Below are 116,464 nucleotides of genomic sequence, written 5' to 3'. Positions count from 1 at the left end.
TCCGCTCCGCTCTCTGCGGCGGGGCTGGGGGCTACGCGGGTGCTTCCCCGGGGTGGCAGCAGGTCCGACATGTTCCCCGTGGTCCCGGCTGCCGTCCAGCCCTCCACGCTGTTGGAACGATTCTTTTGCCCTTTCTTTGTGCCCATCTGCCACCTTGTGCGGCTTTTGCAGCTGCGCTGGGGTCTTGGGCAGACCGGGCTGGTGCGGTGTGGTCACCCTCTTCCCTTGGCACAGGGATCCTGGGGCACTGCCCGAGTGCCAGTGCTGGCACAGCGACCTGGGCAGCGTGAGGCCACTGTGGGAAGGTAGCGGAGAGCAGGTGCTGGGTCCACTCAACTCTTTGTGGGAATTCCGACTACATAGGGTGCAGGTGCTGGAGTAGGGCCCAACGGGAGCCTCTCCTTGACTCCAGCGCTACAGGCCAGTGTTCGGAGCTCACAGTCGAACCCGTGGGCTCTCCAATGCACTTGCAGGGCTGCAGCCGTGCCGAGCAGCGTGGCGGCTTCAAGGGAAAGAGCCGGGGCTGTTCCCAATTAACGGAAGCTGAGCGGCCTGAGCTGCCCTATGGGAAAAGGAAACTGCAGGAGAAGCAGGAAACCAGGGAGCGGGCGAGGGAAGCGGTGGCTCACGTAAACAGCATGAAAGTGCATTAATTTTTGGATGTCAAGATTGGGATTGGCTCGTCTTTCATAAGCTCCGAGGACCAATGATTTAGGGCTAGATTCAATATGCTCCAAGGTCCTTGGAAATGTTTCCATGCAAAGTTGGATCAGGACCTTATTTATTAATGTTCTCCATCATTTTTGCCATTATGCACCGTGCCCTGAGAGATTTAAGACGTTCACAATTGATATGCTTTTCTCAGCTCAATAAATAATGTATTTCATCAGTTTTAAAATAAAATGTTGCTGGCTAGTAGCTGGGCAATCAGGTTTAAATTATCCTTGAATAAATCATTTAGCATTTTTAATTTTTATGTCCTCTGATCAGGGCAAAAATGCCTTCTAGGGTTTTTATGCTGATGCTGAGTGCCCACTAAGAAAGCTCCCGTCTTTTGGTGTGACGGCTGCTATTTGTTCTATGATCAATAATGTATTTATGCCTAGGGGAAATGTTGCATAAAAATACTTGAGCATAGTTTAAAAACATGATCTGTTTTGCATCACTGACAACACAAAGCGCATTTAAACCCACTGGTGTAGTATCGAGCAGCTGGGGCATGCTGGGCAATCTGGCTCATTATGTGTAAATCTCTTATCTTTGCCCTATTTTTCTACATTCCTTATTTCTAAGGCTGTTTGTATGGAAAGAGGATTTGTGTGAGAATTATTCCCCACCTGAAATCATAATCCTCTTTGTGACATTATAATAACTTCTTCAGCAACCACATGTAATATCATAAACATGCACTGATGATTTCAGTTGGAAGCCAATAAAGAAGGACTAGCAAGAGACAAAAATCTGTTTTCCTGGATACGTGGCCCATTATCTTACAAACATTCTTGAACATGAATTATTGTAAGCATATGCAGAGTCCTGTTAAACTCCCTGAGCCCAAATTATCCCTTGTGTAATTTCACTGTAATCTACAGAATTAATGTAGCCCAATGGAAAACTATCAAGTATACATTGCGTTCATGTGTTTAATGGTGTGATGGGGGCTGTGTTTTGCAGGCATGGCTGAAGACAAGCGATGGGGTCATTAAAAGCAGTCGGGCCTGGTCTGTGCTTTGTTACCTGCCTCAGCTGAGGAGGGGCTGGGTGATCTCCCTGACGGGCAGAGCTGGTTTTGGGAGGGCCTCAGGCCTGTGGGCTGAGACAAGCGCCGAGGAGTGAGGAAGGAGAAAGCAGGTTTGAGGGAGCAGCGTCTTGGTGGGTCTGTAACGGGGAAGGCCGGTGTTGCCAGTGCTGGGGTGCATAGGAGATGATGAGGAAAATACACTCGTAGGTGTGTTTTTTTTTAATGCCTGGGACGTGTAATTTTGCCTGCAGCTTCAGAAGGGAAAGAAAGAAAGACAGAGGAGGATGCCTCCCATGCCTGCGAACACTGAGGGAGCTGTAGGCTAGACACGGTTGTGCCGCTGTCCTCGGCGAGGCCCGTGCCGCCTCGCGCGCCGGGCGCCGCGCCGCTGCCAGCCGCCTCGGCAGAGCCGCCGCTGCCGCGAGGCGCCCACAGCTCCGCACAAGGGCCGCGTGGCGGGACAACGGCCTCCTGCCGCGCCGATTCCACCCCAGAGGCTGGCACAAATGTTCCTAAATCGCCATATGGAAAAACTGAGCACAGGCGCTTCTTACAAATACCACAGCCTGAAGCATGGGGCCAGATTCAGCCTTGATGGAATTATTATCTGACATCAACGTATTGCATTTCCCCCTCATTGCTGGAGTAAATGCCCTTTTATGGAGATGTCTTCAGCGAGGCACACAATGCCAAAACGCTCAGAAAATTGCACAGGACCAAACCTACAATACTGTAATAGAGAAGAAATATAAGCTAAGACTTTTCTTGGGGACAAGGGGGAAAAGAAGGATCCTTGTTTGGGTACGGAATATTTTTAAAGCATGAGTTCTGTTAGTTTATGAGTAGAGCTGGAGTCCTGATTTGGGAAAGATTTCCCCTTTGTATCCAACTTTTAAGACAAAACATTTACATTCTTGTTAAAATACCTTCCTGAGGCAAAAGACTTGCACACACTTTTGTGTCTGTAAAGCTTAAGCTTTGTAATTTTAAAACAAAACTGAGTAAATTGTAATGTTAAAATACCTAAACACTTGCTTTGAAATCCACTGATTTCATCATTGATTCTATGATGAAGTCTTTTTCTGTTCTGATTCCTGCACCCATCCACACCTCCCGGAGTGACAGGCTTGCTTTTGGTATTGTAACTTGCTTAAACTGATACACAGAAGGCAAAAAAGGACTTTGGATTACTTGCAGTGTGATTAAAAATGCCCGCAATGCTTCACTCTTCAAACAGGCGTAAACAGCCACAAGCTTTCTGGCTTGCAGCAGAAAGGCAGCCTACCAAACAGGAGGAAAAGTGATCACTTTTGTTAACCAGTAAGAATGTACCTCAAAAGATCTGCCCATCACTAACATGCCTAAATGTTTTATTCTGTTGTCAACAAGGCTAGGTATTAATAAAGATCTGTTTTGTTTCATAATGATATGCATGTAAAAGAGCAGAGTAGCAAAGCACACGAAGAAAGTGCATGTATGGACAATGCACGCTAACGTATTTCCTGGCTTCTAGCTTCCACTTTACCTTTATTTTCTTAAAGGAGTAATTCTATATCTCCAGGATGTGGACAGAGGCAACATTCAGCGCTTGGCTGCTGTCTGTTCAGCATGACCTGAACAGTTGTTCTAGGCTCAGCTCAGGAAAGCTTTCCTATTTAATTCCCCCTGCTCCTCATCACTAGTATTTTTCTGCTACTTGCGCACATTCTCCTTGCTGCTGCCTGTGTACAGCTCTTTATGGGTTCTGGACAAGGGCACCTGTCTTTCAAGCAACAGAGTTCAGTCATTCCTTTCCCCACCTTTCCGCATATTCCAATCCTTTCTCTAGTAATAGATAACTTAAAAATGGAATTGATTTTAAATAACTGATATGTGGTAATTTTTAATGAAATTTTATGTTGCATTATTGACAATTTTCTGATTTGGATGCCAAATGTAAACTGCACTGCACTGCACCGTCAGCTTCATGACAGCTGCAATCTCCCCACCCACATTGTGAAAACAAGGCTATTTTGAGCAATGTTGCTATTTAAAATGCTTCAGTACACTATAGAGCTGTTGTCTTACCAGTCAAAATCTGAATGGGACAAAAAGGAATCCAAAACCACCTTCTTGCTGCCCCATTTTGTGACATCTTCCAATTTCCATTGTGTAGGCTGTATTCTCTGAGAGACAAATTCTTCATCAAAAATATATTTTCTACCTCTGAGCACAGTACTGGTAAGTTTCAGGAAAGGCTTAACTGCATTATTATTTTAACATTAGATCATTATTCTTTGACTTTCCATGGTTTTGCTACGAAAAATTACAGTAGTAGTTTCAAGAGCAACACAGCATACAACAAGTGATATTCGGAGTGCTTTATAGGGTTATTTGAGACTCAAATGGTGCAAGGGATAAAAGGCTGATGAGTGCTGCACATGATGAGCGAATAGCTGAGATATAGTGGCATTTAGCCAAAGGCTTCCTACCACAGAGCGCAGACTCAGTTATTACAGTAGTGAGAGATCTCAAATCTGTTTGGATAAGAGAGGTTTCAAATAATCAGTGTCACTGCTAATGTACTTCAGTAGATGTCAGAGGATGTGAGTCAGACTTTGGGGAGAGAGGGGAATTAGGAATAGTTGATGCTCGGATAACAGGCTGGACTGAAAGACAGAATCCTGAGGTTTTAGCTGCTGTATCCCAGATCATTAATCTTGATGGGTTTGCGCTTGTACTGCATCCCACAACGCTTGGGAAATTCTGAGGTTGAGGAGTTTCTTCTTGTTTTTCGGTTGTGCAAAGAAGCCTCTTTTCAGACTGGAAGAAAGACCTAATATCTAAAGCAGTTACTTGCTTACGTGTAACAAATAAAAGTGATCAGTCAGTTTTAAACAGCAGGTTATAGCAGCACGGGGTGCTCTGTGTGCTGGCTGCTTGTTCAGTGTAAGTCCAGCACTGGAAACAGTCTTGCCAGCATTCCAGCCTCACAGTTTGTCTCCAAACAAACCCCAAAACGGAGAGCAGGGAAGAAGTGAACGCCCATAACGTCCACTCCTAAACCCAGAGGAAGGTGTTAGTTATGGAGAATAGAAACGGTAAGCAAAGAGACAGCATCTTATACAATGCAGATGCAAAATAAACTTGCTTTAGAGGGAAAGGCTTGGAAAATGAGCATGACATTCTAGAAGTACTGGCTGTCTTGTAGTCAGCACAGCGCAATGTTACATACTGTGGTAAACTCGGCCTACACAGTATGAAAAAAAGGGTAATTGCTTTGTGTTATATATGCTCAGTCTTCAGAAAAAATGAATGCATTTGGGGAAAAAATGCAGCAGTCATAACTTTTTTTTTCTCAGAATTGACTGTTAAATCATTCTTTTAAAGTACAGCTCCACAGTAAAAGTAGAAACTTCTTCCAATATTTCCTCAACTTTCCTTTTACCCCTATTCCTCTTATTTGAGCAAAAAAAATACATGAAGATTTCTTCAGGAATTCGCATCTCTAGTTCTGAGTTAAGTTTAAAATATGTTCATGATTGGAATTGCACTGCAAGATAACTTACTTCTCCTTGTTTGTGCTAACTTCTAACTGTATATAAGTGACAGAAGAGCTGAGATACAAAATAGATGCCCCAAAGGATTTTTGGTAACAGATAACTAATTACACTGAAAATAAATGACTTAGTACTTTTTTTTACAGCCATGTTACTTTTTAAGGAATTCTTACAAATATTAATGTTGAACAGTTAAGATATCACTTAAAGCGCTGCTGTACAATATTGCAATATTATTTTTAATATCTTGCTATTCAGTAGAAATATAAAAAAAATTAGCTATGATTCCCAGCCCTCATAGTTGTTTTGTTACAAAGGGCTGCCTGTTAACTTACCCTGCATAATGGTTCTGGACATTCTTTATCTTGGCAGTGGGTGTTGTGTTTGGGGGTACCTTTTAGGCTACTGCCACCGAGGTGAGGACCTTTAATATCACTGAGCTGGCATCACAAGGCAGATCATAAGCGGAAGCAGTGAAGTCCACTCGCACGGTGTAACAATAAAGCAGGAAGCCCAATTATCCAGCTGCTCTCAGCTGGAAGTGGAAATTCCAGTAATGCTCACCCAACAGATCTGACTGATACAACATCGCAAATATCCACTCTTACTTAAATAGAGCAGAGCCTTTCTGGTTTTCAAGTATCTATTGTGCACCAGTACACAGAAAAGGCACAAGTATTCCTCACAGTGCAGTCAGTTCCAGTTAGCTACTTTCTTCATTTCCACCTCTTTGTAATTATTTGTGCAGATAGCTGCAACTTCTCCCAGCACGGAAGAACATACGTCTTTAAATCTTGGCCTACAAATACAATTGTTTCTTTATTCTTTTTTTTTTTCTCTCTTTCTTTTATCTTCTACAAAATCTCTTAGAATAACTGTACTCTCATGTCTAGATCCAGGACTTCAACTCTGCCCCAGAAGGCCACTTTGCTGCAAAGTCATGAATTCCTGCCTTGTATTTCGCATTGATTCAAACGAAAAGCTCTAGGTGAAACATTGCCAAGGATATGGTGCTACTAGAGGATGACTCACTGGGTCTGTGCTCCCATTCATGATGCATCATTTTACAACAGACTTGTCAAATATATAGTATTATCACTGTTGGTAAAGCCCTGTAACTGTTTGAAAGAGGAAAGATGTCCTTATTTTACAGACCCCCTTTTCTCTTCTCTCTTTGGAGAGCCGGCACCATGTCAGACACCTCGTTCAGCTCAGTTCCTCAGGCATGAGCAGTCCAAACAACAAAAGCTATGGGTGAAACTGATGTTATTGATCAAAGAATACATCTCATTATAAGTACATGTATAGTTAAAGCCTATCACTGACACAGCTAAATGTATTGACGCTTATTTGGATTGCAGATATATTTCCTCCTGATCCATTAACCGACAGTTTAAGCATGTTAAACATCTGCATTTTTGTTCAGAGGGGAGATAGAAAAGTCTATAAGTAATGTGAAATTATACACTGGGTGAAACAAGTCACTTGAGCTTAAACGAGCATGTCAACAAATGCCCATCTTCCTGCATCACGCCTCGCTCACTCTTCATTTTCCATTACCATCGTACCATGAGATGCAGCAGGGCCTGTGTTTTTTTTTTTTTAAACACAGATGATAAATTCTGTCCAGAGCTATTGCAGTAAAGGCTTTTGAATTTCTTGTGTTTGTGCAAAAACCTGTCCTTTATGAAGCTGTTTTCTGCAGGATCGCCTTTGCCTCACAGTACTTCCTACTGATTTTAACAGTATGGGTCATGGGACTAAGGAACTAAGGCTGCTGATGAAATTTGTTCAAATTGTGCTGCAGACAATAAGTGAAAGGACTTAATGAGCCCTTTCCCAGACCTGCACCCACCTCCTAGAACAACCAGATATTTATTGGTAAAATGTGCAGTTGTAATGCAGGCCAGCAAGAGAGGGAGTACCAAAGCACTGAGTGAGCCAGAGAGCTTCTTGAAGCGCTGCACACAGTACCTGCTTGTGCTCTGGCTTGCTGTGATCTGTGCTAGCAGTTTAACTTCCATGACTACCAAATCTAGTCTGAGAATACAGATCAGTTTGGTTTAAACACGCGTTTGAAAGCTCTCTTGTTTCCTTTTGCAAAATTTCAGAACTGTTTTATTTTTTCTGTCCCATAATAGAGACAACCCCTCTGCAGTTCATTGCTCATCTGACACACAGGCATCACTTTGATGAAACCTTATGTTCATCACATGCAATCTGTCCATCACTCATATAGCATTAAATGAACGGAAGATTAATTTTGGTGAAATTATAATTAAAAACCAGCCTCCCAGGGAACTGATGTCTTAAACACTGTTTCTCCTACATCAACAACTAGCTCATAATTACTTTCATGAACTAGTTTCCTGAAGCCAATTTGGGAAGATGTAGACTAAAGGCTGTAGGTTCTATGTCTAGTGCTAACAGGTATCTGATATGTACCCCAGTGATGAAAACCCACGTGCATCACGACTGCTTGAGGAGCAGGGAAAGGCTAAAGGAGCACTGACACCGAAGAAAAATAAACACTATTTTCTTTAAAAAACAAACAAAAAAACAACAACAGCCTTGTTTGAAGCAAGACTTTCCCTCTGTCTAGCTAACAGCAAATGTATTTAAGGGACACTATGAGCTCAAGCAAGCCTGTATGATGTATATGATGCAGTACTGCAATCAATTGTGGAAATTCCATATGAAATGAATTTGATTACTTATCCCTGCTGTACTGTCTTAAAATAGCCAATTTTAGATTAAAAACACATGTTTCTAATTTATGCAAATCAAATAAAAATCAAAGAATAAAGGTGACATTTTAAGCTTCTAACATTTATGAAGTAGTCTATGCCAGGCTTTTCCTAAGCCTGCCACTGTAAATGAAAAGAAGCTGCGCGGAAATTCCGTATCTGCGATCTCAGTTTCATTCTCAGGGCATCCATGTGTGAGAGCAGATGCATTAGTAAAAGTTTCTTTAAAGAGTTACAAACTGCTGATCTTGCATTGCTTTTATCTGCTGCACTACTGTAACTCTATATCCCAAGCTGACTGCTGGTTTCAAACTGGATTATAAAGGGAAAGGTAATAAAAACAGAAGATTGGAAGGGAAATACAAGTACTGTGTAGCCAGTGTATATGAGCAATCATGAAGATATTTAGCAAGGGTCTATTAAAACACATCATTTTCCTCATGAAGATGGAGGAGATGCAGCCTCCAGATAGACACAGTGACAGAGCAAACCTTGTATGTTCTTTGCAAAGGACAGAGGAGAGTGGGACAGAAATCTGTTTGGCTGGATTGTGCCACTTGACGCTGAATCAAGCAAAGGTTTTTGTGCAAATGCTGCTCTCTAATTGTTTCAGAGACAGCCTTTCATGTAAGCTGTCTGCTTTCTCTCCTCTCCCAGTAAGTGACTGCTCTTAGATGCAGTTCCTGATAGAGCACAATGGCCAAGGAGGGCTGATGAGCTCGTCTGAGGCTGAAAGAAATAATGTGTCTGTTTATGCACTATGGCCCTTTGAACATATGCAAGATCTTTTTGCTTTGCAAATGTGATTTGTGAAAATGCATCTTTAAAACTGTCTGTTTGCTATTTGCATGCGGCAGTCTCCTATTTCAAGGCATTAACTGACTTGCACCTGCTATGATGGGGCGTTTTTGCCTGGAAAAACTGGTGTGGCAGAATTGCACGAGTGCAATTTCAGGATGTACTTGTGAGGTTTTGACTTATGTTTCCAGAAGTCATTAATGCAAACTGCTACAAGACAGCCCAGCATGACTGTAATGGCTACTGTGGAGCCACAGGAAACTCAGCTGGCAGAAGGTAGGTTGTCTGAACTTCTGGCATAGCTTAAAAATAATCTTTAGGCTATTTTCATCAAAAGTCATTTTTTTCTTATACCATTATTTTGTTAGGGTCTACCTGGCTCTCCTCTTTTATGGTAGAAAAGGAGTAATGGAAAATAAATACAAAATTTTCAATGTCTATACATCACACACTCTCCACGGGAAGATGACAACCAGGTGAAAAGTGAAGTAACTCTGAATTTTTGATACTGGTCAACTAATGCATATCTTGATAAAACAAAAAGTCTGATAACTAAAACAGTCTGAATCCAAGCAAGGACTCAGTGAAAGAATTTTTGGATGCTTTCTATTCTCTTTTGAATCTTTGCCAGTTTCAATGATGATATTTCCATAAAGTCATATTTATTTTCTTTGAAAAATGTCTTTCTTTCATTTTCCTTTAAATCCATAAGATACTATGTTTTCCCTTTTGGCAATGAGGACCTAAGTGTAGTATATTTCACCCCAAACCCTTGCCATATATGTAATAGAAACTTATTTGCCTAAATACTTATATGTAAGGGAAAGAATGAGACACAGCAAAACGCAAGAATTAAAATGGAAGGAATCTAAGTCAGCTACTTTCAAGCCTTTAAGGCTGAACATTGCAGCACTGTTTTGTGTTTTGCTACTCAAAGCAGGAAGAATGCAGTTTTCCTTTAGAACAATGACAGTTTGGTTGTACCCACCTACTACAAACAAAAGATAAGAACTGCTCGGTAACAAAATGCTAGTTTACTTCAGCTCCACAGTGCTTTTGGAGAGAACTAGCAGTTATTCGAGATAACCTTTTCAAGGAAAAGCCAATCTAGTTGATAACAAAACTTCCTTTAACAGAATTTAAGCCAGAAACTCTCTTCTAAGAAGAGTTTCTGGCCTGTCCAGTTATGAATGCAGACTTTGTTGGAAGCTTTGGTCAAAGTCAGGCTGCAATCTTTCCACTTCTGTGATTTCCCAAAGTCGGTCTAGTTGCTTTAACTTTACAGCCCTCTGGGCCATTTCTGACACAAGTTTTCACTTAGTAAGACTTGTTATAAACTGGCAAGAAATAAGTGTCCTTAACTCAGGCTGATCCCTAAGCCAGTGAACAGCAGGGAAAACAGCAGCAAAAACAAGGAAATGGGCACTCCCCTTTTCACCTAATAGGCTCCCACTCAAGCTGATCACCCACATTAAATGCAGTTCATATTCATTGTGGTAACCTGAGCTTTCCAGGTGGACTAAATGAAGTGAGGAACACCTCGACTGGAGGTTCACAAGCAGAAATCCTTTCAGCCCTGCTTCTCAGGGGTGGAAGTGAAGATGAAAAAGCTCTTCTCATGTGACTGAAGATGCAGTTCCTCCATATGAGGTAGTCTGGAGCAGGCCAGTTTTGCAGAACACTCTCTCGTGATATTTATTGGCTGTTACTTCAGAGCACTTACAAGGGAGTTTCCAAGTCTAAACAGGTGAGTGACTTCCTTACTGGTGATAGTTACAGGCAGAAGAACCTCCAGAAAGCTCCAGTGTTTCAGGGCAGACTCACAAAATTTCTAAAGCTGCAGTTTGAAGCGCACCAAAAGACAGAGCCCTGCCCTGGGCAGGGTGCTAAGGGGGAGCAGAACTGCCAGAGACGCTTCCACCAGTGGGTAAGTGCAGAGCAGGCTGAGGGAACGGGATGAATCCTGAATTCATCCAGGAGCAGCACGGCAGCCCGGCCCTGTTTGGGCCTTGCCTGTGCTCGTGTGCTCGGCAGCGGGGGAGTTCACCCCAATGCCAGGCCAGCGGCCACGGAGGCGCTGCCACGCGGCCTGTGAACGGAGACAGCCACTGCCGCCCTCGGCCTCACAGCGAGATCCTGCCCTGAAGCCTCGTCCTCCTTCCCCTCTACTCTAGTTCCCTTGTGCAACCGAAAGCACGATTCAGCTAGGAGGACAGCATCCAAAATAAAGTACCATTAGCCATAATAAAGTCCAGTGTATCTCCAATTTACCAAACTAGGCAGAAAGTCCTGATAAGAAAGTCCTCACTCCAGGGAAAAGGCCCTTAAACACATCAGAGCTGCTTCAGCTGGGTCATTCTCAAGGACCTGAACATGTACTGAGCAAGGATTCCCTCCCACATACTCTTAACCTATTAACTGCTCTTTAATGTCAGACATAATCTAGCTTAAAAACCGCAAAAAGTCTATGTTCTGAACTTACTTGTGACCACATCAATGGGCTCTAATTATCTCTCTCCCACAGCTAAGAATTATTAAGCCTGTTGGATAGGTTATAATGGCTTCCCTACAGGGCCTTGCAATATCATGATGGTAATTTTCTACATACTGTTTTATGAAAACCAAAATATTCCTCTCTTCAAAGTTCTACTTTGTTTCTGAAGAGCAGGAGCCAGTGTTTTTGTTCAGCCAGTCCCTGCTGCTCCCCAGTCCCCACCAGAATCACCCCTGCAACTTTTTTTGACATGTGACACAGGGGAAAGGGCTTCACACAGCAAAAGCTTCCTTCTGTGACAGCACGAGGAGCTGCTGCTGGCTTCGCTGCAGTCAGTCTGTGCACTCTGCAAAGCATTTCTGCTTTTCTGTGAGCTTTTTTCTTTGCATGTGTTTCTCTGTCCAGACACACAGCACTGTGTGCGGACAGAGGTGTTTATACTGCTTTATAGGTGTGCAGAATTACATTTTACCAGATGAATGTGAAATATTAAAGTAGACTTTCACATACTTACCTCCAACAAAGCACCCTTTAAAAACTGTTCCGAGGAATATAATACCATTCGCCATGAAAAAAATCTTCTTAAATGCAAACCGTACTCCAAAAGTAAGGTGCTTAAAAAAGAGGAAAACAAAATGTGCAGAAAGCCAAATTCACTGTATCGGGAAAAGACGATAGTGTCTGTCTCTTCCACTTTTACGGGTATTAACACTCATTTTTTCCCACATACAAGAGACTGAACCAGTCCACATACTGCAAGCAACAGTTTGCTCTCTGTGACATAAGCCTGCTAAGCATTTTTGCATGTAAACTTGGGAGAAAGCACCTCTTAAATCTATAAGTACTGTGCCAGTAGCATGACATTTGTCACCTTCTGATTTAACTTTAGAACCGAGCAAGAATTTTCAGAGGTGCACTGTAGATCACAGGGCCAACCTCCAGAAGCCTAGAGGAAAAATGATACCAGTCTAACGCTTTGGGGGTTTTGGAAGACTGTAGAGTACAAACTGTCATGAAGCCAACTTAATATAACTGTTTCCTTTATACTCTAAGGATTCACAAGGGACTTCACTGCTAGCATACAGGAAATAAAGTCTGTTGTGTTAAAACGAGACTTTGTTTCTTACAATTTAGAAAACTACACAAAGTTTCCTTACAGGAAATGTTACAATTCATTCAAACTCCCATATTTATTTGTAGACAAAAATTCCTATTCACATAGCAGGAAAACTAGATGCAAATAGAGACAGCACAGATTTCAAGCCGTAATGGGATACTGGTGAACTATATGAAGGCAATAAATGCACCTACACGAAAATGTACTTCAGTATAAAGATATATTTATTATTGCCTGCTTTTCCAGTAGCAGACTAATTCTTAACAAGAATCTTTGAAAATAAATTATTTGAAAATAATACATTTCTTTAGTGAGAAGCCTTCTGCGTTTATTTTAGGTAAAGCCTGTCTTCTATTTTTAAACTATCCGACCAAGATATACCGACCTGGGGTATTTTTCCTTTAGAGCAGGCCATTGAACAATGAAGTAATCCGAACAGTAGTAAAGAATCTTTCCAGAGAGGGACAAAGTTTCCACGCGGCAGATGCTCTCTACGTACACAATGATTGCTCTCTTTAGTCCTAGAAGCCCAAGAAGAAGAGCGCTTATACAGACAGGAACACATGTTCCTGGTCCATTGCACAATATCTAGAAAAAATGAAATATTTTACAAACATGAAACAAGATGTTTTTCATAGGGTAAAGAACCAACACATATTCTTATAACACTACATTTGCAAAAATGTATTACCAAAGATGCATTGAAAGCTAGAAGAGATTAAGAGAATGTTAAAAGTGCAAAATAAAATCAAATAAAAGCAATAAACAGAATGATTTTAGAGTAGCTGCTGAAAGATCACACTTTATGTGTCAGGGAGGGAGAAGTGTCCTGTTCTGAGACAGGACACTTAATTTGCCAACAAGGAAGCAGCATTTCTTGACTCCTAGGAATATAGCTGGAATAGTCTCCATCCTCAGTAACAGTTTTGTGTTATATCAAATATGAGATCTGGGCACAGATTAAGGCATAATAAGGCCAAAGAGGTTTAATTAGGATTACTATAACTGAGACCCAGTTATAAAGCTCTTGGACTTTGGCTTAAGCCAGCAAAAGAGTTTAGCAAAAATGTGCTAATGAATCAGGACCTTCATCAAAATACACTAGCTGATAAGCAGGGCTGATGGATTTTTTCCCCTCTTTCAGTAAGCTGTTGTATTTACCAAAACACCTTCCTTAAACATACTTGATTCACGTGCATGTCACGTGCTTGTCAGCAGAGGATCTCAAACTCACAAGTACTAACATTAAAAGGAAGTGAACTTTCATTTTTATATATTGGTAAACTGAAAGACAGTTCAAAATAAAGAGGTATAAATTATAGTGTATTAGGTGCTAATACACACTAGTTACATATCTAAATTAAGAACAGAAGTACCTTGATTTCAGGCAAGGAATTTCTTACTAAATCTAACAACCACCATGTAATCAGCACTTTCTGCACAGCTGGAGGTTATGTGGAAATAAAGAGTTCTTTTATAAACCATGGCCCTATATTCTGTGAACTTGCTTTTTTGTTCCAAGTTCACCAGCCTGTGAAAGATACCATTTTGGTAGTGGAAAAAAAAAATCAGAGTTTCTTTTACATGGCTGTAGCAAACATATTCCAGAATGTTTCCTTCCCTGCTTTGAGGCAAGATACCAGCGATAAGCTTGTTAACGCAGTGTGTCTGTCAAAGGCAGTGGCTGCTCCGGGGTGCCGGACTCTCACAGATGCCTTTCTTTGCCTCTGAGATGGCCCCAGAAATCTATTAGGTTGGAGACGTGACAACTGTATCACAATATTTTCTTATCAGAATCAATGAAACTTAATATTGTACATAAAATTATAACCTTACTTGTATAAGAAAATTGCAACAGTTGATGATGATGTTAATGATTATATGGCTAAGAGAAGTTCAATACATCCACTTTGCATTCTGTATTTCTGCAATCAGGTTAATACATCTGTTTCAAACCTCCACATCAGGTCTTAAAACCTACTTTACAATCTAGTGAGAATACAAATCTATTCTTTACATACGTGGTTTGTCATATAAGAGCATAAACCAACCACATGCTCTTTTAACATTTCAAAGAAACTCTTCCATACCTGTGAACTAAAACACAGATTTTGCCCTATTCCTTGACAGGTTACATTAATCTCAGCAATGCTGATTCTGCTACAGCTAGATTGCTTCTGATATCTAAAGTAAAGGCTGTTTGGGTACTTCTACTTAGTAACACCATTCGTGACAGTACTGTAAACACAGGCAGATAAAACAACCTGGAGTGTTTCACTGGGTCTTCAGGCAGAAAAACCCAGTGTGTCTGCTGTAGAATCCAGCTTGTGTCAAGCAAATGCCTAAGTGGCATTGGAACAGTCATAAATACCCTTTTTTGCTTGTTTTTACTTTTTTTCCCTGATTCTAATCAACTCTAAGTCTTGCTCCTTTTTTCTCGAGAGACGAGCACCCAGTTTGACTGCTGCTCTCAGGTTCCCAGTGTAAGTGGACAGAAAGCCACATAACACCGTCACATGCAAGTCTCCATCGACCCTCCCTTGGGCGACGCTATCCGGAGCGCAAACCCTGTCCCGTTCCCATCGCTCCCCAAGCCCTGTCTCTGCTCTGCCACCATCCTACTCGCTGCCTTCATCTTTCCCCAGCATCTTCCATTCCAAATTTCTCTGCAGTCTGCTGGGCCTCTCTCAGGTTTCCCACCTCTCTTCTCCGATTTCCTTTTTACTCTCTCAGCAGTTTTTCTCCCTCTGCATCCCTGTTTCCAGGCATCCTTCATTCTGGACTAGTTGAAAGCTCAACCTAGTTTAGCTCAATCTCAGCCTAGCTGGCTAAAGTAAGGACAAAGTTTCACATCATTCCCCTACTTTCCACTTTTACACAAAGCCGGAAGGTCACAGATATGGGTCAACTCTGGGGAAATTCTACCATTTGCCTCACCTCGGCAGTTGAGGATGGTAGAACTGGTTTTATAAAAAGTTGAACTATTATAGTCACGGTGTTTATTAAGCCACTGTCCTAGACAACTCCTCCTGCTTTCCACCTTTATTGAATATGGCTCTCGTCCTGTTAGTAACTGGTATTCCCACAGCTAGATCCACACAAGGAGGGATGTCCTAGAATGAATTCCAAGCAGATATACATATGTTCATAAACCACATAATGAAACAAAGTTAAATGTCGCTGTTCAAACAACACCCTAACAAAACACCTTTACTGTATGCGGGTTTGGATATGATACTATTTTAATTTATACTTGCTACTGACCTTTTATAACTTCCAAGCTGCCATTTGATTCATGGGGAAAAGGATCAGACAGTGGGGCAGATTATGGCCTAGGCAGCTCTATAAAATAGGATCTAATGATAACTGCCACGGGATCTGCTCTTTCCCAGCCCACACACGCCCCTTCAGCCAAGATAGAAAAGATGTTGCTCTAAAGGATCTCTGCAGGAAAGATGCCCTAAAGACACTCTGAGGATGAACGTCCATGTTCTGCAGTCCTTGATTTAGGAGACTTGTCCTGATGGCGATTCTGATATAAACCTGTTGAACCCAGCGGATGAAGAGATCCCTATCTGAATTCGAGGTCGTGATCTGCAGGTCAGAACTACTAATCAATCCTTCTGATCATTAAAAGTTAACCTCCAGTTACCCCTCAGTGTGTGTCTAAGAGGCATGCCCTACCTAGACCTGTAAGGGTGGCTAATGTGTTGGAGCAGCAATTCCCCTCCAAAAATCCCGCCTGACCAGTTCTCCTTCACACAGTCACCAGGAGACAAGGCTGGCCTTCCCATTGCCTGGAATTCGACATCACAAGTGCACTGAGATGCAGGAGAAACCTCTGGGAAAATCAGGATGTGTGTTATGAAGCAGAGGAATCGTTACATGATCTATGAGCTAGAAATACTGCCGTTCAGCTCGTTCCAGCACACAAACTTGTGGAGGTGGAAAGGACCTGACTTGTCTACCAGACTTGCCCCTAAATGTACAAGATATGATGAGCTCTTCTACTAATGAATTGCAAAATACAGTTTAAAATCTTGGAGAAAATTGTATCTTCCATTTTGAAAAGATCAAGATCTTGAAAGATCTTTTGCTTTTTATGCTCCAGGAGAATACAAGTAGCTCTTGGTGAATCCAGGGAAAATTATTAGCATGGAGCAGAAGCATCTGTTAGGCAAGAAAGGTACAGGGCCTCTGCAAGATCAACCAAGGTCTTTCCCAACACTATTTACCTTAGCTACAAGGCTGCCTGCAGAATATTTGCCTTGCATGAGAGATGTCCTCACAACTCTCTGGTTTACTTAGTTCAGCCTTCCTCGGAGGTGGAGCAGAAAGTGGGGAAAAAGAGGGTCAAAGAGAAGTTTTCTATCACCTTTTAGACCTCTGAGCTGCAACTGTCCAAGAACTTGCCTGGTCACTGCGTTACCTGCTTTGCTGCTAGCAAGTTGTAAAGGATTTTTCTAGAAGCTGAGAGGGCTGTGTGGCTCCTTAGTACCTATATCCTCTTTGAACAAGAAGAAATTTTCAAATAACTGTTAAGCTGCTTCACTGGTTGCCAGGTTTCACAGCTAGGCCTAAAAACTAAATCCTACACATTAAAATTCTTTAGCAATTCAATGTAACCAGACTTTAAACAGTACAATGAACAAATTCATCAGTTAATGGAGACATAGAAGTAAAGGAGCAGAGAAAAACATTTAGACTTAGCAAGTCTCACTCTAATTTCATATTAATTCCACATAAAAATGGAATTTCTTATTAATTCCATAAAAAATGGAATCGTTTTTGCCTTTCCGTTTCAGGTATTTTCTAAGGCTGTGGAAGGAAAGCAAGCTGGCACACATGCCGCTGAAAACTGCTTTGGAGCTGGCGAATGCAACAGTGTAACGCAGCGACACTTACTGCGCTATCACTGGAACCTTAGCTCAAGATTAAATGCCAGGCCAGTGGTTAAGAAGAAAATGCGTAAAGCAGAAAAACTGCACTTCTTTATACATCTGTAAAGCAATGTATCTGGCAGGACAGAAGTACCGCACGAGGCAGGGGCAGGGCCGCAAGGTCGACGGAAGAACCAACGTCTACACAGTTAGCACTGCAAGGCCCTGGCATTTTATTCTGCTTGCATTTCTGCCGGAGAGTTTAAAACAACAGCTTTTTTTCTTTTTTTTTTTTGGATACATACTTCGTTTTTGTGACTAATTAGCATTTGGGAACAGAAAGCAACTGTTCCCCCTGTTGGGAAACAAAAGCCCACGAGATAGCTCTGAGGTTGCTCGGGAAAGCCAGGGAAATGTGAACAGCTGTTCCTGGTATTCTAAATGAAAGGAAGGAAAAGGGAAGGGAAAGGGCTGGGATAAGAAAGCATGGGAGAAAGAGGAAATTGGAAACCAGTTTGAATCACAATTAAAAAGAAGTTAGCTCAGAAGAAAAATAGAGTTCTAAAAAATGACTATATTGTCATCCACCCACAGCAGTGGCTTAAAAAAATGTGCCTGATTGATTAAAAAGAAATATGAACATATCTAATTTTAAGGAGGAGTATAAATCCATATCATTTGCTTCAGATAAACAAATTAGACCGCCCAAAAATATGGTAAAGCAAATTAGGCTCAAGTATTTTCAGGAGATAGTTCTGCTTTTGGACTCTGGATTAACCAAGTGAAGGGTTAGTGGCTTTCTAGCTTGCTCAGGAGAGTGAATCCTGGCTTTGCAATGAATTTTCAAAGATCAGCAAGATCAGACATCAGCCAAAGGACTAAAGTAGTTGTAATCTGTACGTTGTATTTATTCTAATTGCTTGTTTCTAGTTAATGTGAGACATCCAGATGTTTTGCCCCTGGGGCAAGCTGCACTTTGTAAAACCTCACAAAAATCAGCTTTAGAAAATTCTATAATCCAAGATAGACAAAAAAAAAATCAGAATAGCCTCAGCAGAAATAGCAAACATAATTAAATTAAAAATAAATACAGAAAATCATCAGAGTGCAGAAGACACTGTCTTAACACAAAAAAAGCTGCCTTTTGGAAACTGCAAACCTGACCATAATATTACCTGAAGGATCATTCAGAAAAAAAAAGGAAAGCACAGCAGAAATTGATTAAAGTGACAGAAGAGCTGAACAGTCAGATTCAATGCAAGCTGAGAAGACAGCCTGAAATAAAAATTAAGAGGAAGACCGTGGTAAAATAGTGTTTTTGTTTTACCAGGGCTATTCTTGATTCTTGGACCACTACACTCCTCAGGAAGGATCTTTGGTTTTGACACTTGAAGAGTGTGATTACACTGTGGAGTATAATTCAGGGGTGTGATCATGATTTCTGAGTGTAGCTACAAATGCCTGGGCACGTTTCAGTGTTTTTCTTTTACTTTTTTTTTTCCTCCACTGTAGCATGAGAATTGAGAGACTTCTCAATGAATTCATTTATACCCTGCTATGCAAATTATCTCATGACCTCACCAGCACTTCCTTGCATTTAGTATTTTCTTACTGTTTTGAAAACCTCACATCAATGCTCTCTGAAGTAATATATCCAGCTGAACATCTTTTTTTTCACCTACAGAGGTAATGAGTGGCCTACACAGGTAGATGGGATTTGGCTCCCGGTCTCAGCTGTCGCCTGTTCCCGAGGGCGGGATCTGGCTCCCTGCTCAGTGCATCCAGCTGCAGTCTGTGGGAAGCAGAATTACAAGTACTGTGGCCCTGTAGTTGGGTGGTGATCTCTCTAATAATATTAGAGACTGTTCTAATTACAAATTTAAACTAAAAAAGCATCAGTGAACAAATGTTTTCACCTTTTAACTGTAAGTATATTTATGTTGCAGGTTTGTGATCAATGTAAGCCTGGAAAGTCAAGAAATGTGTGTCCCGCTCATGGCTTTGCTGTGGATTTGCTATGGCACTGGGGGAATATCACTTACTTTATCACCACATCAGTATTTTCAATCCAGAAAACCATAATTTACACCTGAACAGGCAAATCATGATTCTCACAGATCCATCTCAACAAAGATCACCAGTGTGCAGCATAGAGTGCACTGCATTTATTAATATGTATTTGGTTTATTAACATCTCTTGAGAGTAAGATAAAATATATGTCTTATTTTCTTTTGAAGAGAATTATATTTTAATATGGTCAGATGAAACAAATTTTTTTTCATCATAATGAGCACTTCTAAAAGGTTTCAAAAGATAGTTGGTTTACGTGGAAGTAAAGGTAAAAGAGGATCTTTCAGGGAACGTAAGTCTACTTGGTAATCAGAAAAACAAGAGAAACTTAAGAAATTAAGAGACAAAATGATTTCTAGTAATATAATCCAAAAGTTAGCTTTTGTGTGTATTACTAGTACTGTATGCTTAACTATTTTAAGCATGTGAGAGACACAGTTCTTGTTAAAGGTTTTCTAGTTTATCTCCAGCATGTGTCTGAAAATTCCATCTCCAGTAAAAGAAGCTTACTGTTTTTAATTTTTTTAACATTAAAAAAACCCTTTTCTCAGAACTTATGCTATTACTGTTGGCAGGGAAGAAGATTAATGTCAAGTTCTGTCTGAACAATATAAAGGTCATTAAAGTAATCAATGGTTTATTCTTTTTATAATATGAAGATCTTATCTAGCTCATTTCCTTCCAAAAGTAGTACATAAAACCAGTTACAGCTTTGAACTGTGTTTGCTGTTGAGACATACCTGCAGAATGCAGGCCAGGCCAAAAGACCTAGATGTGTAGTTTGATGCAAATGAATCAATTAGTCGAATTGAATAGATGCATTTTGACCTCCTAGTCCCTAAATCACTTGAATGACTAGAAGTACAAAAGATGATTATTGCCTTCTACAGCAGTAGCTGGTGTTCAAGCTAGGCAGTAGGCTACAGAAACCACTCCTAGTCCACTTCTGGGCACTTTGTTGTTTTCACCTATTACCCACAGGACGTGAAGTGCTTTTCAGAGCAAGCAGGAACACGTGTGGTCCTACGGGCAGGTTGCCTAACCCGGATAAGGAAGAGCAGTGAGTGCCTGAGTGGGGAAGAAGGAAGAGCAACAGCTTAAACAAGAAAATCTTGCACTTGGGTTTCTAATGTTCACTATCTTTTTTTCTGCTTTTTCTGGGAGTATTATTTTCATCAAATATAAAATCCATTGGAAAGCATCCCCAAACTCCCTTGTTTTCCAGCTTTTGCTTTAAAACAGGATGGGGTGAGGGAGACACAAATTCTATCCTATGGGTTTTTCTAGGGGAGAAAAGCACAATCCCACCCTGGGCCAGACCTGTGGCAGGACTGAACGGTGGCCGTGCTGGGCAGTGTCACATCTGCCTCGCAGGTGCTTGGCTGCCCAGCCCCGAGTTAGGAAGCGTGGGGCAGAGCCCAGGGCAAGGGCCCAGCTCCTGTCCCTTGGAGCAGGGGCCCCCTGCAAAGCAGTGACAGATGCTCCTTGGTTCTGGATTTCAGCATTGCTCAGGAGTGAGCTGTTCATGTGGCTATTTAACTGTCAAGAGTTAAACAATTGAGGTCTGTTTCTGGGTGTGCCTAGGGGCTTTGCTGATGAAAAGGAAGATAACTGGGATAATTAAGAGCCGCCAGAGTGAGGCAACAGCTTAGTGAAGGAACTCTGAGAATTTCAGTGTGGATCCATACAGAAACATGTGGGTTTGACTGTTGCTTTCAGGTGATGAAGGTAACCTTAGGCAACCTTCTGAACTGCCCCTGTACTGTATGTGAAAGGTAGCGACAGCCTGTGGAGCTGCAGTACCCATCCATACCTCTGCTGCTTCCGCAGGTGTGCAGGAGCACAGCGGGATGCGTGAGCTCAGCATGATCTCTGGCCTAGCTGCCTGATGTAAAACGAGAAAGATGCAACCAGTTAATCATAGACAACAGTAAATGAAGGTTATAAAGCTGCATTAATGCTTGGGTCTGCTAGAATGTTTGTGCTGCTATTAAATTTTAAATTCACAGTCTGATGGTCAGTGGAATCAAAGGTATCTTCCCTGCCAGAAAGTTTCATGAAGAAATAGGGACATGAGAAGTGAGTCTAGTGAGAAACTGTGGGAGATGGATAAAAGGTTGTTTAGAGAAGACCAAGGTTACCAAGGCAGAGGCAAGCTGCAGAATGAACTCCCTACCCATGTATGCTGCTATGGAGTAGGTTTGTGGCTTACTGCTGCTGCCAAATTAGTGGGAAGTACAGGAGACTTGACTTTCTGTGGATGAGAAAGGTGGTCATAATACAATTAAGAGGCTTTTTGTCAATAGATGAAAAGCTAGTTACCAAAGTTCACTTGTAGCTACGGACACTAGCTACCACGCTTACTTTCAGGAAGGCATTGTCACTCTGAATGTCACCGTGGCTGAGCCAGAACCTGCCTGAAATTCCTCTGCATTGGAAAACCTGGCGTAGCTCTGCAGCCCGCCCCTGGCCACAGGCTCTGGTGCAGTGGCCACGTTTGGCCGTTCACGGGAAACGACAGTGTGTGATGTTTGTGGCTGCCACGTGACAGGAACACCAGGATATATGTTAGCTCATGACATTGATCTGTCTTAACCCTTTACCTGTCTCTAGTTTAAACTTGCTTAAATGTAAGCTAATACCTCATGTGAACGTTACAGCTAGTGTTGTACCTCTCTCACCCCACGAACTTTTCTCTTAGGTGAATGGTTTTGTTTGTAAGCTTGGCGAGGTTGTTGTAGGATTTGTGGGGGGGTTTTGTGTGTGTTTGTTTTTCTTTCTCTACTAACTACATATAGAAAAGCAGGGTGTATCAGCCTATCTAAATGCCAGCCATAGAAATGGCAGCAGTGCAGTACAGAGCTGCCACGCTAGCGCTAAGCTTGCTAACCTGAACAGCTTTGGAAGTTTATCTGTGACCAGCAGAGGGTAATTTTACACTGTGGCTGTACAGGAGGGGCAAGGAAGAATCTAATACATCTTCATTAACTGAGAAGTCAAATGTCACTTCACCTTTATTTTCTTTGTATCCTATACAACTGACAGCATTGCTCATCTTAACCTCATGTGCTTATTCTGGTTTATTTTAACTGTTTTGATCATAGAAGAACAACAGTGATTGGGACATAGTATGAAAGCAATCTGGTCCCCAAGAATTTTGTGTGGGGCAGAAAGATTTAGTGTGCAAGAGAATGTACCAGATCTTATTAATACTCTGTTATACAAAGTTCACTTGTTAAGAAGTGAATAGAGAAATAAGGACACCACCCAGATTTTGTATTTCTACAAAGATCTAATAAGAATCATGATATTAGGGACAATAACTTATTATTCATCATAGCAATTTGTTAAAGTGCTATGAACTTAAGACATTTTGAGCAGGGTACAAAGAATGGAAAATCTTAGCTAAATGAAATAATGATCTCCTTTCATATAGCTTACTGTGTGAATATTTCTGTGACAATTAAAAAGCTTGTTGTTGTGAACTTACCCAGTCTGGAGACCAGGCATGTATGGTGGGATATCCAGGCCTCATATGAGTCATAAAACAATCAGCAGACTGCTAGAAGCATAATCAGCTGTGTATTAAAATAAAGAAGATTTCAAGCCTCTAGAAAGTAGTTGGAAAAGGCGAGTCAGTTGACAGCAGGTGGGGAGGCAAAAAGTAGAGCTTGTTTTACTTGCTGTACAAATGAAAACTAGTCCTTACTAGAGATCTCCCATGCAAAGGAGGCCCTAATGTGAAATAATGGCCACCTTTGCTTGCTTTAACAACAGTTTCCCCAGATAGCAGTGATCTGAAAATTTCTGCCTATCTTGGGCTCAGCCTGGGACAGCAGAATCTGAGGAGTGTGCCCAGAAAAGCAAAATTCTGGCTCTAAGGATCCTGGGTGCACAATGCAGTAATGAATTGCACTTTATGCAATATTTCTGTATGATGCTAGAAAAAGTAATCATTACACTAATGGAAAGCACAATGCTGACCCAGTTATGACCTAGCCAAATTACGGATAAAAGAAAGGACCGGGTGCAATCTGCAGAGCTTTATTGTGTAGTGCCTGGACATCCTTCGAGTGCATATTTGTGACCTAGCCAGAGCACTTGTTCACCTAATGCCTGGTTTCAGGTTTGGCAAATTGGCTCAGCGATAAGAAGAATAGTTCTGAAAGCAGCAAGAGAAGTGAAGACAGGTTGCATTTGACCTTGTATCTCCTGACTCACTGAGTTGAAGCGTATTGTAGAAAGGCTCTAACATTGACTTAGTGTTTCCTGGACAATAAAAAAATCTGTGTAAAATCCAGTAATTTTCTCTAGCTTTGGGGAAGTCTCTGTGTAGCTTGTGAATTTTTCTGTAACTAAGAAGGATTCGCATCCCTCCCTAGTTAATAGATCTTCTGATATCTCAGTTTTAAGTCTCTCAATTAAGCATCTCAAAGCATTAATCTTCTCTGGGAAGCTACCCATTTTCACGGTAGGAATATCCAGACTTTGAGGCTAGAACTGCAAATTAAATCTGTCTGCAACTGCTGAATAGCTTGAAAAGCCTTTGCAGGGCAAGGAAGGTGGGAGCAGAGCGTGCTGGCACAAGTTGAGCTTTCTTTGAATTTTAGGCCTCTGCATAGGAAGCCTATCTGAGCCAGACAAGCTGTGAAAACTGCCTGGGATTGATGCGCTCTTGCATCACTGACACTTGCATTTCCAGAATTCTGGCACTTGGCTATGAGAACAAAGGCCAGTCATCGCCTCTGACATCTTAATCTTGTTACTTGGTTTCATATCTCTAAAGGGATTTAGCTTTGCAGAGTGTAGATGTGCGTAACTTAGAAATGAGCCTCTTCCAGATGATTTCAAGTTGACTAAACAAACTTTTGCATTTCTTAAACTCTCTGATGGCCCATTTTAAGCATGGTGTGAGTCCTGCAAGTCAGTAAAGGTCTCCTGGGAGTTGTTCAGTTCTTTCCAAATTCAGTATCCTGAAGAATAGTTAGATGAAACTGCTTTATTGGGCGAAGTAAACTAAGAAGCTTTGCTAGAAGTCCATGAGATACAAAGAGGGCAGAGTGCTTGTGTAAATAAGGATATATAAAGTAACCCCTGTGCAGGTAGTAGGTTTGTTGTTTCACTTTATACCTATTCTGTTTTAATAGATAGTTTAACTAGTTTATTTGCTCCAAATATTGATTTTTTGCACCTAAAGGTTTCACAGTCTCCTTTAGCAGTAATTCTCTTGTCCCACATTCCTTTATAACTGACACTGCTTTTGTCTAGCTTTAGGGTACCCAGGGAAGTCTTCAATCAAATAATTCATCTTCTAGCTCTCAAACATATACACTTTTCTGACAAACCTAGAAGCAGGTGTAAGGATACCAGGATTGCTCCTACGTAGAAATGACTTAGAAGCAATCCAAGGTTTTCTTTGCTTCCTACAGTTCAACAAAAGCAGTTTCCTAGACTGAGGATGTTCAGTACTTGCACAAAGTTCTCAGCATGATGTAATACTGTGCTTGCTCTTTCTAAACTTGGGTGTTGATTTCTGTGCCAGAATCCCCTAAAACGCCAGCATATTCTACCCTTTCTAGTGCTTTAAACTACTGATACGCTGACCCACTAGTAAGAGGAGTTGCAAGTCACTACGAACATTTTCAGCTAAAACAGCAACTGCATATTAGCAGTTGCCTCACATACTGCAAAATATCTTTTCACTGGCAGTGGGAGGCATTTTAATCTTCATATCACTTTGCTAAGTACTCTAAAATCTTTACAAGCTGCCTTACTATATTTTAAAGAATTCCTAAACTTCTCATACAACTAAAGTTGTATGATACACATACAACTTGCCATACGCAACCAACTTTTAAGTAGTGTAAGATTCAGGATAAAGCTGGAGATGCTGCTGTCAGTGGTGGTACCAGCTCCTATTGCTGCTGACAATGGTGCCTGGCAAAAAACAAAATATTTGGAAGCTCTTTTCCCTCTGGCGCACTGGTAATCAAAGATGACCAATTTTTGGATAGAATTTTAAATTAGTAGTTCACTTAAATGCTACAAAGGCCTTATGAACCTTGCTAAAATCTGTTAGTAATTTTACAAGAACAAGTGTTTTTCAAAAGTATTAGGGCTCTCCTTGTCTGCCATAGCTTATCAGCTCCAGTACTAGTTCTAATAATGGCACATGTGAGTCTTCATGTCTCTTTAAATTCCTCTAGTAAATAGAGGAACCATGCAGTGCTTGCATACCATGCATGCAACTGGTAACTTTCTGCTCTCTACAATGTGTCCTACTGACACTTTTGGTAATATATTAAGCTACAATGCGGGATTTCCCAGTCAATTTCATTTGCAATAGTAAGCCAATAAAATCCATATATATTAAATGAAAACAGTAGTGTAGCAAGGTGAGTCCTGACTGTTATTTTCCCTTTCTATGTCTGCTTCATGTGAAGATACCTCTGTTTTTCCTCCACAAACTAAAATCACTGTAGAAAAATTAGCAATCCATCCCCTCCTCCCTCCCAACTTTGCCTTGGTTTCCAGTTTTCAGAACCAGCTAGAAAAACAAGAACTGCAAAGAAGCTGCTTCTGTTGTTTTGCACACTGAACTGCTCTGGAAATTTTGGCAAGCAAGTAGCTTTTCACCTGATAGGAACTGACCAGTACTACTGAAGCCAATGATATAATTCACAGCAACTTCTATAAATGTTCAAAAGAGCACAAATATAACTGACCTCTTTAGAATTAGTAATACAATTCACAATGAGAGCTAAAGAAACCTATGTACAAACATTCTCTGTGGGTGTATACATGCTGCTATTAAATTATGAAAATGATCTTGTAACAGTATGTGTTTAAACAGGCTTCATTTAAATATCTTAAACCCTACAAACCATTGATTTGAAATTCTGCTAAAATAATGTTTTTTAAAAACTCTAATTTGGATATCTGATATCTTAAAATGACTGCAGCTCTACCAAAAGGCTTGCTTTAATCAAATTTCTCCTAAAGAACTGTAAGATTCAAACTGCAAAAATGCATTGTAATTAGCATGAAATTGTAACTTTTTCAAGCTTCACAAAACTGCTCGTGAGATGAATGTAGTTACCACTTCAGCAGTGATGTTTTCTGTCACTAGATGAGATAATGAATGTCAGTCTGCCAAAGACTGAATAAACCTACACATAGCTGAAAAGCCCATGTAAGCACAAGAATTGCATCTGTATATATTTCTGCTGAGCTGAACCTGCTTATTCCAGACTGGTCATACCATTTTGGGAGCAAGATCAGTCAATGGAACATCCAGGATTTCAAGCACAGCTTGAGCTGTTGCAATCCTACAGAATAACCAGGATTTCAAGCACAGTCTGTGCTGCTGCAATCCTGAAGAGATATTATCAAGAACCCGCGACCTTGTTTGTGCCAGCTCTACTGGCATTTACAAGGGAGTAACAAACTCTCTGATGTTACTTGCAAAATTCTGGGGGGTGGGAACTGATATTTGATATCCTTATTCAATAGCAGCACAATCTTTCCTCCAGTTCTTGTTGTATTGCTACTATTTCTTTTGGATTTAAGTTTACATTCAAAAATATTTTTCTTGTTAACTGTAAATCTAAGTGTAAATCTAAGTATAAATCTAAGTATGCACATGAGATACAGTCTACAATGTCTTGATATTCCCGATGATATTGCAAATTCTATACAGCAGACTAGCAAGTTCTCAATTAAATAAGACTTACTTTACCTACCAAATCTGGTTTCAGTTTGTAGGTCAAAGGAAGGGAATAAAGTATGGAGTACAGGGTTGTTACCACGGAGGAGGTCCAAGACTGTCTAACCTCACGGCTTCTGGGAATGCGATCAAGGGTGAACTGGAAGAGAGCATGATAAGCTGAATTTTAATTTCTCTAAGAATATTGTTGTTCTTCTATAGAATTGCTGGATCTGCCTGTGCCTTTTTTTTTTTAAACTACTCTTGAAGTGTTTGGATGTGTAATCTTCTCTTAGGTGCTGTACTTGGTGTCCTGTGTAGCACTTCTAGGAGAAGAGTACAACAAAATACCAGAACTATGCATGTAGGTTTTTTTTTTCTTTTAAAATAATCTCTTCTACTGTTACTTTTAAACATTCCTAACTCAATAAACAACTTGGCTAGAGCAACTTCATTTGCAGTATGTTAACTTCGTGCCCCACCTAGTGGTTACTGTGACATATTTCTAGGTTTGATTAGATTTAATCCAAACAATATGGCTGTTCTGTCTTTTTGCCAAAGAAAGTAACAATTCTTCTCAATTAATGTCCAGTGCATATTACTAAAAATTTAACAATGGGTGTTTAAATGGAGAGAAGTATAAGAACATCTTTTCATTACATAGTTCAGGAAAAAGTCTTCTTGGTTCTTTTCATGTATAAAACGTGTTTTCTTTTCGCCTCTAAACACAGCACACAGTTAACTGCACTAGGGCACCCTGCACTCTTCCCAGGTAGTTTTACCTTGACCCAGAGGCATCACATTGAAGGGACACCCTGCCAAACCACCAGGCAGGCCTGAGAGCAATGAAAGTTTTGACTGTTTAAATGCAAGACAAACATATGAGCTGCAATGCAGTGTTCAGTGACACTGACACAATTTTTTATATATCTGGACAGTGGTCACTAACTTCATAGGGGATACCAGATCACTACTATTCTTATGGAACTCATGCTGAAACTGGGAGACTCTGAATGCTGTCATAAACTTTGAAAATTCTCCTTTTTCTCCATCGCACCATTTCTAATTGATATAGCTTAGCCCTGGTGATTTGTGACTGGAAAAGATAGTGTTGCAATATCTGCACATCAAAAATAAAGTCAGCCTGAATAACAAAAGCTGGCACCCTTCTTGGATGTAGGATGGAAAGGATTTTTAAAAATAAATAAAAATGCAGAATATTAAGTTATTTTTGAGTGAAATGTTTCAATGCAATAAGCTTTAATTATTATGATACTGGAAGGCATTAACACATATTACAAACTATTTGTTTTATGTTTTATTTGCAGGTGTTGAAACCCTGACTGCACCAGTCTGACAACAGTACATGGAAAAATCAACATGCCCCTTGCTCCCCATTCAACAGGCATCTGGTTATCACTAGCGGTCTCTTTCATGGAACTTTGGAAGAGATCAAGTGATAAAGGAGAAATGCCATAAAGTGGAGTTTAGAATCCTGCAGTATCCTTTAATGAATAACTGTTGTTAAAGTATCTACACAAACTTACAGTAGTTGTAGAAAATATTCTATAAAGGTGTCAGTAACTGAATAAGACTCACATTTACTTAGGTAAAAATTTTTAAATAGCTTGTTTTTCACTGACTTATATTTTGCTCTACAAACTTAAGATTTTTGAAGTTCATAAACTTACAAAAGAAGAAAAGCTGGAATATTTGCCTAAAAGGGAGCCTGAATGTTTTTAATGTAGCAGGACAAAATTTCTTGATTTAATACAGACAATTTTAGAGCATGGTAACACAGAATAATTTTAACAGTGAAGTTACCTTTCAAAAATATATATTTTTTGCATTTACCATGCTCCCATAGGCAAAGATCAGGCAATAGTATTAAAGCCTGCAATAAATATGGATGACAGCGTAGCTGTGTGCAGATCAGGCTTCAGTGGACACACCCCTCACGGGAAGAATGTAGCTAAACAATCTCTGCTTAAGAAAACAAACAACAAACTGCATACAATCTTCTTTATCACGGAAAATTGATTTCAGCAAAAGTTGGCAGGGACCCCTTGTGGTATCAAAGTAGAAAACTATTTCTAAGATGCAAACAGATCAAACTTGTTTCAGCTATATTATTCAAAAAACATGCTTGAAACTTTGCATGTCAATGTCTATCTTTTATGTTAGAACTTTGACCTACATATCAATCAACTCTTGAATATTAACTTGGGGGGGGAGGTAGGGAACAGATTTTGTTTGACATCAGAGATAGGCAATTTTATCTCCTATGGTCTCATGTTGTTGCATTTACTTTCCATTACTTCTTCAGCAGAGTCAGAAACCTTTTCGTTACTTGAGCCAAATGTTCCAAGCTGGCAATTCCAAACAGGTTGACTGAGGTACTGCAATTTTAAAATCAGTGATGTCCTTTACCTAGTTAATGTTGTTCTGCAAGCATGCAAGGAGAAGCTGTGGAAACTTGCCACTGCTGTGATTTACCATAAAGTGCTCAACTGAACACACAACAGCCCTTCTAAAGGAATTGGCTTTATTTAGTCGCCTTTCCTGGTGAAGGGTAAAATCTCGTTGCATTGTTTCTTTCATGAACCATAAAATGTAAAAGAATGTGTGGCTGGAAGAGCATTATGTTAAGACCGGTTAATTTGGTCACCCATCCCAAACATGAGGATTTGGGAAAAATTGAGGTGTAAGTTGCAGGGAAGAATATAAGTTGAGCTCTTCAGTCAGCAAATCTAAGCGATCCTTCTGCTGCTAGACATGGTCAGCAGGAGCTGAAGCAAAATCTTTATCCTGAGTGCATCAGCTCTGTGGGAGCCATGTAGAATAACCTTTGTTGCAAATTAAAAGGAACAGAGGACAAAGAGGCAAGCAAGAGCAGAGCAGGACACCTTCCACAGGAGGCATCTGACTTGCTGAAACCTTTTTTTTTTTTTTTTCAGGAGACTTAGTAGATAGAGATGCAACACTTCATTTCTTGTAAGTAAGAGGTTTGTTCAATCTTCATTTCCCTCTCCCCAAATTCTGCAGATTTAGGACAGGGATAAACCACAAATCAAGAAGAGAACTTGATTTTATATATATATATATATATATTTACATGGTAATTTGTTAAATGAATACATTGATTTTCTCTTAGATCATTATTACTGTAGTTATGTCATCTGTCCAGTCTTTGACTCGTATTCACTATCTATTTCTGTAAAAATCCTCCTCTTGAACAGGAAGAATAAGGGACTGACAACAGGCTGTACTTTTCAGAGGTTTTCCATTAATTTATTCAAGGCTGCAAGAGGCCACTAATACCTGACTTTTAAATATCTTATGCTCTATAGCACCACCTGTGCCAAAACATATGGTAGTTGAAAGCCCGCTGAAAATTACAAATATTGGAAGAACTTATCTTCCATTTTCACTCTGAATATTTTTGCTGAGTGGCCAGTATGCACTGGAGGAAAATTAAAAACAAAAAAAAAAGAAAAAAAAAAAGAATGGCTAAATGAAAATGAGTATCCCTTATCTGGTTGTGTTCCTCTAATCTTTCACCTTCAACAAAAAAGTAAGTACATGATTCTATTAGCAGTTGAAGGGATGGAGAGTGGAAGTTGCTTAGTAAAATGACCTAGATGAAAGCTCTGCAATACTTTAATACTCAAAATATATATTTTAAATTTAATAACTTAGCTTTGAACATTTATCAGATGAGTGAGAAGCACTAGTTCTTTAAATGAATAATCAATTACCAAAACAACATTTATCTGAAGAGCTACCTGAAACATTAGTGACAGTAGATGAATTACTTTCTAATTACCCTTAATTAAACTCTCATCTTTAGCATTCAATGGGAGGAGAGACTGACATGTTGAGTTTTAAACTGAGTCATCCTCACTTGATTCAGCAACTTGGGGTGTGCAAGTAACTCATTTTCAAAGGTGAAAGTGGTGAAAAACAAAATTTTGAATGTCATTGCTAAGTCTGTTGCTCATATTCGCAGCACTTTCTTTACATTAAAAGGACTGATTTTGAAAATCATTAGTACTGAATCTTATAGCCTTTAGTCTCAGTAGTGCTGCTGACGGCAACAGAAATATCAGCCATGTGTCATATGAAATCAGTACCAGGCAAATAATTAATTTGCAGCATGTTGTACTACTTGCTTTAAAAGACTGAGATTTAAGTAGTTGCTAAGGTCCTTTCCATTTACAGGTTTATTCCACTGATACTGTTCTACTAATTTCACTAGACAGCAGATAATACTTTATATCAGCAGAGTCATATTGTTAATTAATAGTCTATCTGTTAATCATACAGCAAATAGCTCAAAGCAGGCAAAGATCTGATGAAAAAGTAATGGAATCTTCTCACAATCTTATGATTTTTAAATAAAATAAAGCGATTTTTAGGAGTTCAGAAGACTGATTCAGCATTTGCTCAAGTCATCAATCAGAAAATTATCAAATGTGCACTAAGAGGTAGTGTACATTCAAAAAAAAAAACATAGCAAATGCTAAATTTTAAAAACAAAACAGTCCAGTAACACACAAAACACAACCTCAATTATGGCTTTTCTAAGGTTTTTTTTTTCCTTTAGGTACAACATTTTATATACCACTTCTTTGAAAAATATGTTACTGAGGAGAATGGTGAAATAAAACACAAAAACCCTTCTGCATTTCTCTCTCAATATTTTTACAATTACAAATAACACTTTATTTAGTATACAAGATTTAAAAAGATATTTATTTTCAGTATGCTTTTCTAGAGCAATAGATAGTCTTCTATGTATAATCACTCTTGCTACAACTATGTTTCCTCATTTCTTTCAAGGGAATAACATGTTAAACAGAGGTAAGTACCATATTAAAACAAAGTAAGGAAAGTAACAGTGAAAATTAGAAGGAAGAATGGCAGTGGATGCTATTTTAAAATGTATTTATTTTCTATTTCCTGAGTCTCTAATACAATAATTAACAACTGTGCCTTTCTAGTCCACTTTTAGAAATGTGAAAAATAACGTAGATAGAAAGGTAACTTCTGTTGAATTTTAGCAAAAGTGATTATCAATTGCTATGAAAATCAAATAAATACTGATCTTAAAAATCCTATTCAAGAATCACTTTCACAGTGTCTTGTTATGATCAAAGAACATGCTTAACAAGTTACCTGGGAATTGGAGAAAGTTTCAGCTCTTTTTTGTTCAAAAGAACGTATTTTAGCTTCACTCATCTTATCTGAGTCTGCAAGAATATAATGTCGAGGAGAGTATGACTCTGACAAACAACTGAGTAACCTCAGGATTTCTGTTGTGTGCCCACCTGTTTAAAAAAAAAAAAAAGAGTAAACTGGAGTTGGTATATGAAACATTTTGTAATTTCCAATTTCTTCAGCTGAATCAGTCCCTTTTCCTTTTAAAACTTATTGGTGCTAATAATATCAGTCACACTTTTCTACAAGTAAAGGATTCAGCTACAAGTTATTTGAGATTAAATAACGGGAATAAAATTCAACTCCCATTGAAGCTACATCAGTAGAACCTTTTCAGCTTAATAGGCTTGAAACAGATTCACAAAGAAGAGAAACATTTGTTTAATGTCCTGCACGCAATGCAAAATAATCAGCAGAGATACATTGTAGTCCAAACTCAAAAGCTGCAATAGCACGGGACAACTGTCAGAACGAAACCACACAGTATGACTCCCCTTGAATTCACTTAGCAATCCTATGACATGAAGACCAGATGCAGGGACTCCACTTTCTCCAATCATAACACAGAAATCACGTAGGCAATGATTTTGCTCTGCTGCTGAGCCCGTCTAAAACCTGAATGCCGACAGAAGGAACAGTCCTGCTGCAGTCAAATGCTCCCCCTGCTCCCCTTGAATGGGCTCAATGGGTGTTGACACTCTTTCCAGTGCAAGGTCACCAGCTCAGGGAGCTAAACTGGCAGAATATTGCAGAGAGGGAGAGCTGCTTGTTCTTCTATTTTGGGGGGTGGTGTTAACTTTGTGTCAGTCTGCTTTCCCACGCTGGCTCGGTGTTGTGTGAGGGGCTGGAAGGCAGCCCCTCACTGGCAGTGGAAGAGGGAAGGGGGAGGGCTGGGCTGGGCCGGGCCAGCTCAATGGCATCAGTATGTGCATAAATCTGCAGTTTCACACGTTGCAAACCAAAACAGTGAACTAAATGTATTCTTACTATCTCTGGCTGTCAAGTTTCAGCAGAAGTTTTCTAAGAGATTTTGCTACAGAAGTTTTATCAGCTAGCAAAAAAAAAAATAAACAAAACAACAACATCAAAAACAAAAAGCTACACTGCTTGGATTAGGTACTATTTTCATATACTACTTTCAAATTTTCAAGTCAATCTAATTTGTGTGACAGATTAACTGCCCAGCAAGCTTGGGGATGCAAAGAGGGACAGATGTGACATGCATCAAAACCAGCAAGGTTTCCAACAGGACTACATGACAGTCGACCTAAGGAAACGACAGAAATGGGGTTTACTTGAAACTATTTGAAAACGTAATGTATGTGCGAGATCATCAATAATCCCGGGGTCGGAAGGAGCTGCAAAGGTCTGTCCTGCCTGAGTTCTATTCAGAATATTCATTACTTAATTAACTAATTGAACAAAACTCGCAGGCACAAACCCGCTAAAAGTGTGGCCCAAAATGCCCAAATTAAGACGCAGAAACGGAACCGCCGTTAATGAAAAACGCACTAAGGGCTGCGAAACCCCCTGAGGCGGCGGCGTTGGCCCCGCCCTACAAATCCCGGCAGGCAGCGGGGCGGCGCGCGGGAACGGCGTGGGCCTTGTCGCGGGCTGCCTGCCGGGAACCGTAGTCCCTGGGACGGCGGCTGGCGGCGAGCTGCGCTGCGGGTAACCGCCGCTTACCGGATCCGGCCACCACCAGGAGGCTGAGGGGAGGCGTCCGCGGGCCGCGCCGCCGCCTCGCCAGCAGAGCCGCGGGGACGAGCAGCAACGGGAGGAGAAGGGCGGCGGCGCCCAGCCAGGGCAGCAGGGCCGCCATGCTGCGGCCGCGGGGCCGCCCCGCGCGGGAGGAAAGAAGGCGGGGGCGCCTCCCGGCCGACGGCGGCCCGCGCGGCTCAAACCTCCTCCCTCGCGCTGCCGAGCGAGGGGAGCGGGGTGGGTGCTGCGGCGGGCGCTGCGCGGACGGCCGTTGGGGCCGTTTGGGCTGTTCGGGCTGTTCGCGCCGCGCGCGCGGCCGTTGGGGTGTGTGGGGGAGTGTTGTCACACGCAGCCGTCCCGGTATGGGCAGTCCGCCCTCTGCTCGGGGCGGGGGAGTGTTCGGTTGTGGGGTTTGTATGTAGCAGTACAGGCCAATAAAATATAAGAGGCTTCTTAGGTTTAAAACGGCCGGGTTTGTGTTCCCATAAACGCTTTGTAAGCGTTGGGTCTGTTGCTGGGAGCAGCAGAAATGGGCGCCTGCTTTCACTGCTGCAGCCCTGGAGTCTTCGAGCAGCACCGGGGCCTGGCTGTGGTGCCCCACGGGCTGTGGGAAGGCCTCTTAGCTGCATTAGGTTAGCTTGTAAATTGAGAAGTGCTCATGGAAGGAATGCCCTGTGATTTCCCTGACACACACATTGCCTGCTGGAATTGGCAGGCATACTCAGATGTAGTCTTTATCCAGGTATGTATGCATACATAGATTTATTGTCCAATAACGTGTCAAATCAAGTATGCTAAAATTCTGCTACCTCTCCTGTTTTTTTCTTCTAATGCTCCAGCATTTTATTTCAGTAAGAAACATGGAGCAGCAGATCAGCGTGTTTTTCATCTCTGTCAGCATGCAGCCTTTGTTGGGGAGATTGTGATGATTCAGCCACTGGACTAATCTCAGATGCGCATTTGCTAAAAAGAGTAAGAGGTTATGTTTTATGATTTGGAAAGAGTAAATTTCAGCAAAGCTTCTTCATCACTGTGCTTAATTATCTGCCAGGGAGCCAGGCCTTCCTCCTGGACTGGGAACTGGGATCTGTGACTCCAGAGCTTCAAGGAGTGGTTTAACCCTGTTGCCTATGGGGTGATGTGCCAGATGCGTGGCTGAGCATTTGCACCTCAAGTGCACAAGCACAATAGATGGAACCCATTCACATTCAGTGTCAGTCAGCTGGTGTCTGTGGCTGTTTTCTTCCTGTTCATTCTGAACAGGCTGGCCTTCTTGCATCCCTGTCAGCCTTGGCAGCTGAATGTTTCTCATTTTTAATGAAAACTCACCCCAGGCATAGATTATAGAAATTACAGTACAATTTACTGATACAAGATGTGCTTTTAGCTATCACTTGCTGTCTTAGGATCTGAAATAAAGTCATTATTTCAGGTTCTTGCCTCACAGTTCTGCATATCACATTTTGTCCTCGTTTATATCAATGCAACCTGTAATTTTACAGTTTTCTTAAGTCAAGACTTTTAAGAACAGTGTTAACTTAGTAAGGTCTCCTTCCCAAATGAGTATCCTATTTGCAGAAAGCCACACACAAAAAATCTCTCCCTCCTAATAATTTTTGACATTTGGGAACAACCAGACTTTAATAGTTCCGTTGATGATGATGATCCAGAATTCAAAGCCTAATGAGTTACCTAAAGCTAATGACTAGGGACAATAGAGAGGTATGTCTTTAAATTAAACGAGAAAGAAGAAAAAAGCACTACAGTCCTTTTCCTAATAATAATCTAATGTCATTATTGTAACCTAGCTCAGTAAGTTGTAAACCAACTCATAAGTTGTGTAGGCTGTTAAAATTCTAATTTTATCTGTGATGAAGGTACAAGAGGCAACAGATTTCTTGAGTGAAAGTGATGTCCCTAATTTAAAATACATCCTAGTTTATGAGAAGGAGTGTGGATAACGATTGCTTTTAGGATCTTTTTTCTGAAGCATTTTAATATTTTTCCCTTTCTTCTTTTTCCTACCGCAAAAAGTATTAAGGGAATGTTTTTGACTATTTTATTCAGAGAAACAATCCTGGAATTTCAACAGCTGTGAGTAAATAAAAAATACATTAACTTATTTTCCCTTTCTCACACTATGTAATCTGTATGTACACCCCCCACCTTTTAGATAGAATTCTTCTGTAAGACTACGTGATTAAATTCATTAAAAATGTGATTTAAACCCAGTAGTGTTGGAAGAGTGTTTTGTTTTGTTTCATTTTTTTTTTCCTCCTCTAGGGCAGGTGATTCAATACAAGAGTAAAACTTAGTGATGCATACAGGGGTATGCCTGCTTTTCGGACTAGAAACCTGAGGATTTCACGGTTCTTTGGACTCAAAGCAAATACTTGGACTTTGAAGAAGTCTAGGAAATTAACCAGTAAGTTTGTCTCATAAACTCACAGAGCAAGTGCTGGCAGCCCTACTCATTTGGAATTTTGCTTGAGCAGGAGCTGCAGCAAAGTTTTACAGATATATCTGTGATATAATATATATGTGAGAGATATAAATATAGGTATTTTTTTCTTGGAAATGAAATAGAGTATGTGCAGATCCCTTCTTTAGGAACAGTTCTAATGACATTTTTTCTCAGTAGGACCCAGGTGTATCTGTTTCTTCATCATGGCAACTCACTGCATACTTGATGCACACAGTCTGCTAGATCAGATATCAAACCAAGCCATAGCTGCAATGGATGAAGCAAGCAGGTAGCTCTGCATTCATTTTGATTTATTGCATACCCAGTGGTGGATTTTTGTCTATCCTGATAATGTTTATCAAAAGCCAGCACGCCTTCCAATGTCCACGTCATCTTTTATTTAGTTGTAAAATTAGTAATACTGAAAATGAGCATGTAATCTGTTTGTTCTAATAATGCGTGAGAGGAAGCAGTGTATTTGCCCTGAAAAGATACTTGACTTTAAAGTGACATAAGTGCAGTAATTTAAAAGGACTGTTTCTGGCATTTCTGCTACTCATGCAGTAAATTAGCTTTGAACTTTAATGAGCAAACCAGTCGTCTTTTAAATCCCTGATCACTGTTGTTCAAAAGAAAACCTTGAGATTCTTGGATAGGAAGAAAACAGGTTCTTGCAAAACAGTGTAGTTAATTTGCCACTTGCAAGACAGTGTTGCTGATGAAAAACCTACTGTTCTTTGGATGTGTGAATATCCTCTGAAGAGGCTCCTAGGATATCTGCTGCATTAAATTTCTTCTTTGAAAATTAAAATGGTGAGTATTAATTGAACTGAGGAAATTTTGATTTTTTTTTGTGTCTAATTTCAGTTTCTTTTGTCTCAAACAGTAAAGGTTGCAATTAGAATATAAACAAAAGTATTTTTCCCTTCAAGGAATAAGGCATGCGTTGTAGACAGCTTTGACAATCAGGTGGTTATTCACTCTCTGACATTTCAGACTTTTTTTTTTTATTTTAATCATCATGACAGTTTTTCCATACAACCAAAATTCATGTTTTTCTAATTGGCATTTTGAATAATTACTTTTGATTTTTCTTATAATTATGTATTCTAAAAATAGACATATGAATGAAAGTGATTAATATAGAAGTTGCACTTTAAAACAATAGTAAGGCAGAATACTTGTTTGCTATTGATGGCTTCCTAGATGATTAACTATTTTAAAACTCCAGATCTATTTGGTTAAGGTTTGCCAACCTGGAATGTTTATAAGCTAGGTCAGTGAACTAGCTTTCTTGGACAAAGTCTTCATGTAAATACTCCAATGGTGTAATTTTGTAGTAAAATATCTCAGATTAGAAGATTTGTTTATGAAATTCCCACTGACCCCATGACACTTGCATCCCCATACGTTTTGAACTTGGTGCTGTTGTTTTGTTGAATTAGGTCATTTTGTTTTGTTTGGCATAGAGTGCAACACCGCAAACAGTTGCATCAGTTCGGCTGAGGGGTAAACTAGCAAAGTGGTAGGAGCTGGATGAGGAATTGGGCAGGAACCTCTTAGGTTTTGTTGCAGGATAAATTTTAATGTGAAACAATTTACCACATCCTTGATCATGTATTTAATGTATTTAAATATTATTAGTTTTGACAGGGTAATTAAATATGAGAAGTGATTTGAAAAACAACATACTATATATCAGAAAACTTACTTATGTGCTTCTGGTGTTTCTGGAAGTTATGTTATATTTTTGAACAGAGAAAGCCTGAAAGTTCTGACTGGGTTTCTAATGATTTTTCTTTAATATTAGAAATGCAAGTTGCATCTGGAAGAATCTATAATCATAATATCTTAAGTGTGAAATTCTGCAGTTGAGAGGGAAAAGGATTTTTAATTAAAGCAGTGGACTAGGCCATTGTAGATAAGCTGGGAACAGGCTGTAGAAAGCAGCTGAAGCTACTGGCTGATCGCGCTTGGTGACAGAATTGCGACATGTTGGAGCCAGTCTGTGAAGAGATTTGTCCCTTGTAGCGCAATTACTCTCAATTACTTTGTGCTGAGTACAGTTTTTGTTTCTTGTGAATCAGAAACGTACAGAAGATGCTATCATTACAATTTGTATCTGTAATCAATAACATCTGTAATATTTATGTTACCATTACAGGTAGTGCAGTACTTCCTGGTATAACGGTATTTCTCATGCATTTAAGCTGTCTCTGGTATTTCTTTAGATATAATGATGCAGCTTTTGCAAATGCATAAACGTTGCTTGCCTAAATAACCCAATTCTGGAACCAAATGGCCCAAATAATGTTTTTGTGTTTATTTTTTTTCTTTTTAATCTATTAAAACTGAACTTTCTCCTTTTCACATTTGTAGTTTTTTCTGTTGTAGTTCCCAGTGGCGTGCTTTGCTGTCTAACTCATAAATGGGAGACAACAAAGAGGTTGTTAGTCTACGCCAACAAATAAAATATTCTTTCCTACTACCATTTAAGGATTTCCTGCTGTCTGGTCATGATCAGTTCTCTGTGTCTGTCTTTGGAAATGGAGGAGAAGGGAGGAGATTTGTTTTTAGATATTCATCTAAGTCTAAATGCCACATACCAACTTAGAACCAACATAGCAATTTCTAGTGAAAAAGTATGCGTCTAAAAGATGTGAAGCAAATAACTATCAGGTCTTTCTTTAACATAGTACATCTGAGAGCATGGCAGACATGTGGCACATGATGTGTTGATGACACACATTTGGTGATAGTTTGGAGAAGTTTTGAGTGTAGTTTTATGAAACAAGAGTATCTGTAGCAGACAACACCAAAATTACAGATGGCGACTTGTACTAATTACCAGGTAACATGTTACTGGGACTGTTCCCTAAATATAATATAAACTGATGTTCTTCTGTATAGCCAAAAACCAGGAGAAAGAGTCTATTGTTTTCCATCTTAAGCATACGAAACATTCTGGAACTCACTGGGGTCTACTGATCACTTAGCCCGTATAAATAGGGCCTTTCTTAAAAGCCTAAAAATAGATTTGGAGTCAGGCTTCATCATCCTGAAAATGGGTCTTCAAATTTGTAATGTAAAATTAAATTTTCAGGTTACTTGGGGTATAGGGCTCCCTACAGATTTGCTGCTTCTGAAAGATCTCTTCAAGGCTGGGGATTTCCTGAGCATTCCATGCATCTATAAAGCAGGGAAAATGCACATTTATTTAGATGGCCTTCCCTAGACTGCTACTGCCAGAGAAGACTGGCCGCTGCAGATGCAGCTCGTGCAGAGAGACAGCTCGATCCCTTTATCAGCTTGGGTCAGCCATACATCATAGGTCTTTTTCTAGATTTTGTTTTTCAGACCTTCCATCTTTTAGGCTTGAGAAGAGGGGTGTTTACCCTTCTGTGCTCACCCTGAGTGCTTTCCATCTTCTCCTGATGAAGATACAAATACTTTAGAACTGATACCTCTTACTGCAGAAAAGACTATGTCAAAGTCCTGAGTCAAAAGAGAGAAGAGCTTTCAGAGCTGGTTAGACTTATGAAGGTCCAACACTGAGTTAATGAACTATTGGAATTTGAAAGAGCTGATAATATTAAAAGGAAAGAGGTGATGTGCTCTAGTTTTGCTCCACACCATCTTTAATTTTCTCCCTTCTTCCCATTTTCTTGTGTCTTTCCTTTTCTCTATGCAGATGCATTTTAAAATGTTTGATTTATTGACTTTTGTTGACTGCCCTTGCCAGATATGGCTGTAGATCCAGGGATTTTTCCAAGTCCTGTTGAAGTCAATTGGATGTGATGACTCCATTGACTCTCAATGGAAATAAATTGAGTTGCTTGAGGAGTTTGCAAGGGCTGGCCGAGTTAATTCAGTATTTTAGTCTGTATATGGTTGTGTGCAAGTCTTTCAAGAGAAAATAACTGAAATTTTGAAATTTGAAAATCCTTCTCTTGCTTTTATCTGTAATGTTAGAAATCTGTAAGATGCTGACACAACAAACCTAGATGACTAAAAGCTCTTGCAGTTAAGAGTCCAGATAAAGCCAAAAGAACTTGCCCTTCTGTACTTCTGCATTTCTTTAAGAGTCTTCAATTATGTGATCCCATGTGATTTAAAAATAGATACCCCTCATTTACGTTTTTTTTTTGGAACCACAGCTGATGTGTAACACTGTATGCTTCACAGTACAAGCGAGGAATGTCCCTTCCTGCATTACAAATGAAATGTGAGCTAGGAAATCATACCGGTTGCATCAGATATTGTGAATTCAATACATTGTTAAGCTGTTAAGACCGTTGCATGACTCCTATTTTGAAATCAAGAGTGATAATAAGAAATGCTTAGAGTTAAGTTACAGTATTAATTACTTTGCTGACTAGTGTTATTTTGAAAGGAATAAAATATTTCACATGTGGAAACACTTATGAGATTTCATCTTAGCTTCCGATTTACTAATGCTTGACCAAAGACAAATAATAGGAATCATTTACAAATGGAGTTCTTGTACAAAATTTCATATTCTTTTAGAGTACTTTAAGGACAATCTGTGCTGTCTCTTTGCTTATAACTTTGTTGAGAACTATTACAGTTGTAAACATGAACACTTCTTAAACAGGAAACAGTCAAACCAAGAAACTAGGTAAGTCTCATTTTTTACATCTCATTGAGAAACTGTAAGGTGAACTACAATTCTCACTGTCCTCAGAAAGAAAAACAATCTGCTCAAAAGGAATCTGAAGAGTTTTCAGACAGAACTTTTACCTTCTCTCTTCATTCTGCATTTTGGTAGCTACAAATCAGATCACGAGAAGCTGTCACCCTGTAACCCCCACTGTGGTTGATGAGGTGATTAAGTCCTTTGTTCTTTTTCAGATTATTACTACTGTTCCAACATGCGAGAATTCTTTGGATGAGGCTTTATCCAAATTTAAGATGAAAGGCAGCCTCTGTTTTAGGGAAATTTATTGAAAGGTATATTTTTTGAAAGAAAGAGTAATTAATTAGAATGAGGTGCAGAATGTTACCTGCTCCATCATGTGGTCTCCTGTATTTCTACCGAGTCTCCTGACAGACAGGAGTTTGTTCACTACTTAGGTGGCACATATGCCCAAGTGTCAAATTCGCTGAATTCTGACCATCCTGGAATTGCTGCTTGATAGTGAGTCTGACCTGTCCATTCTGGCCCTTGGAGTCCAGGCTGTCTGTGCCCTGCAGAACACAGCATGTGGGTAGCTGGGCAAGGATGCTTGGGTCGTGCCTAGTTCTGCCTGTGTGCAGGGACTCCTGCCCAGCATATCTTGAATCTGAAAATCCTATGGAATTGTACCTGTACTCTGAGGTACAATCTCCATTTAGAGGGAGGAAATAAATAAATGAAGGCCTCTTGAGAGAAATTCTAGGTAAGCAATATCCATAATCCAGAAAACCCCATGAACGTGTGCTGACAGGAGGTCCTCTAAGCATTCCCTGTAGAAATGTTACAGCAAGACATGCATATACAAGAAAATAAGACTAAGTGTGCATCACTGTAAGGAAACCAGGATGTTGTGTTTTAGTGCATATTAAGTAGCAGGAGAATTACATTGTGAGCTATTTCACAGTATGTTGGTTGTCTTTGACAAGGAGTTAATTCAAACCAATTAAACCTACTTTACCAGTTTACCTAATCTGATTCTTTTTTATTGCTGAAACTCTTCCACCTTAACATTTTTCTCCTATATATTAGATGTACAGTTAGGATTATTTTTATGATTTTCTTATTTTCTTTTAAATTATCTTTTGGTTTTATATTTATGTCTTCTCTAATATTTACAAAGTTTTCAGCAAGTGAATAGAGGAAGTGTTGCACATTAGCAAAAATATATACACTGTTGACCACTGGAAATGGAAACCTAAAAAATATCTCACATGTCTGATAGGCAACATTTAGGTCTGCGTTTTAGCACTGATGATTTTAAAATCCTTTCTTTTCCTTTTATGTCTTTCTTATCAGGACTGCTGTTCAAGGTCTTAGCATGCCAGTTACAGCACAGGGTATAATTGCCTTCATATGGGTAAAACTGCATAGAGACATATGTGAAATAATGTGCAGATCAAGGCTTTGAAGATGGGAAAAATTACTAAACGTGCTAATGTAAGTAGAAGCAATATTTAATCTCTAAGAAGCTAGGAGAGGTTCAATACAAAATTTTAAAGCAAACTACAATGATAACAAGTAGCTGTAGACCCTGTAAAAACAGGGTCTTTGGTCTAAGAAATTATTAGTATGAAAATAAAGGTGCATAGAATGTTCTGGGACCCCAGACTTCCTTGTGAAGAATGCATTATACTGCTTTGATATCCAGCCCAAAACATGAGATTAAAGGAATCTAGTGTTCAAAAGAGATACCAATTTAAAAATCTTGTTGTTCTCTGAAAAAAAAATATGTATAGTTAATACAAATATTACCGATTACTGTAGTAGAGAAATATGTGGAGAACAGTTTCTAGTTTTCTTCTTCATTTTTAATGGATTTGAACAGCATTTAGATTTGCTGAGAGTGAGTGTGCGCTCAGTTTCATTGTTCTCCCTGTACTGCTAAATGATTATCTGTCTTTTCTTCAGTACTTTTGCACAGCAACAGAAGAAGCAAACATCACAAAAATAATAGACAATTGTTTGTAAATCTTAAAAATTGACAAGAATACTCAGAGAAAAGTATCCTCTGAAGAAACTACTTAACATTTTGCCGATAATGTATGGGGCATGAGACAGTGTTAATCAGCCATTCGTTCTGCACTGTGGTGCATTCTGAAAGAGGCATAGTTAAGTCCCATGCAGCTGCTAAGGCATGTGCCAAAGTTTAGACGGATCTAAGCGAGGCTTAGAAGCTATGTTTAGCATACAGATGAGTGATGCTATCCCAAGTGTGTGTTCTCTCTGCTGACCTGATGTGCTGCTTTTGAAACTGTGATGCTGTCGTGTAAAACACAATACCTGTTATCAACAAGCACTCTTTTGTTCTTTGCTTATATTATGCTTTTTCAATTAGCGGTTCAAATATTAAGAAAAGGCATTGCTCTGTGCCCTTTGCATGTTGAATAGTTGGGAAATAATTTGTTTGCTTTTAATACTGCGCAGTTTGGCACCAATTTCCTGCTTTTCAGTTGTGTGCCATTACAAAATGCATCTTCTCTCCATTTCTGCCATTCTGACATCATCGGATTCCAGTCAGTCCCCCATTCTATAGGGTCCTGGTTGCTAAGAGCCTTGGCAGGGAGAATGTGCGTGGCAAGAAAAGAAGCTTGTATTATTTCAAGCTTTCTCCTGCTGTTTTTGGTGTGCTTCATCTTGCAGATTTGGAAACTGAGCTCTCTGGCTTAAGCCTTTGGGAAGGGAGTGTTTCTAGACCTTCAGTTTGTTGATCCCAAAGATGCACCCAGGTACAGTGTTGTTCACTGAAGAGCAAATGCCACATTCTAGAAAGCTGCATTGCTGCCTCCATTGTAGTGATTGTTAAGAGCACATCTGAAGGGAGAAAATGCATGGACGAATGTGAGATGGGCAATGAAGGAAGCCAGGAGAGGATGACTGTGAGGAGGAAGAAAATAATGCAACAAAGTCCTAAGCAACAGATGATAAGGCAGAAAAAAAAGGCTAAGATGAGATGGAATAACCTGGGAGAAGGGGAAGAGATGGCATTTTTGATAATTCTGTGGTTCGTATTCAGCACATCTCTCAATACAGTTTGATGTTTGATGTTTTGTGATAGTGCTGACGTGGTGTGTGAGCGTAGCGCGGTGTTTGTAATGCAGCAGGATAAACTCGGTGTGCTGTTTTACAGGTCCACAATAGTTTCTGCCTGGCTATAATCAGGACAGTGCCAATAGCACCGCTAATGCCGCAGGTGAGGTGTAACTAAATGAAAGAGACAGTGTGTGATGAGAGATAAATGGAGAAGCCAGAAAAACTGAAAGAAAACTGAAGAAGAGGAAAAGGTTAGTGCCCGAACAGCTTTCCAGAAACAAACCTTTGTTCAGTTATTGGGAATAGGTACCACTGTCAGAAATGCTGTTCCAAATGGGGAGGTGATAGGAGCCAGGGAAGCTAAACTAACTGATCTAGAATAGAAAAGGGCAGGTGTTTGGAAGAAATAAACTAGAATAAGGGAAAATGAAGGTATTGTTTAGTACAATGCTGCATAAAAATGTGACAGGATATGATATAGTGTTCTATGCTGAAAAATTAAGATTCACGTTCTGTACCAATCTGAGTAGGTCTAATGCAGTATCCATCAACACACAAAACATATCTACTATAATCATTTTTTTTCCTAAGAGAATTTGCAGGGGAGAGGATGTTTTATTTTTTAACTGTAATCTTTTGTTTGGTTGGTTGTTTTCCTCTTCCCTTCACCATTTCCCTGATACATTTTTTTTTAGCCTTTTTGGCTCTTCTGTCTTGTGTTGTTTGAATTAAATGTTCTCATATTAGCTGCTGCAGTTCACTGGCTTTCATGGGTGGCCTTAGCAATTTTTGGAGAATGGAGCTGGTTCTTTTCTCACTCACACCAGCATAACCCTGTTGGCTTTGGTGGAGTTGCTCGTGATTCACAATATTGTGAAAGCAGAATTGTGCTTGCTCTTCTTTATGTGCTCTTTTACTTCCATAATGTTTCTGCTACATGTATAATTGATTTTATGGGAATTAACTGCTTCTGCTGATGGGTAAACCTAGGAACTTCCTAAGATGGAAACAAATTTAAGCACTTTTTAGGTCACTGAGTTCAATCCACAGCTGTCACAACATGATGTTATATAATTTATTTCAGGCTGTGCTTTGAATATTTCTTAAAATTCTATTTCTACTATAATTGGTAATTGTGGACAGAAAAAATAGTTAGTTCTATTTAAATTCAAACCAGGAACTGAAATAATTTTCAAAGGCTCCAAAAAGAATTTTGTTTTCTTACATCTGCCTTGCTTCCCAGTACAATAGCCTTGATAAAGGCTTCGTTCTTGAGAGAGGGTGGTTCAACTCAGAGAGACTTTGGTTTCAAAATAACAGGCTTACATAGAAAATGAGTGCTGCGAGGATGCCACACAGTTTTTTATTCATGGTCACATTTCTCTCACAGATTTTAGTGGGAGTTACAAGCAATCTTGACAGCAAATTTGATCTTCTGTACCTGAAGTACCACACTGAAAGTCAATTAGCTAGGGAGAAGGCTGTGGATCAAGTATGTACAACTCAGGTGAGTATGGATTACTACAGATTTTGGCTTAGAAATGTTGGACTATCTCCTCTTTAACGCCCCAGTTTAGCAGACTCATTCCTTTTATAGTCAAATCTGTCACTCACAAAAGTCCTGGGCCTAATAGCTACAGAGCTCAAAATACAAGAAGCAGCTTCCTTGTAATTAAAGCACAGATGAATGGCAGTGCTCTCCCCCTTTTATTTATTTATTTATTTATTTATTTATTGTTATTTCTTATAGTAGTGCGAAATAGAGGTAATTTGTCTGAAGCCAACAGAATTATGCTCTTATCTGCAAATGCTACTGTGATACCTCCATGTCATGCATATCTACCCCTCCATAAACATGGATAATAACTCTTATTCTTTGCACCTTTTTTCCCACATCCCTGCTGTACACCTGACCATAGCAACCCCACTGCTCTTGCTTCCCTTCTCTGCAGAGCTTGGCTCAGAAGCTGCGTTTGGGACTAGGGAGTTCCTTGGCAGTTACCATTTTTCAGTAGAAACTTTGCTTTGCAGCAGCTGCGGCCTGGGAGTGAGGCTCAGGTGAACTGTGCTGTGAACTACAGCAACCAATGGGCTGTGCCACTGCCCTGAAGGTTGTTTATGCCACCCTTTGGCTATTATGGTTCAGAAATAGGTGCTCAGGTTGCATAATGCAAGCGCAGTAAGCCTAATAGTTTTAGCACTTGGACTGACTGTAAATGCAGAGAGTAACTGTATAGTAAGTTGATGCAACACTCTGTAAGAGTGTTTTGCACAGCAAGTGTGGTACTTCCTGGTGATGCTGGAATTGCTTTATGCAGGCAGCGTAGGCATAGTGTGTTTGCTCTGTGGCTCTCTTCAGGATTTCTGGACCGAGAATGTCCAAGTTGAGACTGGCACACATGTGCAGTAACATCCTCCTGGGTGCCAACAATCCCAGACAAATATGGACACTCTCAGAGTCCTCCCAGAGAAGATCCTGGGAGATCCTGTCTGAAAAAGAGGACAAGCCTAAGACAGTCTGGATGGGTGATAGCCATATCCCAATCCTGTCCCTACGCCAGTTATTTATCTGCGAACTCTCTTGTCTTCTTTATCCTGCCATGTGCTCCAATGAAGAGCAGTTGCCATCAAAGCAGCCTCGATGTATCATCATCTCTGAGCTCTGCAGTCAGCACTGCTCAGCCCCGTTCCTGGGTTGTTGAAAGGCACCTTTGCCTCTGGTCATGATCTGCTGCGTGCTCCGCAACATGCTAACCACGTGTTAGGGTGAGAGCAGCGAGGCAGGTCAGACTAGTTCCACCCACGCAGCGTCCTGGGCCAAAGGAAGCACTTGGAAGTGGAATGCTGCACTGGCCTGCTGTGGACGCTTGGGAAAGGTCTGGTTTGTCTTGACCTCGATGCTTGCTAGCCCTGCAACTGCACAAGGCTAGGATGCGTTATTCCGAGGCTGAGAATCCTGGTAGATGGTCTCTGGCAGAGCAGTTTGTTCAGTGTAAGACATTGCCCCAATTTAATGTAGAAACTCTATGTCACAAGCTGGCACATTACAAACCTACCTACTTTGATTGTTGCACTCTACTAGAACGAATATGACCTCAGGCAATTGGGAAAAATAACATCTTAAAACATTGCAGCTAAATGTGCTGGAGCTTGTTGGTCAGAGCTCTTAATTCTTAACGTGTGAGTAGGAAAAATCTGCCTGAACCTGCCTCTCCCGGTATTCCCACAGGTCTGAGAGTGACCGTGCCAGCCCTCGCTATCCTTTTGAACCATCTGTGATCTCCGAGGGCTGCTCCTTGTCTAGATGGAAGTAGTTGTCACAGTTGTTTTGATTTGGGAAGGCAAGCAGCATGTTTAAAATAGTTTGAAAAACGCTCAGTGATACTGGACTAATCAAAAAGTGAGGACTGCTGTTTGGAAGGAAGCATTGCAGAAAAGGTTGTCATTGACCCTGTCTAGTTTATGTTATTGCATGACCCCACTGTGTACTTCTTAGATAAAACTCCCAGCTTTAGCAGTTGTTTCACCAAAATCAGTAGCCATAGTAGGAAATATGTTCAAGTTTTCCATTGTATGAAGAATAAAATATGACATCAAACTAAAGATGAGGTTTTTATCCTAGTTTCAGTAAGAAGTTATGTTTATGTGATCTCACTGTCTTTACGTGTGCATCTCTCTGTTTCTGGAATAGAAGAAAATTGGCAAGAGAAATGGGATCTCTTCCTTTAAGTAATGGTAAACTCTTACTTAGCTGACCATGTTTTATGGAATTTTGCTAATAAAATCTGGTTAAAAAGCCAATCAGCTGTAAGACACAAGTCGTATGGAAACCAGACATTGGTGGTTCCCTCGTTACACACATACTCAGCAGGCAGTTGATGCCATTCAGCAGTGGATCGAGTTGGAACGGCTTGCACGGGCTCCGGCTGCTGGCGGCCCGCGCTGCCCTGCCCGCCTCCCGCAGGTGCCGTCCCTGCAGCGCGGATGGCTCCGTGGCTCGGGGAGCAGCAGCCGCGCGCTGTGCGGAGCAGCCTACCCAGGTAAAGCGGGCACCGCTTTCGGGCCAGGCCCTGCTCTGGGGACAGCTGCCAGGGAGGCACGGTTCAATCTAGGGACCGAATTATATGAATACCCTTAATGTTAGGTTTTTTAAGGGGAAAAATATAGAGATAGATAGATAGATATGTAGATATGTATAAATTACTCATCTGAAGTATCGGGAATCCTTAACAAGTAATGGAACTTGAAACAGTAAAGGATTATATTCAGGGGAGAAAAAAAAATCCATTAATCATGATACCTAATTTTGTTAACATGATTTTGTTTCTATTTGATATTTATATTACATATAGCAGTTTGAAAGTGTAAAATGAAAAAGTTTGACAGCATTTCATTTACATAATAACAAATATCAGCAATAGTTCTTTGTATGGATGGTGTATTACCTGCGATATGTTGTGCAGTGTTTGAAGAGTGTTTCTGGGACACAAATGATAATATCAGCATCTTTCCACTGAAATAGCCTAGGCAACGGGGATGGTGATGTATGTGAAAGGCCTAGTGTCTAAGACTTTGCTGGAAGGTGAAATGCTATATATATGTGTGTGTGTGTGTACATATAGTTGTATGTATCTCCAGAGTTTTTCTTCCCAACAGGAACACCTTTTCCAGCCATGTGAGTTAGGCAGCATTTAGGGCGCAGTGTTTCCAGGCTGCCTAGCGCAGTGTGCATCCACCGCAGCCGGCAGCTCGCAGGGGCAGGACGAGGCGGCTCCGCGCGGGCAGCTGCCGTGCTCGTAGGAAATGGCCTAGGGGAGGGCGCCAGGCCGGTGGCTTTGCCCCTCGCCCCGCTCCTGCTGCCGGGGTTCCGCTCGGTGCCGCCGCCTGCAGAGCGGCTCCTACGTGCGGCTCGTGGCGCTGCCGCAGCGGCTGCGGCGCGGGCCGCGCTGCGGTTCGGCCGAGGAGGCGGCAGCGCCGCGGGGCCGCCCTCCTCGCGTGGCGCCACGCGCGGCCCGGCGCGGAGAGGCGGGAGCGGAGCAGGTGGCGGCGGCTCGGCCCCTTTAAGGCTGCGGCCGCCGCGGCCCGCCCCGCCGCCAGTGGCGGAGCATCCTGCGCCTGGGAAGGGCCGCCCCGCCGCCGCAGCCGCCGCCGTGCCCGCCGCCGGGGGGCCATGGCGGAGGCGGCCGCGCGGCGCCGCTAGCCCCGCTCCAGGTGAGGCGGGCGCGGGGCGGCGGGGGCAGCGGCGGCGCGGGGCGCTCGGGGCGGCGGCGGCGCCGCGGGGCGAGGCGGCGGCTGGTGCGCGGCGGCCCGGGGCTCAGCCCGCCGCAGCGCACGGGGCGCGCCCCGCGCCCCCTCTTTCCTTTCCCCCTCTCCCTTCCTCCCCCGTGTTGCTTTTCCGACCAAAAACTTCTTGCAGCGCTCGAGGAAACCAACGTTTCTGATCGGTGGTATTGCCACAGGGTGCACCTGGTGTCTTTATTTTTTATTTATTTTTTAACCAAAGGTGTGCAGGATTCCCTGCTTGCTTTGCTGCCTAAGTGGGGTTTGCGGTGTGAGATGCCTTACGTACGGAAAAGTGCTTTCAAGCTTGAGTCTCTTGCAATGGGGACACACATGATGTGGTGGGAAAATTTCCTGCATTTCCTACTGGGCTGGGAGATCAAATGCGCTGCATACAACCAAACTGGGGCAGCAGAAGCAACAGCCAGAACCCACAGTGGAGCAAAGCACAAGTATTGCAGGTGTTTTATTGCTAAGCTTATTACGGCATGTGCAAACAGCTGCCAGTCCCAGGCTGTTCTTGGCAAATTGGTGTGATAAGTCTTACAAAGACTGGCTTTAGCTCTTGATCTTAAGGAGATCAAGAGAACATGCATCCGAATGGGGTGGGCTGGTATCACAAGCAGCTTTAAGGAGTAATCTTATTTGGGAGTTGATCAAACTTATCTTGAAATCCAGCCTTAAATAAAGCACAAGCCTGTGGGCCGGGCACCTTAGTCTGTATCTCTTTGCTGTGCTTTGTGGCTATATGGGAGCATTTCTTATTTTTCAGTGAAAGATTCATGTGGCTGAGGAGAACAGTGAGATGAGGTGGATCACAGAGTGATTGAGGTTGGAAGGGACCTCTGGGCACCATCTAGTCCAGCCCTCCTGCACAAGCAGAGTGAAACTTGGTACAAAGCTGGGTGACTCTCTTGCCCCTTCATTCCCTTTCAGTGAGTGCTGACTTGTTTCTATGAGAAGTATGGAGTGGTCTAGTACAGGGGATGAATGAATGCTGGGTCTTCATCTTGTTGGAGGTGTTTGTTTTTGTTTTTCTCCAGTAAAAGCAGAATGAAAGTGAAATTGTAAAATTTTAAGATCAAATGTAGAGAAAAGATCATACTCTTGCTGAGCATGATTAAAGAGCTGTGTTGTTATCTTTTCCAAAATTGATGGGGTCAAGAGAGCAATTTGACATTCTGCTGGACACGTGTAATGTATACCTTGCTGAAAATCATTAGTTCTAGATATTTGCTGTTTGTTTACTGAAATCTTGCATTAACAAACTGCAAGAGAAAACTTTTGATCATTTACAAATAATCCTGAACTAACAATAGGAAACTACTCGTGGGGTAAAAAAGATGGTTATTAAATAGCTAATGATGCAACCTTGTTTTCCTAAAGTACAAAGTTATTGCACGTCACCCTCCTGCCTATCTTTCCCTCCCCCTCGCTCAAAACGTGTGCCAGCTGGCTGAATGGTAATCAATGACTATGCAGTTTGGGGGATAAAGTGTCTGGTCATGTATAATCCATGGAGTTCTGTGTCTTGATGAGACTTTGCTGGACAGCCATGTGGAGGTACTGGGGCAGAAAAAGCTGTGTAATTGAAACTACTTTTGCCTTGCTAAGTTTGGTCATTTTCCTCCAGGCAGAGGAATCATATGCAGTCAAAAGCTTTTTCTATTTCTGTTAAAATATAAGTTTGGTTCAAGAACATGAAGGTTCTTTTTGTTGTTAAAAAGGAAGTAGCTCAGATAATAGCAGTTAATATTTATGTTAAATGGGATACAGTTGCAAACAAGCATATAAATAAATGTTTATGGCTGAATTGTTTTTTCATCTCATACAAAATATGCTTTTTACACCTGATTATTAAATTGAATTAAATAGCGCAGTCTTAATTTGTGCAAGTAAATGTGAAATGAGTCCTAGTCTTTCCTTCTTAATGTACCGAGACAGTATCTTGATAGAGCATATACAAAATCCCCTTCCAAAATCAATCTTGCAAAACTTTCTTGCGCCCAAGCCTAGAGGCTGGGTGAGCAGTTTCTTCTCTGCTGCCGTGATGCTTCCTCTGTTGCTGGTGTCCCAGCCGTCTGCTGCTGCTACCCTGATGCCAGGTCTATGTACGTAGTGCTTGGGAAAGTCAGACAATGCACTTCCCCCACGAACACCTGGCATACACTGAAATACTGCTTTATTACACGTATCTTAATATCTCTGGTGCTAAAGAAATAAAATGTTGGATTCCTTTGACCAAGAGATCATGTCACCACCAACGAGTTACTAGCAGGGTCTCTGCAGATGGATTGGGAGTATTGTTACCTTTTACTCAAAGGGAAAAAGTGGGCGCGATTGATGTTCAGTGGTTTTGCTCTTTTGCTGGAGAGATTTGACTTCAACAAGCTTTTTGGCATCTTTTATACATTGGAGGAATTAAACCTAGGGTTTTTTTTCCTGTGTTTCCCCCACACACACCTCCCATGTCGTCTAAGAGAGGACTTGCATTACTACAGATTAGATGATGTAGTAACAAAGTTCTGGCTCCAGCAGTGGAACCTGGATTAGGTGCCATACAGTGCTTATTAGTTGATTTAAATGGGAAAAGATGTAAATGTACTTAATCATCCACACCTTCAAGAGTTTTTAAAAATTAAAATCCAGTATGTCTCTAGGGTTTTAAATTTCATGAGGCACATAAAATTTCTTGTTTGTGGTCAATGGAGATGATGGGAAAATATAAGAAAAACTCAGTATAAAAATACTTAAGAGAGCGTACTGAGTGTTCAGGGCAGTATTTGAAAGTGGCAATTTCAACAGACCAGCATTAATAAATATTCAAGACCAGTATGCTGCCGAATTAGGTCAGCAGGCAAACACCAGAGTTAGTTGCTGCAGTTTAATGAGAGCACGCGGTAATAGTGTTTTAGTTAAGAGTCAGAGGGCACCTCTGAACCGAGTGTCGATCGTCGCCGCTCCCATGCAGCGTGGCAGTCCCGCTGCCTGCAGGCTGGATTCTTCTCCGATTAAACAGAGCAAAGGAAACAAGCTCCGAGCACCCAGTGAATGCACTCGTAACAACTGTGGGGTCCCTGGCACCGGGTTACAGCTCAGCTGAAGTGAACACCTGAAATCCATGGGAAATGGGTGCAGGTTTTTGCTAGCAGGTCCGCTTCTCTTTGTCCAGCACTATGTGCTTCTGTAGCCTTGGCTTCTATTGCAGGTGCTAGTTGGAAAATGTTTTCAGATAATTCACTTTGTTTTTCCACTTTCATTCCAGGTTGATGACTATTAGGTCCATATAGAAATACAAAATCATTCCAGCCTTTGAGATTACATTTTATTTTTAGTTCTTCAATAAATCCCCCTAAAGTGACAGCAGTTATTTAAATGGCTATTGAAATCATCTAAATCCAACCATTGATTGTGTTTTTGTTTTCCTTTTCTGTTCAACTTAATACATCTTGACTTTTTTATGAGTTTGCTTTTGCCTCTGCTAGATTTTGAATATAAAAACATCACAATACCATCAGAGATGCATGTTAGAAAATAGTGATTTCTAGGGAAATATTGTTCTGTTTTACGAAATATTGGAGACCAGGGAGAAATTGCTGGAATGTTTAGAGACTGACACTTACGTTTGGAATTGTTTAGCTATTTATTTAGGCTTCTAGGAATACACACACTGTTGGCATCTGAGAAACTCATTAGCTTTGATGATAGGAAACTTTTCATGGTGCAATGAAACTGTACAAAGCTTAGACTTTTGTATAAAGAAGAAAAAAGCTCCCAACACCAGAGCACAGGCCGTCACAAAAGACAAGTGCTTGATTGTGCAGCAAGTGCAGGCTGAGGGCCCCTGGCCCTGACAGGGGTGTGGGCAGAAAGCTCCACTGAGCTCATTGGGTCCTCGGGCTTTTCTCAGCTGACCTGAAAAAAATCTCTAGTATAGTTACCTTATTTCATTAGTTTTTGAAATCCTGTCAATAGCAGTCAATCCGTTAAGAACAAGATAATTTAACTGTGGAAGTTCTTTGGGATAGAGTGGAGGCCTCTGCACAGGTCAGTTGGTGGAGGGATCCAGTAGCAGAAACTGCGAAGGATTTGTTAATATTTTGAATTCTCACTACTCCTTCTTGCCCTTTCTTTGCAGATAAAATACATGTAACTTTAGACAACAACTTTCTAAATATACATATGCTAAAGAAAAAAAAAAGAAACTTCATGTGAAAAGTTTGGGGGTAATTCTTATAAATAGAAATATTGATCAGGAAGAAGGTTTTTAGTGAATGAAATTACAATTGGTAAATTAGCTGTTGGAGCTGTTGGAAGCTTTTTTGTTGTTGTTGTTGTTTCTTTTTGGGGGCTGCTTAAGACAGTTAAATGAAGAATAGACTGAAATTATCTACTGTTTCTCTTCACAGGCTTAGGAGCTATGGCTTCCTTCAGCAACCTGACTGTTGGTATTGCTGTTGCCAGTTTTGCTGTATTTCAGGTCCTGTTCCATGTTTTAAGTTCTTGGGTATCGACACGAATAACTCCTGCTTTTAACAAGCTCAGCCAAAAAAGGAAGATTGAATGGAATTCAAGGTAAAGTGTTCAAAACAAACTAGAAATAATGAACTACCAGAAAGTGTGTGTGTGTGTGTATCTATATATATAAAGCTGCAGAGGGATTAAGTTAAACATATGAGCTGTATGCTTGAGTAGCCTATTACAGCTTTAAAATATTCTTCAGGTTCATGTTCTGAGCTTAAAAAATTGTTCTGTATTCACTGCACTCAAAATGCATTAGTCATCTCACTGTGCCTACTCTGTGCTGTTAGAGGCAATATAGGTGGCCACTCTTAAAACTGTTTGCATTGTTTTAGGCAGCATTAGAAATAGAAATAATTTTCCCCTTCCATTTGGCAGATGTCCACCTGCAGTTTTTTTTTTTTTTTTTTAATATGCTATCATCTTAATTGCAGTTCAGTTTCTGAATATTTATCTATTTACCTGAGTATCTTCTCAGGATGCTGGTTTGTGGTATCAGTGCAGTGGCTTCAACTCCTTGTTAGAATCAACAACAGAGGCAGGAGGTGAAACTAAATTAAACTTCCGTTGTGTTGGAGATGAACTTTTGTCTCTAAGCCACGTCAAGTGACCCCTTGAATTATGTAATAGGGTTTCTGAGGACATATGCCGTCCTGTTTGCGCTATGGTGAGCTGTAGTGCTTTGCATAACAACATATGAATTGTTTCACAGATTGTAAGTCTGCTAGAAATAAGCTTCTCTGGGCTACATTGTAAGAGGTTTAACTAATCAAGTTAATAAACAAAGCAGCTAGGCCTGTGCCCCTTCTTACTTTTTTTCTCCAACTTTCCTGGGAGTTGAGAGCTGGGGGTAGATGTAAGTACGTATGTGAGTCACAGGCCAGTGCTGCATTCTGTTCTGAAATTAGAAAGCATGAAGCTCAAAGCACAGCCCAGGAGCCACGTGTTGGTCTTGCACCTTTCTGCAGAGGGTGGCCTCACGGAGGCTGGAGAAAGGCCAGTGTCCTCTCGTTTCCCCAACAGGCAAACACTGCTAACAAAAAACAAGGTTACATCCACAAGCCTAACCAAAAGCAACTGCTGCGTCATGGCAGTCATTGATAACCAAAAGCAACTGCTGCGTCATGGCAGTCATTGATCCAAACGAAGAGACATCTCAAGATATCTTAGGTGTTTGTAGAGTATAGACAGACCTGTATTCTGCAGACAGCAGTGCTGGTTGAGAAAGTTTGTATCTCTAGTCAAAATGTGTTGCGTTAACGTGGGTGTTTTAAAACACTTTGCTGTGTTGTCACTGCTGCGTTGTCTTATATGGAACTGGCATAGGGAGTGCTCACACAAATGGTTCTCTTGGCAGACCCGAAGGAAACTGGCACCGAGGACGGTTATGCATTTTTATGAGCCCAGCCGGGGCTGGAAGAGGGCATCAGTCCATAGACTGAGGAGAAAAGTAGTATTGAAAATATATTGTTACAGTTGGGAGCTTTTTGTAAATTGGTCTTTTTTGCTGCAGCTCTGGATTATGATCTTTTTAATGTCAGTGTGTTCTTTCTAATCTTCCAGGAATTATGAGCCAATAAAGTAACTGCTTCTGGAATCTTAAGTTTACAAACTGTCAAACTGAGTTAAAAATTACACTTCTTCACGGATGTAGTTAACTCTTCAGGTTGCTGTGCATAAGTTCCCATTGCTGCTTCTGCAGTACACCTCTCTGTGTTGCTAAAAATTGAAAAAAAAAAAAAAGTTGCAAAAATATATTTCCTACTAGAGGAGTAAGTGTAGTGTGCCACTTATCAGTGCCTTTTTTTTTTTTCTTTTTTTTTTCTTTTGCAGTTTAATGAGGAGGTAAATGATGCAGACTGTGAAAATAATTCTGTGGAAATGATAGTTTGGCCTAAATTCCATATTTAAATGGAGTATTGTACTATTTTTCCTCTTCTGTCTTCTCTTCTGTTGAAGAACTTGAAAAGTCCAGAAGGATTTTTTCTTCTTTTTCTTCTTGTGCTATGTTTGTATACAGCTTGTATTCCTAAGTATTCAAGTTTGCATAAACAGCTGCTCCTGAGAGAAACTGTGACTCCAAATGAATGAATTGTGTTTTAGGATTAACATTTTACTTCTTTGTACATTATCCTCTTCTAAAATTCATAAATCCCAAGTATTTCTCAAACACTAATCTTGCATATCATGCTTCACTTTAAAAAAGAAGTGAAGTTCCTTGTCTTCTGTAATTCCTTGTTGCTAAGAGCTGACATTTTAATTAAACTATTAATTATCGTTAAAATTCTGATACCTGAATTGTTTTACTTAGGAAAAAAATTAGCCTGTGTAATAATGGTGAGTGCGTGTTCTCATCCAGCATCCTATGTTTGACTATTCACATTCTGTTGATCTCTCTCTTTTTTTTTTTTTTAAATTTCTCATTTCCCTCCTCCTCCCCCCACTCCTTCCAACCACCTCTTCCTCTGCAAGGCCTGCCTTAAGGAAAAGGCTTAAAATATTTTCTTTAAATCCTGATAGTAGCCTTTTGAGTCCTGGGAGTGACTTATGCACACATAAAACACTAGTAATTTCAAAATAGATGTATTCAATATGTACAAAGACTGCCTTGGTAACTAACTGCATCTATACATTCGTTTGTATATTGTTAATGTGTAACTATATAATACAGTGCAAAGTTATGCCAGGTCATCCAGCGTGTAACTTACTGTATTATGTTTAGCATTTCAAACACAAGAACTGCAGAAGTATTTTGGCATGTAATTTTTATTCTTTCTAGTCAGGCCTAAAACGTGGTAGGCGCAGATTACTGTGCACAGCTTACAGCCGTGTGAAATGCACGGTTAGGTGAACACGGTTTCACGTGGGCGTCTTGGACACGAGCCTGTTGCACCGCTCTACCTTCCAAGCAACCCTCCCTTGCAAAGGGGCAGGAGTGGCCAAACGCTTCCACTGGCCTCGGTGACACCGGCGCTCGCTCCAAGTGCTCATCAGCACCAAGCTCACCTGCATCATGCACACACAGCACTGACGTGTATGCACCTGTAGCCCTAGATAGATTTATTTTGGCTTATCCATTACTTCGGTGCCTGAAAGCAGAAACCTGCTGCTGTGGTACATGAAGACCCATGTAGATATAAAATACAAGATATATTCTTAAGTTTTACAGTAAGCAGGACAATGCAGTCATCATTTGAAAATTATATATCATATTGCCAGTAAGGATTCATTAGCATAAGAGGTAACTGAGAAAAATTATAGATTTCAACAATTTTACTTTCAAACTTCTTCATAGAATCCTAGAATGCTTAAGGTTGGAAGGGACCTCCAGAGGTCATCTAGTCCAACCCCCCTGTACACGCAGGGTCACCTGGAGCACATGGCACAGGACTGTGCTCAAGCGGGTTTTGTAGATCTCCAGAGAAGGAGACTCCACAACCTCTCTGGGCAGCCTGTTCCAGTGCTCTGTCACCCTCACGGTCAAGAATTTTTTCCTTAAGTTCCTGTGGAACTTTTGATGCCTCACTTTCCAGCAGTTTCCTCTAGTTGGTGGCCAGCACCATCCTCCTCACTGCCTCCCTTGAGGTACTTATGGACACTGATCAGGTCCCCTCTCAGCCTTTTCTTCTCCAGGCTGAACAGGCCCAGCTCCCTCAGTCTTTCTTTACAATAGTTTTTCCCATCTGTATTCAGTCAGTCATATGAGTGATTGGATGTAGTGTAAGAAGAGATGATTGTGTACTACAAGGGCAGATGGATGCAACTGAGAATTTCTTTGGTTCCTTCTTCCTTACGTATAATGCAGAATATTCTGAGTTCCAGTATCTATTTGTGACTACGGTCTGTTTTTCAGGACAGTGTCCACATTCCATGCCTTGGTGGTTGGTGGTTTTTGTCTGTATATTTTGTTGTACGATGAAGCTGTTAATGCCGACCATATCTGGTAAGACATGTTGCATGCCTGTTTTGTTTGTATAATAAAATAACATAATTGAGAATAAAAATAAATGATAATTACTGAATTAATTCCTTAATTTATCTTTAAAGTACAGAAAATACAATCTGTCCATTTTTAAGTTTGTACGTTTAATAATTAAAAACTATTTTGTCGATATTAATGCCTGCATTATGTCTCTGTGAAGTGGAATGCTTATAGTACAGATAATTGATCTGAAATAGTGTATTGAATTACTAATGAGGAGAACTGAAAATACCACCTAAGTGGTAAAGTGAAACTGTGCTATTTACTATAGTCTTTATATATAAATATATATAAAAAATAGCTTGTGTGTGAGGGAAACATACATGTATAAAATGATAAATGAGATTATTTATGTTTCAGTCTTTCCAAAAATTTCTATCAATTTGGTTTTTTAAATTGTCTTCAGAAGAAGCAGGAATATTTGAAAAACTGGTTTGTAAAAGCTTCTTAAATTAACAAAAGTATTCCATATTATGTGTAATCACTTATTGATATCTAGTTATGTTATTTTGATTTAGTTCCTCACCTGTTTTTCCTCGCATGTAGAAAATGCCAATTAGTTAATTATAGATTGCTATTGATATTTTGAAATTTTACTCATACTCTGAGGCTCCCCTTTCTGCAGGGAAGAGGCTGTATTTTTTTTTTTTTTCTTAAGGGTAACTAAGTATTTTTAAGTCTCATTTCATATTTCTGTCATAGGTTGCTTTCAAAGGACCATGCTGTTGAGCTAGTGTAAATGTGTATAAATTCAGCATTGATACTTTTTCTGCCTTTTTTTTTTGATGTTGTCAATGACAATGCAGTGCAAACTGGACAGGTTTGGGTGACTGAAGTTTGGAATTATGACTACAGCTCTGCCACTGACTTGGTATAGTTATATGGCTTTAATAAATACAGTTATATGGCTGTAATAAATATTAAATTACTAGTAACATGAACTTCTGTGGCATTGGCCTCTTATGTATTGATACATGATCAAAACGTCAGTTTTCTGGCTTTTTTTTAATTATTATTTTATTTTAGTATCTTTGGAGAAAACAAATACAGTTGTCTGCACATCTTAGGAGTTCTGCTAACCATGCTGAACAGCAGCAGTTTATTTAAAATTGGTATGTGTGTTTGCGTGTGTGTGTTGTGGTAAGATATGAGATACAAGCTTTTATCTTGGTTTGTTTGAGTAGACTTTGTTCTAAATGGCAGAAATAACACCCATTTGGTTAAGTTAAATGAATTGTGCCTTAACTTGAGTTAAATTTTCTTGGATTTGTTCCAGAAAAAAAAAGGTCAGATAAATTTGAAAAAAAGTTTTTTTTTTTTTCCCCTTAAGTTTGAACAAAGTTATGTTAGATAACTTTTTGTATACAACATTGGCAACTTGCTTAAGAAGCCTTAGCATTCTAATATTATGTAAAAGCATTGAATCTTAAAACAGAAAATCTGCCTGCCCTTGGGAGAAAGCTATTCTCTGTTTCTACTCTTATAAATAGTCTTTTTTCCCTGGATACCTTTAGAATAAATGTCACCTGTGGCTTCTACCACTATTTTTATAGTGGTATAATAATGATTTTCTCAGGCAAAAGCCTAGTTGTTTCAAGAATTTATCAATTAAAAATCTAAATAAAACATATTCTAGATATGAAAATCAATATTTTTAGTTGTTTAATTATATTAAAATGTGTGGAGCACCACTTAACCTGTTTAAAGCAGTTGTAATAATTTGAATTCATATTCATGCAAGTGACTGCATAAGTGCAGCTGAAGGCTGGACATATTCCCCGTGACATTGCAAGGACTTGTACAGAGACCGTCAGCAGAAGAGAACATTGCTCTGCCATAGTGCTCCTGTGTTTGACTTCCTAAGCAACAGTGCCGGAAACATAGGGTAGTTTTCTCAGAAATTGCATATGTACTTACTCTTTTAAGGCTAACTTTTATGTTAGTCTTATGTGGGAGTCTTTTTATAGGAGTCTCATATTAACAGTGGGAGAGACATTTGTGAATCTAGCTTCAGTATGTTACAAATAAGTGACTGGGATCCTTGATGGACCTTCTTGGCCTCTTCTGTCCCAGTCAGTGAGAGCACTGCATAGATCCTCCAGTTCTGGAATAGCAGAAAGGTTTTGATAGAAACACACTTTGCCTCTAGTTGTTGGCACTGTCTTTGTGTAGTTACTGACCAAGTGACAATGTCCAGACTGGTTCTTTCCTGGAGTGTGGGGAGGTGTTTTTTGTTTACTATGGATAATCGCAAATTTTGAGCCTCTTGCTACATCAGCCTGATTTCTAGATATATGCGTGGATGAGAGGCCTGAAAGCAGGATGCTGATACCATAGGTCTCAAAAGGGATCCGGACTCGTAGTAAGAGCAGGATGGGGAGAAGTTGTGCTCCTTGCACTGCTGTCAGATTATGCCTGAAACTAGTACAATTGGTCCAACAAAAAAATAGTAGAGAATGGGGCATCGATAATTTAGAGGGAGACATCTGCCTTGCGCGTGTGATGGTTTAGGATTTCCCGTAATACTTTTTTTCCTATGTGCAATTCAGACCGAGATAACATAGGCTATGTAGAAATTGTTTTTTGAGGCAGACAAGAATAACATGGTAGAAAAATGTGGAGGTGGTAGAGATCAGATAGGGAGAGGGAGGAGTGAGTGAGTGAAGTTGTAACTTCACAGAAGAATTGGCTTTTTTCATTGACTGTCCGCTCAAGGGTTATTACACTGTCTTTTTGAAGTGCGGTATTCAATTGGTATCTGATTTTTGTCTGATAGGACTCTACTTGAAAAGAAGCATGGAGAGGGTGCACCGTGTGGACTTTAGTTCATTTTATCTGCCTGTGCATGTTCCTGCATAATTCACTGCCACGCGCACCTCCTGGCGATCGCAGGAGAGAGCGCTCGTCCCTTCTGCTTGTTCAAGTCCCTCCCTGTTTGTCACTCAAGCTCCAAACATCTGGTTTCCTAAATACGATTGTGCTTCTCATTCCAGAAAACTGACCGGGAAATCTGGAAAACTTTAGACTAAAATCTAATCTTTGCATTAATTGGGATTAATTTGGGATTCTAACAGGGAATCTTCTTGAAGGTATTGGGAGGTGCCAAATGGGAGGTGCTCAGATTTTTGATTTGAAAGTCTGGAGAGGGTTTGCTCTAGGGTACCCTTTTCCTGGAAAGACTGAAGGGAAATGATCATTCTCTGTGTCATCCAAATAAGGGCTCTTAAATCTCAATCTGGCGTGCAGATGCACTCTGGCTGACTCAAACATATGTACATTTGATGCATGACTTGGTTTATATATGTGTGCCTGTGTATAAAATAATCTTTATGCAGAGAAAAAGGGAGCCGCTTTTCAAACTCAGCAAAGCGCTACTGTGCAGAGGACAGTGGAAGAACAAATAGAAGTTGCTTGTTGTCACGTTTCCCCATCTTGAGCTGTATTCACAAGTTTGCTGAATATTTGGAACAAAATGTGGAAGTGACAGAAGGTGTGAAATTACTCCATTTTCCTGCTGGAAGCTTCCTTGTGCGCAAAGAACTGGCAAATAAATTCCTGTTATGTGTTCCTCTACTCTGCTTATGCCTGTAGATATAATAAGCATCCATCATCTTACATATATGAAAAGCATCAGCTGAGTAAGACGTTTTTCTCTTCCTTAACAAAGTTTTCACAAGGCAAAAGAATGAAAAGGAATTTGCAATGTGCCAGTGAAAGTGCTGGGAGACACTGCTTGGTCTGTTCTTCTTCGTTCTCTGACTGTTGTATCCAGAGTTCAGGGGACCTGCTGGGTTTCAGTTCTAGTCTCTAGCAAGCTTCCCAAAAGATAAGTTCGATTAGGGTAGTTAGGAGGTGTCTTCTGTCCGGTGGAAAGGGACACCATTTTGCTGACTAGGAGCTTGTTCACCCGTATATCATTATTTCTTACCATGGGCCAAGTATCAGGTGGCCTGAGAGACATATGATGTTTGATGTGTGTGTGTGTCCTTTGCAAATACAGTGTTATAAAGTCTGTAACTGTGCTTTTTTTTTTTTTTTTTTTTTTTTTTTTACAGGGGTGACCCTTCAATAGTGAAACTGAATATTGCTATTACCACAGGCTACCTCATTTCTGGTAATTATGCAATGTGTATCCAGTGCACACAATGTATGTACTTGTGCTGAGTCGCTATGCTGAAGATGTGATAGGTGTATACAGTACCAGTTCTAATGTGGCTTTTAAAATTACTAATTACTGGATTGCGGTGAAATCACAGAATCTTGCCTGTGGGTGTGAAAGATGGGAATGATATCTCTGCAAGCAGTAGGGAAATGCCCTGTGTGGTTTTAGGATGGTTTGATAAAAAAAAACCACCAACTCCTACCTACTTTTGTTCTTTGGCCAATTTAGGTGTTAAAAGGTGTTAAAGTGGTGCCCTTCGCTCACTGCAGGGTATCTGGAACTTCTAACATTCTTATATTTATTTCCACTGACCTCAAAATGCTGGCAGAGGCGGTTTAATAACCCTCAAAACAAGCTGAGGCAAGTGACACCATGAGATTCCTGCTATACCCATTTTCTAATTTTATTTAAATCAAAATTTAGTCTTATATGTAAAAGTAAGAATTTTAAAATTATTTTCTTGATAAGACATTGCATATATTTTCTGTTCTAAATTATTTGCTGTTAGCTGAAACTGTCTTGCGAACATTTCTTACAAAATGTTTTGGAGCTCTTTTATTGTCCATGAGAATGTTGACTTGTCAAAGCTAAAACTCATTGTGATTGATACTATTTTTAAGGAAAACTCGGCGTGTTAGGCTGCAGTTTCCGATTGGAAATCGAGCCATGTATTTGATTCTATCAGAGTAGATTTGGTGCTCCAATGGGTTGGATAAACGGGTGACGAGAATGCCGGCTTAGGATGCGAGTTGGATTAAGTCTCCAGTTTATCTGTTGGAGGAACTTCATCTGCCTTGTTTAAATTCATTGGTATCTCTCTCAGAATAATTATGCATTAGACTTTCATTATGAGTTAATGAGTACCTTTGAATAGAGACCTGAACCTGGCCACTAGTTCTTTCTCACTTCCTTATATAGTTAATTAGTTAATGTTTAATTATTTATAGAAAGCAGAGAACCTCTATCAGATAATGGAGAGTCCTGCCTGAGGATATAGGTAATTTTTACAAAAGGGATCAGGACCCTCATTGGAGATGCAAAAGGCTGAGGGGGAAAGTCTTTGATTCAGACCTTTGGTTGCCTGTATTCCATGGCAATGTACCAAGTACTCATTTATTTAGAATTTATTGTTCCAGTAAAGAACAGAGAATCTCTTGAAATCTCAAACCATTAAGAGGGCAAGAAGGAACTTCAATGTCAAAGCTTGCAGTAGAGCGTAAATTCATGTCCGCTGTGTCACTTGTGCAGGAATTGCAGAGTTCTGATTAAATAAACCAAACTTACTTTTCATTGCAAGTGCCCCTCTCAAAATCATTTTTACTAAATGGTTCCCTGCTTGCTTCACAAGTCTTGCAATAGGTCAGAGTGGTTCCTTGCTTCACAAGCCTTATAGTAGTGTTTCCTGTACGTGATTATTGGTTGTGCTCTCTGCCCTTTGGGGAAGGGTAGTTTTCTGGATTTTGTGGGCTCGTAAGCATGAAGTCTCACTATGAGATTCTGCATCTCCTTTTTTCTTTCCAAAATATTTCAGCTAAAGCTATTGTCCCTGTACTCCCCTTAATGTAGAAAATAATTTATGGCAATGGTTGGAAGAATACTGTTGCTTAATGCTTTGTCAGAGCTGTTACTGCAAAAAAGATAGGGATGTTCTCTTCAAAGATAATTAATTCAGGATGCTATTACTGGAACCCTATGTTAGTGTCTACAACTCTTAAAAACTTACAGATTCTCAGGTAAATGGTAATATATTGGTGTTTCTTTTCTCTTGTAGATTTGTTGCTTATTATTTACTACTGGAAAGCTATTGGTGACAAATATTTTGTAATACATCACTTGGCAGCTCTGTATGCTTACTCCTTTGTACTGGTGAGTGCAGATAGAGAGAAATGCTTTATAACTCTCATTTGCTTAACGTTTAAAAATTCTTTGCTGCTTGGTGTGTTACCTTTTGTGAAATGCAGATTGATATTTTCAGCCATTGTTACTTTCCAGATATGTTTAACTGCCACTTGTGCTAAATGGATGCCTCTCCTGTCTTACAGGCCTTCAACGAAAAAAATGTCTAACCTGTTTATCTGTTAGAACTGGAGCTCTCTTCATTAGAGACACTTTGGGGGGGTGCTTATGTGCTTATGGGAAGGGTTTTCAAATAAAACTGCAATTCCCCATTCCTTCAGAAAAGATCAGAAGGAAACAGTTTCAGCTGGTTGTGATTTGATTGTTTCTTTTATTTGCAAGGCATTTCCATAGATCAACAATCTCTTAAGTCTAGTGCAGGTATTAGTCAACCGGATATGGTTTTTTTTTCTTTATAATTAAAAAAAGTATTTAAAAGAAACCTAAAGATTCTGTTGTGGCAACAGTGTAATATAAAATAAATATTTTATATGTCATGCCACTCACTGTTAATAGAACACTGTATTACTTTGGGAGAGAGGATTCTGAAACAAATTCCATTTTATTTGATGTTATAAGTTATTGAACAGCTGGTAGATAGTGCCTGTTAATATTTAATATTAGCATGCTAATCTGAATAAGGTACAATACTATGTGGTTCCCAAACGTGTGATAAAGGGACCCTATCAACTATTTAGTATAGGCTGATTTCAAGTCTTTTTATATCTATTTTTATATCTATTACTCTTTGCTGCTTCTAGGTGGAATTTCCTCAGAGATGGAAATCTCTCTAACCTCTAAACTTACTTAAAAAGGTGTCTCCATGTCTCTCTCATGGGCTTATCTTAAGAGAAATTTATTAATAGGTATCTTGTTTCAAAGCTGTTTTTGAAGATGCCAAATAGCTTGATTAAGCACACAGATTCTGTTTGGTGTAGTGCTAAGTCAGATGGGATACAAAACCTAATGGAGAAAAGAGGAATTAGTTGTGTGTTGTGGCTGTTCAGGAGTACTGCTGAATATTTTTTGAATACTTTTGTCTCTGCATTTGTAAACTGCTGCTTAGGCAGTCATGATGTAATGTATTACCAGTGTGTAGGACAGCCAAAAGATGAGACGGAGAATATTCCATATTTTTGTCATGGAGGAAAGAGCTCAGTTACAGTGTCTATCAGTGTAAAAAGCTACACACCAGCACAGAATTGCTGTGCTCTTCTTCCACATATATGGCAAGGCCTGAAACAGAACTGGTAGAAAGGATTTCCCTTGCAATGGGAATGACAGAAAAAAATTAAGAGTTTTTATGTTTGCTTTCTGCTGACAAATAAGAGACGTTCATCTTCACTTTAGCAAATGACATTCCCTAAAGCAGCGTAAAGGCTTTTTTTTCCTTTAGTTTACAGTGATTCCCTTTCAGTATAGTTAAACATGAGAAATCTAAAATGTTTATAGTCCTCTTAGATGGTAACTTAATCATTATAATTATATACTACTGCTGTTTGTGCCAGTCTCTCCTAACTAGCTTTCCACTGCTGCTCAACTATAAATACATCAAAGATTTACTTAAAATGCTATACTGCTTCAAGACAATGGAAGGACATTTGTATTTTTTGTAGCAAACCTTATTTTGAAATTGTAAGGAAGGTTGAGGACTGTATTCAAAGTTTAACTGCTAGATTGTGGAACTTCGTGTGTGTCTCTTCTTTTGTTAACCAGAGCAGAGGATTGTTGGCTTACTTTGCGAACTTCCGTCTGCTTGCGGAGTTCTCCACTCCTTTTGTGAATCAGCGGTAAGTGGTTATTACTGAATTTGTACCTAATTCTTTTTGTTTAAAGCTATGTTGTTGTTTAGTTCTCTTAGGAAGTTTTGTGTTACTGAACACCATCTGAAAGTGAATTAATATATATTTAACTAAAGATTACTCTCTGGAGAGCTTCTACTATGTAAGCTTTTGGCTGCCACAGTGACAATAGTATAGCTGAAGCATTTCTCACAAGCTCCTCATGTGAAATGACAAGAGATAGCAGTCTGTGCTGTGACCATGTGTCCCTGAATACCCCCACTTACTGCTTTCTCAGGAAAACAGAATTATCTATAGGAGATAAAGTCCCTTGCGCTAAGAGATGTCATCTCATTAGTGCATGAATCTTTCTTTTTTTCATTAAATGTGAAGAGAACCAGATGCGTAAGAGAGTCCTGTAAATTGCTGGTAATGATTTATGTTATATCTCTTGCTTGCATTAATATAATCAAAAGAACTATTATTAAAATGATATTCTAATCTCAGAACTGAAGTGTTTTCTTTGCATTTCCTGTTTGTCATCAGGGGTATCTAATTGGGCAATGTCTGCATGTCAAGCATTGACTTCATTCTATGTTAACAAGAACATTTATATGATAATTATGGACAGTGATGGGTAAAATGTTCATATTCAGTGATATTTACTGGCTTTTATCTGTTGGAATTTGGCGTGAGAGAAATAATGGAGCAGAGGTTTAGATACCCTTTTCCTAACAGTCACCTTTGTTGGCAGATCACAGTATTGATTAAAAAATCTTTATATTACCTGTGGAATCTGCACAATAAATATCAAGTAAAATAGAGGTGCTCATTGTAAGTCTTTCAGCATTCTTTCTTTCCTGTCTGGTTCTGAAGTTCTGGCTTAGTTCCAACTAACCAAACCAGTCAGAAAACCCCAGATCTGGGAAACGTGACAGTACAGCTCTGTCTAGAATAGCACATCCAAATACAAATGCCACTCACAGAGCTCCTAGTTCAGAATTGCTTTTACCTTTTTTTTTTCTTTTTTTTCAGTTGTTTATTGTTGCAAACTATCGTGAGAAATAATATAAAATTTGAATTATAGCACATGTCAAAGTGATTGAAATGCCTGCTTGTTGTGTACTGATTACAGTTCAGATCAGGCTTTTCTGTATGTTAGTCCTGCACTGTACCAGATATCACACAGGGCTTCCTTCACTGTAACTGAGCAGAAGGATTTACTACTTAACCCAATGTCAGAGAATTTAGAAATGGGAAAGTTAGAAGTAATTAATAAAAGCAAATAAATTTTAAAACCTCATAAAATAAAATCCTTTTGAATGGAATGGCTTTAAGTCCACTCGGTGTCTTTGACCACTTTTCTTTTGCAGGTGGTTTTTTGAAGTATTAGGATATCCCAAATCTTCCAAGGCCAACATCATCAATGGTGTGTTAATGACAGTTGTGTTCTTCGTGGTGAGGATTGCAGTCATACCTATGTACTACAGCCGTGTGTTTTCTGCATTTGGAACAGAGGCTTTTGAGAGGTTAGGATTTGAGGCCCAGAGCGCCTGGATTATCTCGAGTGTTGTTTTGGATGTCATGAACGTGATGTGGATGGTCAAAATTACAAAAGGATGCTACAAAGTTATTCGTCTTATTGGACGGGAGGAGGCCAAAACCCATAAAAATGGGAAATCTGACTAGAAATCACATGCATAAAATGAAATTTGTACTATGAAAATAGCTTGGGTTCACTGAAGCAGTGCACGCTGCTGCTGCAGAATGCCCCCCGTAACAAGGTATTACCTCCGTACTGATCTTAGCCCTTCCCTAGCCGCACTGCCTGCACGCCAGGGTCTCGCTCCGAGGATCTTGCCGGCGGAAGAACAGGAGTGTAAGTTGACACGGACAAGTTCCAGGTGTGTGGTCTGAGCCTGGAAGGTCTAAGGAACTGGCAGGTTATGTGGTTGTTGTCCACCAGTGTGTTCTTAAGTGTTTCACTCAGGTTTCTCAGATTAATGTTTTATAAACCCATTGAATATTGACTCTCTCTTTGAAAACAAAACAGCTGATACGGTGCAATTTTCCTGGCATGTTCCTATCTTTTCTTGTAGGAATATTTAGTGTTAACAATCAAGATTTCATTCTTGAAAACTTTTTAATTTTTGCAAGAAAAACAAAAAAATTAGCTTTGATTTTATGAAGTATTTTACTGCTCTTTGTCTTGTTTTTACGCCTGCACACCATTTGGGGGGATTTATGTAATAATCTAAAATGCTGTATTATAAAACCACAAAATATATTTAAAAAATTGTTAAAATATTCCAATTTTGATGGGAAGTAATAACTTCTATTACGTTAGCTTACATACAATAATGCACCTATGAAATCTCCCCTGGCATTCTTTTTTGTAAGTTAGCATGGTAAATGATATGTGAAAATGGCATAGTTCTGACAAGAGTGGGGTTTTTTTTGGTGGTGTTGTTTTGCTGCTCCTGCTTTTGGGAAGTAATGTAACTTGCTGCTGATTGACTGTTTTCTACCATGGGACGTTTGTTTAATTGTAAAGAGATACAATTATTCTGCGTATGTGCTATGTGACTTAAGACCTTTTTTCTTTTGTTACAGAAATGACCATTTGCTATGAAATACTGAGGTCTGTTTGCCCCGTTTTCCTTGTTAATCAGATTGGAAATCTGAGGTTTTGATTAAAAACGTTCTTGAATTCAGGAAGGAGTTGAACTTTGTACATGTTGAAAAAACTGTACCGACTTTGTCATCAAAGCTATCAAGTAATTCTACAGAAGGCAGTTCAGATCTATAGAAAAGATTTTCAGAACCACATATTTGTCAGTAGGTACCGCACACTTAAAGATTTGGACAGTGTCAGAGAGAAGTCTTAGCCTCAAGGAATAGAGGAATAGTCTAGGATCTAAATTCTAATACAATTTGAGGATATATATACATATATATGTGTATATATATATATATGATTGAGAGCCGTATTTGTATTCATAGCTTGGTTTTGTTTTGCTTGTTTTAAAACATACCTGATTTGGGACTGATCAGCTTCTGGGTTTGTTTTTTTTGTTCGTCTTAAACATTACTTAGGTTATACTTCTAGATGTGTGCTTAAGTATGCATTTTCACTGACTGTTTAAACATATATACTAATTTTTTGTAGCAGATTGTTTTAACAGCTTATTTTTAAACAAAAAGAGAAACTTTTTGCCCTCTGTGTAGGATATTTTGTTTTCTTCTGCCCTGTTCCCTGGAAGGAGGCCGTGTGCCAGCAGCTCTGATGCCCGCGGAGCGCCGGGCTGTGCTGGAGCTGCCCTGTGGCCAGAGCCAGGCGGGTGAGGAGAGGCCCCACGGGCTGCAGGGCCTCCCAGCCAGGGCACCTGGGGCCACCTCCGGTCCCCCTGCAAGATAATCTCATAGAGCTGGTTGGAGGGTTAGCGTAACAATCATTTGTACCTTCAGTGTTCACTGGCAGGCATTTTTTTCCCCCAATCCAGCCTCCTTAGAGGATATGGCAAGGATTGTTAATGCTTTTCATGCTGTGCTTATTAATGCTTCCAGTGCACCTTGTTTAGGCCTTGGTAAACTGAGCAATTATTTTGTTTAGCTGTATGGGGATTTTTTTGTTGTCATTAGTTAATTTTATTTTTTGAGTGAATCCTGTACCTTATCTGAGTGCTGAAAACTCCGTATCTGTGCAGAATTACTTTTGTGGGCTGCTTTGCTGAAAGAAAGGGGCTCTGCTTTACACTAATTTGCCAAACCTGGTGTCCTTTAAGGTAGTGAGTTTGGTGCACCTAGCACGGAGACAGGCCTACATACAAAGGTGCTGTGTATTACTTCACGATTTAAAGGTGTAAATGAAATATGTCACGTGCTGTTTTAGTCACTAGATCAGGGCATTATTTTTAGTAGCATGTTGCAATCTCAAATCAATTTCGAAGTTAGTAAATTCAGACATTTTGGAGATTACACTTGAAAGTAGAAGCCCATCTATTTATTCAAGAAATAGGATGAATATTAATAATTTGAAGCAAATCTTAAGAGGACAATTTGTGGATGCTCTTGTGAATTCCTCCCTTCTTATTATTAATCTTTAATACTATTCTAAATCTAAATTTCAGTAGCTTAAAAGATGTTTGTTTGTTTCTTTTCAGTGAAGAACATTCATTAAAATAATGTTTTCCTCAGATCGGATAGATTTAAGTATAGTAGGAAAGGAAGAAGTCAAATGATAACAAAATTACATTAAAACTAGGTTGGAAAGAGAGCTACATAGTGCAAAGTGGGCAACAATCCAAAATGAAAGTGGAATAAGTATTTTAGAATTAGCAATATGTTTGATTGCTATACAAAAAATGTAAGTTTTCATTTTCTAATTTGATATTTTAATAATTGCAGTTATATCGTGGTGTATCTACTATATGTCAGAAGACAACTTGTTTAGAAAAAAAACTAATACTGCTGAATTGGGCAATGAGGGTAATAAATGGTCTGCCAAGTTATGATGTAATGAGCACATGAGTCTAGAGCACTTTTGGCCTGCCATTAAAGGCCTAGAGAATAGCAAATTAGGTGGCTTTGGCACCCATTTTTCAATAGCACTTTATTCATTTAAAAACTGTGTTGGAATATTTATAAATTTTGTATTGCAAGCCTGTCTCTTTGCTTCTTTCTTTTTCATGCAGAAGAGTAAAAACCTGATTAGTGGTCACTGTAGTAGGGCTGTCTTTTGGGGGTGTCCAAACCCTCCCTTTTTACCAATTGCATTCTCAAGTGGAAAGCAGAACCCTGGTGCGTCATGAGGTTCCCTTGGCATGGGCATATCAAGTAGAAGGAGTTGATCTTTTAAAATGCTTAAATATCTTGTTTTTCTTGTATGTTCTCCAATACCAGGTGACATTAAATCAGCGCAGTGATGACGGCAGTGTCCATTTGCACCAGTATGGCTTTGTGTTGGAACATAAGATTTCTTTCTGTATGGCTTACCTTTTAATGAAAAAATTAATAAATATCAGTTTCAGAGCTACTGTGGGAAGTGGTAGGTCAGGTTTTGCTTTCATAATTGATTTGTAAATGCAGTATTTTTGAGAGAGGAAATATACTTCAAAATACTCATTGGCTAGATGAGTGTTAAAATGGATTTCAGTGAAGTTGAAAACCTCATGCTATAGAGATACTCAATGGGTATCTGTATCCATACCGAAGTGATAAGAATTCCATAGCTGAAGCCTACTCTACCTCTATAAAAGCATTTTATTTTGAGTGAGCTTGGTACTTTCTTAGCTTAGTGGCTTAAAAAAAAAAAAAAAGCAACTATTGATTTTCGAAAAACATCCCATGAGAATGAAAATGAGACAAGCTGACTTTATATATTCTCAATGATTCCAAACTTTGCATTAATTTTATTAAAAATTACAGTGCTTTAAAGAGAATTGCTTCTATCTTTATATTCAAAATGAGAGGAAAGGATTGCTCATAATTCTACAGAATTCATGTTAACCCAAGAGAAAAAGCTTACACAAGTGAGCAAATGTCCGCAAGCAGAGCAGAGCGGGAGGAGACTTGACACATGCTGTAGGAAGACAGATTTCTTCCTCTTGTGGTTGGGACAACAGTAGAATAATAAGTAGCAGAAAGTATTAGACATTTCTATATCTCTTTGCCCACTGGCAAGTGAAATTTGCTTCTTTTGAAAATCTCTAAGCTGCATAAAATGAGTTATTAGTTGTTAATTGCTGTGTGAAGGGGACTTTGTCACGGACTTGCGTGTGCATCAGTACCTGTAAACACAAGGTTTCCGTGAAAGACTATTAGGAGAGAAGTTGGTGAAGTTGTTCTGTGACGCCCTTGCTGAGCCATTCGGAGGAAAGCTAAGACTAACAATGAAGAGCTGCTTGAAAATTGCTTCAACTTAGGATATGTTGCAGTTTTTGCTCCTGGAGGAAGGCATCAGTAAAATAAACAGGAAGGAGCTAGAATTTTCATATGAAAAGGGAACAAAAAAAAAAAAATAGGGAGAGATGTATGGATGCCCATTCCATACTTTTAAAAGCCAGCCCTACAATTTCATTAACTGTTTCAAGGGACTTCACAAGGAGGGATTTATTCTGGTGAAGCCTGTCACTCCATGGAATATATCTGACAGCTGGGAAGAAAACAGCTCTTCATTGCTCAGATCCTGGCACCAGGCAAATCAAAATATATATGGACTTCAACGATCATCCAACCCTCGGTAAAATCTTTTTTGTGGGACAGTTGAAGGTCTTAGTGTTTTCTGAAAGGAACTTGCAAGGAGAGAAGATGAGTGATGCGCTGTTGAGAGCTCTGTGATTAAGTACTTTTAGGTGGTAATACATGATCAGGTTTATTATCCATTGCAAATCTCTACTAGCTACCTCCTTACTCTGAAATTCTTGCTCCATTTATAATAACCAAGCACTTTATAGCTGAGTAAAGAATGGAAGGTAGCTATGAAGAACAAAATGTGGTTTTGGTATAAGACTTTTTTGTCAAAAGATCTGAGATCATTTTCATTGTGTGGTGTCTTGAACTCGGAGGATATCTGGTCATTATGCACAAGATGTTTTTAATCTCATTGTAGTGTAAAGAAATGTCTTTAAGAGAGTGAATTAAGAAGAGTTCAGCATGTTTTGGTATCAGTAATAAAGACTGTGTGCTATTTATACCTTCCTGGTCATTGAAATTTAAAATAAAAAAAAACATACTCTGTAGTGGATCTATATTTTTAATGTCTGTGGGATGTCAAAAAATGTCTTGTAGATTGGGTATGGTTTTATGAGCTTATAAATATTAATGTATTTGAGAATTTGTACCCACAAGGAAGATGTTGCATGTGAATTGTCTTCTAAGATTTTAAATCTTGGTATTTTTAAAAATTTCCTAGATTTGAAAACAACATTTAAATATTAATACTAAGCTCTAATTAAGAATGCAACATTTTTGAATGCAATGCATAATATACTGTTTTTATTTCAGATGTATTCCAATTTCACCAGACGAATCCATTGTGTAGTAGGGGGAAAGGAAGAAAAGGGCTAATCCTGAGCTCCGGTGTATAATTTGCATGCTTAGTGTGCACACACCCAGGTATCCTGAATTTGTTTCTAGTATGCATATAACACAGTTTTCTTTTAATATCTACACATATATATATATTTACATATATATGTAGATACATTTCTTTACTATCTATCTATATATATATGTGTGTAGAATAGTTTAGTGCATACAACATGTAACCTGATAGAAAGCCATATTACCAGGTTGGAAAAAATGATTTACATTTTAGATAAAAATAATGGTTCATGAAATTGTAAAAATGCTTATATAATCTTCTGTCTAAAACCAAACCTGGAAAATGTTGTAAAACTAGCTTATGTGCAGAATGAGGATGAAAATTGTAAATTCTTCTCTACTGCCTTCTGGAAAATCATGACAATCTGGTTTGCAGCAAAACTAAAACTCTAATATTGTTGCAAAACATCAGTGTCACATTACTAAATTCAGGCAGTAATGTGGCTTGAGTGTTCTAACAATCCTTACCATCACACAAGAAGTTAAAAATGCAATATAATAATTCTGCAGATTGGTTATAAAAGTAATCAGTTGTAGTAGGGTGAATGATGAAATATGGGTATCAGCCTATGTTTTATTATTTTTGAAATGATTTGTTTGCATTTCATTGCTGATAGAGCATTTCTGTGTTTTGTTTGAACAATTTAGCAGCTTGCATAAAGTTACATTGCCTGTTTTTTTTTTGATATATGCAATAATGTCAATAATGTCAATAAGCAATAAATTGCATGTTGTATGCAAGGTATTGGTACTTCCTAATAAAAGAAAAGAACACAGTTTCTTATTCTGTGATTTTTTTTTTTCCTCCTTAAGATGGGAATAGTTTATGTACTTACAATAAATGTATTGTGAAAAATGAACTTACTTTGGAGTGAGTTCCCAGACACTTGGCTCATATGGTGTCTTGAAACTGTGTGCTGAACCTTTTTTGTTTTAAAAAGGCGAGGAAGGAGCACGAGGCCTGAGCAAGACCTTTTCAAGTGACAGGAGTTTTAAAGACTGAAATTCTGCCTAGGATGCTTAGGGCCACAAATGTGACTTAATCTAAAATTTAGGGTGGGTATTGAGGAAAAAATCATTTTGTATTTGCTAGGATAATGATATCACACTTGATTGCAATGATACTACCCGTGCTCCGGACCGAGGCTGGCCCCATGGTTGCAGGGCCCGGCGCAGAGAGCTGCTCTCGCTGGTGTGTTGTGCATACGGTGGGTTACACGGCCCTTTACTGAACACCAAGAGGGGCCGTTCCCTAGCAGGGCCATTCCTCGGCTCTGTATGTGCAGAGAACCAGTGCATGGTGCAGCAGGAACCGCTCGTGTTTGAACTTACTATTAAACTACCAGAAGAAAACTCAAAGCACTCCCCCAATTTCACTTTTTTTTCCTCTCTCACATTTCAGAGGGGGTTAGTTTCATTTGTAAATGATATCATTTGTGTGCCAACTTTACCATTCTGATATAGAAAACCGCTTGTTAAGAGCAGATCTGTGTGGAAACGACTGTCTGGGCAAGCCTGGCCGTGTCACTGGGGGTCAGGGCTACACAGGCCCGTTCCCAGGCCCGGGCTTGGTGGGCAGCTCCCATACCGCCCTGGGCAGCGCTCAAGGGCACACAGGAAGGACTGAGCGGCTGCCAACAAGGCCTTTCAGCCGGCCCTTCCTACCCGGCACCCAACGCGTCTCGCAAGCGTGAGAGACACGTCGCCAGCACAGGGGGCATAAAAAGTGTTCCAGATATCCACTTCCTCTCCTTCATATTTTAGTGGAAAGTTGCTATTCATTTTATCTCTCTGTTTTTATTTATGTTTTGTGTCTTCTCTTGTTGCGCATTTTGTTCTGTGTTTGCACTAGTGCGGTAACTCCGTGTTAGAGTCTTTTGCTGACTTTTTAACTCTTGTTCGTCACAGGGGAGAGCTGCAGGCGTCTTAGATAAGGGGCTCCCGGTGGCAGTGTATTCCGGGCTTGCTCCGAAGCGCAGCTCTCGGGCTAACACAGGGGTAGTGATGTGAGGTTACGTGTAAGGGTGTCTTCGGCCCCGAAAGCGAAGCCGGACGACGCCGAGGGATCGCCTGCAGCTCCGCGGCTGCGGGCGCCGGGACGCGGCCCGTGGGGTACCCGCTCTCGCGGCCGCTCCCTCCGCGCCGCCTCAGTGGCGCTCGCGGCGCAGGCGCGCAGCGGGGCGGGGCGGGGCGGGGGCGGGCGGCGCTCTCGCGAGGCGCGTGGCTGCGGCCGGGCCCGGCGGCGCCGCGGAGAGGGCAGCGGCATCGGGCCGAGGTGAGCGGCGGGCGCCGCGGCGGGGCGGGCCGGGCACGCGCCTCCCGCGCTGGGCTGCGGCGGTGGGGGCGGGACAACCTGACCTTGCCCGCGGGCCGGGGCCGACGGTTATTTTAACGGTCACGTGAGGCGCGTTGTGGCGGCCGCGGGGACTGCGGCGCGCGATGCCGGCGGGAGCTGCGAGCGGCTGCGGTTGTGGCCTGTCTAGTTCGCCGCCTCCGGGTGCTGCGGGGCCTCGTGGAAGTAGCCCGCGCTGGAGCAGTGCAGCCCCCGCGGGGATAAGCGGCCGCTGAGGCCGCGCTTTACACCGTCTGCTTTCTCCTCAGGAACCGGAGCGGCAGCGACGCGGCGAGCGGAGCGATGGGCCTCTCCGCGTCCTCCCCGGCCGCCGCCGCGCAGCCACCGCAGGCGTCCCCGCAGGGCCCCGGTGCGTCGCCGCCCGCAGGGTGTCCCGTGCACGCGCGGAAAGCAAACGGTACTGACTCGTGAAGCCGCGTTCTAATAAATAACGTGGGTTTTCCCCTCCGCCCAGGCCGTGCACAAAGAGGAGTTTGGGCTGTGCAGGGAGCAGGTGCAGACTGACACGTTTATCGAGGCCCTGCAGCTCCTTCCCATGGCCCGGGACACGCGGTGGTGCTGAGGCCTCACAAGGATGGTCACTGGGGGCAGGTGGCCAGCTTGGGGGAGCAGCAGTGGCTCTTGTAGCATTAACACGTGTTGAGTTTACGCTACTGTGGAGATCTTAGCTACAAACACCCGGGGTGTGGGACAGCATGGAGCTGGGAATGAACGTTCAAGTACTGCGTAAGAAACACAGATGTAACTATGGTGTTGGTTCTAAAATACGCAGAAAAAAAAAGGATTGTGAAAGCTTGAAGCTCTTGCCCAGATCAGACGATATTAGCATTAAGTGAATTCTTGTTTCCCTGATTTCTGTCACATCTCATAGACTTCATTTTGCAGTGGCACATGTACTACTTTTTCCTGCATTATAGGCTGTCCAATGCACATGAAGACTCCTGATCATAGTGCTGAGAATGAAGCCAATGTTCCTGCACATCAAGAAAGAGCATATGAATATGTTGCGTGTCCGATGAAGTCTAGGGCATCTCAAGTGGAAGATGACATAGATCCTAGCAACATGGTAACTTTCACTTCGTTCAGACAGCTTCTTCACATTTCCTCTCCTGAAATATTACCACAGCGTAAATAATGCAACTGTAGTTAGCAACTCCCTGCCTGAGGTGGAAACTCTGGCAATTTATGTTGTTATTGTTATTTTTTCTTTCTAACTCTGATTTTCCTGATTTTTTTTTTTAATATAGTATGGAAGTACATGTATAAAACATGTTAGATCTTACCCAACACTTTCTTCAAAGTTCAGTCTTTGATAAGAAATGGTTTGCCACTTCATAAATATCTTTTGCTGGTTATTTCTAAGCGTTATGTGCATGGATGTTTTTATTATATCAATGGTTTCTAGATACTCTGTAATGTGTAAGTTCCAAAGCAGGTTTCTCCAGGGCTTCCTCTGCTTTACAAAGTGCACTGCTGACTTGAAAACTGAAGTTTAGCAAAAAGGCTTCTTTCAGTCTTCTTTTCACAAATTTGTCAAACTCTGTAACATATACAAATTTTCCTACCACATGGATAATTTTGCTATTCGGATGATTGTCCCTATTTTCTAGATGCCACCTCCTAATCAACTGCCATCGCCAGGTCAGCCATTTCCACTGTCAACTGTTAGAGAAGAATCTTCCATTCCTAGAGCACATTCTGACAAGAAATGGGTCTATCCTTCAGAGCAAATGTTTTGGAATGCTATGCTAAAAAAGGGGTAAATAAACTGAATTATCTGATGGAATTTATGTTAGCCTAAAGTTTATGAAGTAATATATCATTAGCCATTATTTGTTGGTATTACCTAAAGAGTAGTGGATTCCAAATAGTAAGTGGTTAATTTTGAGTTAAAAAAATACTGGTTACAAAACAATTTTCAAATAAAGAATAAGATCGTATTATCTTATCTGATTCTTGTCCCCTGTGAAAGGAAATGTCTTGCTTTATGCAAGCCCTTAAATCCCTCAATTCAAAAACTCAGCAGATAAATTGAGGGAGGTTGAGGTAGTTATGCAGTTGCACTTGTGAATTGTCCTCATACTGCTATTTGCCAGGTGGAGGTGGAAAGATGATGACATAACGAGTGAAGACATGACCAACATCATTAAGATTCACAATCAGAATAATGAGCAAGCTTGGAAGGAAATTTTGAAGTGGGAAGCTCTTCATGCTGTGTAAGTACATATGAAATAAATAGCCAGTCCTTTGTTTTAGCTTTTACTTCTATAATAATTTGAAAGTACAACGTTGCTTTATTTTTCCTGAAGTATGACGGTGCCTACACGCCACGAAGTTAAGTTTCTTGTAGCATTATGCATTTTGATTAATACGGAGGAAGAAGTATTGTCCAGAGGAAGTGGACTAGAGCTGAATAACTGTTACTGATGGTGAACACAACGTGGGTTTGGAGAAGCTGACTTCTTACTGTATTTATTTGAGAATGATTTAATTAAAATTGTTATGTTGCAAACCTGATATAAGATGTAAACCTACACAGATTAAAAGTGACTGACAAAGGGCAAACTCTTCATCATTTTTAGGTGAGCATAGTCTATGCTCCTAGAAGAGAGAGACTAATTAAATGCACTGTATATATGTAGAAATAATTATGTGAAATTCCATGACCTTTGTTGCAGAATAGCTCAAATGAGGCTTTTCTGTTCTTAAAGCTTTTTTTCTGTTTTTTAATCCATTAAACTGTCAAGTTAGATTTTCTGAGATCTGCTCTGCTGATAGTAGAACAGTGGTGTAGAACATATCAAAGGCACTTTACTAGCAGTAAGTGTTGTCAGAAACTGGAACTTCGAAACCTTTTAAAGTAACTTGTAATTTATATACCTATATATATATGTGTGTGTGTGTGTGTGTTTTACTATTGCTATTCTCCGATTTAGTTCCTGATTAGTTTAGTTAGGGTTTTAAATAGTAGAACAAACCTTTGTTTTGGAAGATAAAAATATTTTCTCCTCTTTTTTAATTGTGTGTTTAGGGAATGCCCATGTGGCCCAACACTGATGCGATTTGGAGGCAAAGCCAAGGAGTACTCACCAAGAGCCAGAATACGCTCCTGGATGGGGTATGTGGGCAGGACTTCGAGCGAGGAGGAGGGGGAGGAAGGCATGGGTCTGAAAGTGTAGTGTAGATGTAATTTTAAGATGTTTTAGAAATGGAATTGCAAGCTCTAATTTTCGGAGAGTGGAAATAGTGGATGTAATCTTACAATAGCATCTGGTTAAATGCATCTTAGAAGTTTCTTAGTGCTGCTTCCTCTCACAGATTTATAATAGCACACAGGGACCTTACTTAATGCCTATCTGTCCTTTCAGGTACGAGCTTCCTTTTGACAGGCATGATTGGATTGTTGACCGCTGTGGAAAGGAGGTGCGCTACGTTATTGATTATTACGATGGCGGAGAGGTTGATAAGAACTACCAGTTCACTATCCTGGATGTTCGCCCCGCGTTCGATTCTCTCTCGGCTGTTTGGGACCGAATGAAGGTAGCTTGGTGGCGGTGGACTTCATAACTACCCCTGTGGTGTGTAGTCAAAAAGTAAAACATTTCCTCATGAACTGAGGATTCATGGACACCGGAACTTTAAACCGAAGTTCCCTGCAACTGTGATTATCTGCGTTATCACCACTGTTCTTTGGGGGTGAGAAGGGAGGATGGGCAATTGCACTGTTGAATGCAGCAATGCTTTGTGGCTTTTTGAATTGAAGAAATAAAGTTAGAGTAGCAAAAACATCAATTTTAATTTTCTTAAGAACTGTAAAATCTCTTTTATTTTTCCACTTTTTTTGTGTGTGTGTGACAATAAACTTGCCTTCTTTCTTTCATAACTCCAGCAATGCACCAAATACATTGGATTTCTGTTTCTGCCTGGAGTTGAATTTGGTATTACTTTGTAAAACAGTAAGAACTGGAAATCTCATAAATGCTTTTACATAATTCCAGTGCTTAGGTATTCAGATGATGAGTAAAAGATAAAGTTTTAGATTGTTACAAACTTCAGATTTTATTAACTATATACAGCTACATATTTGCTTTTACATCAGCACTTTACCTGTTCAAATGCAGGCTTCCTCAGAAAAGAAAGTCTAATTTATTCTCTTTCAAGAACTAGAATAAAAGTGCTTTTAATGGCATGTTAAGCTGAAAATGAGAAAATACTTATGCCAAAAGTTGTAATTTATCTTTTAGCCGAAGAAGAGCTAATTGCTAGAAGCAGGAAATTAGTGTATCTTTTGCATTTACTTTTAAAACAACATTTCTAAAAGCAGGTGTTTAGATATAATTATAGTTGTGTTAAAAGTTCCTTTTTTGTAAGAAAATTGTATATTTTCAGTGTATTTACATATTTTTACCAATACACTACAGTTTTTCGGATGTAAGAAGAAACGCACAAAGTATATGTATACATAGTAATATACATTTCTATATAGTGATTATAGTAAATACTACAGATGTGTATGTAACTTGGCTAAAAATGTATCTGAAGTACCAAGGTACAAGCTTGATTTGAGCAATTTATAAGAACAATGCATGCTGGTGCTGTGTGACTTTTTGATATGAGTGAAAATTTGAGCAATATTGTGCTTAGTAAGGGAAACTAACATTTTTATGTCTTCTACTCTAATAGCTTTAAATTTGCATGTCTTGATAAATTTCTGATGCTACATAGCCCTAAGTTTAAATGATTCCTCCCTTTCAGTGTACATTACTCTTGACAATGAGTCCCCTATACAAAACACTTTGGACTGGAAGGAATAACTTGAGTATCACAGTGTAGCCTGTCAAGTGGGAATTTCTTCATTGGACTTCCCAACCAGCTATATATAAATATTATACAAGTGGTTATGTTCAAATGATATTGGAAGCTGTTTGAGGCAGGAGTGGGAAAGACAATGTTGCTGTCAAGTAACTCATCCCATTTAGGAAAAATGATCCAGGGAAGTTTCCATATTTCAAGGTACTAATGGAGATAAATTGTTTCCACTTCATATGCAACTACCCTGCTGGTAGGAATAAATCTTACCCCAAGGTCCAGAAAATAGCGTACATCCCTCACTGCTTGCACCATACCTTTTCACCCTGTTTTCAGCATGCTTCATATATATTTAAATCAAAAATAATTTAGGGCAAAGAAAAATCTCCATCAAAGTTGTGCAGCTGTTACATGAGAAGCAGGTAAGCTTGTATTAAGAGTTATATCTGATTATAAAAGAGCTGTTACTCTCAGTTCTAATGGTTAAGTGAGAAGGGGATACTGGTTTATGTTATTTATTTATTTTTTTCTTCACTGTACATTTGGGTAACTTGATACCCAGCATTCTGGTTCTGTATTTCTCACGACCAGATATAGAAAAGGAGTGCCTCAGAAGCTTCAAAATAATAGCTTGCCTTACTTATTTCAGAGGCTTGAAGTTGAGAGCATTATGGAAATCGTGACTACTGCTAAATCCGATAAAAGATGTCATGTGCCTCTTCATGAGTTTCTTGTCCTCTGTTATGTTCCATTTTATATAGGTTCAAAACTGTTCTTCTCAATGCCACTGCTATTTTAAATGTGATACTTCATCATTAAAAATAAATCTACTTTTCTTAACTTTGGTATTTAGTGATCATATTTCTAGCTTTATTATGAGCGCTTATATGTGTCACATGAGATTTTAGTGTATTACAGCAACTCACATATTAGTCCTACTCACCTAAACATACGAAGATAGAATCTGAGAACAAGAATGAGACTGGTGGTTGCTGGCCAAACCAGCAGATCTCAGAAAAAGAGCATATTACAAGTATCTTCATGCTGAGTCTACCTAACTTTAAAGAGAGGAACTCAAGGGAAAATAAATAAGATAAGCTTTAGATTAATAATTTAATTCTACAAGTAGTAGGACTAAGGAAACATAAAACTAAGTTGGCTTTTTTGTTTGTTTTTGTGGTTTTAATTCTAATGTAAAACTTTGTAAAACCTTATTTCTGATGATATTTTAAGAACCAAATCATTGTTAAGGCTAGATGAGGGGTAATACACCTTTCTGTAGTGACAAAAGGAGGGATACATGTATGCATGTAAAATCCCTGAACCTCAAAAAGTGATCAGGCTCTCTAAGGGAGTTTTGAAGCAATACTGAGTTCTTGGCCCCAATCTTCCTGAAAGAAAAACACTGAAGGTGGCATCTCAATAAGAGTTATATTTGTGCACATGCAGATGGAAAAGCACAGTCCCAGTCATAAAAACGTGGTTGCTTTTTAGTTTTGCAGGCTTGTATTTAGATAGCTAAAGTGTGTTCTTTATGGTGTCAAGGTGCTGTCTCACCTTTTGTGTTTGTTTCCTGTGGTTAAAAGAGCTCTCATGGTCTGCAGGTGGAGACAGATACTTGAAGGATATCGTGGTGCCCAGAAGCAATTGTGTTGGGGCTGTTATGTACCAGAGAGGAAAGGACTCTGGTGTAAAGCCCCAGGTTTTAGGTCCCATGCCTGTAGCCTGGAGCTAAGCCTGCCTGTATGCCCTGGAGTGTGAGGCCAGCCGGCCTGAGCTGCTACCTGGCCTCTTGCCATGGCACCACATCGGGCAGCCTGGGCTCTGCTCTTGCCTCTCATGTTCTGCTAGCTCCAGCTATGCCTGTGAATTCCCTGTAACAGCGATGCAACTCGCAGCTCATCCTTCTGGGCGGCCTGGGCTTCCCTGGGATGTTATTTCACCCTGTGTCATTTTGCCCTGGCACAACATTAGCTAGCAGCTGAACATAGGGAGTGTCTCTTCTGTTACCATTATCTTTCTTAAGCAACTTTGTTCTTCCCTTTCATTAAATACGCCAGCGGTTCTAGCAGCAATTGCTTTAAGAAATTCTGTGTATCGGTGGATGTCCCGAATTGCCATCTTTTTCAAATGTCTATTTACTCTCCCTCTACCACTCACTCAGGTCAGGTGAAAATGCGTTTAAATACAAACTTTTATATGAAACTTCTAGGAAATGTTGTTAATGTGACACTCAAATCATGGGAGTTATAATTGCAGTGAGGAAAAGGCAAAGGAATTTGTAAATAATACTGGGAAGATTAATCTTACCTAGGCATGAAAGGTTGGATTCTGTTTTCTTTGTTACTAAAAGTGGAAAATACTGGTATTGTCAACATTGTATCTCTTTAAGATAGGGTGCCAGGGCTGCTTTAATATAGGCTGACTTTCAAGAGCAAGGTATTTTTTGAACTTTATTTGCCATGTGTTGATGGGAAAGCATTCATTTAGAGAAAAGAATACAGTTAATGTTATTCTATCAAACACTACAATGTTTGAAGAATTAAGAAAGAGTGAAAACGGATCTTGACTTCCAATTTAATAATAATGGAATATGAAGGCCAAATTGTAACCGTAGAAGTTCATTTCAAATTTAAATATTTAGCATTTTCACTAGTCTGTGAATACAAAAAAACATTATTACATTAAGATGGAATTTAGATCTTTGACATGAAGCTGATATTTTCACAGTGTGAAAAATATCAAACTGACATTATACTGTCTCATTTGATGACTTCCAAATGTCAGAGTACAGTAACTTATTCATAGGGACCTCAATGTCTTGTGATAGTGTCAATTTAAAAGACATTTACATCGACTTTTTTATTTAAACATGAAAAATGGAATATGCAAAGTGGGTGAGGAGAAGGGAGAAAGTCCAGGGGCAAGAAAGTTCTCAATAATAGAATGAGGTGCTTTTAAGGCTAATTTCCAAAGATGCCTCTTGACAGCTGCAGGAGCAACTACCTGGCAGTACTTCCGACAGCTCCAGTCTTATTTCTGTTCAGGTTACTTCATTTGCCCCAGTTCAGCAGCAATATTCCTCACGATTTCAACAGAAATAAGGGAATTTAAAATAGTATTGTATATCACCCTTAAAAAATGGACCACTCATCCTCTGCTTTTCTAAAGGAATTTTATGGTAAAAAAATAATAATAAAGAAACTTCAAGCATGTACGTCCATTGTCACCTATTCTTTGAGTTTTTTTGTTACAACTACAGCTAAGGCAGAGTTAACTATGGAAAATATGGGGTAATACAATCCATCTTTGAGCTGGTTGAACCCGGGAGGCAGTGGCACCCCTGGCTGTGGCAGGCACAGTAGGTGACCACAGGAAGGCCTGTTCCGCAAAGCCCCAGGAGTGGCACATTCGTGAACATGGGTGTTTCGGGTATCCTCATGATGTATTTACACCAATCGAATGCAGGTGTGAAAAGCCAGGGCCTTGTCCGCACGGCCCAGAGGAAGGATGGGCAGCAGTGCCTTCCTGCGGGTTTCCTTTAGAAAGCATTTGTGTGCGGTTCTGGGCTCCCTCGTGCAAGAGGGAGAAGGAACTTCTAGAGAGGGTCCAGCATAGAGCAACAAAGATCATTAAGGGACTCAAACATCTATTTTATGAGGAAAGACTAAGCGAGCTGGGCCTGTTGAGCCTGGAGAAGAAAAGATTGATTTTATCAACATGTATGAATATGTGAGGGGAGAATGTGAAGACGATGGGGCCAAACTCTTCTTGGTGGTGGCCAGCGACAGAATGAGGGGTAATGGGTACAAATTGAAACAAGATAAGTTTCATCTCCATACAAGAAAAACTTTGTTACTGTGAGGGTGACAGAGCCCTGGCACAGGCTGCCCAGAGAGGTTGTGGAGTCTCCCTCTCTGGAGATCTTCAAAACCTGCCTGGATGCCACCCTGTGCCACGTGCTCTGGGTGTCCCTCCTGGGGCGGGAGGATTGGACTAGATGATCTCTAGAGGTCCCTTCCAACCTCAACTATTCTGTGATTCTGTGTGATTTAAGAAAGCCTGGAGAAGGGCTACCCACAGCTCTACTGTAAAGGATGCCTTTTTATGAGGTATAGTTCAATTTGTAGCATTTCCTGGGGGTTGGAGATCCTCATGCGAGCTTTTAAACCGAGGAACTGGGTTGTTTTTCGAAGAGCCGGGGTGCCAGGGTACCACCAGGGGGAGGCTGCGGGCAGGGGGTGATGGAGAGATGGCGGCAGGGATGGCTGCCCCCCTGCTTCCCTTTTCCTCAGCAGCCCCGCGCGGGTCGCCACGCTCAGCCCGAACCTGATGGCCCCGCACCGGCCCCAGGGGGCGCCGCCGCTCCGGGGAGCGCAGCCGCCGGCCAGGCCCGCCTCGGCGGCGCCATTTTGTCTGCGGCGCGGAGGGCGCCCTTTTCCCGCCACCATCTCGGCGCTGCCGTCGCCCCGCTCGGCCGGCCGCCATTAGCCGCTGCGGCCGGGGTGGGAGGCCAGGCGAGGCGGGCGGCGTGGCCGAGCTCCCTCTGGTGGGCGCGGGGTGCCGCCGCGGCCATGTCGGCGCTGGCCCGGGAGGAGCTGTCGGCGCTCGCCGCTATCTACTGCGGGCCGGACGAGTGCGAGGTGCTGTCGGTCTCAGGTGAAGGCGGCCGCTCCCGCCGCGCCGGCTTCGCGTCGCTGCCCGGCCGCCATTTCGGGACGCCCCCGCCCTGCCGCGTTGCAGAGCCTCAGGGCGGTCTTCCCGGCGCCGCGCGGGCTCCGTCTGTCCGCTCGCTCGCTCCCTGGCGGCCTGCCCGGCTCTGGGTGCTCGTGTGTGCTGCCCTCCGCGCAGGAAAGCAGCGCAGGGTGCTAGTCACGGCAAGGGATGTATAAGCGGAGCAGCAGTTGCGTTTCCCACCTGCGAGAAAGCCCGTGCGGGAGAGGGAGAAGAATTAACTGGGGAACAGCTGTAACTGCTTCAGGTCATTTCTGCCGTTTTGTTGGGGACAGGGTGATAACTGGGGCCGCAGGTTGTGCCCTGAGCTCTCCACCTTAGGCAGCGTATGTGTGGTTGCAGGCTGGCAGAGCCATGGAGGCCGCTCTGCAGCTGGAGAGCTGAGCGGAGCGGAGCTGTGCTCAGACCTGTCAGCTCCCGCAAGCCAAAGGCTAAAAGTGTAGTAAGTGTACGTGTTTCTTACTCTATGCTTTCTACACCAGCCGTGGCGGTCACTGTTTTTCACCTGGCAGCTGTGGCGGTCACTGTTTTTCACCTGGCAGCTGTGGCATCATCACAAAAAGGGGCTAAACTCTTCTCGGTAGTGGCCCGTGACAGGACAGGACAGGTAATGGGTACAAATTGAAATGCAGAAAGTTCCACCTCCATGTGAGGAAGAACTTCTTTCCTGTGAGGGCGACAGAGCCCTGGCACAGGCTGCCCAGAGAGGTTGTGTAGTCTCCTTTTCTGGAGATCTTCCAAACCCGCCTGGATGCCACCCTGTGCTCTAGGTGTCCCTGCTGGAGCAGGGGAGTTGGACTAGATGATCCCTAGAGGTCCCTTCCAACCTCAGCCATTCTGTGATTCTGTGAAGTTCATCAGCGAGAGGGACCACGTTTTGGTACCTGTGCAGTCACCTCACGGAGTGAAGAAGATCTAGCAGGTAGGATGTGCAAGTGGAGCATGTCCATCCAGGGCATGAGTAAGCTTTGCTCAGGCCTTGACAGGCATGGTACCTCTGCTACATTTGTGTGAGAGCCTCAGATGTGGAGACTGTGTGGACAGTCTCAGAGGGATGAAGATATTAGTGTCTGCATGGAGCCCAATTAATGAGTGCAATCTGAAAATTGAGTTGTTTTGTGCCTTAGTCGGCTTGAGGCACCTCTCTTTTCTAGCATCTTGCTATTTTATATTTTGGATTGGTGTTTAAGGTATATTTTTAAAATAGGAGGAATCTTTTATTGAGTTTTGTTTTCTTAAAACCCAAGAATCTCAAAAATGTTATTTCATGCATAGCTTAAAAAATACAGGATCCAGGCTTAACAGATGTTTATTTAAAAAAAATGCGACCATGTCTGAGCATTGCATATGCATGTCTGTTTCTCCAAATCTGTTTGAGAAATCTATGTGCATACTTCTCCATACATAATATTTAGAAAAAAAAAATGTGTTTATAAATAATCAACATGTAAAAGGCTTAGAATCTTTCCCAGAATACAGAGTGAAGTTCAATGTGGGCAAAACAAGAGTGGGCTATTATATTTATATTGATGTGACATGACCTTGCAGGGCCATTAAACAAAGGTGTTTTCTTAGACTGTTAGGATCTTGTGTCCTGGTTGACTTCCATCATTTTCCACTGGAAATGTAAAGATTATTTTGCTATATTCATTGGTTTATGTTTGCTTTGTCTTTTTAAATTGTATAGCTTGTCATTGGTAAACAATACAGAGATATAACTTCCCATAAGACTGCTACATTATCTCTGATAAATTGAGAGTAATTTGTGTGTAGATCCATAGGATAAAAAAGGAGGCCTTTGGGGATTTATTGTTTGCAGAAATGTAAGAAAATTATTTTGCAGAAGTCTTGCTGTGCTAAAAACTTCAGCTTTCCGGGATCGATGAAGTATTCAAACCAGAAAATGTGCTTTTATCAGAAACAACGTATTAATGAATTTAAATAGTTACAGCCTATCTTTCTTTTCTTACATGTCTATTTGGAAAGATTAGCATTACAGATAGAAAACCATAATTTACTTGTTAATCTGTTGTATTCTCGTTTGCTTACCAAGCTTGCAATAAATATATATTTATATATTCAATGCTTGTACTTCAGTAGGTGCTATTTTGTGAATTTAAAAATAGACTGCATGTGTTGCATTAAACGCCTTTGGGCAGGAGAGGAGGGGGATATCTGTCTGGTTGACATGGAACATAAGAAAAAAATCTGAAGTATGCTAGAGCTAAATATACTGATAAGCATGCAGCTATGGGGGGAAATGAGTTAACATGTTTTGGATTTAGTCTTATTAGCACATTAACTGCCAACAGAATGATAATATCCCACTCTTTATTAGAAATAATCACTGCTTTGCTGTGCAGTCAGTGCAGACCTTGCGATGTGGGCAGACAAAGGAAATATTTTCTGTAGAGCCTCCTCTACAGGGCAGTGGTCATTTGCTCCTTGTTCTAACAGCAGCCTGCGATGTGGGTGTTGAAAATGAATGTGGTGATGTTAAAAATCAACTTTGTTGTAGCCCTGCGAACATTTTGAACCAATTCTCCATTGACCAAACAAGTCTGAAGCGGATGTAAATGAGTGTGATGGCTGGGGGCGACGCACCTTGGGACGGGGGACCACGCTGCTTCTCGCGCTGTGGGTTAGCTCAGCGTCGCGGGGAAGGAGGCGAGATTCTTGCAGGCTTAAGAGTAGGGTGGCTACAGTGGGAGCTTCTTGCCTAAGGGGCAGGGTTGGCCTGCGGGTTTATCCGTCAATTCTGAGTTGTTCAGATCCGTTATGACAATTTAGTGAAAAATCCCTGATAGGATTATCAGAAAGGTAATGTGGTTTTCTGTTACTGTAATTAAGATGGCAATAGAGTATTATTCTTCAACTCAATTTTAGACTGTGCTTTTTAAAGAAGACATTGGCCACGTAGTTTAAAACGAAGCGGTTCTGGGCAGGAGCATGAGGCCACTGCCTTGCAAGGAGGGTGGCGGGAGGCTACACGCGCGGGCTGAGACCCTGCAGAGCCGCGCCGGGTGCTGCGGTGCCGTGCAGCCTTTTCCCGTGGGAATGTTCCCGTGTGCGGAGGTGAGCACGACGGCCTGCAGCCTGGCAGCAATGACAGAGATGGCAGATCCGCCTTGCACATTGAGCTCCCCGGAGAGGCTTCATTAATGTCCTCCTGCTGGCACTGGGTCGTTCTGCATGGGGATGGCTGTAAATTCCTTTAATTCACTGGATGTCCGCCTGCTGCTTCCAGTGCTGGGTTTGACTCTTTGTTCAGGGCAGGAGTGGCTTGTACTTGTTTGGAGGCCTCTGTTATAATACTAGACTTTGATGGTTGGATTTGGAAGATTTGCTTATTTTACTTTGTCACTGGCCTATCCTGGAGAATTCTTCATATGAACCAGGAAGAAAATTTGGACACAGCCCCCTGGTTAAGCTTTCTAAAGTCCAATTCACTTTTAGATTCTTTCACTTATTTAACAAGGTTCAAATATAATATCATAAAGAGCATCGAGGCTGGTTAGCAGTGTCAGCAATGCTAATCAGACATAATTCGACTGACTGTCATGTAAAGGAAAGTAAGATAAGGTAGGGGGATAAGAAAGCAAGCCACTTCAAAAGAACTCCTCTGAAACCCAGCTCTGCTCTAATCTGTCTTTCAAAACTGGCTTCTCCTGCCCTTGTAGAATGAATCAACCTGACATTTTAGCAAGTTTTTAAAGAAATGGGGTGAAGTGTTGGGAATGCATCAAAGGGGTGAAGCAGAGAAGATCTGAAGAAGATCACCTTTTATCTGATATCCTCTTTTTTATTACAGAGGAGCTAAAGTAGGTTAGGTCTTTGTCCCCTCTCTTCACTTTATGAACTTCTGTATTTTTTACTCTGTGGAACATATTTTAGACTAAGAAGGGCTCTAATGCAGGTATTATTGCACGTAACTGTTGTTTATTTTATTCTGTACATATCAAGTGTAGCCGATTAAGCAGTTTGTCAGGATGGGGTCTTTTTGCCTTCTGGCTACGTATTATGTGTACCCTGTATACTCTGAAAATAATTCTGAAATAGATCAAAACCTTGTGTATTTAGGGTCAAATGCACAAAAGAGAGATCTTAATTATCTCAATCCCATGTAAATACAGGAAAAAAGTGTTTCTCTGAAAGTTATAGAAGATAAGGGATTCGGAAAGAAAGGAGTAGAAATTCATTTTCAGTGTACAACTGTCTTTGAATGCTTATCTTTTCATATAATACTATGTGCATATTTTTATCTTGCACTCGTTGTGGTAGTAAAACTTTCACAGTTTTTTTTTTCCTTAGACGAAAGGTAGACCAGTGCTGAGTGCTTCCAGAAGAGTCTATTTTCAGTCATCCTTGCTGCTGATACTCACCTGTAGGAGCTGCCTTGTGTGTTTATAAAAGATAATCCTTTAGTACTGACTAGTCTGGACTTCAGAAGAGCCAAAAGGTGTGAATGTTTGTTAGAATGTGTTAATAACTTTCCTTCTAGTATGATATGGAAGTGTTTCATTTCGGGATTCCTTGCAAGTATAGCTTGAGCTGCTGGCTGTGAAAAAAAATGTATGGAATGACAGTCATGTGAGTTGAAGTGTTAAAGAATATAACATAACCTACTAATGTGTATATGTTTAAACTTCAAGCAAATGTTAATGTTTATTTTTTGATATTTTTCAGAGACGCATGGAATTACATTTAGAATTCAAATCACTATGAAAGAACTGCTGGACACAGATTTACTTTTAAAGCTGTTATTTCACTTACCGGTCAATTATCCATCAATTCTGCCAGATATTTCTGTTAACTCAGACCAGCTTACAAGGGCCCAGTGTATGGATGTGAAAGATAAATTACTTGAGCAAGCAAAGAAACACCTTTCTGAACCCATGGTACATGAGCTGGTTCTTTGGGTACAACAGCATCTTAAATACATCATTAGGCAATCAACAGCAGTTTGCAGTGAAAAAAAACCTTTGTCAAGAGAAGCGAGCACAGAGGATGGAATTTGGATGCTCTTCTTGCATTTAGATCACATGAGAGCAAAGGCAAAATATGTCAAAACTGTGGAAAAATGGGCTTCAGATCTAAGGCTGACTGGAAGACTGATGTTCATGGGCAAGATAATATTGATTCTTCTCCAGGGTGACAGGAGCAACATTAAGGTGCAAGAACAATGAATGCTGACTAGTTCTATTGATTTACCACTGGCAACCTATGTGTCTGAATATTTTTGTGTGTGTTTCTTCTAACATAACAATTTTGGAAGCAGATTGATCATTAGGAGAGTAGGAAGGCCCCAAAACTTTCTTCTGTGTTTAAGAAAAATAAGTTTTTCTGTGAGCCTGTGTTGCTTTACTTTCCACAGTAATAACTTCCCTGTATTTCCCATGTTTCCTGACTCCAGTGTGCTTAGATTCCATCTCCTGTATTCCTAAAATACTCCAGAACATACCCAGCAAATAAAAAGTTTGTAAAAAGAAATTGATAACAGGCATGTTTCTAGCTCATTGCTGAATGTCCCTTCCTTGGTGTTCATACCACACACCAGGGCTTGCCATGTCTTCTCTGTTTTTGTGAACTCCCACTGGATTAGGCAGGTCTTTGTGGTGATGTCGGAGGAGGAGATGTTGGCTTTTCAAAGCCAGGTTCCCTAGATCACTTGAGAATGTGTGTGACTTAAAGCTACTGGATAGAAACAGGCATGTGGTGTTTGGGATGGGCACTTCCAAAGTTTGACTAGGTTCTGAAATAGATCTTTTCATTTAACACAGGTCTTGCATTTTGCTAAACTTCAAGGATACTAATATTTTCTTCTTTTTAATGCTTAGGAATACTTGATTCTTCAGAAAACTTCTAAGGTAGATGTGGACTCGAGCAGAAAGAAATGCAAAGAGAAAATGATTAGTGTGCTGTGTGAAACAAAGATACAGCCACAGCATGCAAGGTATAATTTAGTACTGTTGTGGATAGAAAAGTAACTGAATTGATAATTACATTCTAGGCATGTTCGTGAATTTTCCTTGTATGTTGTAGGTTTCAGACATTTGAAGTCAAAGACTATTCAACTATGGATGAGCTACAAAAGGAATTTGAAGCTGCAGGACTTACAGCTCTTTTTGTTGAATTTGTGCCTTCTCTCTTAAAATGAAACTCTGGACTTTTTGAGCAAAGCAACATTCAGTGTGGATGCTGACAGAAAATAAAAAGACTGATTCGGCAAATGTCTCCAAGTTTTTCTGGAAGAAGAAGAAGAAAAAAGTCAGAAGTAGCCATCCTCCTGCAGGCAGCAAAAGGCAATTTATATATTAAAAATGATGATGCTTTGACTTGGTGTATTGATAACCATTTTGAAGAAACGTGGAGTTAATTGTGATATTTGCACGGCAAACATGAAAAACTTGAAGAGTGGGGTGGTGTTACGCTTAAGTTCTTTCTGCCATTAGAAACTTTCTCATTCACTACTTGTTTTCATTGTTTTGTTTTGATTCTCTCTCATGATAGTTTTTTTTCCAGTGGCCTGCTAGAAAGCATGATTAATTCTGTCTTTCAAAACTTACAGTATTTATTAGAATATTTATGTAAAAAGCATATTGAACTCACATTTGAGTATGTGAAGTCAGCATGTGGTTTATATCCCCTAAGTGTTCACCTGCAAGTGTTTCCTTCTCTATTTGTCTGACTCTGTAAATCCTTGAATGTTGATTTTTTTTTTTTAAGAGAAATTTTGTGTCATTTGGAACCTTAAAAAAAAGGTGAGTAATGTTAACATTTTCACTTCAAAAATGGGAGATTTAAATTAATTTAAAAGTTGTATAACAGCTAAGGTAGTAAAGCCAAATATTCAGTTATTCTCAGTTAAAAGGTCTGTGTTGAGAAATTGTGTGTCGCTAGAGTCTAAGGTCTTCAAAAGATGCAGGGGCTCTTGTCTGTATGCCAGCAAGATGTGGCAGGTATCAGAAACAGAAAGGGTCTTATGCACATGTGGTGTAAGGAAAAGTAATAAGTGACTCTGCAAGTCTGTGTTTTGTAAGGTTTTACCAGGTGGCTTTTATGTCCTCAGACAAATCAACAACTTGAAATCCCCTACTGTTCTGGAAAGAGAGTAATAAGGTAATTCCAGCACAACTCGTATCAAAATCTGAGCCATTAACATAAAGTTGGGCCCTTATCTGTTTTGCATGTAAATCATCTAAGTATTCTTTCTGTTGATTTGGGGAATTGGGTTGAATTGTTTATTCAATATGTCATCTCAGTTTGGATATGGCTGCAAAAATAATTGAAACTTAGTTGTGGCTGTATTTTTTGCAAGATCAGGAGTAGACTCTCCAACTCTTTCTATTAAAAGCAACTATAATTAGCTGTTTAAGAAAGCTATGTGTAGAGTCAAAGACTGCAAGTTGCACTCGGATATAAACTCATGTATTTTCTTGAATATTGTCACCAGATACCTCCTTGATTACCTGTTCGGTCAGAAATGACATTCTATAGCAGCCAGTGTCGGGGGAGGAAGTTGTTTTATTTTTTTGTATATATAAAATTTTTATATATACATATAAGTGAGCAAGAAGCTAAAGAACAAAATTCTTCTAATCTGTGTTTATTCTCTTGATGAATGAAGTTGTTCTAAGAAGCTTGATTTTTTTTGTGTTTCAGGAGCCATATTTCAGAAGCAATTTGTACAGTGGATTTCTGTAACTTGGATTTGTTGCTCACTAACTTGAATTGGATAAATCAGTAAGTCCAGTATAGGAAAGGATTATACTTCTTATGCCGTGGCTTGGTGTACTCTAAGAGAATTACAAATCTGATCAGCCTGATACTGGTCAGACAGCAAAGAATAACATGAAAACTAATGTCAGCCTGATTTTGTCAAAGCAAATGCTTTTGCCTACCCATCTATCAGTCACTTAAGCTTGAATGGTATATAGGAGTATATCTTGTTTTCAGACAAGTAAACAATATTCTTAAAGGTTGTTCTTTTGGAAAGATATTGCAGCTGTTTATTAACTGGTGGTTTGTTGGCATGTATTGTAAAAAGAGCTGAGTAAGCCTGTGAGCCCCCAGGGTCATAGAAGTCACAGACTATGGTGCATATATTTCCCTCCAAAGGAAGAGGAACAGACATACAAGAATAAGATTCAGGGAAATGAAGCTAAAACTGAGAATAGTTAGAGTGCACATATTGGTGCCTAAGAAGCCGGTAGAGTGTATATAGCTATACAGTCAGACATTTCACATGCAAGGAAAAAGAAAGTCCACAAAGAGAAAATGGTTTAACCAGTGAAAGTAGCTTCATTGTGGATATTGTCTTACAATTAGTTCTTTGAACAGCATGTTTAATAAAGCCTCATTTCCTGTGGGTTTGCTTCTGCCTAAGTACATGTGAAGCCTTTCCTGTGGCAGAGATACATGTGACAATGCTTTTCCAGTTGGATTCTCCAGTGTCTGCTAGCAGTTAGGCTTCCTCTGCCTAACTCATTAAAGTAGCAATAGGATTTTTATTTCTCTCTGTCTGCTACCTGTTTTTATGGAAGTTGTAGGAACTTGGTTTCTCTGTGACATCTTAACTTCTCATTCTGGTTGAAATTAATTGAATTCAAAAGTTTATTAAAAAAATGTAATATAGATATATGCATGCCCCATATGGACAGCACAGCAGCATAACCATAGCTTCCTTTGAAAGGCTAAAATGAAAGCTGGTGCTGTAGGACTGACTGCTTGAAAAAAACAAGCTTTGTAAAACAAAGCTTTGAATTTTGGTGGGTGTTTCTGGATGCCTTGTTTTACTAACTGAGAAGAAAACAAGAATGTGAAATAGGAATAAACCCCCCAGCCCAACACTGGCCTTACTAGCACAGTTGTGTTTTGTAGAGATACGTCATATCCAAAGTATTTACTCTAATCCGGAAAAGATTTACTCTGATCCAAAGAATGGAGTGATTGGTGTGCTACCATTCAGTTTAATGGCATGGGTAGGTATCCACTAGTGTCTACGGATGAGTCACTAGGTGGTTTTTTTGTTTGTTTGTTTTTTTAAAGACTAGCCAAAGAGTGTCCAAGCATGCTGTATATCTGCATCTCCTGTGGTACAGTAAGGACAGTGTGGATAGATCTAATGAACATTTCTCTTTTTGTGCAGCAGACATGGTTTGAAGTAACCAGGAGAGGAACGTGAGGTACTGGATAACAATAGACAAGGAGTGCATTAGACTGATTGCAGATTAACTACCCAGTTGTAACTACCCAATTTACTGACAGTCATTTCCACCTCGTGACCAAGGTCTGTACATGAAATTATCTCTACCTGTGTAGAAGAAGGAGTCAAAATAAAACTCCCTTCTCACCAGCAGGATCAAATATTAATCTTTTAAGGCACTATTTATAGCAGTCATAGTACTATTTATTTGTAACCTTTTAAAATTATTATTATTGCAAGTTGAAAAGAAACCTTTATATCCAGCACATACTGGAAATTAGCCTACCATTCAAGAGACTAGCATGGCTTCAGTGGAAGTGAGAAATGCAGAGTTCTAGATGAGGGAAACCCTTCTCAATAGGGGGCATCATCAGTAGTGAGATCACCAGCTTTTTTTAATTACTGACCAATAATGTAATTGTTCCCCCTATCATTTGTTATATGCTGTCACAGGGAAGAGGAAATACAGAACTAGATGAAAATCCTTGGAATGATCTCTTCAAGCAAGTAAATGTAAAGTATGTTTTCATTTTGTGGATAAGGTCTTTCTGTTGTTTTTCAAGTTTTAACTCATTTTTATGTAATACTATTTGCCTCTTATTTCTGTGTGAATAACCCCAAGAAACAAGAAGATTATATTATGCACAAAGTGCTGTGAAGTGCAACAAATAAAGCACACCAAATAGCGGAAAGATGTTTTATTTCCATTATATCTTTTTTATAAAACACTTTTGAAAAGAAACAAAGATGATTTAAAACATGGTGTCCGTTGATTTGTTTAGTTTATCTGTGAAAATGTGTTCAATTGTGTTAAGAGTTCATCAGAAATAAGATGATAAAATATTACATGTACTGTATTTCTGGCAGAATTTGAAAGTGAAATTGCTTGTATTATGAAATAGTGTAATTTTTGGAATCAACTTTCTTATATCTTACAGTATTTCTAAGCATTACTGTCCCATCACTTTATGCGTAAGACATGTAACAGTGCCAACACTCTCTTCTGATTTTGTATTTTATAGGTATAGTTAATTTTATGTTATTTTATGTGAGAAGTATCATTATTTATGTGCTTAATTATGGGCATAAATTCAACCTGAAATGTAAATATGCTAATAGCATTTTGCAGTTATTGTTCAGAACTATTCTCATATCTAGGCTTTTATATCATTACTAGTTTGTGTTTTCTAATCTCACGATATTCACCTGCGGTGAAGAGCACTCTTCAAGTGACAGGAAAAAAATGTGTATAAGACAGGTTTGCATAGTAATTTGAGGAAATCTTTGGATTCTAAAAATAAAATTCTGTAATATTTTCAGTCAATCATGCATGTGGCAGCCTTAATTTTATGCTATAATAAGGTATCAACCGTTACACTTGATTTTGTGGTTTTGTTTTTGTGTTTTTTAAACAATATAATGCAAGCAATCAGTTTGTATTCTGCATTAGAACATAGCTGATCATGGAAATGTGGTCAGTATTTTATTACTATTTTCATTATAAATTTCCGTTATTCATGGTTTATAACTTGAACACAAAATGTCATTTTACAATGAAATTTGATAGAAAAGGTCTCTGCAGGAGAACAATGGCAGTACTTTGTGCTTATTAACTTCAACTTTTACATTTCTGAGAAAAGAAATGAAAACTGATTTATATGAAAAACAGTCAAATGATCACAGTTTTCTTGAGCAGAATTTAACAGCTAACTTGCCATGTTATAGTGTAGAGTCACCTGAGAGCTGCTGGTTGAAGGTGGGATGCTGTCCGAGGCCTTAATGGGGCCGATTCTGGCAGTGCCCAACTGCTCCACTGAAGCTGGACACATCTTGAATGTGATACTGAGAACTGAGGGACTAGTTTCTGCTCTCAGAAAACGAAGAATGATTGACTGCTGCCTAATCCGAGTTGTACATCAGGAGAGAGGTCTGTTCCAGTCAATTTTAATCCCATCTCCGGGTACTCCTCCGCATCCATGCTGCAGACGCTAATAGTCTAAGCTTTACACTTTTGCTAGTTGCAAAGACTGCTGCAGGGATTTAGTGCAATGATTTTAAGATGAAGATGCTAAAATCAATGTACCTTTAACCCTCTTGGGAGGGTAGAAAAAATTAACACAATGATTTTACTGGTCTCTGATCACTAAACTGAAATTGTACAGAAGCTGGATATTCTACGTACAGAAGTTGATGATATGAGTAGCACCTTTCAATCAAGATTTAGAAAAAAAAATATTTTTTTTTTTCTTTAAGAAGTTAAATAACTACTCCGGAGAAGCACGCTGTCCATGTGAGATGCTGAACAGAAGCTGAGCGGTATGGGTAGAGCTATGCCAGAGGCTGGTTTTTATTTGGTAGAAGTGGAGGTGTTAGAAGGGAACAGACGGCAATAGAAGCACTCGTGATGAGCCTCTTGGAGAAGCCAAAAGTTTTTTTAGTATTGATTACTCCCTGGAAAAGAGGTGTGGGGATATGAGCAAAGAATTTCCTGCCGTATCCAAGCTTCCACTAAGAATGTCTGAAATAAATATGTAGCTTCATTGTCATCCTCTCTTTTTAGAAGAAACTGCATGTAGAACTGAGAACAAGTAATGAAAGTTTTTAGTTATAGAGGTGGCAAGCCTAACTCAAGAAATGTAAGCTATGTAAAGGAATTCAAGTGTTTCTTTAGATGTTTTCCTAAAATGACTTAGGGGTGATAAGAGCTTTGAGGCAACAACCTCAAGAAAGTCTTACAAGCCTAGGAGACCAGGCTGTCATGCTTCCAGGTGGTTGGAAAGACGGATTGACGAGGTGAACAGCAGCTTTCAGGAGTGAGTATCTGCGAAATTTGGGAGATTTGGAAAGACTAATGGGACTGACAAATCACTTGCAGAAAAAATTGGCCATTTGGGTGTGGAATCAGAGAACATAGGTAAGACTAATTTTTTTATGATACTTTATCTGCATTGTATTTAGAGAAGCCTGCAGTGGAAGTGTAAGATTGTCCTTTCTCAAGTACTGCATAATGGTTTAGGAGTTTTGTGTATTGCAGTTCCGTGTCTGTTACAAAGATTTGATGATAACAGGGTTGCAGTTTAGTTGTATCATAGGGTTTAACTATCACAAACCTACTTCAGGTCAAGAATTTTGTGGGGGATTAAAAACCACCCTGTAATTTAGGCAAGACGCACGTAGTAAGAATAAGAATGTGAGGGAAAGAAAAGCCTCCATGGGAATGGCTACAGATTTGTTTCTAAGATAATCCCTACAGTAAGGAAAGACTTCAGGGTAGCATTTACATGGACAAGGAACCAAAAATGCAGCAGTTCAGCTGGGCTGAACATGTAGATCAAAATTTTGGGGCTAGAAGGTCCTGGGAGTCTGTCTGGAAAGGAAGCAAGATAAGGCTTATATAAAATAGGGATAAAATTTCAAGGGGAAGTATTCATTTAAAAATTGGTGCTATGAAATGAAATGAAATAAAGAAAAATGACCTACAACTGGCCCATTAGGCAGGTCCTGCATGGTGCCATGAGGCTGAGGTGGGCTCGTAGCAAAGCAGCAGGGTGTCTGCCCCGCGGTGCCTGCTCCTGGATTGCTGGGTTTGCTTGGTTCCTGCCGCCGTCCTGTGGCTTTGCAGCAGCATCACCCTCACATCTACCTGCTAAAGAGCTCCTGGCATGTGGGACTTGGGGACAGCTGAAAACAGACACAAATCTTGGGAGTGCAACCATCAGGCTGATGCTTTTCAAGGTCTCGGTGTTTAAACAATAATGGGAGTTTGGCTACTGAATGTGTAGTGGGATTTATAGTGTCCATAGAAGCACTGATCTGGGCTCAGAAATGTTTAACAGACAAAATACACTGGAAAAAAAACCTAACTTAAGGCAAAATAGTCAGTTTCAAATCAAGGGAATGATCATAGAAGATGAACCTATTCAGCAATGGGGAAAACTCTGCCTGAAAGTTGCACATTTTCATTGTAGCTGAGATGATTGGGTAGGGGGGAAAACTAGTAATTGGGGTTTTTTTGCACTGTTGTTAATAACTGGGTAAAATAGGCAAATGTTTTTTCTTTTTTTTTTTACCCGCTGTCTATAGAATTTTCTTATAAATGTATTACTAAGGTGAAATAGATCACTTGTGGGCAATTGTTTTTCAGCAAAAAACTTTCCCTACACTCATGTTGAGTGCAAGATTGGAAGCCCTACATGATATTTTAGCTGTTCCGATTTCTTATGGATCTGAAGTAGGAATGGGTTACAACTTGCTGGAAATCTCTTACTAACAGCAAATCATTAAAGTGAAGCCATTAATGATGCAAAATTTCAGCTTGTAAGGAATAAAGAAAACTACGATAGAGAAAGATGTGTGTGTGTGTGTGTGTGTGTGTGATTCTTATAACCTGGTATTTTGCAGAAACTTTGTATAAGCAGCAGAAAGAGGGTCTGATATTTTTCTGGATAGAAATCAGGAATGCTTTTCTGAGCCAGCAGGAGGAGATTATATTTGTCCCGTTTAATTCCCACTTCATCATTTTCAAATAGCAAAAAGAAAGAGGTTTGGGATCTACTTCTGGAAGTATGCCATGAAGGTGTTACTGAACAAAGGCTTTAACAAACCTTTAGGTGCCATTCGTTAGTTTAAGGAGAAGAAAAACACATGGAAGTATAAAATTCTTTTTAAAGGATTCTGATTTATGTGTGTGTGTGGGTGCTAAATAAAAAATTGTTTTTCTTGTGTATCACACTAATTTAATTTATAGTGGCCAGAAGCAAGAAGATGAACAGAGGTCTGAGGAAAGGCTAGTTTCATGGCAGTGTGTGGCTTGTGGCAGTTCAAAGTGATGACTCTTATCTCATGCAAGGTACTGGCGGTATTTGAGAGACTAATGTCTGCACAGGTAAGTGTTTTTTTTTTTTTCTGTCTGTAATTTTTTTTTTATTAAAGCTACAGAATATGCTGCAACATGCACCACTGAACAGTTGAGCTCATAGTATGTGAACAGCTAATCTGCAATAAACTTCAGGTTGTGCTCAAATCACTGAACTTGAGTTACTCCAAAAAATGGCCATTTATCTTTGGATGCAAAGTAAAAGGAGTGGACTTTTCTCTGACAAACAGAAACCTGTGGCCATGCAGAAATGGAGAGTTTGATTTTATTGCTTTGGCAGTACTGAAAAATTACTGTGTAAGAAATAGAAATGTGTGACATACCTGTGGTAAGCAGACTGCCATTTTAGCATTTTTTTTACTAGAAGTCTTTTGTGGCTGCTGTTCATTGCCTCTGTTTGTTTCACAAACCTTTTCATATTGAATGTAGAACAAAAACAATAAGAAAGGCTTGAGTAGTGATTGGCTTATGACAACAAAATTATTAGTTTTTCAGTGTTCAACAGTTATTTTCCTGCAAAGCAATAGCTGACAATTGTGAATATGGCAAATGGATACTATTGCTTCCCAGGGGATGTCTGTGGTCAGGATAGACCAGGTGTCTTTTCAATTGCTCTTTTTACTCTCCCTTTTGGATAAGAATGGGCAGGCTTTTGCTTATTTAAGGAATGGGTTTGTACTGAAAGTTCTCACTTTCTCTTACAGTCTGCATTAAGTGCAGGCTCCTTTGCTCATTCATTAGAGCATTAGATCAGGAGTTACCCCTAGGAACTAGTTATTTCTAAAATAAAGGATCTTAATAGAGTATGACTGGAAGTTCATCTGGCAATCACAGCTATCCTAGAATGTAATATCCCCTCAGAAAATCAGTGTGAATAATTTCTGGTGTTGCTGGAAAGGATTGGAGTTTGAGGGTGAAGTGTTGTGTAGAAGGTGCCGTAGAGGAGCAATTGTGACTGCACCAGGACCCCAGTACACCTTTTGGTAGTTTCTGTAGAAGAGGGAGGAGGTCTGTATGGAGGATGGAGATTCCTTGTGATCCAAGCTGAAAAGACTGGAAAAAAATGAGCTCCCGATAGAGTGAAAATAGTCTATGATGGCCAGCTGAGACATTTCCTTGTGAAGGAGTCTGAGCCCTCCTAGGACGGAGCTCAGCCTTCGCGTAAGCGCAGTGCCAGATGGGCATGATGACAGTCTGGCTGGCTCCCAGAACCGAGAAAGTATCTTTGGCAGCTAAGTCTGGAAGGAATGGGAGCATAATGCATTTTCTGCAGGCAAAGCGGGAGCTCAATCCCGGACAGCTGATATACCTGGCCACCTGACAGGCCCAAAGAATTGGGGATGCATTAGGGTAGTTTTTAGGCTACATGTAAACTGATATTGACGATGCCTCTGGGAACACTTGATTGATACTTTCAAGATTTTCCCTGAAAATATGAGGATAGAAATATTTTTTTAAAAATCCACAACAACATTGTTTTCTACAATGCTGTTTGCTTTTGTGGTCTTGGTATACACCATGTTCTGCTGGTTTCAGAGATGTGGCACTTAAGGGAAATGACATAGTTGTGGAGGGGACTTGTACAGAGGATATGCGTGCATCTGTATGAGAAATGTACTCAGGTTTCATTGGGCAGGAATATCTGGCCTTTCTGAACTGGACAGTGCAGAAGGCCTCTCTTACTAGGCACCTGGGCTCCTGAACCCAAGTTTTGCCCGTTCTTTTAAGAAGCAAACCAGTAGTGAACTGAATGGGATGTTTCAGACCAAAGCATGTTCCAAAGCACATCACATCTCGCATTATATGCAGTGTTATCTTGTTAACTGTCAGTGTTTTTAGATGGGATGTTTTATCTAAGGGCAATTCTGGTGTGGTGGAAGTAAGGAATGTCCTGCTATCATGAGGCCGCAAGGGAGCTGGTTCTGAACCTCAGGGCCAGAAGACATAGTCCTCTTGTGTTTTTTCTCTGAAATACTTACACATTTGCTAAATGATAGAAAATGATCAAACTTGCAAGTGAGCTACACAGCCAAATAACCTTTTAGAGTTATAGAGTCTCACTCTGTGAAAAGCCGTACACTATTATATAAATGGAACAATGCTCATTTTTTCCTCGTTAGAAATGCAGTTTATGTTGTCTACATAAAAGCAAATTATTTAGTGAAATGCCATGAAAATTCTTTTTTTCTCCCTTGTTTGAAACCAGTTTAATATTAGCTGATGTATTAACTAGTGTAACACCTCTGGTAGATATCGAGCCCCATATGAACCCCTTGAGTACAGGACACAATGTGCAGCAATGGCTCATCTTGCAAACAGGCTGCCTCCATTTCCGAGATATCAGGTGTGTGGGTTTTGTTTTTGTTGTTTTTTATTTATTTTTTCTCTCTGCCTTAGTAAAAATGGAATAGAGTGGGATAGATCTTCTAGAGTATAGTCCTCAATGTCTGTCCAGTCTGCTCTCTAACAGGAAAAAAAGCTGAGAGAGAACTGTGAGCTGAAATGGGAATAATACTTGCTTTTGTGTTTTCCCTGAAATAAGGAATATTTTAGAGTCCCATGTCTCAGGCATGAAATTCTGTATAAGAGAGTTAAATTTAGATAGGGAGAGTTTGGGAGAAAGATAGATCTTAGCCCCAGGATTCTGCTTTTGACTCTTGGTTTGTCTGACTGTTTTTTTATGTCTTGGCAAATGGTTGCTAAAACGGGAGTCTGTGAGCCACACAGATTGCTGCAGAGACACGAGGAGGTGAAAGCACAATAATAAGGTCTATTTTAAATGTTTAAGGAATTAATAATTGCTGAAAAGCACAGATTGTTAGAAGAGCAAGCATCTTATGTGCAGTGTTACAGACAGATCCAGCACTTGTGGGAGACATTTGTGACAACAGTCTTTCAATGGGTGACATTTATGTACATGATGGAGACAAGACCTCTTTATGTAAAATTTACATGAGCTTTCTAATGTCATCAGTCTTTTCAGCTTAAAAAACTCCTTGTCTAATAAAATTAACTCCTTGTGTCCAGTGATTGGCTTCTTACCCACAGTGGTTTTTTTAATCTAAAGGAGTATTTGGAACCTGGACAGAAAGGGATGCTTTTGGGTGATACAGCAGCACATAGTGAGTAAAGATTGAGGTGGAGAAGAAATACTGAGTAGAAATGCAGAATGAGGAAGAAGGGGGGTAAGGAAGAGGCACAGTGCTAGAAACCGACGCTAACAGTGTGAGGAGGGAGCGAAGCAGGGAGTGCCAGACAGGGAGTGCAACGAGTGAAAGAGGGAAGTTTGGAGAAGGCTGCCTGCAATATGGCTGTGCGTGGGCGCGGGGGCCTGCGTGCGGCACGAGCTCGGGGAGCAGAGCCCGGGGGCCGCGAGAGCCACGCGCCCGGCAGCGCTGCCCTGCGGGTTGGCAGCGGGCCTAGCTGGGCCCCGCGAGGCCGCGTGCCCTCCCATGGGCTCTGCGGCAGCAGAGAGGCTGTGGGCGAAGGAGGTAGGTCTCACTGCTGCCTTGACCCCCTCAAGGAAAAACCACAGCAGTTACAGCTTCAAATGAGTCACCTCAGCCTTTTACATGTCCCTCTTCCCACAGAACTGCACCATTTGCAGTGTGGGCCGGCAGCAAGGACCGAAATTGTTTCATGGTCTCTAATGATTAATTTTCATGAAGTGACACACACGTTGCACTGAACTTGGCAGCGTTAGAGCTCAGATATGAGCCTGTGGTATGTTATTGCTCCCTCTGCATATGGCATTACCCACCTTCGATCCTTTCAGATTTGCAGCATGGGAATCGATAGAATAAATTTTTGTTGAAGGCCGCACACAACAAGACTTAATTCCTTGTGACTTTTCAGTGAGGTCGCCTTGGCTGGCTGTGGATGGTGTCCTACTAGGAGATACTATAGGGAAGAATAAATTCTGACACCATCTCTACAGTATGCACGCTTTTGTTGAACTTCTCATGATGGAGATGGCTGGTGTGGGGTGGCTGCTCTTTGCTAGGCCAAGCAGTGAAGGACAACGTGGCAAGCAGCACAGAGGCGCAACGCAGTCTGGCAGCACCTGGTTCAGCTGCTGCTGTCCCTCCTAACCCCTCTGTCCCCTTCAATCCTGCAGCAGTAGTTGCAAGAGGCAGTAGCTCTCCTGTCCCAAATATCCTCTTTTCGTGGAGTTTACCGTGTTCACGATTTAATCCAGAATAAACTGCACTTTGTTAGGACGTGCTAATCCTTTCAGATGCTGTCGTAGATCTGGCAAGCTACTGCGCATCAGAATGTTTTGATCTGGTCTCCTTGGAAACTACTACTTAGCAGTAACTTGATGCTACATTTGGAGTATTATGATTAATTTAAGCTTTGCTCCTGCAAAGCCAAGTAGCGTGGGCCTCCTGCGTGTGACTCGTCTTGCTGAGTTTATCAGAACAACTCGCCTGCTTGAGAGCATCCCGATGGGCTTGAGGAGTTCTTCCGGAATCTCCTCAGGCTGTATTTGAAGCTCACTGTTATAAATCTTGATTGTTATGGATAGCTGTGTTTTTAGGAATCTGTTGCCTAATTTGATATTTTCCAAACATTTCTTAAAAAAAAAAAAAAAAAGAGTCTACTTCTGCAGTTATGAATAAATATAATGCTCCTTCTGAGGCCATTAAATAGTGTTTTAATTAGCCTGGCAAAATTGGTTTTGGCTTGTCTTTTAAGTCTTTAGTATCCTATTTCTATTAACAAAGTGATAATCAACATTAAATTCCAAAATGTAACCAAAGTAGGTCGTATTTTTATTAACTGGAGATAGATAATGAATGTGCCCTATATAAAGATTTGGATTAAATCTTCTGAGATGCTGAGGATAGTGTTTTAATTAAGGTAATCCTTATTTGCATCTAAGAAACACTATGCTACTTAGATATTTAAGACCTTAGTGGTGCATATTAGTGCATTACCTCAACAAATCTAATAGAGATTTAATACTTGTTTTTGAAGTAGCAATCTGTCATAAATTAAGAGCATTTGCATAATAAATTTAAAGCATCTTATTCTTTGCAGAGTTTTGTGTAATTAAGGAACACTTTCAATGTTTAATATGTTGCAATTTTTATAGTGCTAGGAAGGTGTACTTTGTTGCTAAACTAATGCTCATTGTCAGCTTCTTTTGATACAGGATTCCCAAGCCCCACAAATATTTCAGGACACTTGTCATAAAGATTGAGGCTCTGCAGACTATTCCACTGAATCCGAAGGTGAGAGTTATGAAATAATGTACTAAATACTTGATAAATTGCCTCATATGATTGGAGTTTGGGCCTGCAGTACTGGTAAGAGGACTGTGCTCATAAAAGTACGTCCCAACCTGTTGATATAGATGTACACACAACAGCCATGCTCAGCTCATTTTAATGAGAATTAACTTGGAAGTGTGTTTCATTTTTATGTGTTAAATAACATAACCTGGGCCTTTTAGATTACATAAGTTCAGAGCATACTCTATCCCTAAAGACTGCATCTTTTTTTTGATTTCCAGGCTGCATTATCTATTTTTTAAGCTCTGCCAATGCTCTGATCACCAGCAGGAACAAGCGCCCAGGCTTGGGCTGAGCAGCAGCACTGGGGCTGGTCACAATCCCAGCTGGGGATGCCAAGGGACAGAGGGGCAGCGTGTGCAGGGAGGCCCCTCCCGGCCCTGTATCCATTGGGTTTGCAGGTGGCTTCTGCTCGCGCTGCCTTCTCCTGGGCCGTGGATGTCTCGGTTGAAATAGGCGATGCTTAGGGACTTTCTCACCGTACTCACTTAACATTATCTGCAAGACCCCACTCCTCACTGGGAACAAAGCAACAGCAAATCTGCCATCTTCTTCCATTAAAATCTTGAACAAGAAGACCTTGTGCTGAATCTTCTTTCCATTTTGGATAGTGGGATGCGCAGGACTGATTTGGGCAGCTGTGGGTGTGCTTTGTTGAATTCCTGTATGGATAAAGATTTTCCCCTACCTCTTAAGACTTTCTTCCCTTGGGGGAAAACTGTGCTGATACTTAAACTTTAATTTTTGTTCGCATAATTTAGCCCTGCTGCTCCTCTGGGAGCTGTGCTGCACAATTCCTGTCTCTTGGGTATTTATGTCAATCAGGAACAGCATCTTTCTTGCAAATAAAAAAGCAAATCAATAAGAAAATCATGATGATTATCATTCTCATTTTCCTCCTAGCACAACCATAAAACAACAGTGTACTAGAAATGAACATGAATAAAACACTCCTACTAGGAGTTTCATGTAATCATATAATTTTAGATATTTATGTCCAAGTAATGGAATATAGCATATTTGTGTTACTACAGTAGGCACAGATGAATCTCTCTTTAGGGATGTTCTTAGAGAGGGGCAGATGTTGATATCCTGTTGTGGTTTGACCTGCTGCTCTGCATTTTTAGTGAAAATTCAGAAGAAAACCAGGTAGAAGAGGGTTGGGTAACACAGAGAGCCAGTCTTGTACAGGCTCTTCACTAAATGCACCCTGTTATTAAGGGGCAGAGCATTTATAATAATTAACAAATTATTCTCATTCTTACTGTTGCTTTTGGTACCATTAGCTAGCAAATTACAGTTTTTCTGTGTCTATTATAGTTTGGATGCTGGTTGGAATGATTTTAAACCTCTGTTCATTTTAGCTTTGCTTAGATTGATGCTGAAGATTACACGTTATTTTTTCTTCTGTCATAAACCCGTGTCACAGAAGTAGAGGGACTTCAGCTATTGAGATCAAAGGTTGCTGAACTTTGCTAGATAGCATGGCATGAAGGTCGGCTGTGATGAACGGTGCTAGGACTTGAAATAAGAGTAGCAGGCCTAAGAGCATGAGTCACACTACTAGGTCTTCATGTCTGCAGAAAATTTGTGTGAACTGCTGGCTTAAAGCATTGCCAATTTTCCATTAGTAATGAATTACAGTAGTAATTTCATTAATTTCTTCACCTCAGTCAGGATATGTTAGTGTAAGTTGCTTAACCAAGCATCAGAGGAGCCATTGCAGTTAACCTTTAGTCCTTTGGTGTGTAACCAGGACCAGTTAAGAAGTAAATTAGCGTAACATCCCTTTTAAAAAAATTGCTTTAGATAAGCTGCGGACATAATTTTTGCCTGTTTTTAATTTAATAGCAGGTTTATGGTTTTATGCAAAACCATTCACATTACATCTGACCCTCTGGGAACTGCCTTTTTTTTTTTTTTTTTTTTTTGTCTGTGTAATTTGGTGTCCTTAATAATCTACTGTCTGTTAAATCCAGCACAGGCTTGATTAATGAATTGTGATGAACCAATGCATTAATTTACAGGTTTGGTCTAATACCCTAAAAGGCTACATCAGTGCTTCCAGTTATTAATGCTAATAAATTTGAGAGAAAAAGCAATATGAGGAGGGGTGAGGGAAGGTAATATGTGACAAGTCTCGTCTTTATTCATGTCAGCATTCATGTCTGTAGCTACTTTTTCATACAAAGGGCCTGCAAAATTGCTTTACAACACACAATACGAAATCAAGAACTGCCTGGTATTGTTTAAAAATACTGTAAATTTTCTAAATCTGTGTCTCCATGTTCCATAGTTTATTGACTATTTGAGGTCCTTATTCAACATAGCTCTGCACACTGTATTTTAAATACCACATAACATAATTTTAAAGTTCTTTACTATTAAATCTCTGATTGAAACACTATCTGACTATGAATTTCTCACTATAGAGCCATGGCCATGGTAGGTCTTAGGGAAAAATCCTGCATATGGTGGGTTTGTGATGCTAAAAATAAAATTTAAGACAAGCAACCCATTTCTAAAACTGTATTGAGGCTTTGGAGATGAGCCTTTTGAAGAATTTAAATCTATAGGCATAATTCCAATGTAATATTTTTAATTTATCAAACCTTCATGTCTCTGTTGCATGTAGTACTTCAGAAGAGTAGAATGTATTCTGTTCAGTGGTCTCTAGAGGGCTGGCACAAGGAGGAAAGGGACTTGTAATTGATTATTTAATTTTTATTGAGAAAATAGTCTTGGGGAATGGGGCAGTAATATGGTGTTGAAGATTTTAAGTTGGTATAAAAAAGTATGAATTTTTGTCTTTGATGCTGAGCCTTTAGATCTCAAAAATATCTTAAAACAGCATAGAAGTTCAAAGAAGGGGTTTTATATCCTCTCTCCTAGGGTATTAAGTCCACAACACTGGAACCTGGACTCTTCGAATTGTAATTCTAGCCTTGCCCTGTTCTGATAAATATGATCTAAGAATTAGTATTTTAGACATTGATGTATCCATCTTTCTGTCTATTAAAATATAGCATGACGTTTAAAGTCCATTTTAGCAATCATGCCTCAGGCATCATCTTTCTAGTGGGGCATAGGAATTTTTGCTTGTCCTTGAGAAAGATGACACTGGTACAGAATTGGCATCTCTCAAGTCTTGCATTAGCATCTATGGCACCAAAGCATTGCTGGAATCTGGGAATGATATATAGAAAAATTAATACCATTTAGGTTGGCCACAATCTTTTCCCCCTATTTCTGTTGCTTCTTTCACTTCCTCACTCTTGAGGAGAGAATAATCTCTACTGCAACTCAGCTTCTTTAATAGGATTCAGAATACATGATCGCATTAGATAATGTACCTGAGGCAATCTGTGTTTAGACTGCTGATAATTACATGCAAAAGTCATTCAACAATGAGGCAATTAATGCTGATGAACTTTATTAAAGTCAGCTGTCAGCAATAGATATTGCTGGCAAGTTTCCTAATCCTATATTTATAATACTTTGAAATTCCCTTATGTTCTATTCTATGATACATTTCTGTTTAATGGGATAAAAAACAAAGATGTTTTGCCACTAGAAAATATTGCTGGCAACGTATTTATATGTGACACCAATAAGAACCAATATGAGAGGTTGGAAGTCAGCTTGGTTGCCTGAATGCAGCACCTGGCTCTTACCAAAGAGGATGATGGACAGAACCAGTCAAAGCAGCAGGAGAGAGACAGCCCTAGATGGAGGAAGCAGGGCCTACATCTGCTCTCGCTGTGGATTAACAGACAGTAGATGGAGCTTCATGAAAAACATGGAAGACTTCCGTATATGATCCGCAGAGGATATGAGAAGTGATGGTAATGAAAGAGTATGTATAACACAGTGAAATAATATGTAAAGGCAATGTTAAATATAGGAACAGTTTTAAAATGTAGCAGTAAAATACTTATCTCATTGCTAATCCAGTATATTATATTTCAATAGGTATCGTTATAGAGATGTTATGTGTTAGCTTTAGAGCAAACCCTTGCACAAGATCCCCTGGAAGAGCAGTGCCAGCAGGAGCTGTGAAGCCCTTCTGTCCAGAGGCAGACTTCTCTCGGGAATGCAACAGGAAACGCCAGTGCGGTATTTTTCTCCTTTGTATGCTGTTTATTAAATACAAAGGCATTGTCGTTGTGGCCAGGGATCATTAGCAGGAATATCCGTGTGTGTTTACCTGTTCTTCCCCACTGGCCACAGTTAAGAGAGAGCCCTTGGCTGGCAATCCCACAGGGAGGTGGTCACCATTAATTACACATTTGGTAGAGGATACTACATGGTATTTTATGTTTTAGTTTTCGGACTGTGTGAATCACTAAAAATGCGCATGGCAGAAACCCTGGTTAAGTTACCTGGAAGTGTGTTGTGCTAAGCATGAAGGTTCTGAATGCCGGTTCATGTATACAGCCCTTTCAGCTGGAACAACTCAAGTATTTGGAATGAGGTTAAGTTTCTAGGGTGAGGTTGGAGATGAATCACAGCTGGATTTTCACCTTTGGCTTTAACTTTTACTAATCTTTTTTCTGCAGCTGACAGGAAGATCATATTGAACTAGATAAGCTGTACAAAATTCCTGCTGTTTTAACCTGAAATCATGTGATATAAAGGTTGAGAGCTGGAAATGAAAAATGTAATGGAAAATGTTCCTCCTGAAGTGCTGGAGGCAACTCAGCAACAGGGCCCCAGCAGGAGATCCACCAGAGCTGGGGGAGGCTCACCTGGGTCTCTGTGACCATGGAAGAAACCTATTTTGGCCTGTCTCATTTTGGCTGTTGGCACAGAGAGGGAGATGGCAGGGCTGGAGCCTTTGCCGGTGAGGGGAGGTGCGGGGACGGGCTGGTCCTTGAGGACGTGATCCCCACGAGCACCTCTGCATTTGGGGGCCCGGCGGTGCAGGGCAGAGCCGCGGCAGTGGGGCCGTGTCCAGGGGCCCGCGCGATGCCAAACTGGAGCTGCAGGGTGAAATCCCCTGCGAATGCCTGGTACCTGTGAGCCCTGTCAGGCAAGCGGCAGCTCCTAACTGTGAATTTGGGCTGAGTTTGTTCCCATCATTGACTTTCCTGTTCTTGCCTTGCTTGTTCAAATAAGGTGATGTTTAGCAGAAACTTGCAAAGGAGCTTTTTTTTATCCCCTTTCCAAGGGTTTATTTGATCTCACTGATCTTGATAAATCACAGTCAAACTGTTTTTGTAACCAGAAATTGTCTGATCCCTCCGCTTTCATTCCCTGATGTACTGGAAGAACCGTTTGGCCGTGAGGAGCTGGGCAGGCTGCTTGCCTTGCCCGGTGCCAGGGCACGCACCATGCAGCGCAGCGCGGTCACTGCGCGGTGCTCCTGCGGTGTCACACACCGGGCAGACCCGCTGCAACGCGTGGCAGCTGCTTCCTGCGCTGGGTGCCTTATCAACTTACCTGGGGTGTTCGCTACCCCCTTGAAGTTGGGCGTTTTGGTCAACTTGGTCCACTTCTTCAGATGGGAGGTTGTTTGCCAAATCTCCCTTGGTCTCTTTGGCACAGCAGGAGGGGCACGACTTGATCTCTAACAGTGAGTTTTCCAGGAGATCCCCATGGGAGGTTGCTGAGTTTGTCTGCTAAACCCCCTCCTGACGCCCGGCTCGTTAATCGCCCGAGCACTGCAGGGGTTTTGCACGTTTCCCGACGATGTCGCTTTCTCCCCCAAAGCCCCCACTTCCCCGGGCAGCACGGGCGAGGAGGCCGCCCCTGCCGCCCGCTGAGCGGCGCGGGGAGCGGCGGGGAGCGGCGCGGGGCGGCGGGGAGCGGCGAGGAGCGGCCGAGGCGGCGCGAGGCGGCCGGGAGCCGGCCGGAGGCGGCGGGGAGCGGCGCGAGGCGGTGCCGCCCGCCTCCGCCAGGGGCTGCTCGTGGACTTCCCCAGGCGGCGGCGCCGCTGCCGGGAGCCCGGGGCCGGGGGCAGCCGGCCGGGGGCGGGAGCCGGGCTGCTGTCCCGTGTTTGCCACCCTGGCCCGCAACCGCGCGCGCTTTAATTTATTGATAATCCCCATGCCTTTCCCTTGCGCTAATGTGCTGATGAAAGCTGGCGTTGCAAACCTGCTTGGTTATTTCGGGTATTTTTGGAGGGGCTCTCAGCCTGCCCTGTAACCTCAGAATTGCAACTTTGCAGCTGTGAGAGACATGTCTGCCTTAAGGCAGCACTAGCAAAATTTCAACTGGCTCGTGTGCTGAAGTGGCATCGTGCTCCTCGCCTGCTTATTCGCTGTAAAACATCAGCCGCAAAAAGTTGCGGCTTTTCTAACAAAAGTCTTCTAAAATGCCCCCCAGACGGTGCCACCCTTCAGAAACGCTGAGCCGTAACCAAGGCCGGCAGAGCAGCAGGCTTTGATTTGCTGCAGAAACTTGGAAGATAACATGGCATTGAGTGATGTTGTTCTTATTTTTGCAGGGCTAGTATCCCACTGCTATGAGTTAATGAGTCAACAGCAGACAAAAGCAACACCCCAACAGCCTATAGATACAGTCGCTTAGAATAAGCACGATGCTACGCAGCTTTTGGGGGAATTCATAAAGGCAGCCGGGTACCAAGTAAAATCGCTTACATATTTTGTGAAAATGTAGTCATGGTGGTTGCAATGTTTTGATAAAATGTTTCAGCTCTATTTGATTTTGTTGCGGGTTTCTTCTTGTTCCTAGTGTCTTTTTTTTTTTCCTGCCAACTTTTACAATCATTGCAAGGACAAGAGCATACTCAAGGATTTGGGGGGAAAAGACATAGTTTATTTGGCCTTGCTTTATTTTACTTCTGAGTAGTCTAAAGGAGGTTTGTTAGTAACTGTGCTGAGAACATTTTTGTAACTGTATAGTAATTGTATACACTGTTGCTAAAAACCTTAGCAAACACTTAAGTGAATCTAATTAAAGCAGTCTTTGATAATGGCAATAATAAAGGATTACTTTAATTTACAGTAATACACTAATGAAAGGATTGTGTCATTAGACATCAGAGGAAATAATGGAATTATGTTATTTTTCGGGGTAGATGGGGATTGCCTGCTGTGACCGTGAAGGATCTCTGTGGAGCCTGTGCGATCACCGGGCTGTGTTTCTCGCACGTGTTTCTTCCGTAAGCCTTGCACAGATGCACCAAAACCAATCGCCGCAGCGCAGGTCGAGCCTGACAGGCTTTGTGTTGCCTGAGAACCAAGCTTTGGGCTGGGGGTCTTGTGGACCTTAGGTAGTTGGGTTCTTTCTTTTTTTCCTTGTCATTTCGTTTGCGGGACTTCTGTTTCTTGGCTTCTTGTGCATTGTCAGGATTGTTTTAGAGATGTGAAATGACAGCTTCTCCTTCAGAGTGCGATTCCAGCACCAATAGGATTGCCCTTCTTGAGTAAACAGGTTGCCAGGCTGTGCGGAGTCTCGCTGCATGATAGACATGTCAGCAGGACATATGGCTTTAAACTGCAGGTTAATCGCTGCAGAGCCTCGTGGCAGTTCTCCCCTTTCTGCTTACTGTGTAAGAGCTGTAAATGCAGGTTAGGGTTTTATTTTGATGGCTTACTGAATTTTGTATTTATATTCATGGGATGCTGGATCAAGTTGAAGTTATATGTATTTTTGAGAGAGGAAAATGAAGGTGAAATTGAAAGAGAAAAGTCAGCCGTGTATCGCTGTCTTTTGTAGGGTAAATTAGAGCCCTGAAGTTAAGTTGAATTTCATCTTCTAAACTTCCAGTGTTGCAATAAGCAAATGTATGAAGTGTCTGAAATATGACTGGCTCACCCTGCTTTACAGTTCCCACAAATTGATAAAAATCATAATACTCTGTTTAAATGATAGCTGTTAGAAGGATTAAAACACTATATGTTTAAACACTGAGAAGTAAAAATAACATGAGAATCGGCAACCTTACAACAGAATATAAAATAGTTCTGCAGCTGGGCCTCATGCTGATTTCATATATTGTAAAGAAAACACCATAATAACAATAATAAAAAGAGGATAAGCGACTAAGCTGTGCATTCCAGGTTCACTCCTCAGTTCTACCTAACTCTTTGTAACTTTACAATGAAAGATTCAGAAATTGGAGCCAATTACCATAATATGTGGTGGTTTGGTGGGAGCATGTTCTACATCAGACAGTTAAAAGGTTTTATTGCTATTAGGAGCTTGTTAATGCCCTTGATAATGTCTCTAGTTGCTTTGTAATGTCTCTTGTTGAAGTATAGAATTCTTTTATCTTCTTATTACATTATGCAGAAACTTGAATTGAAACGATATTTGCAGGAACATTTAAAGTAGTGCATCAATCAGTTTCAAAGAAGAGAAAATGTTCTCAGAATAGCTTATAAAAGGATAACTGTCAGTTTTATTTTGGATGAACAAAGAAACCAACGTAAAAAGCACTTTATTGTAAAAGCACACTGTGCAATTCAATAAATATTCCATATAAATATAAAGGAAAAGAAAGTTCATAATTATCTGATGACTTGAATGTAATTTAAGTAATACTTTCAGAATATAACAAGCAATGAAGCACCTTCTGCTTTCCAGTATATTCCTAGTCCTAGATCAAGCCCTCGGTAGAAGATAACTTAAATCATCCTGTTAATGACTTGAATGGATAAATTGGATGATTAGAATCTAATGTTGTCTTCAAGGAATGTGAAGATCTTCACAAAACTTCTCACTGCATTAGAAAAACAGCAGCTGCACCTTACCTCGTGATCACTTTTTCCCAAATATGATTTCCTGTTATTTATTTCTTCTCTAGCATTTCTTACCTGCTTTAGCACAAGGTTATTTGAGTATTTCTACATTTGGATTATGAACTCTTTATACATCTTGGGTATAAAACACTCTCATGTGGTTTTATTATCCAGGAGAGCAGTTGCAAAAAGGATGCTCCCTGGGCCAGTAGTATCTTGCTAGACCACACAAAATATGACATGTTTCAAATCCAGTCTTGTAGCCTGTAAACCAGAAATTGCTCCTCTCACCCTTATCTTTCTAAAAAAAAAAAAAAAAGGTGGGGGAGCAAAAAGAAAAAGAAACCCTAAGGCTACAGATGCAGACTTCGTGTGGTTTGTCTGCTCATGCAGGAAGCACTTTCCAGAGAAACTGGGCTTTGTTTTGTCCATCAGACCTGTGCAGCCTGTGAAATTCAGTGTTCACCACGTGACTCCTGCAAACAGGTGATCTCTAGTTTGATAATTCTGTGCTTGTTTCTGGAAAGCTTATGAGAGAAGTTAAAGAATTAACTGAAAACAGGCTGTATTTTTCCACTAAATTTCTAATCTTTTTTTTTTTTCATTTATTTATTTCATTATGAAACAGCATACAATTTACACCTGCAGTATCAAACTGTTTTTTTCATTCCTTCTTAAACTTTGAAAGGAGCATTTATTTTTATTGAAGTATCGCCTCAACATAAACATACAGTGTTCATGCTCCGTTCTCAATCCTCAGTGTTGAACTAGGGACAGTTGTTCAAAATTGCAGGTGTTTTGCAAAATGTCGCGCTGCTTCAGAGAAACGGATGGGCTGCGGGGGATCCCTAGAGCCCGCTCTGGGTCGGTGCTGGCCCTGCTCAGGTTGGATGGTCGCGGTTGGTTTAGACTGCAGTTGCTGTTCTCTTGTGCTTGCTCTGCGCGGGGTGCGGCCTCGGCGGCACGTGGGGACGGCAGCGCAAGAGGAGCACGGCGAGAAGCACTTCCCTCTGGAGCCCCATGGCTGAGTCCCCTCCAGGGCAGGTCCCCTCCAGCCCCAAGCAGGGTTTGTTTATTAATGCCTGCAGTGTCGCTGGCAGGGCGCCTCCCTGCGCCGCCGACCCTCGGGACAGCAGCACGCGACGCCGCGCAGCAGCAGCACGGCGGCCCCGCGCGCCTGCGGCTGCGGCGCAGGGAGCGCTGGCTGCCATGGCGATGGCCACGTGCCCCCCAGGGCGGCCGGGCCCGACGGCACCCGCGCTCCCTCCGGCCTCGGCCTGGCTTCCCCGCCGCTGTCGCGGGGCGCGCATGCTCCCTTCGGCTTAAAGAGTGCCAGAAGTTGTTGTGGTTGGGAAGGAAAAACGCAACGGAGCCTCTGGGGAGCTGGGGAGCTTCTCGCCTCTCCTCTTGTTTGGGGAAGCATGTTGGTTTGTCTCGGGTACATTTATTGGCATCCTCACTGACATCATCTTCTCAGTGAGGTTTTGCTGTTTAATGGCTGGTTCGGGTGTGGGGGAACCATGGTGCCCTCTGCAGGAGCATAAATCTAAAACCCACCTGGAAAAATTCACAAAAAGGATGCAGTAAAAGGCGCCTGTACGTTACCCAGCGCAGCCCTGCCGAGTTCTTGGATTATCCCCACAAGCGTGGCAGCAACTGCTTTCCTCTCACAGAAAGAGAGAAGTAAGGCTGTAAATAACCCTGGAGAGGACAGAGGCGGAGGAGGCACTTGGCTTTCCTGGGTGGGAGCATTCCTGTGTGTGCTGGGAGGGGCAGTGGAAGGCATGAAAGGATTCCATGAAGGTGATGGTGAGGACACCTGTGTGAAGCAAGTGATGTGACACCATGAGCCATGAGGGACCTCAGGTCTTTAGAGTGTCTCCCACTGGTTGCTATAACAGTCCTGCAGGGGCAAGCTGGCCAAAGCTGCGCACCTCCGGCACAGATGCCAAGCGTGGTATCGTTGCGGCAGAGCTGGGTCCCCTCGCCTTGCGGCACAGGAGAAGTGATGTCTTGGCAGAAGAATTGAGTGGGAAGTGACAGCTCTTGTGTAAAGAAAGTGGAGAGCATCTAAGAGTTAAAATAGATCCTTCCTTGAAATGCCCATGTAGCTTCAATAGCTCCGCAGGAGTTTTAGGATTGTAAGTGACAGCAAAATTTGTGCCATTCTGCATAATTGTATTCTCTACAAAGAAAGTTTCCTACATATCTGAGCAAAGATAGGACTTCCCTTAGAAGGAAAATAGTCTCAAAATGACATCCCTTTGTGCCAAAGATTAAAAAGGTCTAACAAGAAGTTCTAAAAAATAATGAAGCGTTTACACTGAATCCCTTAGTTTTACAGGTAGAATAATGACATGAAAATAAGAGAAAATTTTAATTGGAGAAGGGTAGCGGAAACATCTTAGTTTCTGACTTGTCATTAAGTTCATCCTCTCTAGTAGCTCCTGCCCTTTCTTCTGGCACTGTACAGCTCTGTATCTGTCTTTACCGAGGATCAGTTTGGTTAAAAACAATTGATTTTTTTTTCCTTCCACTAGCGTGTGAGCTCAGCCTTCCCTGAGACAGACTTTTGATGCAGGAGGATGAACCCAGAGTGTGTTAGTTTAGCAATGGTTCAACCCTCTGTAATTTTATTAATTTAGATTTAGTCGCAGGTAGCACGCTTAAGAAACACCATCTCTTTTTGCCACAGCCCAACCTGGAAGCTCTGTATGATCGCAGTGCTGCTGTAGCTGGAGAGCACAAGCCCTCAGTGCTCCGCTCACGGTTCCCATTGCCATGTATGGACATTTCTAATTACTTTGGAGGCTCTCCATTTTGTAGTGCATGCATAATTAGGCGGTTATTTACATTTTATTTTCGCATCTTTCCTATCCGGTGCACTAATGAAATCCCAGTGTGACATCACAGCCTTCCCGGTGAAGTGGGTCTTCCCTTTGGGGATCAGCCACCCTTTTAAATTAATGAGCCTCTTTACAGAAACGGCTTCATAATTTTCTGTGCAGTGTCTGTAAGGAAATTTATAAATTGCCTCACTTGTTTCCTAGGGTCTGATTCAAAATCAGTAGAAATTACAAGAAAAAATAACATTACTGTTGTGTGCTTTGGGTCATCTCGTATATGGATTTTTTCCTTTGACATGTTTACAATAACTCAGTAACGGAAAAGGGCCCTTAACCCCTCATGCACATGTGCAGAAGGATGTGTGTGGAGGAAGGGGCATAAGGAAGCCGTTTGGTGCTGGAGACGCCAAAAGCATAGAATGGACTGTAGGAAAGAATTGGTAACACTGTGTTATTGATAAACAACATGTAATTTTTTTCTGAAGACTGAGAATATAAGAAATAAAATGGTACAGAGATTAGTAAGAGCAAACTTCTTTTGAGGCATTATTGTGGTAAAAATGACAAAATTTTAAATCTTAACTTTTTTGTTAGACTGTGATAACATTGGCAAACTTTAGGCAGTATCTTCTCTCTCAGCTCGCATTCAGCACAGCCTGGATTTTTTTTTTAAATGTAACTGAACCAAAAAGGAGAAGAAAAAAAAA

The 116,464-nt window shown here is 40.6% G+C and overlaps 4 protein-coding genes and 1 long non-coding RNA gene across 9 annotated transcripts; 4 read left to right on the top strand and 1 right to left on the bottom strand.

Annotated features, from left to right (window-relative positions):
- Nucleotides 1-12,641: 12,641 nt before the first annotated feature.
- ALG14 (ALG14 UDP-N-acetylglucosaminyltransferase subunit) lies at nucleotides 12,642-34,233 on the bottom strand. Of its 2 annotated transcripts, none has more exons than XM_088524505.1 (4): nucleotides 33,999-34,233; nucleotides 32,271-32,422; nucleotides 27,193-27,252; nucleotides 12,642-13,024 (listed from the first exon to the last, which is right to left on the bottom strand). In XM_088524505.1, exons 1-4 carry the CDS (start codon nucleotides 34,132-34,134, stop codon nucleotides 12,794-12,796), a joined length of 579 nt encoding a protein of 192 aa, XP_088380631.1. In that variant the 5' UTR covers nucleotides 34,135-34,233; the 3' UTR covers nucleotides 12,642-12,793. The 2 variants fall into 2 exon arrangements, with proteins under 2 accessions (XP_088380631.1, XP_088380630.1); XM_088524504.1 differs by having other exon boundaries at nucleotides 27,130-27,252; nucleotides 33,999-34,224.
- Nucleotides 34,234-34,860: 627 nt separating this feature from the next.
- On the top strand, nucleotides 34,861-35,443 carry LOC148594739 (uncharacterized). The gene is made up of 2 exons (XR_015913349.1): nucleotides 34,861-34,985; nucleotides 35,065-35,443. It is a non-coding gene; the product is annotated as an uncharacterized LOC148594739 (long non-coding RNA).
- Nucleotides 35,444-50,384: 14,941 nt separating this feature from the next.
- Nucleotides 50,385-67,574, top strand: TLCD4 (TLC domain containing 4). Its single transcript, XM_010228427.2, has 7 exons — nucleotides 50,385-50,418; nucleotides 53,893-54,058; nucleotides 57,858-57,947; nucleotides 62,042-62,100; nucleotides 63,920-64,014; nucleotides 65,761-65,834; nucleotides 67,199-67,574. Exons 2-7 carry the CDS (start codon nucleotides 53,904-53,906, stop codon nucleotides 67,512-67,514), a joined length of 789 nt encoding a protein of 262 aa, XP_010226729.1. The 5' UTR covers nucleotides 50,385-50,418; nucleotides 53,893-53,903; the 3' UTR covers nucleotides 67,515-67,574.
- An 8,629-nt stretch (nucleotides 67,575-76,203) lies between these two features.
- Nucleotides 76,204-79,068, top strand: HCCS (holocytochrome c synthase). The gene is made up of 5 exons (XM_010228426.2): nucleotides 76,204-76,348; nucleotides 76,893-77,041; nucleotides 77,379-77,498; nucleotides 78,314-78,400; nucleotides 78,651-79,068. Exons 1-5 carry the CDS (start codon nucleotides 76,208-76,210, stop codon nucleotides 78,847-78,849), a joined length of 696 nt encoding a protein of 231 aa, XP_010226728.2. The 5' UTR covers nucleotides 76,204-76,207; the 3' UTR covers nucleotides 78,850-79,068.
- A 5,588-nt stretch (nucleotides 79,069-84,656) lies between these two features.
- Nucleotides 84,657-91,004, top strand: RWDD3 (RWD domain containing 3). Of its 4 annotated transcripts, XM_088524578.1 has the most exons (5): nucleotides 88,266-88,407; nucleotides 88,506-88,646; nucleotides 89,512-89,996; nucleotides 90,663-90,778; nucleotides 90,868-91,004. In XM_088524578.1, the coding sequence occupies exons 3-5, from the start codon at nucleotides 89,547-89,549 to the stop codon at nucleotides 90,980-90,982; spliced, it is 681 nt and encodes a 226-aa protein (XP_088380704.1). In that variant the 5' UTR covers nucleotides 88,266-88,407; nucleotides 88,506-88,646; nucleotides 89,512-89,546; the 3' UTR covers nucleotides 90,983-91,004. The 4 variants fall into 4 exon arrangements, with proteins under 4 accessions (XP_088380701.1, XP_088380704.1, XP_088380702.1 ...); XM_088524575.1 differs by lacking the exons at nucleotides 88,266-88,407; nucleotides 88,506-88,646 and adding an exon at nucleotides 84,657-84,750; XM_088524576.1 differs by having other exon boundaries at nucleotides 88,266-88,646.
- Nucleotides 91,005-116,464: the final 25,460 nt, after the last annotated feature.

Source organism: Tinamus guttatus, unplaced genomic scaffold (genome assembly GCF_059628265.1).
Source record: "Tinamus guttatus ecotype Peru unplaced genomic scaffold, ASM5962826v1 Tinamus_guttatus_pri_ptg000211l, whole genome shotgun sequence".
Lineage (NCBI taxonomy): Eukaryota > Metazoa > Chordata > Aves > Tinamiformes > Tinamidae > Tinamus > Tinamus guttatus.
This window is presented reverse-complemented; position numbering and strand designations above follow the sequence as displayed.

Coding starts and splice junctions, on each gene's coding strand:
- ALG14 (XM_088524504.1), bottom strand. CDS start 34,134: ATGGCGGCCCTGCTGCCCTGGCTGGGCGCCGCCGCCCTTCTCCTCCCG. Junction 32,423..33,998: donor CCTGGTGGTGGCCGGATCCG/GTAAGCGGCGGT, acceptor TTTTTTAAACAG/GTGGGCACACAACAGAAATC. Junction 27,253..32,270: donor AAACTTTCTCCAATTCCCAG/GTAACTTGTTAA, acceptor GCTCTCTTCCAG/TTCACCCTTGATCGCATTCC.
- TLCD4 (XM_010228427.2), top strand. CDS start 53,904: ATGGCTTCCTTCAGCAACCTGACTGTTGGTATTGCTGTTGCCAGTTTT. Junction 62,101..63,919: donor CACAGGCTACCTCATTTCTG/GTAATTATGCAA, acceptor TTTCTCTTGTAG/ATTTGTTGCTTATTATTTAC. Junction 65,835..67,198: donor ACTCCTTTTGTGAATCAGCG/GTAAGTGGTTAT, acceptor TTTCTTTTGCAG/GTGGTTTTTTGAAGTATTAG.
- RWDD3 (XM_088524575.1), top strand. CDS start 84,666: ATGTCGGCGCTGGCCCGGGAGGAGCTGTCGGCGCTCGCCGCTATCTAC. Junction 89,997..90,662: donor GTGACAGGAGCAACATTAAG/GTGCAAGAACAA, acceptor TTTAATGCTTAG/GAATACTTGATTCTTCAGAA. Junction 90,779..90,867: donor ATACAGCCACAGCATGCAAG/GTATAATTTAGT, acceptor TGTATGTTGTAG/GTTTCAGACATTTGAAGTCA.
- HCCS (XM_010228426.2), top strand. CDS start 76,208: ATGCACATGAAGACTCCTGATCATAGTGCTGAGAATGAAGCCAATGTT. Junction 76,349..76,892: donor ACATAGATCCTAGCAACATG/GTAACTTTCACT, acceptor CCTATTTTCTAG/ATGCCACCTCCTAATCAACT. Junction 78,401..78,650: donor AGAATACGCTCCTGGATGGG/GTATGTGGGCAG, acceptor CTGTCCTTTCAG/GTACGAGCTTCCTTTTGACA.